Source organism: Chelmon rostratus, chromosome 1 (assembly GCF_017976325.1).
Source record: "Chelmon rostratus isolate fCheRos1 chromosome 1, fCheRos1.pri, whole genome shotgun sequence".
In the NCBI taxonomy this organism is placed as follows: domain Eukaryota; kingdom Metazoa; phylum Chordata; class Actinopteri; order Chaetodontiformes; family Chaetodontidae; genus Chelmon; species Chelmon rostratus.
Window position 1 is genome coordinate 10290756 of NC_055658.1, and position 122628 is coordinate 10413383.

The 122628-nt window shown below is 41.5% G+C and overlaps 6 protein-coding genes across 10 annotated transcripts; 4 read left to right on the forward strand and 2 right to left on the reverse strand.

The window, feature by feature from the left end:
* Positions 1-14787: 14787 nt before the first annotated feature.
* On the reverse strand, positions 14788-19311 carry psmd14 (proteasome 26S subunit, non-ATPase 14). Its single transcript, XM_041938109.1, has 11 exons — positions 19216-19311; positions 17981-18036; positions 17570-17641; positions 17339-17458; positions 17093-17163; positions 16677-16827; positions 16419-16526; positions 16084-16158; positions 15875-16000; positions 15239-15301; positions 14788-14962 (listed from the first exon to the last, which is right to left on the reverse strand). Exons 2-11 carry the CDS (start codon positions 18026-18028, stop codon positions 14864-14866), a joined length of 933 nt encoding a protein of 310 aa, XP_041794043.1. The 5' UTR covers positions 18029-18036; positions 19216-19311; the 3' UTR covers positions 14788-14863.
* Positions 19312-23989: 4678 nt separating this feature from the next.
* On the forward strand, positions 23990-40259 carry rbms1a (RNA binding motif, single stranded interacting protein 1a). 2 transcript variants are annotated; one of them, XM_041956469.1, is made up of 14 exons: positions 23990-24061; positions 26566-26708; positions 28382-28440; positions 29637-29728; positions 30694-30851; positions 31941-32020; positions 32135-32235; positions 32899-32948; positions 33046-33136; positions 34903-34953; positions 35822-35923; positions 36674-36742; positions 36976-37050; positions 38252-40259. In XM_041956469.1, exons 1-13 carry the CDS (start codon positions 24011-24013, stop codon positions 37042-37044), a joined length of 1116 nt encoding a protein of 371 aa, XP_041812403.1. In that variant the 5' UTR covers positions 23990-24010; the 3' UTR covers positions 37045-37050; positions 38252-40259. The 2 variants fall into 2 exon arrangements, with proteins under 2 accessions (XP_041812403.1, XP_041812475.1); XM_041956541.1 differs by lacking the exon at positions 23990-24061 and adding an exon at positions 25568-25590.
* Positions 40260-45906: 5647 nt separating this feature from the next.
* itgb6 (integrin, beta 6) lies at positions 45907-55738 on the forward strand. Its single transcript, XM_041957469.1, has 15 exons — positions 45907-46105; positions 46447-46526; positions 46752-46950; positions 47045-47291; positions 47429-47594; positions 47694-47855; positions 48013-48108; positions 48385-48474; positions 49659-49793; positions 51015-51432; positions 51514-51736; positions 52227-52321; positions 54009-54125; positions 54210-54376; positions 55077-55738. The coding sequence occupies exons 1-15, from the start codon at positions 46051-46053 to the stop codon at positions 55170-55172; spliced, it is 2346 nt and encodes a 781-aa protein (XP_041813403.1). The 5' UTR covers positions 45907-46050; the 3' UTR covers positions 55173-55738.
* A 714-nt stretch (positions 55739-56452) lies between these two features.
* On the forward strand, positions 56453-83251 carry pla2r1 (phospholipase A2 receptor 1). The gene is made up of 30 exons (XM_041943152.1): positions 56453-57267; positions 59066-59446; positions 59535-59708; positions 60069-60233; positions 60481-60594; positions 61696-61845; positions 62140-62328; positions 62437-62600; positions 62957-63067; positions 64642-64754; positions 65305-65474; positions 65601-65809; positions 66445-66590; positions 68053-68137; positions 68234-68369; positions 68464-68499; positions 69387-69547; positions 70812-70876; positions 71846-71949; positions 72038-72174; positions 73208-73325; positions 73498-73637; positions 75015-75150; positions 76336-76571; positions 78285-78465; positions 78580-78714; positions 79495-79617; positions 79703-79879; positions 81569-81604; positions 81741-83251. Exons 1-30 carry the CDS (start codon positions 57123-57125, stop codon positions 81956-81958), a joined length of 4455 nt encoding a protein of 1484 aa, XP_041799086.1. The 5' UTR covers positions 56453-57122; the 3' UTR covers positions 81959-83251.
* A 1240-nt stretch (positions 83252-84491) lies between these two features.
* Positions 84492-110491, forward strand: ly75 (lymphocyte antigen 75). Its single transcript, XM_041943140.1, has 35 exons — positions 84492-84742; positions 85635-86006; positions 87901-88074; positions 88325-88483; positions 90207-90335; positions 91094-91234; positions 92023-92220; positions 92569-92729; positions 93988-94095; positions 94388-94476; positions 94670-94839; positions 95009-95208; positions 96206-96348; positions 97432-97510; positions 97662-97733; positions 98353-98476; positions 98784-98819; positions 98982-99151; positions 100345-100412; positions 100536-100612; positions 102032-102168; positions 102558-102666; positions 102751-102911; positions 103487-103616; positions 104036-104256; positions 104346-104508; positions 105237-105401; positions 105506-105628; positions 106187-106372; positions 106496-106719; positions 106891-107098; positions 107253-107414; positions 107509-107625; positions 108041-108223; positions 108794-110491. The coding sequence occupies exons 1-35, from the start codon at positions 84640-84642 to the stop codon at positions 108967-108969; spliced, it is 5238 nt and encodes a 1745-aa protein (XP_041799074.1). The 5' UTR covers positions 84492-84639; the 3' UTR covers positions 108970-110491.
* A 341-nt stretch (positions 110492-110832) lies between these two features.
* Positions 110833-121488, reverse strand: marchf7 (membrane-associated ring finger (C3HC4) 7). 4 transcript variants are annotated; one of them, XM_041940775.1, is made up of 12 exons: positions 121347-121488; positions 119718-119852; positions 118988-119177; positions 117547-117693; positions 117215-117386; positions 115248-115433; positions 113947-115159; positions 113327-113496; positions 113132-113235; positions 111982-112086; positions 111712-111760; positions 110833-111533 (listed from the first exon to the last, which is right to left on the reverse strand). In XM_041940775.1, exons 3-12 carry the CDS (start codon positions 119165-119167, stop codon positions 111445-111447), a joined length of 2415 nt encoding a protein of 804 aa, XP_041796709.1. In that variant the 5' UTR covers positions 119168-119177; positions 119718-119852; positions 121347-121488; the 3' UTR covers positions 110833-111444. The 4 variants fall into 4 exon arrangements, with proteins under 4 accessions (XP_041796709.1, XP_041796717.1, XP_041796731.1 ...); XM_041940783.1 differs by lacking the exon at positions 119718-119852; XM_041940797.1 differs by lacking the exon at positions 111712-111760.
* Between the last annotated feature and the right edge of the window lie 1140 nt (positions 121489-122628).

Sequence of the window (122628 nt, forward strand, 5' to 3'; positions counted from 1 at the left end):
GCAACTTGTTGTTCATCATTGTCTAGCCTTTTTCTTGAGGGTCCATTCTGATCCAAGAACAGCACTCCCACTGCAAAGCCTGTGCTGACCCACGCCCTCCACCTCGGCAGACAGCTGCGTGTCCTCAGTTTATTCACAGTTTACACTTCCACCAGTCAAACCTGACATTAGCTGTGCTGCCATTTTCAGGACAGCAGTCTTCCGTGACTCCTTCAATCAGGGTCGTGGAAACCTCGTCTGTGTTTTCACACCCTGACACCAGGTGTAAACAAGCACGACCTCGGGTAACACGTGTGTTTCCATCTCTGCAGTGTGTCTTCTGTTTGTGTGGAAGGAGGGAGTGAGGAAAGGAAATGTGGTCTTGGTGGAAGTGTACACTGTGTGCTACGAGTGTGCTTCTTTAACCTGTGCCGTCACACACAGTCCACAGTCTGGCCATGGTGAATTCACTCACTGTGGAAAAGAGGAGCTGTGCTTTGTTGTGGGGTTAATTTCCCAGCGTTTCAATGTGGTTTTAATAAAGCCAATGGGAAAAATAAAGGAAACAAGTCTGCATCTTGTTTACCCGCTAAAATGAAGAAGCAGCCACTTTGCTAGTGATGCAAAATGAGCTTCGCAGATGTGCACAGAATTTGGGACCCATGTGAAAACGTCGGTCCCTTTTCCTGTTGTCACACCAACTAAGACTGATTGTCTTATAAAACACACAATTCATCATATTAATGAATTCCTGATAAAGCCGCCACTGGGGAGGTGATGATATTCACACAGGAAGGACACATTTCCAAAGGACTTACAGTCAGCTCCAAAGGCAGCGAGGTAGAGAGACATTCTGCCCTGACCCTTGGTCAGCTGTGATACTCACGCTGTTGGTGTGTGTCTGCGACGTGCATTTGTGCTCGGCTGCCCCTCGCCACAACCTGCCTGCGTCGTCATCTCTCACTGAGGAGGGTGTCCTCACAAGCTCCTGAAGGAAGGAGACAAAGAGGGGGCTTTGAGGCTTTGAGTGGGCAGGACTTTCACTGGCCTTCAGGAGAGGTGACACATACCAGTATAGATTCAAGCATGGCAGCCAACAGTCGGACAAAACATACAGAGGAAAACACAAAGATGCTGTTGTCCTTGTTGATCAGTAAATACATTAATTCCCCTCTGCAGGAAAACCTGTTGGTTTCAGCCCATTTGGATCCGTGTCCTTGCTGTTTACTTGTGGTGTTTTTCCCTCGTCTTTTAAAACATTCAGCCTTAATGACGAAGCATTATGTTCATTATGTTGTGTTTCACTACTTGTTCTATTGCACAGTAGGTTGCTGTCTCTAGATCACGGTGGGCTGACATGCACGAGGCAAACACCAGGTCAGAGCAGGGAATATACCAGCCCTCCTGCTGCCTCCTAAGACGTCCTGACGACATGAAGTAGACTTTCACTGTACCGACCCCTACGGGAAGCAGAGTTAGGCTTTATAAGACACTCGCAAGTGAAAAAATGTCTTGCCCTCTCTTCTTTCACCGACTATCACCCCTCAATATTTTCTGCAATTGAGCCCTGATGATGCAGACACACTTTCCAAACCGGTTAGGGGAAATGTCATTAACTGTGTACCTTGCTGTAAACATCACCATTACTCACTCATTCCCGTCTAGACGACATGGACATGCCAGCTCACCTGGGGCAGTACAGAGGGAGAGGAGGAGGAGGAGGAGGAGGAGGAGGAGGAGGAGGAGGAGGCCCACCTGCCTCATCCCAGGTGAGGTCAGCCAGTTTTGGGAAAGGCATTGCATGACATGAACGGCTTATTCTATTAACATTATATGGCAGGGCTTGGTGGGAATTAATGATCAACAGCAAGAAAACAGACCCGTCATCTGAGATGTGAGTGTGGAAACCACAGCGTGGCTCGTTCCAGAACTGCTCGGCTCGGACGAAAAAAAAAAGAAGCTGTGCTGGCAGAAGCCTGTGCGGAGGTGTGACGAAAGCACTCATGTGCAGACCACCTCAGCCCCCACAACACACGCTCATAGTCAGACACCTCCACAAATATACACAGTCACAGAAATACACAGACACCTCAGCAAACAGTCTGCAAAGTACGCAGATGTTTGTTCTCAGCCGTCACCACATTTGTGCGTCGCATGCGGACACCTGAGGATCTTTTAAGTGAAGAAGTACTCCTTACCGTAGCAAAATCTTTCCTACCTGTCTTTCACAGACACACCTGTGATTCTGAGTTGACACCACTGCTAGAAATCATACACAGGCCCCCGTATCAGCCATGCCAACATGGGCACACCGGGCCTGAGGAGGCTTGATTCAAAGGGGGGGGGTGGTGGGTGGAGATGGATGAGAGGTCCTGCTGTAGTTGCTGAGTGAAGCTTGGGTCACAGTTCACACCCAGACAATGATTTTACCGGTGGCTAACAGGAGGGATATAATAGCATTTCTCAGCGTTGGTAGGAGGGTGATGATGTTGGGACTGTCGAGTGTGATCTCTTCTGCAAAGACAGACAAGTACTGAAATTACAAACCTATCACCAGACTTTTTAGTACACAGTTGTGAAAAATCCTGAGTAATGTTCAGTTTTACCCTTCTTTTACATTCATTGCCAACATCTTTAAAATCCGTTGTAATTGTAAGGGAGAGATTGTAGTTGTGGCAAACAAAATAAAGTTCATGGTTAAGGTTGGACAGCTGAAACATTTGTGAAGGATAGGGAAGATTACAGTTACAGTTAGTTAAAAGGCGAGTATTAATTACAATCTGTGACAGGACACAAACTGCATTCTCTCATGCTGCACACCCATCCTCCAACCCGACCTCCACCCCCTTACTTTCTGCCTGATTACATTAAGGGTATGCTTCTTACTGCATGGGCAGATGCAAAATGATCCAGTATGAAGGAATACTGGGCTGGATATCAAGAGAAAGAACAGCGACATAAATGTGAGAACTTACAGCAACTTTGCAGGACCTCCATACCATAAGTTTACTTAAATAGTTTGTTCTGTCTCCCAAGTATCCATCATAAAAGTAAAAACTGATTGTGGAAAGGTTCGGGTCTTAGATCTACTAACAGCCCTACTAAACAGACTGGAAACTGTGTTAAACTCTGACACAAGCCACAAGTGGTTCAGGACCTATATCCAGGAACTACTTTGTTTTATATGTTCAACTATGCAACAGAGTGGTGGCATGATATGTGGAGCTCCCCAAGGCTCAATCCTTGGGCATCTTTTAGTTAACATTTACATGCTTCCATTAAGCCAAATAATGCAAGACAAACTCTTAAATGTAAAATGTTTTAGTGAACTTGAACACAAAATAGTTTTCAAAACATTACCCCATATGACTGCATGTCATTGTGATTAAAACCATTATGCTGATTTAATGCTTACAGTGATGAACTGGCTACCTCAGGCACATTACAAGTCTCTGCAAGTTGATTTTCAACTAAGTCAAAGAATACTGGATTTACTGCAATGCCCAGAAGGGCAGTTCCCACACACTTAAACTTTTATGGGTTGTTCACACATTGATGTCACATAACCCCAACACCTGACTAATCTTTATACATATTTTTACATTTTTCCATTACTGAGATGAAATGAACTCATTTGCTACCTGGATGCTAGAGAGGTAATTATGATGGGATTTGGAAAAAGGTCAGGAGTTATGTCGAATAACAGTTCTTTGTATTTATTTGGCTAAAACAAACAAACCACTGGAATGGACTTTCAAGGTAAAATATAAAGATGCAAACAGTGTCAGGCAAAGGGAAAGTGAAGGAAGTTAGATCACAGGAGCATCATCAAAGAACAATTTCACGTGGGTGAGGATATCATTCCACCTCGTCTTATGTTATACTTTCATTTCTCCCACCACCCACCACCCCCCCACCCCCCGTGTCACCATCCCCCACACTCCTCTTTCATTTCCACTACCTTTTTTGGTCTCAGTCTGAATGCCTCTCTCCATTTGGCTCCATGTGAGAGTGACTGCAGCCCTCCTCAGACCATTTGCCACAGTGCTGTTTTCTGAGGGAAATGCCAGAACGTTTTACTGGCGGTGCCACAGATTGCCAAACATTATAACCACAGCACTTTGTTTGCTACAGCATGTTTGCTACTTGAATGCGACTGTTAACGGTTTTACTGGAGTGCGTCTTTGACCTCTCAGACTGACAGCAGAATAAAGAAAGCTTACTGTAATAATAAACTCCAGGGCTCATTGGCTATGGCACTGGCAGTACTCCAGGTTGGTTGTGACTCACATGTATGGCAATGCAGTTATCATAACCAAGCTGTGAAAGAGTGACTCACAGTCTGTGGATGGGTGCATCGACAGCCCTTCTTACATTATTTCCTAGCAAAATACTTCTCTGCATGGAGAAAACATTAGGAATGAACTAAAAGTAGCTTCCCAAAGCTTTCCCTGTTGAAACACAAAGTGTGCACAACATTATAGCTCTCCACTGCAAGTAGAGTTACAAGCCTATTAAAAACACCCTCACACTCGTGGAAAAAAAAATAGCTTGTAATAAAGCCAGAATAGTTTAGTGTATGACTTACTACTTCATTACTCAGTTGTGCCAGTAAATGAAATTTTTGATATGCGCCATGTTTACAAGAAAAAGCAACAAGCAGCAGGACAACGAAGCTGCAAAAATCACAAAGGACCTTATCTGTCAGACAGGCACAAAACAAACTGATAGCAATCTGTTTCGTCCTGCAGCTTCGAAGACCGCTAAATGGATGATGATAGAAGCTCCTATAAAAAACAAGCATGACATCATCACAGTGTGTATGTGCATGCATGTGTGTGTTTGTGCATGTTTATGCGTTTGATGTCTCTCTCCAGTTCTAACCTCCTATAATTATACAGCTCATCCACTTAGTCACTTATTCAAAAGTGAAGCTTGTACATCTTCACATGTTCACACGTTACAGAGGTCTACTGTTCACCTGACTCACTGGAAACTGTGATGCAAGTGAAGTGCACGAACAGGTAGAGGAAGTGACATATCAGTGATTAACCACCTTTCATTGCCTATCTATATGGAAAACAAACATCTCTTTTGATATTTATGTAGATACTCTATATCAGTTTGAACTATAGTTGAACTATTGAACTACTGAACATTGCTGAAATGGATTAAAAGGTCTCCAGACAGAGAAGTATTTGAATCATATACTGTACAATCTAAACATAACTTCTGCTGTTAGAAATGTGACATGGGGAGGCATTGTGAAAGATCATGTTTGTTGTGGAGATGCTTCGGTCAGTGGTGAGTGTCTTCGAACAAAAAGAGGAAGTCTGGGGGTTTCTGAGGGGAGGTCACTAAGGAGAGGTCACACTGGCTAATCATTTAGGAAAAGCTGTGGAAATTTATGAAAATAGGAAGCAAAACTTTTGAACATCAGTTTTCTGACCATGTTATGGGGTGTTCCAAATTTCAATGACTTTCTCGTTTTACTTGTTCTCAATAAATCCCTTGTTTGTTTTGCCTCCAATGTTAGACAATCCTCTGCCCTCACTATGAGCGTAACTGCACAGCTATGCAGTGAGCCGAACACATTTCCAATAAAAGGTTGAAGAAGGAAATTGGCTTTTTTCTCTCCAGTTTTTACTGGAAGCAATTATGAATTATTGAAAACAGAACTGGACAAGTTCAATGACGGTGATTCCAAGTCGAAGCTTTTGACCTAAATGCTATCAGCGTGCAAATATGCTTACATCCATAATACTAGCATGTTGATGTTTAGCAGGTAAAACACTTACCATGTTCACCATCATAGTTTAGCATGTTGCATACCAATATTTGCTAACTGGCACCAAACACAAAGTACACTGAGGCTGGTGGCACTTTTGTAGATATTTGTATATAGACCAAAGTGTTAGACATTGTGACCTACTGGTGGTGCTAGATGAAAGATCAGGGGATCAAAGCTAACAAAATTCATCCTCAGAGGACCATGAATATCTTTTCCAAATGTCACAGAAATCCACTTAATAGTTGTTGAAATATGTTAATAAAAATGAAACTTGTTGGTTGTAAGAGGAAAAGTCAGGGGATCACCAATGTCAAAGAGTCCATCCAATAGTTGGACCAAAGTGATGGAGTGTTTTACATTGCCATTCCTTGTAGTACAGTAATTAGTAGCCTAGGCTGCAGTAACAAGAAACCTGGATTCACGAAGTGCAGCCTGTCATCGCTAGTCATGCTACATAGAAAGAAACAAAGAGTAGGAAGTACACTGCAGCAATTAATCTAGGAAGCAAACTTGATGCTTAACTTAAAAGAGCAGAATATATAGAAGTTTGCATAACATTACATTAATAATTAGGCCTAATTATTGTCAACAGGTGTATCAGAGGAGCAGATAAAACATGAAAATCAGTATTTGCTTGATCACAGATGTGGCAAAACTGTGGATATTACCTTTTGTAACATCTAGGAAGGGCAACTAAATGATGCAACCCTTTCTGCAAACACATAGAACCCTGATTTCACAAAAGTTGTGACACTGTGTAAATGTAAATAAAAACAGAATCATTTGCAAATTGACTGTGTTTCCATGTCCATGTCCATGTAGTAATCTCCTTTATCAATCATTTGTTCACAAAGTGGTGAACCTCGCTCCATCCTCGCTTGTGAACCACTGAGCCTTTCCAGGATGCTCCTTTCATACTATCACCTGTTACCAATCAACCTGTTTACCTGTGGAATTATCCAAACAGGTGTTTTTGGAGCGTCCCACAACGTTCCCTGTGTTTTGTTTCTCCTGTCCCAACTTGTTGGAAACATGTTGCTGCATCAAATTCATATGGTTGTGTCCATATGCATACATGCTGCATACTTAGGCTTGTTTCAGCAGCAAGTTGTTAGAAGTTGGCAATGAGGACAAATCAGTGTGTATACTTTTAATGAATTCTAATGAAAACAGCATTAATCGAAATATCAGGAGCTTGTAAACAACTCTGCTTTTGTTGTTTGTTAAAGAAGAAATTCTGGCATCACACGTGAGTCCCTTTCTGGACATCTGTTTGGTGTTTCATCCACAGCAGTGGGTATCGGTCTAATTGATGTTTATTCCAGGGTTGTTTAGGTTTCTCCAACCTCGATCTTAATTTTATCATCATCAAACTAATTAGCCAGTGACTCAAACTCCACAGCATCAGTATTTGACAGAAAAAAGTGGAGACAAACCAGAGGGGCTGTTTGACTCCACTTCCCACCAATATTTTCCCAAACCGCTCAGACTTCCCCAAAGCTAAGTCAAATTGAGAATAAGTTACATAATAACAAGTACTTCAGACATGTAATACAAAGCGGAAGAAAATGAATGGATGGATGGACATGTAATACATTATTTTAAAATGTTTATTTTTTAATTCTTTCCATTTTCCATGTTCAGTCAGCTGTTCATATCTCCGAGAGAACAAATGTGTTATGTAACCAGAAGTTAAAGGAGCAAGAGTAAACATACAATGAAATGGAGAGCTGCTTACTGGTGTGCCGCGAGTGTGTGTGTGGGTGTGTGTATTTATATATACATACGGAGGAGTATGTTACAGTTCATTATTGACTGAAATAACACAGACCCAGACGGTGAGTCCCTGAAGACTAGACCAATGAAAACAGCACTTCTCTTTTGTGGCTCTGTCCAACACGACCCTCTTACCTGTGTAAAGGCAGCCAGTCTGCCTGCACGTCACACACACACACACACACAAAAACACACACATACACACTCCCCTCATCTCCTGGAAACTGGAAACTGTGGACAGTGACATCATCATTCCGAGACTACTGAGTAACATTACAGAGGAGAGCGGATATGTAGTCCCGGGCAACGAGTAACATCACAACACCACGGCACCGTGTAACCGTCATTACTGTACCACAACCACAGCAGCAAAAGACTCTGGGGCACCACAATCGAGGAAACCCACACAAGGAGATACACAAACGTGCACGCATGTACATACACACACAGAGAGCACAAATGAGCAAAAACATCTCTCCAGGGGGACAAAGTGAGCTCAGTCTTCTCTTTCCAAAGCAACTCTTGCTTCATGATAAAAACATTGAGCAGTGAATCATCACTGACGTTACACGTTCTGGACCGCCCCGGATGGGCTTTGTGTACTTGTTCACTATCATATCTTTCCCTTCCATCATTATCTATCCAATATCTCAAGAGTCACCTTTAAACAAACACTCTGAGGGGGGTGAGCTATTCCCTGATATGTTTATCTGCGCTGTGGAAGATAAGAGGTTCTGGCAAATTCTTGCGCTTATTTGCTCTTGACTCTCTGCTGTGGATTGGAAGCATATGGCTTCATTACATAACACGGGCAGAAACGACTTCACATAATTATAAGAAATGGTAAGTCGGTAGGCTCCCTGTGTGGCTACAGCTCTGAGTTTTGGCCACTGGCCTTCCCTGCAGAACCCGAGCTTCTTTGCACATGTCTGAAAACAAACGGAGCCTTCGTCAGTGTTTCCTTTTCCCAGGAATCAGCAGTTTACCAAAGTTTGACAGAGCCCAGAGCACAATGAGTTCCCCGTACACACTGCTGCATTAAACTAACATCTGTAGACTCCGTTCAGATCACTTCATGAAGCCTTCAAGGTAAGAGAGTCTGCAAACAATATCATACATGTACAGACTGGAAGACAACAAGGGATTGAATAAGTTTTTAAATAACATTATCAACATAAAATTTATAAATAACTGAGTTCACAAAAAGTGCAAAGTGCACATTCTGTGTTCAGATGTTTAATGGCTGAACCTGCAAGAAAACACTTAGATTTAGAGCTGAAAAGGCAACTTGCACTTGGTTCCCTGTCTGGTTGAGTGTAAAAACAGAATATCAGTGAAAAGGTTGAAATACTTCCAATATAAGTATAAAACGGCAGCACAACAGTCAACCCCAAAGGAGTTAATAGAGAGGCTGCAAAGCTTCTCTCACTGTGGAAGCTGCATTCTCACTAAATCCCATCCAGAGACAAATGCACACACTGTTTACTCATTGCATTTGTATTCAAACAATAAATCTGTAAGACTGCTTCACTGAGATTTATTAATGCAACCAGCTAAAGGCAACCTGAACCATCACAAGTACAGTTAAAACACAGGACAGGTGCCTGCAACAAAATATGCTACTAATTTTGAGCTTGACATTCATTCTCCAATGCGCGAGGAAGCACTAGTTGAAAAACAATCTCAGGTGTGAAGACCATGAGGATCATGTGAGAAGGCCGAAAGCTCCAGAACAAGCGAGTGAGTGGACCTTGAGTTGAGACAAACTAAGAATCTTTTTCGACTCCACTTTCATTTCCGATCAGGAAGTTTAACCCTCCGAATGTGTGTCTGTATACTTGTATATGTATATGGCTGAAAAACTACAGATTGTGACTTTAAACTATCTCCAGTGAAGAATTTCACATTGAGTGCAGCTGACATATTCAGAGTGAGGGCATCGGTTGACTGGTTGAAGTCCAACATGTGTCCCTGAATGTGACATAGCCAGCTTTGAGTGCAGACACCAGATCAGATCAGAGGAAGTGAAGAAGAAGAGGAATGAGAGAGAACACTTTTCAAACTCTTTTCTGTTTTCTAAGTAACTGTTTTTAACCTTTTCATATGACCACACCCTCTGTTTCCTTCTCATTTTGTTCCTCATTTGCTCTCTAACTAAGCCTGTAAAATATTCTGCCTGGGAACAGAGCTCCAGTAAATCCACTTGCTTCCATTCACCCCTTTTAAGGAGCAAAACACAGTCACACCACAAGCACTCCCCGAGGCGAGATGTGGCTGAACAGGCACGATAGGGGCAGCATGACTACTTAGCCATCACTGCCATTCATTTATGCTTTCATTTGGGTTTTGTTGTATGTGGTTGGCTTGCTCTGCAGACGATTACTGATTGTTCAAACTATGATCTAAGTCTTTTGTCTGGTTCTGAGCTGATTCAGAGCTAAACACAAATACAGCCCACAATCCAGATACTGGGCATGCAGCCTCTTGCAGTAGCAGACACCATTTTTCATGTGTTGTATACATTACTATTTGGCAGAAAACACTACATATGAACCGCCATCCAGCCGTAAGATGAACTAAGCAGAGAGTGCAGATCTGTTTATTTCTTGGATGGACAGATGTGTTGAGAGAGTGAAGATCTTTGCAGGTTAAGGGCACTCTGACTACTTAAAGTAAGACTCTAAGCTGACATAACACAGCTGTCTGGAAGATTGCATTGCGCCAAAATGCCAGAAGGTCCACGTTAACTTTGCTTGGTCACATTTAATGGGAAGCGAGGAAAGGTGGAACACAGTTGGGAAGTAGGGGCTCCGTGGAGGCTGCGTGAACGCAGATCAGGGTGAGTGATGGGTGAGTGTTTATCAGCCCAAAGAGATGCTCGTCCAGATGTGCAGAGAACACCATTAAGACGCGAAAAAATTCACATAAGTGTCCAAAGATGAACAAGCAGAAATACTCACACTTTCACACATACGCAGTCCAGTATGCACGCTCCTTCCACCCAAAGTACTGTGCAGAAGAAAGAGAGGTCACAAAACAATCTAGGCTGCTTTTTTTTTTTTTGGCTCAGTATTTTAAATACCTGTCATCATGTTAGTTTGACAAGAGTCTACAGCCACGCTAGTTGCACTGTCAGGTTGTACTTAGGCACAGTGAAGCTTTGAGCTAAACGCTAATGCTAAAATGCTCACAATGACAGGCAATGTTGCAATGCATTATCCACTCATAGTGACTGCAGCATTATTTAACTTTTTATGGGTATGCTTAGGCACTGGCACTTGATTAATGTTAGATTGTGGTTGATTTTAATGCAGAGAAAGTTATCAGGAATCACAGCCTTTCCCTAACTTTAACCGAAGCGCTTTCGTTTTTTAAAGCTAGCCCCAATCTAGACACAAATCCTGGATTCTTGTGTCACCATCCTGCACTTTGTATGTCTGCCATCCACCTCCACCACCTCCTACAGGCTCCAGCGTGGTACATAAAACGCTGTGTTTTATTCACTAAGACAAAATTACATTTGTGAGCACAATGTAATTATGAAAGCATTTCAAGGAGACTGGGTTGCCTGAGCTGCAAATTTACCAAATCCATCTCATTCAAAACCACAATGTCATGATGGCGCTAGAGGAAAAGCCATGAGATCTCCAGAGTTGTCAGGATTAATCCTCTTGGGACCATTAATGTTTGCACAAAATTTCATGGCAATCAGTGTAGAAGTCGTCGAGATAATTCAGTCTGGACCAAATGGCCGGACGGACCGACCAACATCCCAAAACACAGTCTGCAGGGGACAATCATGTGACATGATCGAGGGCCCCACATCAGCTAATAGCTGGACTGCTCGCCTCATGACACTGACTCAGCTGCAAAGAATTTTCATCGCTCCACAAAAACAAAAATTGGCTTATCTGCATCTTTCATGCAGCGGTTCCTCACATTTTATAACTGCTCGTCTGTGAGAGCACACACTTAAAAAGCCTTAAGTCTGTCATCCTCTGGCTCCCGTCCACTGAGGCGGGGCGGCGCTGTGTACTTGGCCGTGGCCTCATGGGAGTGATCCGTCCTCTTAAAACCACACCAAGCAGCACCAGCGTTTATTAAAGCCCCTGTCTTGTTTGCAGCCCCCGCATTTAGCTCATCTGCTTGGAAGCCATGAGAGGAAAGCGGGGAGCAAAACCCTCGTTTGAAAACGAGTGCTGAGAATGGGATGTTGAAGTTGGTTCTCCTTTGGGCCTCCACGCAATGAGAAAAGGCGGGTGGATTTGTACAGGTGGACGGCAGACCAAGGCCGAAGGCTGAAGCTGGGCAGTAAACTTTCAGACTCATCTAAGGAGAACAAAGCAGAGTTGAGGCTTATCTTATCCTGCTTTCAGAGGCAAGCCAAGCACAGAAAAGCGGGATCAGACTTGTGTGCTACACTGATGTTTTCTCTGGGGGGGGTCTTATCACGGCTCCAGAAAGAAAACATTGTGCTGTTGCTGCCGTCTTGTACGGCTACTGCGCAGGATGCTGGTTTCATGTCGAGCCTGTAATCTCAGTGAGACATCGGCTGACATTTTAAACAGGATAGACCTTGTCTGGAAATGCCTCCATGATTTCAGCTGGCTACAACGAAAAAACTGTGTGATCATTCAGCAATTTTAAACACAATAGATGTGTCACATGCATACAAACCCATGTTTACAGACAGATAAGCCTTATGTGACTTTTCCTTTCAGAGCTTCACAGCTTTTGAGATATGCAGATATGCTTTACATATATTCAAGTGCCATACAAACTTTTCAATTGGCTGCACAAAAAAGGTAGTTTCCTCCACTGGCTTCATGCAATGGCTCCACTTAAAGAATGTGCTTTGCTTATTCTTCCCTCTCTTGGATGTTCGAACCTCACTGTGCAGAAAGATGCACGAGCAGAATGCTTTTTTTCACATTCACCAGCTGAGGAGGAAGAGTTTCTGCATGCACACCTTAAATCTTAAGTGTGACATGGAAACTTGAACCTTCCAGCGCACAAACACAGAGAAAAGACTTTTCAGTGGAGGAGGAGATATCAGAGGAGTGGATGTAATCTGAAGAGAGGTAGAAGAACTGGGTAGTTGAACCTACTTAGTTGTGGAAAAACTTTATTGTTACTATATATGTACATATATGTATATGTATATCTATATATATACATACATACATATATATGTATATATATGTATATACATATATACATACATATACACATACATATATGTATATATATACATATATGTATGTATATATACATATACATACGTATATATATACGTATATATACTTATATGTGTATATATATACATATATATGTATATATATATATATGTATACATATATATATATGTGTATATATATATATATATATATATGTATATATATATATATATATATGTGTATATATATATATATATATATATAAACCCTTTAGGTTATGAATTTACCTTACCTTTGTCATTCCCAAATGGCCTTAGGAGAGGTGTTTCATTTCACAGCCCTGAAGTTTCACATTTTTCAGAGTGCGCTCAAAGAGAAAGCCAAGAATGATGCATGCTGAAGACCCTTAAGGTCAATTTCATGGCAAGGGGCCACATCTGTCCTAACTCTCTGTCTTGTTAGTATATACTGCACAGGGTGGAGAAAGACCATATGCTCCATGTTCTTTGCTGTCGCTGGAGTTACTGCAACATGAGCTGTATCTCTGGCTGAAATCCTGTGAAGCCATTATGAAACTAAGAGTGATACTGGCTGTTAAGGCCTGCTCCCACTTGAGAACATGCCTCCCCTCACATGAAAACAACAGATAGGCTATTGGTGATAATCTGGTGTCCCTCTCAGTCTAGGCATGTTCATCCAGGTGATTTGTAAACTGTACTGTCTGTGCAGCATCTTCTGTTCTGCTGTTCATGTCTTTGTCATCCTACTAGTTCTTCCTTTTCCGACAGCTAAATATTACAAAAGATGCAGTCTGTGCAATTCAGTGGAAGTATGCAGGAGTAAAGGTCTGTGACGTGCTCACTGTTGATTACTCACCGCTAAATCTGTTTACTGTACATTACAGACGCGAACTGAGGCAGAACTTCACTGTTCAATTTTGCTAATCAGCCTTTTTTTCCATCGCCAAACAGGGCAATCATCATCTTTTTTCTTATAGCTGACGATGTGCTAACGTTCATCACAAAAAAGGGGAAGGAATCCGAATTACATGTACATTTTGACAATGGACTCTGTTCTGTCGCCCTGAAGTTTTGCCTTGCTTACTGTTGTATCAGATTGCACAAAACAAATAATCCCAAGAAGTCTGTTTAACTTTGGATGTTGTATAAAATCTTTGAGTGACTTCACCTTTAACTGAAATGAACAAGCCTGTCTGAGAATGAAACAGCTGTAATCATGTCATGTACTCCATCTTGATCACAACGTCCTGTTTTTGTCCACGCTACTTGCAGCTCTTGTGCCATCTAGTGGTTCAGATGGGTATTACATCAAGATAACGAGGTTTCATTGATGCAGCTTTGGGTCCCCCCTTCACATACATTGCTTTAAATTATATTTTGATTAGTGAGAACTAAGTAATAAAAACCAAGAGAACAAGATTGGTTTCCCTTTGTTACCAATGTTAAATCCATGTCCGTCCGTAACATACTGTTTGTAGTGAAGTGTATTTTTGGCAATACAATCAGCACAATTTCAACCCAAGATTAGTGTCACCAATTCAGTATACGACCAAATGTGAAATATGGTCACAACCTCCACTTCTGTTCCAGGAACCAGGAAATGACCAGGAAAGTGTTTTTGAAGACCATTATGAGGCCATTCGACCTTTTGAATGTCATCACTTCATAATTTCATCCTAAGCGCCTTTTTTCAAAATCTTGTCATGAAGTCTATGAATTCCTGAGTGTTCAAAAACATGTTTTGTGAGGTGACAGCGACTAGTCTAATCAGTTCATCCTTGAGTCAAAGTGGATGTTTGTGCCAAACTTCAATATTCTCTCACAGAGACTTCCCATTCACAAGAAGGGAAACAACATACAAAAGGAAAGGAACAACTGAAAACACTATTTTTAAATGCAGAGGCATTTAAAAAATAAATAAACAGAAATATAACTTTCATTTTAACAGAAAAAGGTATTTGCTCTGGTAGAATTGTGCAACATGCTGCTTGGACATTAAAATAAGGTACCGCCCCTGCTCTCCAACACAAACCAGAGACAAGCCTCCATTTCATACATACATTTATTTTATATAAAAGAAAACAAGGGTTTCAATATTAACAGTTATTCACACAGGGCCATCACTGGAAAACTACGGTATCCAACATGGCAGCTAGGCACTGAACAATGTTGGAAGTCATTAAAACGTCTACGTGCTCCTCCAAGTGCCTCTTGGGATCCTGCACGAACAGAAAATCAAAAAACATCAATAATGAGATGTGATTGTGTTAAGAAAGCATTTTAAACCATTGGAATTTGTTTTTTGACAAGCATTTAAACAAACTTTAGGAAACTTAACCAAATCTCTGCATAATCTGACTCTAATCCAATGCACTCTGTGTCTCATTAACCTCTACTCAACACCATCACAAACACTGACCTTGTTATAGCAATTTATCAAATTCAAAACAATTAAATACACAAATCTGATCTGAAGATTGAAATTTAATTGTTACCTGTTTTCCGACATTCTTGATTGCCAGCTGCTCTGGGGTCATTTTGTCCTCTTCTTCAACAGCCTGATAAGAAAACACGACAGTGTCTTAATACTGAGGGGGGGCACACCAGGAGCATGCTCTTCATGCATATTTGCATGCACGCAACACTTTTTGCAGGTTTCACTCTGTGGAGATACTGTATCATTTTTAGGCCTTGCAAGACCTTAAGAAACCTGTATGAATACAGCAAGTGTGTGCGCACCATATAAGGACCAGCATTAATACGATGGAAATCTATGAGTATCAAAGTCCTGAAGGTGGAATCCTGAACAGCAGCTCAGCAGAAAGTAACTCACTGATCCTATGACTGCTGTGCCAGCGTCAGTGAATTAAATGACAGATCAGCGATTTTGCTCGTTACAATACTGGCCTTTAATCCCTGAATTAAAAGAGCCAATACCAAGAACGCTTTTAAAGATGTTATTAAAATACACAAACTTTTTAAATCTCATTTTCTACAACCCCAAATAAGGCACACTAGAAAATTGGTCCCCTTTGTACCCTTTTAAGGCCATTTCAGCCATCTGTTGCGTTCAATAAAATGGGTTTTTCAAGTTTACAAAGATTGTTTGATGAGATCTAAAAGGGGTGTACCTTGTTGTAGTTCTTAGCCAGCTCCAGCATTTCCTTGACGATGGTCTCATTGAGCTTGCAGTGCTCGCTGTAGTCCTGCAGGGTCAGGCCCTCCATCCAGCTCTTCTTATGCAGGTTCAGCAGCATCTGAAGAAGGATAAAAGTTATCTTTCTCCTCTTCCATTAAAAATAACTAAATAAATCACTCTGTGAAGATTGTATTCTCAAACCTTTTGCTCCAGCTCGTTTTTCCTGTAATTGATGGTGATGGAGTAGTAGTGTCTGTTCAGTCCATGAATCAGAGCCTGAAAACGTGAAAAGTATATGGTGTAACAACACGTACAAGCTCTCGGTGCTGAGTGAAAAGTCCCAAACATTAAGGTTAATACTCCACGACTTTATTGTGATTGGAACCTGTTTGGCTCTTTTACACTAACGGAGGACTAAGTCACATTACAGTGGTTTGATATTAAGACAGTGCTAGTTTTCTCTCATTGCAACAACATGACTTTTGACGTTTTTCTGACAACCAATGGCTAAGAAAACTAGTCAAATTAGGTCTTACCTGGATTGAGGGCTTGTTCAGATGACCCAGGTTGGACGTGGTTTGTCTTGGTTCATGACCCAACACCATCATGTTGGCGTTGATCAGTCTGAAAGCATCAATGACAACCTGTAAAAGGCAGAGGCCACACATGAAAGCAGTTAATGAACAGTAGTCATTTCTAATTCACTTTGGATTCACAATTAACAGCAGATCATTACACAATACATCTCGAATGCTGTGTTCCAAGGTTCGACTGCAGCAGCCACACATCTTTACCTTTCCTTTGACACTCTGAATGGGATCAACCACCACTGCAACAGCACGCTCTGACAGGGCCTCGAAGCTCTGCTGTGTGTTGATGTCCACGCCGGACAACCAGCAGCCAAAACCAGGGTGACTGTGGTACCATCCCACCACCATCTCTGGTCTGATGAGCAATGTGGGTGCAAGAAAGGAAATATGTTTAGAAGGTATTTAAAAAAGGTTTAAACTTTGACAAAGAAATTTGTTGCTTCTTCATCAAAGTGAGGTTTAATAACTACTCCACCTTGAATTTACACTTAAATTGTTAGTTAAGATGAAAAAAAGTCACTTTTTTTTTAAATTTTGGTTCCAATACATTACAGGTCTAGGTCACAAACAAATAGTATTTTTCTAAATACTGCTTTGGTAGATATGTGTTAAAATTTTACCTGCCAGTCTGTTTTAGCATGTCCAACATCTTGGCCTGGAACACAGGGTCCACTGCTTCAACACTCACACCCTGAGAGGTAGAAAATGATCATTTAGTAATAAAAAGCCAAGGCAACAATAAGCACCATACAATTTCTTGTAAACTTGTTGAAAAGAAGAGTCAGCTTTATTAATCATCAGATCCAGCATTTTCTGTAGCAGACCCACAATGATGAATAAATTTGATATTAGTGAAAAATACACACTGTTCCTGACTGGGGCATGGCAAACACATCAATCACTCGCACTGTGTAGTCATCAACAAATTCTCCCAGCATCAGTCCCATGACCTCCATTGGTACACCAGCACGCCCGTGCTTCAACATCTAATTGAGAACAAATACACGAGAGACACATCACAGAAGTGTTACTTTAAATACAAAAATGAATATAACTACTTTGAAAGAAAATGTTTAGTGCAGATTATGTGTGATTACCTTGAGCAGGGCCAGAGAGGAGATGTACACCTGCTCAGCTGTGTCCACAGCAGGTGCATCTGTCGGGGGGCCCTGAGGGGTCAAAGCAAAGTTTATTTATTAGTTTAGGCGTTTCAAATAAAGTCTGTGTGCAGCTAGTCATTACAATTGTTGAGAATTTTAATGCATGTTACATATTATGGGTTATAACTTTGTATCATTTAATCCTGTGGTGTTAATGGGCTTGACATCAAATTTATGCAATCGTGGATTCCAACAGTGTTATAGGTGGGAGCTTCAAGTTTTGCCCACTAAAACTTTTTTTTATATCTTATCAAACAACATTTTAAAGTACAAGCTTGAATATCTTGAAGTTTAAATGTCTATTTTGTATTACTTCACCATCTATGGACAACTCAGACTTCGCATTACCTGGCCCAGCCCCGGCATTCCACCTCCGAGCCTCAGCAACCGGTCCATATCAGGATCTGTTCAGCAGACACAATAAAGACATTAGCTTACTGGCAAATTATACAGCAGACCAGCAACCTGTATAATTATAAGATATCAGAAAGATACATCTAATTTTTCACAAGCTATTTGTAAGATCTGATATAGATAAACTGAAAAGCATTTCAGGACAAATTCAACACAGAGATTTCAAAATAGACAAGTGGTGAATGACAAGTTTTCTTTTCAAATAGAACGACCCTAGAGTAGAAAGAATTAATTAATTACTTGTCCACTATTTATTTAATCACCAACTATTTTGATAATAAATTAAATGGACTAAGCTGTTTTTTTTATTCTCTCAGTCCAGCTTCTTAAGTGTGACTGTTTTCTGGTTTCTTTAATCCTCAATGAGAGAAAACTGAATATATTTGTTGTGGACAAACCAAGACATCTGAGGATGTCATGCTGGGCTTTGTGTAACACTGATCGACAGTTTTCACCATTTTTTTTTTCACCATCGACACTGAAAACAGTTGCAACACTAAACGACAGTATATAATATTGAGATTGTGTTCTTGTACATTACGCTGGGGATTTTCGATTAAATTTAAATAATTTGCTTGGATTTCTCTCTGCGGTGACACTTGACAGGTGGTTTACAGGACTTTATCCCAAACAGCAGAAATTAACAATTAAAATTTCTGCTCACCTATATAACGTTAATTATGACCTAAACTAGTAGATTGATAAGTACGATTAATTCGAGTCTCTTAGGGCCTGTTGTATTTAATTTACAACATTAACGTTATGGGTGTAAGAGTATTTGAGGACCCGAGGAAACCCTGAATAAAAACTTAAATTAGCAACCAAATCGCTAGTTAGCTTCGGTTAGCTAGCTAATTTGCCCATTGTCACGTAAACATACCATAAAAAAGCCGAATAACCACGCATTGTTCTTTGACTCAAACTACCATGTACTGTGTTTTAGCTATAAAACAACTCGCAAATCAAGCATTACGTGACATTAAACTGTTATTGCCTAGCAGTTAACGTTACTAATAGCTTTAGCGTAACAGTTACTGTTAGCTTAGCTTACTCATGCTTAGCCTCTGTCTTCTCGCACAAGAAAAGCAGCAACAAATTATCAACACTGATTCCATCTCAGCGTATTTTATTAAAGCTCCCATCTGTGCAAAAGCTGTAAGTCTACTTACCTGTTGTCAAATATTTCGGACGTTCAGAAAAGTCTGTTTCTGTGTTCAGTCGAATCAAACCAACTGGCTACAATGAATCAGCCAGAAATGTCTTTTTAGAAATGCTACTTCCGTCGCACGTATGACGTCTTTTGTTGTAGCCCGACTGGCAGCTGTGAAATCGTGACACAAGGGGGCGCCACAGTCATTACATTTCATAATACTACTGCTGCTACTGCTACAAGCCGGCTTTTACTATGTCTTTTCTACAGTAAAATAATACCAAAAGCTTCCATAAATGAATATTTTCTATAAGAAATGGATAAGAAAAAATATCAGCTACTTACTAAATGTATTATTATATTACTTGCTCTATGTTCTCTGCAAACAGGACAACTGCAGGTTTGAACATAGTAATATTTTAAATGGATGATGTTTTATAAGAAGGTAAAATGGTTTTACATAACTGCAGTATACTTTGTTAGTAAAACCCAATAAGAGACCCCAATTCCAATTGATGGCATAGATATGTTTTTAAGGAGATTAATGTAAAAACATACTCACTAATTACTTGTAACTGGGATATTTAAGTTCATATTTTAAGGCAATTAGCTCCACATTTTCTAATTAAACAAAATATAAAAGTGCATCCTGAGTATGCCCTTGAGCACCTACCATACTGAATACAAAGAGTGAAAGCAGCTGTGATGTTTGGATGGTTTCTCATATTTCAATGTGCAAGCATTTCATTATTCCCAAGGGAGCCACAAACTCTGGGCCAAACCACACCATCATTGGGCTTTTTGGAAAAGTTTCTCTGTGTGCTGTCATGCTTTCTTGCCAGACAGTTGCCAGTCCAGCGGAACAACTTGCCTCACCGATCTCACCTGGTGATCTTACACACTGGCCACACTGCCTGGCCATACAGGTCAGGCATGCTGAGGTTGTCAGTGGGAACTTCCAATTCCCCAATTCCTCAGTGGATGAGGAAGGGGCAGATAATCATCCACATTCCTCAGTCCCTCCCACTCCACATCCACAGGACCTCTTATTAACTCAACATCATTCAGTACACTTAGCAGCCTTAGGAAGGGCTAAGTGACTTTCTCTTGCCTTTAAGGGTTAACCTACATTAGGTATATATTATTAATGTTGTCTCTGAATCCAGTGGCTTCAGTGTTTGTCTAATTATTGCTGTTATAGTTTGAATGCAGTCTTCTATAATGACACTTTAGCAGGTATACATGCCCCATTAAAGGATATGATGTAACAATGACCCGATCAGAGTCAAGACAATACAGGAAACAAGCTGTCATTATTTATCCTTCCATGTGGACCGAGTGTATTGTTCTCTGAATCGTATTGCTGACTGGGTTATCTCATTGAATGCAGCTCTGCTTGTGATTGGTTGACAGCTTCCCAGATGTTCGATTTGAAAACTATTCCTGTTGTGGCTCCAAACAGAGAGAAGTCATTTGTGAAGCTTTTTGATAAATTACCCAGACAAACAATGGATAGATGGAGGCTACAGATCAATTGACCTATTGGATACTTGATACATTTGAGGGAGAGCAGGTTAAGAATACAATGGAAATAGATGTGACATACACAGCTTTAATTTGTTTAGGATAGTTAATTCACAGTATTTAAATCCCATAAGAAATCTCACCTGTCAGCAAAAAGGCAGATTACGACACATTTGATTTAACAGGATTATTAATCAATAACCACCAAACTGGGCAATAAATAGCACAGGAAATCACTGATACAAAGACTATTGAAGGTTATTATTCAGATAAGAATGATTGGAATGTTCAAGGACCATCAGCGGTAGCTTGAAACACAACACCAGCATGAAACCTTAATCCTACCAGCAGAGGAAATAAGGGAAAGAAATTTGATGCTTTAAGAGCTTCCCTGCACCCTGATGGGATTTGGATTTAGCTTCGCTTTATAAATCTCAAGCAGGACCCTCAGCAGGACGGCTACTAGTGGCAAGCACTGCTTTGTGCCCTGAGTGTCCTTATGTGAATATAAAATGAGCGTAATTAGATAAAATTGAATAGCAAATGTGTCCAACACATCTGGGGCCACATATGTTCCTGCGTAGCCGAAAATTTAAGTTATTCTGCTGCATCTCCACTAATCTGTCCACTTTAGCTGTATGAATAAACAGAAAACTTGCTTATAGCGGTCTAAAACGCACATTATATACAAAGATGCTAAGTCGAGGTTTGATTGATGCTGGGTGTCTTTGTTGCATATCCTTCCCATTCTCTCCTTTCATTTCCTGTCATCTCTGTACTGTCCACTTTGAATTAAAACCAAAGGACTATATCAAACCATACTGCATTATGTCTGATTCCCAGTAGCTCTTACATGGATAATGAGTTGTGATGCTTGCAAAATGTCAATCAAATCCTTTAAACATGAAGGGTAAAAAAAAAAGGCATACAAGGAGACTTTTATTGATATGAAAACCTCAGAACACAACAACAAAAATCTTATTCCATGGTGGATCACATGGATCTACATCAAGACTTTATAATGTTTCACTGAGTGAAATATTCAGACTAAATGAATGAAGATATCCAGCATTTTATACACATTTCCCACAAATTTCAGGCAGCAGATTTAGAATATCTGGAAATGTTGTGACCCCCACAAGAATGTAGAATAAAGATCTACATGTTTGAACAGAGTTCTGCTGCACAGCATGCTCGTAGAGTGTCTCAGTGAGGTCTTGTTAATGTATTGAATGGTATTATTGTGTTGCTGAATAGTAACTTATCATGTCAAGTCAAGTTTGTTTACAAAAAATGCATACAATCAGGGCCAAGGCTAGTATTTTAGAAATGCTGGGATCATCAGTAGCTCCAATGCACGTTTTGCATATTTTCTTTAAGTTTTGCATATCTCATAGTGATTTCTTTATGCAGTCAACGGCTCAATAATAATTTATGTAAATTCAAATTTTAAATGCTGTTTCATCCATGTCAGAGAGAGGAATAGATACAAGATGGAGAGACACAGGGTTTTGTAGGACTGTGCACTGAACTGCAATACATTCTGAGTACCAACAGAAATCTGTCTGTAGCATTAAGTATCAAAACCTGTCATGTATTGAAAGTTGGTATATGTATATTTGTCCTTTTATCGGATACTTCCTGATTTAAATCAGAAAACATTTATTACTTTGGTTTATGTTTTATTTCTAAAAGTTATTAATGTGCAATGCACAGTTTGAGAAAAGGGTCCAAACATGGTTATATTCTCATCTCGGCACCAGTATCCTAGATTAATTTATTCTCGGTCAAAACATTACCACTATTATCAATATTATATATTCAAACATAAGTCTAAACTCAGTGCAGGCAGTCTGTAAAATAACAAGCAAAAGACCTAAAGACATGGATATATTCAAACAGATGAAGGGGCAGATGAAGAATAGAGCTGGTTTGAAATGCCTCTTGATTGACTGTGTTGGGGGTGGTGGGGTGGGGTGGGGTGGGGTGTGACCCTGGTGTAATGAGGGAGGCTGTTCCTCAATCTGTGTGCAACAACCGAACGCTTTATTTAAGCCCGTGCCTGATGAACCTAAAGGGTCTTAGAGGTCAAACGCCGGAGATCAGACACATAGGAAGAGGCCGTCTTATTTGAAAGCATCAACATCGACCCACCACATCTTAAAATCAATTCTAAAATATGCTGGAAGCCTTTAAGCAGAAAGTACAGAGCTATAGTTCCTCTTTTATCCCCCAATCATTCAGTGATGTGAGTTATTTGTGTGCCATATGTGAAAAACGCTTAGTTTAGCCTTTTACAGGCTGCATATCAGCAAATCAATCCTGTGAATGCACTCAAAAGGGGGAAAAAGATTAATGCTGCTCTTGATTTAGAAGTCAATATTTGGTTTCTGCTTCAGCATTAAACCTTTATGTCACATGATCCACATGCAGTGGCCCACTATGTGGAGCCTATAGGACACCAGCTGCATTTGAGAGAGCAGCACATTAAAGATAAGGGTAGAGGTTTAAATGTGTGTTATTTCCAGATGCTCGCTCTCTGTTCTCCTCTCTGAATCCGCTCTCTCCCACAGTTGGCTTTACAGGGAGACTGTGACCTCCAGCTCAGGCCAGCTCCCTGCTTGTATTTCATTGCATCCTGATTCTCTGACATGTAGTGTGCTGGATGGGGGGAAGGGTAGGAAGAGGAAGAGGGTGTGTGTGTGTGTGTGTGTGTGTGTGTGGTTGGTGGAGGTGGGGGTGAAGAATGCTTGGTATGTGCGGACGACAACAACATGAAAGGCGACGAGCGTTCAGCCCAACCGATCGTGCGCCGACAAATCAAACCCAAAAGCGCCCCGCGTCCGATTAGAAATTGCGCACCGGGCACCGGACGCGTCGACGCGCCCTTGTCGCCAAAAACAAACCGCCGGTGCGCGTTTTTATGAGGCGGCCACGCAGTTTATTAGATGGCGAACACCCTGCAGAGGCGGAGATGGTTTGGTCTGTAGTAGGTGGGACTGCCGAGCGGGCTGCAGCAGGACGTCGTAGATCAATGAACCGGACCGGAGGGTTGGTCCATCGCCTGGTGTGCATCTGACGGTGTAGATGTGTCAGTATACCTATGCAGGACCGAGGCTTTATCGCTGTTAAAAAGCCCGTTCACTATGCGGATGTTTTGACCGGACTGGCTCTTCTGTAGGCTCCACACCGCTTGGATTCCGTCTCTAAGTGGCTCATCGTTGCGAATTTTTTTTTTTTTTTTTTTTTTTTTTTTTTGTGGGAAATAAAATCTATCTGTAACCTCCAGGATGATCTTTGCAAACACGGGCAACCCGCTGAAGACAGCCAATCGTAAGCAGGTAAGCCATCCCACTCATTGTGTGTTTTTTTATTACGATTATTTCTGTCTACTTTTTTTTTCTCACACTTGAGGCAGCATTTTAATAAACAGGCTGGATAATAGCAGCAATATGACAACGGGGAGCTCTTTCTGGCTTTTATGTTGGATTTATGCATTTATATCTCATCCTTTTAATAGCAAATAATAAGAAATAGAGGACAAATCGATCCACTGCTCTCAGTCGACTTACAAACGGGAAGCTGATCCTCTGATCGGCTCCATGGACAGATAAAACCAGCTGCTGACCCGATCTATAGCTCTGCTGCCGAGACTTTAATTATTACGTCCATATAACCTTGTTTGCCCAGTCACTCTGGTCAATGTGCACGGCAGTCATTGTAGCCCATTTTCCAGATTAATGTATTCTGGGTGAATCCAGAGGGAGAGAATAACGTAATGTATGTCAGTGAGCTGGAGTGAACTGTGCTGCCTGCATCCTTCATTTTGACCTCTCAGGTGAACAAAAAGGTAATTGGAGGCCGTGCCCCTTTGCTTTCCCATCACACCTTTTGATTGAGATTGAAGATGGGAAAAGAAGGCAGGCACAGAGGTGAGAGGCAGCTGTTGTTATAACCTGCCATGATGGGAATGTGAGCGGCGTGGGTTCAGTTTAGAGCCCTGCATCCTGCAAGAGCCCAAATATCCACCTCTCACATTTTAAACTGTAATATTTATTCATTAGAAGGGCCCGTCTATCACTCTGAGGGCAGGAATCTGAAGCCAGCCACATATGAATCCCCTCGGGGAAGCAGCGAGTGAGTTTTCAGTGTGGGTGTAACGCAGGTTTAGTCTGCTATAAGGTGTGATGATGATGCCTCTGTGAAATGCACCACCGTGGCTGCCCTCTAATGGAGTAGGCGTACGGTCTCGGAGGCCTGATGTGAACCCTTGATGGTCTCTAACAAAGTTAGCGCGGTAATTGCACACCAACAAAAATGTGAGGCCTCCACTCGAAGACATTGCAGGCTTAACCGCCACAGCGATCAATTCCTTTTCTGTGCGAGAAAAATAGCTGCTGTGAACATTTAAGCATCACATGACGGTGGGAGAATATCAGTGATTCTTGCTGGCTCGGCCGTGATTGTATCCGCAGCTTTGGCTCTCGGGGTGGATTGTCCTTTGGTAACGGACAGATGGTGTGATTCTGCCATGCTCTGTCTTTGATCTGATCTGGAGAGGGTTTGGGGAGGCCGGGAGCTATTTTAATGAATGAGTAAGAGGAAGGAAATGCTTTGCAGGGCAGCACTGCGTGGTTTGGCTCACAAGCATGAAGGGAACTGTAGGTTTCTGATAAACACTACAGCAGGATGTAAGACCTGAACAGAGATTTAATCAGTTTGCGATACATAAAGGCCCACACACAAGAACTGATGCGTTTTAATGGACTCTGGGGTACACTCGTGGACAGCTAGGAGCTCAAAGGTCAAACCTGCTTGCCACTGAGACCCTGACAGCGGTGGATGAAGCATTCAAATCCCATAAAGAAGAGTAAGAAACACTGTAGCATGAAATTATCCATGTAAGATGCCTGTATTATGAACAAAATGCTCTTAAACTATGAAAAGTATTTATAATGCAGGAACATTTTTGTCAGATTCTCATATTTTTGATGATATATTATGTTATATCATAGGATCTAATTACTTAATGTAGTAATTTGTCAGTGTGAAGCTAATATTAGGTACTTTATACACCTCTGGGCTGTTTATTAGTAAAGCACTTCTTATTCTAGAAGCTCATCATATGTATGTTTTTCATGCTAAATTCTAATCTGTGAAGTTACCATGAGTGTCAATATTGATCTTTAATGTAGTGGAGTACAAGTATAAAAAGAGCATATAATGAAAATACTCAAAATTGCACTTTAGTAAATGTGCTTTCACCACTGTGCTCCTGATGTTGTCTCAGGTGTGTGACAGAGGAGAACAACCTGAGTTGTGTTGACTGCTGTGAGGATCATTGATGATTATGTTTAAGTTTAAGTTTATTTACTTTATTGATACCAAGACTGGGAAATTATTCTCTGCTTTTTACCCATCACTGGGGAAACACACACATGCAACATGCATCATGCAGTGAAACACACACAGGAGCAGTGGGTTGCAATCAAGCGCCCGGGGAGCATATTGGGGGGTTAAGTGCCTTGCTCAAGGGCACATCAGCTGGCTAATGGAGGGGGAGGGAATACTCCACCACACCCACATTTTTTCTGCCAGTTCGGTGGGGGAATCGACCACAAGCCGCTTCTCCAACCTCAGCCACGGCTGCCCCCTTATCATCTAAAGAAGAATACACGATGCGTCACATACATGAAATGATAATAAAATCAGATCGTACCCTTCCTGTGTTTCCTACGTTTTCGTTTCACGCAGATGAGAAGTTCTTGTGATCTCTGTTGACCTGGATTTAAATTAGATTATCTAGCTCCCCTACACTTCCTAACAGTGGGTTTCCTGTGTGCAGTCCTACCCCATGACGCCGTCCAGTCCCAGCAGCAGCAGCAACAGCAGCAGCACAGGCCTGGAGCAGCTCAGCAAAACCAACCTGTACATCCGCGGGCTGCCTCCCGCGACCACAGACCTGGACCTGGTCAAGCTCTGTCACCAGTGAGTACACACTCATACCCAGCATGAACATAACAAGTATGCATATGTGCGTGCACGCCAGTGTTTTGTGGCTGATATGCTAGTTTGCTGAAAAAAGGGGCCGATAGTGGCCTGAAGATACCGCATACCAGTGCCATTCTAGTCTGATCCTGGTCTCTCCCTGACCACAAGCACATACTGTACAACGTGTCCAAAATACTGTCTGTAAGCTGCAAATTTATGTTGATGATGTTGATGCAACTGTTATATGATGTGGGGGGGGGGGTTGTAAATTAATTCTTAATTTAAAGGAATATTTATAGCTAATATAGCTTTTTTTGCTTTCCTTTCTTGTAAATATGAAGCCAGGAGATGTGTAGCTTAGTTTAGCACAAAGACTGGAAACAGGGGGAAACAGCTAACCCCTGTGGAACTGCAACATGTCATTTTTACACTTCAGTATCTGGCTGTTAAATCATAGACTGTTGGACAGAGTCACACTAGCTGTTTATTTCTCTTTCTAGTCTTTATGCAAAGCTAAGCCAACCAGCTGCAGGCGATAGCTTTATATTTACTTTACAAATATGAAAGTGCAATCAGGCTTCTCATCTAACTGTTAGCAGGTAAACAAAGAAAGCTTATTTCCCCAAAGGTGGAGCTATTTGTTTATGAGCTTATAACGTTAAAACATTTCTTTGTTCTGAGTTTCAACAGGGTTTTAGCAACTTACAGAAATCGCTTCTGATAGGTTTAGAAGAGACTGTTGGGACAGTTTCCTAAAATAAAAGAAAATATTTTGCATTAAAGTGGCTGCAGATAAAAAAGCTGAAATGAAATCCAACAAAGAAATACTGACTGTCTGCAGTTTTAGTGCAAATGAGAAGAAACCACACGCACTGGTTTAACCAGTCTATACTGACACATGGAGTACTCCAGCCATCATACCTCTACAAACAGACGCTCTCATGCAAAAGTCGTAGCTCGGCTGTGGTAGGCTCTGTGAAGCGAGCTGTAACAATGATTGTTTTATAAAAAGAAAAAAGCAGAGTCATGTAAAGCGTCCCAGTGAACATGTTCAGGGCTTGATACTATAGGCTTCAGTCCGAGCGGTTAGTGTGGTGGATGCCATAATTAGTGGAGTTTTGTCTCCTCTTTTTCCCTCTGAATCACAAACATATGGAGGGAGGCATTCACCCATGTAACCAGCAGCAGCAGCAGCTGTTTGTGTCGTGTTTGCTTGTGTTTTGTTCATGTTCCCAATGGTGTTTGCCAGCACAAAGCAGAAATGAAAGCGCTTTTCATAGCAACAAGGTCTGAATGGTGATGTAAGCTCGGCATTCAGTCTGCATGGTGTGTGTGTGTGTGAGTGTGTGCTCGGAGAGCGGCTCGAAGCTTGTGCCACAGTTCAACTTGAGTATAAAGTCAGACATAAGCAATGCCTGAAATGTTGATGTTGGATTAGTGGTGTCTGGCAACATGTAGGAGATAGCAGCGATGTGACCACGACCAGATTTTAATATTTTCACGAACTGTTCTTTTTTGCTTGGGTCATGCTTTATTTTTGATCTTGCTAGACGAATTCCCCTGGAAATAGAAACACAGACTAACAATAACAAGATGTAACGAGAAGTACAAGCCAAATAAAAGACGTTTGAGAGTTTTGACAATAACCTACATGTTGATGTGTGCACCAGGTATGGCAAGATTCAGTCAGCGAAGGCAATCCTGGACAAGACAACCAACAAATGTAAAGGTCAGTATGGTTATTAACTTACCAGTCATCACTTATCAGGGCTGCATGATGAGATGAACAGTACAGCTTAAATCCTCATCCAGTACTGGAACATATCTCTCACTGCACGTTTGGAAACTCACCCCATAAACTGTTTAGTTGGAGCATCAAAGTCGTTTTCATGTACTCGTACTTTATGACTGCGTGCTTGTGAGATGTAAAAACATGTTTTCACATGTTTTTGATTTTTGAATGAATTTCCATACCTTCCAGGCAACTCCTGGTTTCCATTCGTTTCCAAAATGCATGAAAATCGATTTGCGCTGTCTTGATAGTTGCTCGGGTCGTGCAGTCCATTACGGTGAACACGAGCAGCGAATGCGTCTGCCCTTATTTTTGCCAAACTTGTTATGTTGTTGTATGACATCACAGCTGAACGTGCAGATTCATTTGCAAAGTCTGCACTGCATCACAATGCAATGATAACATAAAGTTGACAAAAACAAAAGCAGATTATGATGGATTACCTGACGCAAGCATTTTTACAGTCTTTGCAAACAGACAGAAATGAATGTAAACCAGTGAATGATGGGAAAACACATTCAAAAATCACAAACACCGTGTTATGCTTTGGAAAATGGGGACAGACACACTCAAAGTATGTCTATTTTGTCATAAATAAAGAGATCAAAACATTCGGATTAGGTCCTTAATGGAATAGTCCAACATTTTGAGTTCAAGACCCCAAGAAGTCACTGCACCCAGCCAAGAAATAGTCCCCCCCGAAACTGCATTTATACACTGTTTTTGTACTAATTAAATGAGATAAAGCATGTTTGTTAGTGCTAGCAGGCTAGCTGTTTCCCTTGCTTCCAGTCTTAATGCTAAGCTAAGATACGCTGACAAGGTGCTGGCTCTAGTTGCAGAGAGTGAGTATCAATCTTCTCATCTCACTCTTGGGAAGAACATAGATTAGCAGATTCCCCAAAATGTTGAATTATTCCTAAAATATTCCAGAGAAATCAGATTTTTAAAAACTGTTTTGCATCATCAGTGAAAATATTAAAGAAATCTTTATACGTTTACAGTAATAAACAAATCAAATAAATAACAGATCCGACCCACCCCTCAGTAGAAGTGATAGCACTGAATGTGCAGTAGGTGGTTGGTCTTATCATTAACGACTGTTCATGTAAAAACTGTTTTACGGACTACAGGTTACGGCTTTGTCGACTTTGACAGCCCTGCGGCTGCTTTAAAGGCAGTACATGCTCTGAAAACCAGCGGCATACAGGCCCAGATGGCCAAGGTGAGTTTGGTGCAGGCATGTGTGTGTGCGTGTGCATATTTGTCTTGCTTGTGAACATCTCTGTGGGCTTGTGCTTCTTTAATGCGTGCATGTGTGCAGTGTGTGTTGGAGAATGACATTAGACTGGTCACGTGACCTCGGCTGACAAGCTGTTCTTCCCGTGACCCCATTTACTTTGACTGTAGAAACCAGATGTCACATCTCTCTCTGCCAAATAACCTGTCAGTGAGTGTGACACGTTACGCACAGGACCACCAGCTCACACACTAACACACCATCCCAGTGAGGTTATGCTGTGCAGATTGTGCAGATTTTTTACCAGTATTATTACTATGTCACTGATAATCAGCCATGCATACTGATGTAGGCATATCTGCAGCGAGGCACTATAGCAACAGTGCTGCTGCTGTGAGCCATTCTTGATCCTCTGTGACTAATTTTAAGTGAAGCACATCAGTTTTTCATTTTTCCAAAATATTTTTAGATGACAAACAGGGTGTTTCTGCATCACATCTGTGATTTGTCTCATAGTGGGCAGCAGAAAGTGCCTGGATCACTACATTTCTGTCAGTCCCTTCGCTTTCCCAGCCCAGCGTGCGTTGCTGTGCTTGACTTAAATTCATGGGTGAGAGTTCATTGATGAAGGGGTTGCTCTCTAGAGGCCTGCATGTAGCTGCTGTGTTTGGAACAAACACGGAGCACAGTTTGTGTGTTGTGGTAGCTAGGCTACGCTGCTCTCCTGCTGTTTCTATGGAAGACTGTGCTGAGCTGCTGCACGGTACAGATGAAGTGTTTTTCTGTGTGTGTGTGTGTGTGTGTGCAGAGGAGAGCTTATTAATCTTTGTTTAACCAAATGTCTTGCTCTGACCCTTATGGGTGGCTATCTCCCAGGTCAGATGTCACATGCAAGGTACACTATAAAACAGTCAATGTACTTCTTATTTTCCATCTTTTTATGTGGGCAGCAACAAGAGCAGGACCCCACGAATCTGTACATTTCCAACTTGCCTCTCTCTGTGGATGAGAAAGAGCTGGAGAACATGCTGCAGCCCTTCGGCCAGGTCGTCTCCACACGGATCCTCCGAGACTACAGCGGCAACAGCCGAGGCGTGGGCTTCGCCAGGTCGGTCACAGAAGATTTCTTCTCTGCTAAATCGCTGTTTAAGTAGCTGTAGAATAAACCTGCAGCTTTGATCACAAATCTATGATGATAAGTAATCTGCTAACGCCAGAATTACCAGTCAAGTAATTTTAATATTCTATAGAAAATAAGATATTTAAGATAAATATGTGAAAATTTGCTACAAATTCTTTAATATTGTGGAATGTTTTGGGCATTATATTACACAATAGATGAACGGAGGTTGAGTTTTATTGTAATACAAAGCAACCAAGACAATGTTCAAACATGCATCTTTAAGCTCAATAGTCAAACCTACTAACTGGAGTCAGTCCTGCCCTGTTGGCTGGACAGGACTTCTGTATTTACACTGCTGTCTAGGGATTGGGGAATATGGCCCTAAAATACCAGGATATTTCGGGGTACTTCTCTGCTAATCATATTCTTGACGACATGACAGAATATGGCGTACAGCTTGCCAAAGACTGGCCGATGCTTTGCTGAGCCAGTGTAGTTTCTCTACTTGATTTAGAGCTCACAATAGCGGCTGAGCTCTCTGCAATAAGTTTGCTGTCTTGCCCCCTTTTGTTGCTGCAGCCTTCTCGCACGTATTACATTTTGCATCGATTTGCTGTGCAGCTGATCTTTTGTCACCAGACCACTTCCACAGAAGTTGCTTCCCGTTTTGGAACCAACTCTTGCACCATGGAGCCAGGAGCAACGTTGCTTTCGCTTTCAGCCACGCTTCTTGTCGCTGTGTGCAACGATATTACGATTTTATGTCTTATCACGATATTTAAATCTTTGCTAAAAGCTATGCAGAGATTATCATGAAAGATATGATATGGAACACACATTCTGCTCTCAGTACGTTTGCAATAGCAAACAGTGTCAATCTGATCCGAACATGCAGGAAACACGGAGGCCGTGACATCTGTGTGGACTTTTTCCCTTCAATCCACCCATGATCTACAGCGATATAACTTTACCGCTAACTAACAACACCACATTGTGAGAAAGAAAATTTGACTGCGGATGCGTGTGATTGTAATGGTGAGTCATTGTTGTTTTATCTTCTCCTCCCCCCGTCAGGATGGACACAACAGAGCAGTGTAATGCCGTCATCTCCCACTTCAATGGGAAGTTTATCAAGATAGCGTCCGGAGCTCTGGGTAGGAAAGAATTTCTCCTTTCTGTACACTTTCCTTCCAATAAAAACTGTGGAGGCGGTGATGATGGATTGGTGAGTGGCTGCTGACATGCTGTTTTTTTCTCTTTGCCCCCAGCTCCCTCTCAGCCATTGCTGTGTAAGTTTGCAGACAGTCAAAGGAAGAAACATGCTCATAGTGGATTTGTTCCCAATGGACAGACGGGGGATCTCAGACTAGTATGTATCTGCCTGTCATCTTACATGTTTTGTAGCCTTTTGTACCTCTTTACTACGTGTTAACATGATAAGAATGAATAAATGTAGTCTTAAAAATGGCACTATGCATACTATGCCCTTACAACCAGAGCCTAACCAGTGTGTATATTTTATAACAATAGTAGTAAAAACAGCTTGCAAATGAATAAAATAATCTTCAGAACATCATAGTTCTACAGAATTTATAAATCACTTGCAAAGACATTCTTTATTCTTCATCGGATCCCCATTAGCTTTCACAAAGTGGTTGCTAATCTCCACTTGCTCCTTACTAAACAAGAACAGAAAAACTGTACAAAACCAGAGACTCAGAGTAAATACTAATTAAATAGTCCATTTTTGCTTCTTTTCCACTCTTTCAAACACATTATTTCCATTTTTGAACATGTCAGGGTTTTGTCTCTAACTTTTCAGTGATTATTTGTACATTACAAAAGAAAATGAGAAATGAAGCTATATTTCAAAAATGCTAAAATTCTTCCCACATAAACCTATTATACTGATAAAGTGACCATTTTCATGCATACTGATTGTTAGTGTATATTGTGTTCAGTTGTGATGATACAGCAGTGAGATACAAATATGTACAGTAATGCCATTTTATTGTCTATTTCCTCACCTTAGGGGGCAATGACTCTTACCTATGACCCCTCCTCCGCTGCCATACAGAATGGGTAAGTTACACTCAGGTTATGGCAGGTCATGACACCATTTAACTTTCAACAGTTGTAATTCTTGAGCTTTATTTTGAAATACTGCCTTGTTTCCCAGATACTATCCTTCTCCGTATCCAGTGACCAACAGGATAATGACTGTTCAGCCAGCGATGTCTCCCTACATGTCTCCAGTTTCTGCTTACCAGGTACTGGTTCTCTGAAGATTCCAGCCATAAACATGTCCAACAGCCAGAGCTGAATTTAAATCATCTCTCTCTTTCCCTCTGTGTTGCATTTGAGGTTGCGGCGTGTATATGTGGGTTAAGGTGTATTTTTGCTTGTGCGTGGGTTGTACAGGTGCTGTAGATGTAGGAATTGGTGCTAAAGCTGTCCTGCATGGGCCATCTCACACTTTGGCAGCTCCATGTGACGTCGGATGATCGTTTGATTTTTTGCTAGCTTTGTCGATCTCATGTAACATGACAGAAAGCTTAAGGGTTCATAGAAGGGAAGTGGTGAAAAAAAACCACAAGTCTTTTCTGATCTTCTCTGAGCCACACTTTCTCTGAATTGGGTTCTTGCTCGCTGTTTCGTAATATTTCCCTTGTTAGGTTTGATTCACTACTTTCAGGGCACCAGAAACACTTCCTACCACTGCAAGATCTGGCTCTTGAAACTAATTTGCACATGATGCATGAATTGGAGGGGTCCTATGTTGCAGGGTTGCAACACACAATGTAGCCCTCTGCCAGATGTTGTTCAGATGAAGATGATCGACCTGGCACCTTAAGGCCTCTGGTACTATGAACACTTGCTGTGTGAGCTTTCTTATGTTTGAACAAGGAGTTTTTCATACCAATCCATAACTACTGTTGACATCTAACATGGCTCAACTTGTCAGTCAGTTAGGGGGAGGCGGTTTGTCTCAGGGGCTCCCCTCTAGGTGTCCTATTTATTGCCAATCTGACCACTGAAGCCTCCAAGTAGGATTATAGAGTAGGTAAAGCTTTTCTAAAGGACCCAGTTCACTCAAAATTTTAACACACACTGCATCTAACAGTCTCATCCAAGCAACCCTCTCATCCCCTGCGAGAAATGAGAGTTTGATCACACATCCATCATATTTATGTAGGAGTTTGATTCCAGAGGCGAGTGCAGCCATATCCAGTTGCTATCTCTTAATTTTATGCTCCAGCTCCTCCGCCTCCAATGTGCCCTGCCTTTCTCCCATCGGACACTGCACCTGATAACTAGCTTTTGCCTTAGGGGTTGTGTAAGTGGTTAGATAGACCTGTGGTTCCAAGGTGGGCAGCCCCAGAGCCCTCTAGTGGACACCAGAATTGAGAGAAGCTGGAGAGCTAAAAACAGAGGCTCACTGGGCACAGGTGATGGACTTAGCTCCTAATATAATTACATTTGCAAAAAACAGAGGTCCTGGTCCAGAGGACCTGGTAAAAGGCCACCAGGATAACCTTCTGTCGGCTTCACGTAAGTTCTGGAGAACTTGGGAGAGGGAGGCAGAACCTCACCAAGGCTATCAGCGAGGCGACAAATCGTTGACCTATTCAGACAGACATGCCTTCAGAGCAGGAGGCAGAACTGTGAGATTCATGGCGTTTGGAGGCCATCCTAATGGCCGAGGTCACTGGGGTAGTTTAAAAGCTCCACAGTCCCATGCCCCTAAAAAACTGAAGGCTTTGGATATTTTTGGGCTGTCATGGTTGACCAAGGTGCCTGAGCAGGAACAGTGGATGGATGGATAAATGTATGGGTGCAGTATATGCTGCTGCAGTCCAAATGTGGTATTCAGACTGATGACATCCTTGTATTTCTATTTAGAATCAAAACACAGCTTTTTGCAATTGCAAAGTTAGTTTGTAACATTAAAGTTTTATTCAGGACATGTCAATAACCCTTTTCCTTTCATCTGTCTCTCGCTCTGCCTCTCCCTTCCTGTCTGACCACACACTAGGTACAGAGTCATTCTTGGGTGGCACATCAGCCATATATCATGCAACACCCGGTAAGGGAACAACAGCGTTTGCTTTTTTTAAATTTTATTCATACACTCGCTCCTATTCCGTGTACAGGAAATGGGAGTGTGGCGCCGCTACAGCTAAAGCTCTGAGGTCACTGTAACTCAGTGTTGCTTTAATCGGCCTGTTCTGCTGACACAATCAAACCAACAACGTCCAAAACTTCCCCAAACGTAGGAGAAGCACGGAGCTCAGACGAGTTCTGGGAAATAGCCACTGCGTGTTTACGCGTTGTAAGTGTGTATGTGCGTGTTGGAGTGTGTGTGAAAGAGAAATGGAACAACTAAAAAGACATTCAGCCACTGCCGCCCCCTCCTCCCCCTCTCTGGATCCAGCAGGAAATGCCTGAAGCAGAGACAGTCTTGTGACTCTTTGACTCTTCCAACAGATGGTTTCCAGTGGAACAAGTGTCTCTGCTGATCTGCCCCCTCCCCCACTTTTTAGTAGGAAATGGCCTATTCCCTGAAGGCATCATGTTTAAAGGAATACACCCCGTCTGAAAACAGACCCAGAGCCGCCAGCGTCATGCCTTTTACATATTTTCATCCCTTAACGTAACCCTGGAGCGCAGAAAACAAAATGTGTGTGTAACATATTATCATAGAGTTATTGCTGCAGCTGGATGATTTTATATTTTGTAAAACCTCAAAGCCACAAAATCCATTTTCCCCCAGCTAATTTGGCCTGCATACACAGGTTTTAAACTGTACTGTGTTTTCTGTATACTCAACCCTGCCTGCCACTGCTGTTGCAGCCTATATGTTGGTATTTTACGAGGTGTTTTGTCAGAATGACTTGATTTAAACTGTAGTATCATGTGATATGTGGTAATAACACAGCTGCCTTGCATTACAGGCTGCTGTGATGTCTCCCTCTGTGGATCCCTCCATGTCACTGCACCCCTCAGCCATGATTACTCAGCAGATGGGTCAGCTGTCTCTGGGAAACACTGGAGCGGTGAGTGGAATTCTGGGATATCCGTGCATAGTTTTGATCAGATTAGATCTGCATAGTGGGGTTGAATAGAAAATACTTACAATCATTAGGACAAAATCTTAGTTTCAGTTTATGCAACCTGACAAATATACACAGACTCACCAGAAAGATGTGCAATGGGGGCATTTTGCACGGATCCTTGGATTAGTGAGGTGGAACCTTATTTTGCTCAGCACAAATTGTTCCTACTGTAGAAGGAAACATGGTCTGTTGATATATAATATAAACCTGTTTAACGAACATATTGTCTGAAACACAACGACGCTCAAAGATCTCTTTGCTCACAGTCGGATATGTCACCATCAGCTTTAGAAACAGGTTTATTCGTCTCCCCGAAGAGAAGATGCTCTGTTTGTGATCTGATTTAGGTACAACTGAAGATGAAGTCAGTTTCATGTTTTTTGCAATAAACAGTGTTTAGTAAAATGTCCTTAATTTGACTTCCTCTGAATGGACGATCATAGAAAACTTGTGGCAGATTTTATTTTTAGAGCTTATAAGTCCATGTGGCACTTAAATGTGAGGGGGTCAACTTAAAACACACCTTTTCTTATTGGCTTGTAATTGTGGCCTGACCTGTAAAGCACTTTGGATCAACTCTGTTTAAAGTGCTATACCAATGAAGATGAGTAGCACAAGATGCATGTGTAAAAAGCCAGATAAAATGTGATATACCATTGCATAATTTGGATTTCTTTTCTTATATTACAGTATCTTTCAGCCAACCCTGGTGTCCAGGGAGCTTACATGCCTCAATATCCTCCCCTGCAGGCAGCACCTGTAAGTTTATTGCATCTTTGTCTCATTCACCTTCTGCCTGGTGTCCATTTAACTGTGATATATCTCAAAACAATGATTGTTTCAGAATATTGCAACAGCCAAAAACCCATTCATACGGCCTCAAGTGGTTTCTAAAGTGTTCGTCCTCTGAGACTATCAATTATCTCTGTGCAAGCACAGTGAAGATAGTTATTATCGTTTTCGAAATGAAGAGACGCTGTTTTGCTTTTCAGGAAAACGGCACGCCGCAGCAAGTGGATTCTTCCAACAACTCGTCTCCTTACAGCCAGCTCAGCAAGTAATCACAGGTACGCTCTGGGCTTTTCAGTGTAAACCGTCTGAGGTGCATGCCAGCAAGTTGTTTATTTCAGCAGATTTACGCCCACATAATAAAAGTCAGGGTGCAGCTTTCCTGATAAGATGCCAGCGGGTTATATGTTGCAAGTAACTGGTTGGTTCAAGGTTATGGAATCAGTTACTAAGGTTTAATGGATCAGTTATAAGCCATTCATGTGAAGAAATCCTGGGCTGAAAAGTTATTATTCATAAAACCTTAATGCAGGGGGCCTTATTGAAAAAAGGTGCAAAACAGCAGCATACATACACATTTTAAACTCACTCTTTTTATTGACTTTTAAAGAGACGATTAACAAAAATGACATAGAGAAAAATAAAAATAAACAAATGCATACCTATAACTATATATGTATATATATATAGATAGATATATATATGTGTGTGTATAGATAGATAGATAGATAGATAGATAGATAGATAGATAGATAGATAGATAGACAGACAATAAGAGACTAAGGATTACACTGGAATGTGTTTCTGATGCACATTTACAAAAAGTCTGGTTTGGAGCTTGAGAGTTTTCATTTGTCCTTTTGGGTTTTCAAATTGAAAGTAATCCTCCATTATATAATTATTGTCCACCAGGTCAATCCGTTCATCAACACAAGCTATTTACTTTCTTCAGCCGCTTCTCAGTCTGGGATTTCTTATAGTACAAGCCACCAATAATATTCTCAATGTTTGTCCTTCTTCCTCCACTCAAGTTCCAAGTTTAATCAGGGATATGAAAGAGAGAGAGAAAAAAAAAACATTTTGCATCCCACAGAGGGACAACTGCAAAATATGTGAAAACGATTTGTGTCTTTGTTATCACAAGATCTCCAGCAGTCGCTCTGATTTGAATAGGACTTCTTGTGGGCAGGGGTACAGAAATAATAACAAATAACATTCTTCCAGCTAAATTCTCTCCAACATGGAGGTCTTGTTGTTTTGCACTGTTGTGGAAAAATCTCCTCCCGCTTCTCGTGTGTTATTACCAGATTGTTAAACTCAGATTTCAGGTAAGAAAAAAAGATGTTTTTCCTCCTTCAGCAGATGGATGTTGGATGTTGGATGTTAGACATACTGCTACACTGTTTAGGTCAAAGACAATAATAACCTAATGTTGCTGTTCTTGTTAGTTAATAGTTCTGCTCTGTGTCTCTACTTTAGGCTAGATTACCGCTCTGTGTGCCAGAGGGCAGGTGGGAGGTTGCTGATGACATCACAGCGATAACAGTCACCGCCTTCTCTGATTGGACCAGACACATGAACTTTTTTGCACAGCCCCGATGTTTGTGGTGGAAAATGAGGACAGTGTAAATGGACTCAAGCAGTTGGCTAATCACAGAACAAAACAAAAAAAAATTAAGATTTATTTTGATAAGAAACCACATGCTTTTCTTTTTCTCTTTTTTCAAGGATTCTCAAACAAATGCCAGAGGACCCCCCCCAAGTATGATGTGATATTAAAATGCATGAGATTGAGATATTTTCCCCCTTCAAGGTCTCTATGATTTTATAGTTCCTTTATTTGTGATATATGAAAAACCTTGCAAAACCTTGTTTGCACTGAAGTCTAAAGATCCAGACTAGCTTCCTTTCTGTTTTAAAGTTGCCACAGAATAGCGTACAGAATCAATTAATGCTCAACTGCACTTGACAGCTGATACAGGTGACCATTTCATTAGGAAATTAATGAATTTATTATTGGAAAAAGGTGCCTTCCTTACGTCACATCAAACGTTCGCCAACATTTTTTCATCGAACTTGATCAGGTGTCATATTTCTATCTGATTGGTCAAATGTGTGTGTGAAATCATGAGATTTCCATTGAGTGTTTCGCTGTCTAGTCTTCTGGTTGCAATAAAGACAATGAGAGTCCCACGGCAATACTGAGAAAAAAGAACAGTGGCAAACCCAGAGCAAGGTAATTCCTTAATTCCCCCTCTTTCCTTTTTTTTTTTTTTGAAAACTTCTAGATGAGACGTGAAAAAAGAGACGTGCTTTTATGAAATTACAAGTTTTACACCCAATGGACATCTTTTAGGAGGGTTCTTTTTTTCTCTTGTGGTCAGCTTGACCAGTGATCTACCTCATAGTTCTGCTGGAGTCTGCTGGCGTTGTGGGGTTTGCAGGTAAAGCCCCCTTTTCACCAGAGAGGACGAAGCAGAACAACGGCCATGCTCAGGAGCTGGCTAAAATAGGACTTCTGCCGTTTGTCTCCCACATGCAGCGCTTCTCCTCCTGATCTGCAAAGAAACATTGTGCTTTGCTTCATCTTTGTTCGTCATCGCTTCTGTTCTGGTGTTTGTTTTTCTCAACATGATGAGTGTTGTTGAGTTGTGAGGCTCCATTTTAGAGATTCAGAGTAGGACAACTACTAGCTTCTCCCAAAAATAGTTGGTTTACAATGTGTTTGAAACAAATGAATGCAGGCTACATGCATTGACTTGCTGCATTTTTCTTCATTTGCCATACTAGACAGATCTTAGATTTCCCTTACCTTCTCTCTTTTTCCTTTAAAAAAGACTATGGGTCACTATCTGATACTGTAAAGCCCTAATTTTGGTCGTTTGGTCATACAGCAGTGCAATGGCAAACAATTTGGATGGGTGGAAAAGTAAGAAAATATTGCCTCACGCAAAATAAATGCAACAATCATGTACGAAATACTTCAAAAACAGCAATATTTAATAAGAGTTGGATGGAAGTTGAAACCACATGATTGACTGTGTTTCAAAGGTTGGTTTGTTTAAGATAAGATTTGTAAATTATATACATTCAGGGCCAAAAGTGAAAAATAAGTGAGTTTTATTGCTTGCTTTACATTTTTCTTTAAGCTGATGATTTCTGATGTAAGAACTCTACACTACTACTACAAGAAAAAAAGGTCAAAGCTGTACGGTCGCGGTGCTCCTCCCCGATCAATAGTACTGTCGCAGTAAATGCTCACCATCGGAAAATACAAGCGGTAACCAGGCTTTTACTGAGCGTACTTTCCCATTCTGAACATTTTTTGCTGGAAAAAATGTAAAAATTAAAAAAAAAAAAAATCTTGTACATGTTATCCTCATTGCTTCCTCTGTCACCTTCAGCTGATTCTCAATCAATCCTCTCCTTGCTCTCTCCTTTGAAGACATTGGAATAAAAACATTGCTGAATAAAAGGCTCTTTCTCAGATACGACTCTGGTGTCTTTCATATAACTGTGCGTATATATCGGGCTTTGGCTGCACAGGCAAAACCTGGATGAACTCATCTGTGGTTTTGATCTGTTCATGTCATTTGTCGACAATAAAAAAAACACAGAATATCACCTATCTTTTCCTTTAGATCAAGGTAATTGATTTCATAGCATTTCATACACCAGTTTAAAAATTTAGAGACTTGAAAGTGGACTCCAGCAATTATGTACTGTACTGTGTTCCAGGTGGACTTAAAATCAATGCAGCAGAGGCCAAGATATCCTGAGTTTAAACCCCTAGTCTGGGTCCTGCTACAGAAGCATTGCATCCTACAATTTCCACAATGCAACTCATGATGTCTTGTTTTTTTAGATTCTTACTTCCTGCTAAAAGCTTACATGATAAGCTCCATTAAAACCTCCCCAAGCCTAAACAAAAAAAATGCCAATCAAATATCAATAGTAAATAAATAAATATGTGGCTCCGACACTCTCTGAGGTAGCAATAAATATCAATAAGCAAACTTTGAACAGCTGTACTGATAATGTGCAGTAGAGGGCGCCCTGAGCCATAGCTGTCAAGCATATTTATAACCAGAACTAATTTTCAAGCTTTTTCAAGCCTTTTGTGTGACTGTGTCTGATCTTATGTATGCAACTGATGAGTGACATGTGTGTGTTCATGCCCCGGCCCTCTCCTGCACTATTTCAGGCACACTGCCTTTGTATTTTCACTCCAGCACCGGATCTCCCTTCTTAAGCTCAGACTTAGCACAGCTGATCCCGGAGACATGAAGGCACCATCCCCTCATCTCTGTTACCAGTCAACGGGATCAAAACCACCGGGATGCAAGATTAGCCATCGCATCCACTGTCAGCCCCCCCCCAACACAACACATCACCCTTCAAACCCCCAAGTCTAGGAATATACATACACGTCCCATGCAGCCCCTGCACACACACACACACACACATGTCAATCAAGTACATATTGTAAAGGCATCAACCCTTTGAACATAAGATACATGCCAAGTAGATTCTCTCTCTTTCCTCTCATCCGCTCGCTGTCTCCCTCTTAATTCTCCACAGCTGAGGGGACACATGGCCCTGATCCCTCGAGGAAGCCCAAGGTCAGGCTCGGGGCACACACATTAAGAGGGGAGGCCTGCTTCAGTATCCAGTATCATTCATTTAGTGTGATACTCGTCAGCGGTTCAACACATGGGATGCTTCCTAAAGATGACGACTGTTGTTACCTGTTGCTCTCAATGCTATAATTTCCAAATGGTCTCAAAAGTTCATTCATTCTATGTCTCTGTGTAATACAACTAAAGTTTATTGTTACTAAAAGTGTTTTATGGTATGTTAAAATGGTCATAACTAAAAGCAAATGGCAGAATAGACAATATGCTTGTATTTCATATACACTTTACGGCTGCAAACAATGATTGCTGATTGATCTGCTGATTATTGTCCTGATTAATGGTTTGGTTTATAAGATAGTGTCTTCAGATGTCTTGTTTTGTACGACCAACAGTTCAAAACCCAAAGATATTCTGTTTACAATCACATGAGACAAATCCCCGTAAGTGAGACGTTTGCACGAGAAAATGTTTGACTAAAAATACTGAAATGATTAATAGATCATCTAAGTACATTTGCTCAGTTCTGCAATTAAGTACAAATGGTGCATAAACACCATCTTTTGAATCATTGTTATAATAAATTGCGTGGCGTGGACGAATGATCGGAAAAAACAAGCATGGTGAAGGTGTTACTTTGGGTATTTGTGACATCATTTGTCACTGTTTTTTGAATTTTTACAAACCAAACACCAATCAATCAATTAATGGAGAAAATAATCAAGAGATCAATCATTAGTTGCAGTCCCATGCAAAATTGTCAAAAATTAGCTCCACCTCAACCAGCTACAACAATAAAATGTTCCTTACATATGAATAAATCAAAAATAATAATCTAATGATATAGTATATAATAATGTCACAGTCATACACAGTAATCATAAGTAATTTTACATTTATTTCTTTTTTTTAGAGTAGAGAGTGTTAAAATAATGCTATTTTAGAGTATAGCTGTAGCCAAAGTAGTCTACAGTTAAATAAACCTCCCTGCTGCTCTTCCTGAGGACTCTGTTTTTTTTTAATTAAAGGATTGTTTGGATTGAGGTTTGAGTTTTTTGGGGGGGATGGTAGCATCAGTCTGTGAGTCATTCCACCACTTCCAGACTGAAATATCTTAACAACTACTGGACGGATAGCTGTGAAAGTCTTTACAGACGTTCGTGTTCCTCAGAGGATGAATCCCAGAGACTTTTCCCCCGGTGCCAGCATGAAGTTTATATTTCTGGTCGTCAGTGAAACAGCTCAACAACTATTTAATGGGCTGCCATGAAATTTACAACAGATATTCAAGGTCCTTTGGTTTATGACCGAATTCCTGCAAAACTAATGACATTCCCATCTGCACCATGTGTGCTTCGTGTTTAGTGTTAATTAGCAAATGTTTGCATGATAGCTCTCAAAACCACATGGTGAACATTATACCAACGTGCTAGCATTATCATCCTGAGCATGTTAGGATGCTGGTGCTAGCTTTTAGCTCCTGTAGCCTACAGCCTCACAGTGCCACTAGCATGGCTGTAGACTCTTAGCCTTGTTTTTATCTAAACCAGTACAGGTTTGAGCATGAAAAATGAGGCATGTTGTGCAAATTCTGAAACAAAAATTGTGATTTTGGGGCCATGTATCATCTATTCTCTTGTAGCGTTTCACTCACACATGCCTGTGTACACCTGCATTCCAACCATACCACTGTAAGAGTGAGACTGTATTACAGCACTGGCACTCCTTCTCTCGGCTTCCTCCTCCTCCTCACTGCAGGAAGTAATTGAACTTGAGCAAACATGTGCACGTACACACACACAGACACACATGCACAGACAGTCCAAACTAATCACAAAGATCATTACTTTGAGTCACAAGTGTTGTGCTGCAGTTCGCACCAGCTTTAGCCTCTAGAGTGCAACACTAGCACATCAGTCAGGTCGTCTCTTAATAAAGAAGTTGGCTCCTGCGGCAGTCTCACAGCCAGCAGTTGTTACTGTCACTCATTATCATCACAGCCTCCCCCTGCACCCATACACGCGCACGCACACACACACACACGCACACACACACGGGCAAGTCCGAGCCTGTGCAAACACCCACACATGACCCCAGTATGCATGCACACACACTCGCCCACTTTCAGACACACACACACACAAAAGCACACATGAGCCAAGGAGCATGGGCAGCAGGGTCACCCCAGCGCCATGCTTCATAAAGGGCGCCGTTACAATAGGTTTACTGTTACTCTGACTACTGCTGGGACACAATAAGCCTGAATGTGCCAGCCTGATGCGTCTCCATTCCTCTCCATTTTTCACTTGATGACAAGGAAGGCAGACTGGGAGAGGGGACAGCATGTTATCAGAGGACGCCCCTGAAGGTGAGTTGGCTCACTGCAGGGTTAATGTATACCTCCATTTCTATGCATAGTAAATTTGTCATGCTGAGAGAGAGATATGTGGGGGAATAATTTATGGATTGCTGAATTCTGATGAGAGTCACAGTCTTTAACAATCATGTCATGATATGCTTCAAACACTACTGTCAGATTCATTGAGAGAATTTCCCTCCTACTGAACTGAAAAGCAACAGCTTTAAAGTTTAGAGCACAGTCAGCTTGAAATGTGGGGAACAGTATGGTGCAACCGTGACACCTTATTACACCTTCAGCATCAAACCCGTTTGATCATATTCTCAGATGCGAAATCACTTTAAAAAAAAAAAAAAAAAGATGTTTCAAAAAATGGTGCTTGATTGCATCATGCTGAGATATTTCTTGAGGAATTTGGAAAATAGTGACGAGCAAGGAGAGATGAAGGCTGTGAAGGAGGAGAGGAGAGGAGAGGAAAGAGGAGAGGAGCAAATCACAGGTAGACTGGTAGACAGAAAATGAGAGGAATTAAGCCAAAGGAGGTATAAATGAAACAGCAATTTCACAGGCTGACACCTCAAGAAGGCTGCTGGGTAAGGTGGATCAGAATAACAGGGAGCAGATGAGGGGGGTGCCGTTGAAAGAAGAGAGGAGGAGAGGAAGAGAGGGGAGAGAGAGATTAGTATAGGAGGAGTGGAGGTGGGGTTTGGTTTGGGGTGACAGATGGGGCTCACCCAGATCCAGAGGGGTGTGGTGATGAATTGTGAGATTCCTTTGAGTTGGGACAAGCAGGGATATTTGCACTGCAGCTGTCAATGGTTCAACACCTACGCAGCTCCACCCACCTCCCCCTCGTATTACACACACACAGACATATTTCATATCTCGCAACTGGCCTACATGGTTGGTTTTGTCTTGAATCTGTCACTGAGTTTAAAAATTCTTGCAAGAGTAAAAACAATGATTCATGCCGTTAAAGATTAACTTATGTTCTGTTATCGTGTCTGGGTAATAGAGGTATACAGGCTGTATTTGCTCATGGTGTGGCCTGTCTGTATTTTATTATTCGTCTTCGGGCACAGTTCAATGACTAGACAAGTGTAGTTTACCTTCCTATTACATTGATGCAGTAGTGTACTGAGGGTATAAACAGTAGCTTAGTAATGTGAGTACCACAACAATCTTATCTATCTATCTATCTATCTATATGTGTATATATACATATACTGTACATACAGTAAAAGTACTGATACAGCAATGCAAAAACTACAGTACATGCAAATACAGAAGTATCAGTACTTAACTTATTACAAGTTAAAGTACTCATTCTGCAGAAAAATGTCAGATATATCGTTACATGATAAGATTGTTAATACTGCAGCATTTTACTGTAGTTTGCTCATTTAGTCCAGGGGTTGAGGGGATTAAAAAGGGTAAGAAATAAGAAGAATAAAGTTCTGCTCCATAAATCTGTATATATTTTTCTCAAATTTGTGCCTTTTTTGTGAAATATTACATCATTTTACCTCTTTGGGCCTCGATTTGTAATTTAAATGAAACCACTGGAGAAGTATAGAGGTGAAATAAGATCCTAATAGACATCTGAAACGTGACAAGAGGCCCTGACCTTCTTACAAGGCTTCATGCTTCAAAAAGGGAACCACTAATTTAATCTTTAACACTGCTTTATATTTTACACTGTAAACTATGTGTCTTTATGTTCAATCCTCAAATGTAGTGGAGTGGGCTAGAAGAATGAAGTGGTGTAAAATGGAAATACTCAAGTAAGTACCCTCAAAGTTAGACCACCACTGCACTGGTACTACACCTGATTACTACAGACAGTAGGCATATCACTCATTTTATTTCATTTTTGTTCTACCATTTCCATGTTGCTGCTTTTTTTTTTAATCAGCTCTGGACGTGACTAAAGGTTGTGGGAACAAACCTGATTCATAATGACACAATTAAGGTTGGGAAAGCGATGAGTTCCGCCCGTCAGCCCCTCAGCACACGGCTTTGATTTCTCCTCGCGCCCGCCTCGCTTTCTCACCTGGACGGAAGTGAACATAAAAGGCAGCGCAGGTATAGGCAGCCTCTGACCTCCTCCTCCTCCTCTTCCTCCTCCTCTATCCAGGTAATGCGGCACGGGAGCGCTCCCCTCTGTAGTCCGCTCTCGGTTGAGGACAGGAGGCATGACGCTGGATATGTTTCACTCCTGTGAATATGAGACAACTTGAAATCTTCTTCTTGTGTTTCGTCGTGAGCAGTAACCCCACGAACTAATGGGGCTGATTCTGCTGAGCCTGATTCTTCGGTACTGGATCAACACCGTGGAGGGTGAGCGGGGCTGCTGTGCGGCTGTAAAAATCAAGGGCAACACGTTTATGATGTGCAAACAAAGAGTAACAGTAACTCAAGAGCATACCTCTAAAGCTGTGGTTAATATGTGTGTGAAATTGTGAATTGTGAAAAGCCTAGTTATTATTTTTAACTGCACTTTATTGTAATAGCTATGGTTATACATGTTAATAAATGTATTACATCTTATTGTTATTATTATTTTAATTACTATTTTGTCAGCACCATGAACTCAACACACTATTAAAAATGTACATCTCCTCCCTGGAGAGATCTTCAGGTGGATGTTGACATGCTGACTGTGTTCATGTGCACTGCAGGATCATGTTCAGCTGGCAGCGCCGTGACTTGTGACGACTGTCTGCGGCTCAGTTCTCACTGTGCCTGGTGCACGCAGGAGGTAAGCAGCCGGGGTTTGCGTGTGTGAAAGCACTACATGTATGCAGATGAATGCATTCAATAAATGTGGGATTTTTGGCCACAGTTTAGCAAAATGGCATTGCTTGTTTGGATGTTTAGGACCCCATTGGTGATGATAGTAATAATAATTTATGGGATGCTATCAAACAATCTCCTTCTTCCCTTCTTCAAACAGCACGCGTGATTTTTTTCCTTCATCTCTCAGAATTTTACAGACTGGTTTTCAGTCAGCGAAAGATGTGACACACTGGAGATCTTATTAGAAAAGGGATGTGCCAGGGGCCAGCTGGAGTTCCCTGTCTCCAAAGGTCAAGTCCTGCAGGATCACCCACTCGGGAAGAAGACTGGCAATGTCAACAGCACTCAGATCTCCCCGCAGAAAATGGCACTCAAGTTGCGACCTGGTACACAACCTGCCACATTTTGTTGCAATGATTTGCCTCCAGAAGTTTTCTTGCTCTCAGATGGAAATAAGGCGTTGACTTTGTTTTTGCACAGGCAGTCAGGTGACATTCCAGGTCAAGATCCAACACACAGAGGACTATCCTGTGGACATCTACTACCTCATGGACCTGTCAGCATCCATGTTCGACGACCTGAAGATGATCAAAGACCTGGGCTCCACTCTGTCCAGGGAGATGGCCAACCTCACCAGTAAATTTCGAATGGGCTTTGGCTCTTTTGTGGAGAAGCCCGTCCTGCCCTTCATCAAGATCACAGAAGAAGAGCTGGTCAACCCCTGCAGGTAAACAATAAATATGAAAACAAGACCACAGACCTCAACAGCATCCTCTTTTCTGATGTACGTGTGAGGCTGCAGATTTCAGTCATATCACATCTCAGAGAATCTTATTTTTCTACCCCTTGTCCTCTGTGTTGCAGCGGCATAGGCTTAACCTGCCTGCCGACTTTTGGATATAAACACGTCTTGTCTCTGACGAGCAGCACTGACAAATTCAACGAGATAATCGCCATGCAGCGTGTGTCTGCCAACGTCGATGTGCCAGAGTGTGGCTTTGACGCCGTCATGCAGGCAGCAGTCTGCGGGGTAAGGTTTTGTTTTTAAACATTTCTGAAAGGTACGAATGTAGATGTTCTGAGCCTCGTCAGCTTCGTTATTTGATTGGTCAGTTTGGTCTCCTGATAGGAAAAGATAGGCTGGAGGAATGACTCGATGCGTTTGCTGGTGTTTGTCAGCGATGCTGACTCACACTTTGGGATGGACAGTAAGATGGCCGGCATCGTGATTCCCAACGACGGGCAGTGTCACCTGGATGTCAACAACGAGTACTCCATGTCCACAGTGCAGGTACGTCCTTTTTCATGTTTGGATTTTATTGCTGTTTTCCTCATGTAAACTCATTCTGTGACCTCACTTTCATGACTTTCATTCTAAAGTCAGCCGTGATGACTCATGGCTGCCTTGCAGCCTGTTCACTCCTGACATTTCACCATTTCCTTTCCAGGAGTATCCAACTCTTGGTCAGCTGATTGATAAGTTGGTGGAGAACAATATCTTACTGATATTTGCCGTGACAGAAAATCAGAAACCCAACTATAAGGTAACGGCTTCTTTCCATAAATGTATTAATTTCTTGTCAGTAGAAGCGGTCCAAACTAGAGAACTGAAGACTGGAAGTGTTTGTGTGAGAACGGTGTTTACTGAGGTTTGCATGTTTATTCATGAAGCTGCATTCTCATTGAACCTGTTCGAACTAGCCTTCTCCTCTTCCCCGCTCTTTTGCGTGCTTTTGTTTGTGCTTTTGGGACTGTGAGCCAAGTCTGCCTGCATTCGTAACAGTGATTTTGCCGTCGATCTGGTTTCCTTTTCCTCGCAGAACTATGCAAACCTCATACCTGGCGCCACAGTTGGAGTCCTGGCGACAGATTCGCGGAACATCCTGGAACTGATTGTAACGGCGTACAAAGTAAATAAACAGTCTTGGTGATCTGGGTGTGCGGGTAGGCTCTGTGTGTGCAGGCACTGGTAACAAGAAACAAGACAGAGAACACCTGCCACTGCAAAAGCAGTACAACTGTGTCAGAGTTGATTTCATCACGTTGCTCGACACCAAAATGTTTCACGCTTGAGTTTAAAACAAAAGACGTATGAAATTAGCCGTATTACTGAATGAATCCTATGAAATTTCCTTTTTTACATCACAACCAACAGACGGTATCTCTGCCTTCTCGGCTTTTCCTCTTTCATTCTTTCCTCTATTACGTTTTTCCTCTACCACCCGGTGCTTTGCATCAGCGTGTTTGACAGCAAGTCTCTGCTTGTCTCCGTTGTTTGATGTCCTCGCCCCTCTGACTCTGACTTGCTCTTTCTTCCCCACTCTCTCTCAGTCTTCCTCTGTCTGTCTACCTCATCGCAGCCCTTCTGTAAATCCCCCCTGGCGGCGTTGAGTGGTGGCGAGTCCTCTAATTACTGATTGTAGATAGTTGTGGTTCTTAAGGAGAATAAAAAAACAAACTGAGGAGTATTTATTGACAGAAGACAGATGATTAGTGTTTATACTCACCTGCAATTTTGGATCAATGTTTGTTGCTTAATCAGATATTTTAGCCATCCCACTTTAAATGCCCTGCAACATATTTACTGAATAACAGTGAAGTCTTTTGAATCTGTTTTGCCTACTTTACTGTAATCCATCCTCAAATTGGGTGTATACCATAAAACATCCCCCACTTTTCTCCTCCTTAGCAACACTGAAGACACAGTACAATTACAGGCCTACAGGAAACACACAATTAACCCTCTGTTAGCACCCAGACAGTCCGTCACAGAGTTCATTAGTCAGTCAAACACAGCCTTTCCTCCAGCTGAGGTTAACTGTCACTCTTTCCTCAGGTGCTTTTGTGCAGCCCAGCACACCTGGGATGATGACTCACCCAGAAAGAGAGAACTAGATTGGAGGTTTCAAACAGTCTGAGCACGCTATAGGTCAGCATGGGGTGAAAGTGTAATTCCACTTAAAGCCCTGGAAATCCCACGTCACGATAATAGATGACTGTATATTTATTTGATAGTATTTTGTAAAAGGAAAACCAGGTTTGTGCTGTTGCATTTCCATAAAAAGTGCTGATAAATATATGTGCTGTTTTTCAGGAACTGCGTTCAGAGGTAGAGCTGGAGGTCCTTGGAGACACAGAAGAGCTCCAAATGTCCTTTACAGCCATTTGTCCAAACGGGACTGTGCTCACTGATCTAAAACGCTGCTCCAACATCAAACCTGGAGAGACGGTCAGTTGTTCAGCTCTGCTGCTGTTTCTTTATATTTGTATAGCACCTTTCATACAGGCTGCTACGCAGGCACCTGACAAACTAATAAGAGTCTTAAGACAGTAGAAAGATATAAACAGCAAAATAATTGGACACACCACAGGGAATTAACAAAATAAGAATAAAAGATGAAAATCTCATGGGAATCTTGTAGGCTGAAAGGGGAGATTTTAAGGTGATGTTTAAAGATATCAGCACTTCCTGCTCCTCTGTGACAAGCTGCTGCTCCAAAGGTTTTTGCCCTTCACTCAAGATGAACTGAAAGTTTCATGTCAGAGGAAATCATAGTTCATACATCAGAGGCATTTCAGAAAAGACTGGTGCAAGAGCATCAGCTGACTTGTGGACAAGTAAAACAATCTTTAAATAAACGCGAAACCTTAAAGTCAACTGATGAAAAGGCTTTGAAATGACGTGGAATGTGTCATCTCTTCCTGCTCGACTACTGAATCTGATCTGCCTGCTCTCTGTTTTATCTAGAGCTACAATGATTAGTCAGAAAATTAACCAGCAACTATTTTGATAATCAACTAATTTTTCTTTGTATGTAAAAAATATCAAATATTCTCTCATTCCATCTCCTCAAATGTGATGGTTTGCTGCTTATCTTTACATGTCAGTGAACTGAATGTCTCTGGGTTTTCGACTGTCGGTTGAATAGAAGAAGTGGTTTGATGACATCACCTCGGGTTGCGGGAAACTATGACGCACATTTTTCTATTTTATGATATGGACAAAACAATTAATTGATAAATAAAGAAAACAGCCAACGGAATAATCAATATGACAATAATAAGTAGCTGCAGTGCTAATTTTTTTCTTTGGTTTGGATTTTGGTCATTTAAAATGATTGATTAAAGTTTCACCTTCTAAATAATTCCTGAAGCAGCAGGACACTTACCTTTTAAGCAAATGTTACTCAAAGAGGAATAAATGCTACATTTGTTGGGAACTATTTTCAGAGGTGGATTAATACACATTTGATGCTCTCGTGTTTACGGCAGCAGGATGGTTTATGTAGGACTGATTAAAAGTAAACTACATGTTGCTCATAACAAAGAAACACGTCACCCAGAGCAAAAGTGTGGCTCGCTGCTGTGTTTTTAATTGATTTTGGAAAACAATGGCACAGAGGAAAAATCAGTTTTGGTATGTTTATGGGATGTCTTCTTGGCTCCTCAGGTAGTGTTCAACGTGTCCGTGGCGCTCCCAGGGTGCCTGTCAGGAGTTCGGCACTTCTCCCTCAAACCGGTGGGCTTGCAGGACAGTCTAGAGGTGGAACTGGAGTCTCTTTGCTCGTGTGACTGCCGGCAACCTCCTGAAGCAAACAGCAGCCAGTGCACCGAGGGCCAAGGGGCTTTCCAGTGCGGCGTGTGCGTGTGCCAGCCGGGGTTCCTGGGAGCACAGTGCGAGTGTAATGAGGAAAGCGCTTTGTTGGGTAACTGCCTCGCAAACAACAAGTCCGAGATATGCAGCGGTCAGGGGCAGTGCTACTGTGGGCAGTGTGTGTGTCATGCGTCCAGTTTTGGACTCATCTATGGACCTTACTGCGAGTGTGACAATTACTCCTGTGTTCGCTTCCGTGGGGAGCTCTGCGGAGGTGAGTGACTGCACATGAATGTCATCAATATTCATGTGTTTTTGCGTTTAGCCCGCTGCCTCAGTGGCTTTGTGTTCGTAGGCCACGGAGTGTGTGACTGCGGGGAGTGTCACTGTGAAAGCGGCTGGACGGGGGAGTACTGTAACTGCAGCACCAGCACCGAGGCGTGCGTGTCAGAGGATGGCGCTGTCTGCAGCGGCCGGGGGAGATGTGAGTGTGGCCACTGTGTGTGCTCTGTACCTGGAGCATCTGGGGACAAGTGTGAGAAGTGTGCTACATGTGGAAACGCCTGTAGCTCTGCAAGGTGAGACCACATTCATGCCATCTGCCCTTGAATAAGGATGTAATGTAGAGGGTTTTGTCGGCTTTACCCCCTGTAATTGTTGTTTCTTTACCTGAAAGATATAAGATGTTGTCTCCTTACGCCACATGATCTGCCTGTTCTTTTGAGTACAGCCATATCAGGTTCTGGTCCCCTTGTTCACATGTGTCTACACCTTCCATGTGACATCAAAAGACAACTAATGTCCCCAACACAGCACTCAGAGATTTCCTTTCTCCATTGTAAAGCAGCTGTCAGGAGTAGTGCTATTTGATACCACTGTTATAGGGGAGACGGGTGATAGAGAGTGAGTGAAGCCTTGGGAAAACCGTGATAAGTGACCAACACTGTGATTTCTTTGTACTCACTGTGTCAGTGATGGAAGCCTCATTAAACTTTAGCTTCCCAAGAGGTGCTGTATCGTCTGCGAGGAAAACCTGAGCTTTTGTTTTTCCACTTGTTTTAACACCAGGACCTGTGTAGAGTGCCATCTGGAAGATAAGGACGATGCTGAGCTGTGTGATCAAAAGTGCAGCGTCCCTAAAATTTCCATCAACACAACAGCAGGTAAAGAGCTCTGCAGTCAACAAGTTCTAGCACTGCTTTAAATAACATGATGCACTTCCTTAGAAATTATTGCATTTACTGCAGTTTCTACTTCTTTCCTGCTCCAATATTATTGCTTATGTCCAGTGTAGAGCAGGATATAATGATTGAAATCACAATCATGGATATTTCCTTGCATGGAGGTATTTCACAATGTCTTAATGCATTGCAAAATCAGACGTTAAAATGTTGAATAATCATGCATGTGTGCCTTACAAGACAGCAAAGGCTTTGTAACAAAAAATTAAATCACCCGTTTTGTCAGTTCAGAGCTTGAGCCAAATCATGAATTTGGAAAACAGAAATGTGTGCAACAATTACATAATAAGATCAAACCATCATGATATGATTTTGTTGAAATTTGATTAACAGCACATGCAATTAATGTGATCTATTTTCCAAAGCATGCCATATGCTTTTAGATTGATTTTATGCCCTGCAGCGCATTACAGTTCATATCAGCACAGTGTGAAAATCAACCGGCTGACACTTGAAACTTGCTTCAGATCGCCCATGTATCACAGGGAATATTTTGTTCCCTTCATGTAACGTCTAATACAGTTTTGGGTGGGTCCGTTTTGAAAGTTCTGGTGGGAATCTTTAAAATTTGAAACTTGAGAAATGCTGTCCATGTTTGCTTATTTCTTGTTATCCAGGTTGTTTTCTGTCTTGTTTTTTGATAACATACAGTAGCTAAGGAGTGTGTGGCTTTCTGGCAGCCAAACCTGGATGTCAGGGATTCTTGGGAAAGATTAACAAGGAAAGAATTTTAAAAACAGTCCTTGACATGATACAACATTGGCAGCAGAGGAGGTCACTAAATCTTCTCTCGGAGGGAACATTGAGCAGGATTTGTGGCAGGTTTCAAGTCTGTGCAAGCTGATACTCATATCGCATAGGCATGAAGTGAAATCAGTGGATACCTTCAAGGAAATTACTTATGATATGATTTTAGAAATGGTCAGCATGAAGGTTTTCAACAAAATAAGCGCTATGTGAGGATGGGGAACCTCTATCCCTGCAGAATTAAAGAGGAGGATGTGCGCAGACATTAATTGTAAATGTACCATAACTCTGTATTCACCCTCCTCTCAGTGTGACCTCTGCTGTAAATGCTTGCTGTTGCTGAAGTTTGTCCTCTCAGCTCAGTGTTTTTGATAGTAATATCAACATATGGCCATGCTAAGTTTCCCCATGGGTCAGAGATCTGGAGGAATGCTGACCTGCATCGACTCGGGTGTCTCTCTGAACAACACCATGCATGTCCATTCAGGCAGCGCTGGACAATGGGGAACATATTATTTACCTTGTCGTACAGGCAGTGCTATTGTAGCGCATGTGAACAGCCAGCGGACCTAGTCTTCCTTTATAGAAGACATTATTTTAAACCCGCTATACTTGTGCAAGCTGAGAGGTATATCTGATGATCGCAGAGGATTTTCAGGCTTCAGATGTGAAATACAATGGCGTGGTCCGCACACACACATGCACACACACCAGATTGTAGCCTTTGATATGGAAATCACACTGACAGCACAACAGAGGCGAGTATATCCTTTTACATTCTCTGCACAAAGTGGAAAGGGGAGATGATACGCGATGGAATCATGCCTTCCTTATGGATATGCATGTTCTCATTTCCTCTCAGATTATGACAAGGGCCCATCTTTGCAGTGCACGCTGATGACAGAGAACGAGTGCTGGATCTCGTTTAATGTGGCCGGAGAAGAGACGGGGATCACTGCCTTCAATCTCCAGATTTACGGTAAGTTTTACAACAACGCACAAAACAGATGAAAGATGAAGGAGTTCTGGTGTGAGGCTCATCTCCTCGTCTGCCCTGACCCAGGTTGCCCGGAGCCTCCCAACATCCCCATGATCATTCTGGGGGTCTCCCTCTCCATCGTGTGTATCGGCCTGATCCTGCTGGGCGTGTGGAAAGTGCTGGTGTCGGTCCACGACCGTAAAGAGGTGGCCAAGTTTGAGGCTGAGAGATCGAAGGCAAAATGGCAGTCGGTAAGAGCTCGGAGTCGTTGCACAGATAAGGCTGGCAATATATGTTCTTTTTATTGTCAAGAAATCCCATGAAAACAACAAAAACAGCGATGAATTGATCCCACTGACAAGTTTTGTCTGTCTGATAAGCCAACAACTGATACAGCTTGCTCTGCTGTGGAAAAAACTCAGTTAATGAAAAACATTGGAAAAGTAATAATAACAATAGACTGAAGAGAGGAAAAACAGAGGAGGAAATAATTAGTTGTTTAACAGCTTTGGCTCACATCGATTTGTGGGATAATCCTGCTCTAAACTTTGGAAATACAGTTCCCAGAATGCTTCAGGAGACGTCATCAGGAAGTATAATGTCATCATGGAGTTAGTTAGTTGTGGGTTGCAACTTGCCTGTTTGTTCAGCAAATTGGCATTTAATGTAAGCCGAATTGAATGTTAGCAGATCCTGTTCGCTCTGTATCCATTTATGTACTCTATAACTCTCACTGGGTCACTTTGATCCTGAAGAAAACTAAAAAACTTCTTGGTTCTGGTAGATAACACACTGCTGGTTTTGTTCATTTCGTGGTCATTGTTGATAATAACAAAAATATGGAACATAGCCATGATGGGATATTGACAATATTTTAAAGATCTATTGTTCCACCTTGTCAATTCAAAGTGATTGTGACGGCTTCATGTGTTTTTCTTTGTCTCTCCTCAGGGGACCAACCCTCTGTTCAGAAGCTCAACGTCTACGTTCAAAAATGTAACTTATAAGAAAGAAAGAGAAAAGATCATGCCACACAATCACTACTGATGCTAAACTGGAGGAAAAGCGAAGCAACATCTGAATGCACTTAAACGTGTGTGTGTGCCTGTGTGTGTGTGTGTGTGTGTGTGTTTGTGCGTGCGTGCGTGAAGCAAAGAGCAAGAGACGGAGAGAGAAAATTTTGTACTGGAAATTCTTTTGTATGAATCTCTGTGTTGATTCGGAGATGTTGTGTAACAGTGGACGACACTGTGAACAGACAAACGCTAAATGATGAATCTGACACTGTAAAAAGTGCACTGCCGATGGACTGTTCAGTGCTGCACGTTCCTGTTGTATGATCCTACAAACTTTTTTTGTCTACTGTAGTCTACTGTACTGTACGTTTTTGTCTACTGTAACATGCAGCTTGGAAAGCAGGAGTCTACACTACACTACTAAGTGGTCTACTACTGAAAAAAATGTGTTATTTTAATGAATGTAAATATGCAGGTGGATGATTATGATGGGTTTTTTTAAACTGTGTTTGTCGTTTTATTGTAAAGCAAGGCTGAGCCTTTGATGTTGATGATGAGTTTTTAGTGGCATGGAGCAAAAATAAAGTTGAATTTCGAGATATTGTGCAATTGTTCTTAAAGCATTTAAGTTTAGTTGTGTGTTACAACATTGTTTTCAGTTCCCCTGACAGATATTGATTAGATTGATTGGATTTGGTGCTAAGAAACCCAATTTAAAGTCCATTTGTTTACAGTGAGACAGCGATTTCGGTCAAAAAAAGCCATCCCTATATTCTTTCCAGGGCAATGATGGAAAAGCAAAGTGCATTGCCAATTTCAGGGTCTAGTATTGTAATTGTGGGGTGTTTCCATTTTCCTCTACTCCACTCAGCACTAGATTACCAAATGTCCCAGGGCCCTGAAAGGTGCTATATCTAGTTCTAACAGCTTTATTATTTTACCTTCTGTTGTGCTCTTATTGTGCATTTGCCCTTAATAAGGTTGCTTTTCATCAAAAAAACCACAAGCAGAAAATATGGGGTCATATTGGAGGGAAGGAAAAGGGAAGTAATGGTAACATTTTCTATCTATCTATCTATCTATCTATCTATCTATCTATCTATCTATCTATCTAATCTAGCCCCTGCAAACAGTTGTGTAATGATTTCTGTGGCACTGGAGGAACTTTCCAGTCTGAAAAAATAACCCTGACAACATCATGATTATTACAGATAAGTGCATTTTGAGGGCAGAGGCATGACGTTAAAGATGCTGTTGACTTGCACCATGAGACACCGTAGGATCCAGTGTTTTATGAGCTTGTTCAGGGCATACTTGTACAATATTGTATTTCTACGTTTTCTTAAGTGACAGATCTGAATTTTTTGCCACCACCTTTATGGATTGTTTTTTAACATGTAACTGAATTTGACTGAGGGAAACTAAATGAGTCCAACCTTTGCCAATCTTTGAGAATAATTATAATCCATGCATATTATTCTGAAATGGGTCATTCTGCATGATGAGTACTGCTGATAGTTTAAGTATATTTTGATGCTATTACTTTTACTCAAGTGAAAGTTTGAATGCATGACTTTTGGTTTCACTCCTTTTACATATTGAGAAGATGGGAGCACTTCACTACTCATTGGTGACTTCTTCCTCCAGGCGTCCCATGAATGCGGTGAAGTTCAAAGTGAGATGCCGGAGTGGCAGCACGGAGTCGTTGTGTCCTGTTTATTTGCTGGATGCCTGTTGTTCCGTCGCTGTTATGGCTCGGCCCCAGAGAAAACAGTCCGGAGCGGCAGGAATGCGGCCTCTCGACCGGCGCGCAGCGGCAGCTCCTCCGTCAGACGTGACGTCGCTGGTCCCCCGCTGAAAAACTTGACTCGGCCGAAGTTTTTCTATGAGCGAGAAAACAACGAGCCCGAAGTCCCGTCTCTGACCAGGAGCCTCGGAATGCGCGGACATTGGCGCGTCGACACCGCATCCCGCCGTCGAAATGTTCGCGCAGTTGTTCCGTTTCGTCGACTCCGTGGCGGTGCTGGCGACTATTTGTGCAGCGGTGCTGTTGGCTAAAAGCTGCGTGGGTGTCACCGAGGAGGACGATGAGGTCCTGGATAAAAAGCAGCTCATGGAGTTTTACAGTAAGTTCAGTGATCTTGGCCGGGTCCTTTTTTCCCCCTTTTATTGCCCTCCTGCAACACAAGTCCTCGCTACATGTTTTGGTCGGATTTAGTCTTGAACACGGCAGATAATTATAGAAGCGTACTGAGGAGTGTGTGTGGAGAGCAGTAATCATTACAGCATGTTCTCACTGCGCTGACTGTGATGGTGATGGAAGTTAAGATCCAGTTTGCAGGGGACCCACCTAAACGTATCCTCAAGTCCCCCCCTGTGGCCTCTGGACCACAGTTTGAGCCCCACTGCTGCAGCCTGGCTCACATTACCAACATTGCTTTTTATTCTGTGTTGAAAGGGACCACTCAGGGGCTAAAGCTTTTCCACTCCGTCAAAGTTAACTTTGACGCACCATGTTTTTGTTTTTTAGCCCCTGGATGAATTCATGATTGAAAAGAAACATAAAGTGAAGTCAGACTGAGGAAAAGTGCACATCATGCAGCTCAGACCCAACAGCAATCTGGTTAACACTGGATAGTGTTTGCAGTAGGCCTGAAATGATCTGTTAATTGAGCGATAATCAATGACAGTTTTGAAAGTTGATCAGCTTATGATTGGGACGAGCATGTTCTGATTCACTGCAGTGTCTCATATGTGAGAAGAGGCTGGTTTTCTCTGTTTGATATGAATCCCTGTTGAGTTAGAGTTGAAATAATTGATCAGTTGATCAGCTGATTGACAGAAAATTAATCTGCTACCATTCTGATCATCGATTCACAGTCACAGTTGTCTCATCAAACAAAAAAAGGCTCATACTGTCTGGTTGCAGCTGCTATTTTTGTCTTCCACGGGATTTTAAATTGAATGAAGCATTAAATGATCCAAAGATTAGAGCTACAATGATTTGTCAATCGAGAGATAATTAATTTCTAACTATTTTGATAATGAATTAATAATTTCAGTCATTTTTCAAGCACAAATGTCAAACTTTTGCTGGTTTCCAGCTTCTTAAATATCCAGATTTGCTGCTTTTCTTTGTAATTTTTGATGTTAAATGAAAAGTTTCTGGGTTTCGGACTGTCGGTTGGACAAAAGAAGCAATTCTGAGACGTCACTTTTGGCTCACAATTTTCTGACATTTTATAGACGAAACGATTAATTGATTAATTGTGGAAATAATCAGCAGATTAATCAATAATGACAATAATCATTAGTTGCAGCCCTGCTAAAAGATTCAACAATGAAAATAACTTATTGTTGCATTCCTGCTTTGTCTCGTCATCGTCTTGATACTCATTCTGTCCTGATCAGATTACATTTAAACATCCCCCCAATGCACACTTTCATGTTGTGTGTGTATATTAGTGTTTTGGTGTAGACCGTGCCAGTATAAACACAGAGGAAGGACACCCAGACACTGAAAACAACCCCCACAGTCAACTGTTTGGGTCACACAGACTTTCAACCTCTTCTCAGGCTGAATGTGCGACACCCACGTCTCCTCAAAGCAATCTTTCAAACTTTGTAACTTAAGCACAGGCAATGTGAACAGATTATTTAGATCCAGTAACATACACTCTGTTTTTCATTTGCAGTATGCATTAGTTACATGAAGGATCAAATAATTCCTCCGGCTCTTTTCATCGCTGTCATTTATATACATTCAGTATTCTGTTACACTAAGACGTTTTGTTCGTTCAAACGTTCTCGGTGGTGTAGAAGCACAAATCCATCATCATCACCCATCCCTTGCGCCATTTATGCTCATCTCATCTGCTCATCTTCTTCCTCCTTTCTCTCTCTCTCTCGCCAATATCTTTCCAGAAAAGGGTCTGTTCATCCTGGAGAGCGAGCCGCTGAAGCGCTGCATCACGGTGGATCGCTCTAACCTGGTGCTGGAGGACTGCGAGCGGCCCACGCGCCGCATGCTGTGGAAGTGGGTCTCCAGACATCGCCTCTTCAATTTGGGCACCAGCACGTGCCTGGGCCTGAACATGTCGGACACGACGCAGCCGCTCGGCACGTTCGAGTGTGACACGGCCCTGCCCGTGATGTGGTGGCGCTGCAACGGAAACATGCTGTACGGACTGTCCCACTGGAAGGTGGCTGTGGCCGGACGTTTGGTGGTGGTGAAGAAAAACTCTTACCATGAGTGGAAAAGGTACAACACGCCCAGAGAGGGGCCCTGCTCGTATCCATATGAAGGTAAAGAAAAAATCTTGCATGTCAGCTGTGAACAAAATAGCTGATTTAGTTGCTCTCTAATTTGTCTTGTTGTGCGTTTTATTCGCAGATATCCACACTTTGCTGGGGAATGCACATGGCATGCCCTGCGCTTTGCCCTTTAGATACAACAACAAATGGTACTCTGAGTGCACGACTGAGGGGCGTGAGGACCACCTTCTATGGTGCGCTACCAGCACTCGCTATGATGAGGCCGAAAGATGGGGCTTCTGTCCGGTGAAAGGTAATAATGGGCACACAGACACGCTGGAGTATGGAAGAAACTTGAGTAAATACACCAAATGGCCTGAAGTATGTGGCCACCCCCTGTTTAAACATTTTAATGCCCCCATGCACAAAGCAAGGTCCATAAGGTTTTCTACTCATTGGGGCCATTTTCATATGACTCAAAAAAACCACAAAACAAACCAACTGCAAAAAAAAATATTTTTCAGTTACATTTTGTTGCTTCCTCAACATTGCCACTCTGTGCTTGCATTAATTTCAGACCATGACTCATACACTCCTACCCACACCTGGAGACATTTCACCTCTTTCCTTCTCTGCTTCATACTGCCTTTTCAATTCATGGCTGCATTCATAGATTCCAGTTGTGAGCGTTTCTGGGAGTCAAACCAGGAGCTTCGGGCGTGTTACCAGTTCAACCTGTACACCATCCTCACCTGGAGTCAGGCGCTGTCAACCTGCCAGGCTCAAGGCGGCAACCTGCTCAGCATCACCAGCCTGGCAGAGCACAGGTACATCCGAGGTAGGCATCTGGTAGAAAACACATACCGGGATCAGAGAGCTGCTGAATGAAACATCCACCATGTGCTGCACCTGTGTTGCAGCCACAAACATTACACCAGAACTGCACGACACTGCATCTTTTCTTGCTCAGTGGGACAAACAGTCGAGACTGGCTGACTTTTACCAACAGTTTACCAATGACCTGCAGTATTTTGGTTTCATTGGTCATTTTTATACAACATTCTTGTGTTTGTATCTTGCGGTAGATCGACTTGCAGGTGTTGGAGCGATGGTGTGGATTGGGCTGAACCACTTGAAGGATGGGCGGGGGTGGCAGTGGTCTGATGGAGCACCTCTGTCACTAGTCAATTTCACCACAGGTACTGATTATTTGTTTACTTCAGGGTCAGGTGAGAGGGCAGTGTCTGTTTCATGAGATTTTAACATGAATATATTCAGTGTGTAGTACTCACATTTAGGGCTGTGTGACATGACCAGAAACTCATCTCCTGATGTCCTGTAGGCTGTTTCCATATAACGATACATAGCACACTTAGCACATTTTCTGTCTGGTTGGTGTCAGCCTTTTCGCAGCTAAACCTCTTCCATGCAAGTAGCCACTCTTATGGGTACCAGCTCCTCGTTCGTTGTTTGCAGCCTGGAGTCCTTCCCCTGTCTGGAGTTACCCCATTCTGTGGCACCATCACTGTCCTCCATGTTTGTTTGTGTTGCCTTCATGCAGATTTCCTGCCTGTGTGGAAGAGAGCAATTTGCCGTCCTAATGATGAAAGATATTGCTCCTTGCATCCTTGCAGCTGATGAACTACATATTAACTAAGTTAACAACTGCATTGTGATGGTGGCTCAGTCCATTAGCTCTCAGTCCATTTACCAGTGGTAATCTATAGTGCTGTAATTGCACATACAATGCATTGTAGCTATTCTCAGCTGGTAATTAAATATAACTTATTTAATGTAATAAGAAATTATCTCAACTGCCCTAATATATAATTTATTCATGTATGCCATGACATTTGTAAGAAAAAAAATGTTGTATGTTGTAGTTTTATCACTGAAAAGACTCTGACCCGGAGCAGTAATCCCACAACATATCTAGTATCCCCCTCTCATTTTATACATGCTGCAAAAAAATATACAAGAAACACATGTTTCCATTGCCCAATTGACATATGACATATAAAACATGAAGTATTTCTTCATTTGGTCTAATAATATTGCTTCATAGTCACCTTTATCAAATGTGCACCCTCAGTTTGTGGTGAAGCTACTTTTCTACAGGCTTAACAACATCAGGTGAAAAAAAACATAAAGAAAATGAGTTGATTTTAAACAAATAATAACGCCAATCTGTTTGGGGCTTGTGGGTCCCTACAATGGGGATGAAATGCGAATGTTAATACACTGCGAGGGTTAAGACGAGATATGAGACTGAGCTTCTCCCGTCACTGTGTTCCCACCAGCTCTGCCCGCCAGCCCGCTACAGGACAACAGACAGTGTGGAGTGCACAACTCAGTCTACGAGGGTCAGTGGCAGAGTCTTTCCTGCGAGTCTGCGCTGCCTTACATCTGCAAGAAGACGCCTAACGACACCCGCAGAGCCGAGCCGCTGGGTGAGAGCGCGTGCACACATGTTGCGTGAACACCTGACATGCTGACTGCTTCCCTGCGTCTTCACCTGAGGCAGGGGCGAATTATGAGTCAGAACGCGTGAAGCTTTTTTAGCTCTTGTTGCTCTTGGCCTTAACAGTTGCACTGCACCTGGGGAGTGAACTTTTGACCTTCCTCTCTATTGCACTGTTGGCGACTAGACCAAAACAATGTCTGCTGTGAATCCGGGTTGTAAAAATGTGTTCTGGACAGTTGTGTTCTGATTTCTCCTCTCCCGGCTCTTCTTCATCTTACAGAGAACTGGCAGTATATCCACACAGAGTGTGCTAACGGCTGGTGGCCTCATAATGGTTTCTGCTACAGGGTGCTGTCAGAAGCAGGAAGTTGGGAGGAGTCCTCCCGGGCCTGTGGCTCTCAGGGGGCGAACCTCACCAGCCTCCGCTCCCTGTCTGAGGTGGAAATGCTGCTCAGCCTTCTGGCAAACTGTAAGGACCATCATGCAGGACGCACATCTGAAGTTCTGCCTGTTATAGACACTTTTTGGATAAGCTAAGTGGATAATTATTACTTTCTTGTTGGTGTGGTGTGTCCAGTTTCTGGGGAGAGTATGGAGGTGTGGATCGGTCTTTGGAAACAGGCATTCTCGCCGACTGTAGAGTGGTCTGATGGCTCACCAGTAACTCTCACTCTCTGGCACCAGTATCACCCTCCCCACAACCTGACGGACGCAACTCTTTGTGCCAAAGTCGACAGGAAGGTGGGAAACCCAGTGTTGCTGTTTTTTTTATGTAAAAACACTCTTGAAGCTCAACTATAATAAGCGAGTGTAGCGCGAGAAATTTCAAGTTTATTCATTTTTGATTAATCTGTCTATTGTTTTCTAGATTCATTGATTAATTGTGTGGTTAAGGTTGGCCAAGGTTGTCGTCAAATGTTTCGTTTTGTCCGACCGAACAGTTCAAAATCCAAAAACACTCAATTTACAGTGATTTAAAACAAAGGAAACGCACCACATCTCTCATTTCATCTTGAATCATAATATTTAATATATCATGTTAGCATGCGTTCATTGGGTGCTTTCCTCTGAGAGTGAAATGCTAACTTCTTTAACAGGTAGGTAACTGGCTCTTAGCGTCATGTGATGAGCGACTGCCTGCTGTGTGCAGAAGAGAAAGCCAGAATCCCGTTCATCACCGAGGAACCTGGGATGAGGGCTGTCCTGAGGTAGGAACATGAACACACAAGTACACACACACACATTTGGCTCAGCATGGACTCAGATAAGACTTAACACATAATGTGGCAGAACTCAGGTTTACACAGGGCTAGGTTGAAACCTAGTCGTATATGACTGGAGCATGAATGGTCAGCATGCTCTCAGGACGATCAGGGCCTCAAAAGCCTCGTGAGGACATAATTCAGGACCCTGTGTGCCTCTTTGTTTTGAAAGAGCAATGACCAATGAGGAAACTTCAACACTCAACCAACCAATGGTGTAACTTCTTCACTCAGTCAGGGCAGGGCAGACTTTCATGTTTATAGTGCCAGCTAAAAAAGCAAATGTAACATCTACAAACACAACATGTTTGGTTTCAGGTTGCTGTTGTTTAGATGGCCTCACAGTTTGTCACGTAACCAAATGATTTGCAAGAGAATCGGCTGTGTTGACTTGGTAAAATGACCTTTTAATGTTTTGCTCACTCTCTACTTGAAAGAAAGTGATTTTTTCTCTTTCCGACACAACTTGAAGTGACCTATTTTTAACTCTGTCGGGCAGATTATGTGCGGTGCAGTGTTACAATGGCTCCATACAGATCAGGACGTGCACCAGGCGGAGCCACACGCCCGCTGCAGTTCAGCATCCGAACAAGTTTCCCCTTCAGAAGCACAATGAGCTGATTCACTCCACTGCTGACGTATTGTCTGGCATTCATGTTGCTCCTTGACTCGGTTTACAAGAATATCAGACTCCTGAGTCATTGGGCTTCTTCATACCCTGGATCATGAGGCCAAAAATGGCCCTGCAGGCACAATATCAGTGGACACGCTCGAGCACTCTTTGATGATTCCTGCAAGCGTCTTAGCAAACAAAACTAGATTTTCCACTTATTTGTACAATTAGGTGATGCTCGCAACAGTGCGAAATGTTGCAAAAATATGACTCCAGACACTCTAGTTTTGTGTTTGTGTAAGTATTAGCATAGGACCCAAGATATAGGGAGGATGGGGGGTCGGTGGGATAAAGGGGTGAAGAGGGGGGCAAATTGACACCAAGTGTGAACACAATCCCAGCACACAACCTAACAAACAGTTTCGCTTATGACTACATGCATGTACACTGACACATAGAATAACCTTCACTCCAGATCAGGACTGGGTAGGTTTGACGGTTTCCTATAGTGCCAGTGTGAGACCTGAGCGTCGGTACTGATGCCAAAAGACATGTATCTTTAGCAGCGGATGGTAGCGTCTGGTCTGTTGATCTGTCTGTCTGTCAGTCAGTCCAGAGTGAAGACACTGATGTGTGTGTGTGTGTGTGTGTGTGTGTGTGTGTGTATATGTATATGTACTGTACATTCAGGGTCACTAGAGGATACTGCAAAACTAATGACATTCCTGTCAGCCAATGTTATGCATTGTGTTTAATGCATAAAGTTAATTGGGTAAAATTACCTAATCAATACCAGCATGCTAGCATGCTGATGTTAGCATTTTGCAGCAAGAAAAAGCTGCAGTTTTAAATAGAACAGAGTTCTAGGCACCAAGTTTGATTGGTGGGTTTGTTCTTGATGCTGCAGGGCTGGAAGCGACATGGCCACTCCTGCTACACGGTGACTAGCCATGAGCAGAGCTATGAAGACGCACAGATGGGATACTACTGCAAGGCTCCTCTTCTTAATGTGGAAAACAGGTATTTGATTATACTGTCGACAGCCATGGCCTCAAGGCATTATGTTTTCAGATTGTCCGTCCATCCGTACCTACATACGTCTGTCCCATTCTCGTTAACGCATTGTCTCAGGAACGCCTTAAGGGAATTCAAATTTGGCACAAACTTTCTCTTGGGCTTAAGGATGAATTGATTAGATTTTGGTGGTCAAAGGTCAAAAGTCACTGTGACTTCACAAAACCCATTTTGGCCTTAACGCAAGAATTCCTAGGATAATTTTGACAAATTATCATGTAAATGTGTCATATGATAAAAGCATATACGGTCATTATTCAACACCGTAACTCAGGAACAGAGGACACTTATCTTGGGTGTCAACCTGTGGTCCCTACAAATATTATATGAGTCTTAACAGATATTGATGTGAATACAGCTTCACTGGCTGGCGGAGGCATACAACTGTGAAGCGGTAATTCTGGTTGAGCAAATGATTCGGCGTGTTGAAAAATGTTGGTGGCAAAGGCGGAGCGTCCCTCCTCACCTCTCCTCTTCCTCTTCCTCGTGGTGACAGGTTCGAGCAGGCATTTGTCAACAGTTTGCTGAGTGAGAGTGGGGCCAACAGTAGCATGTATTACTGGATTGCCCTCATGGACAAGGAGAAAGAAGGAGAGTACTATTGGCATCTTCACAATGGCCTCTCTCTGCCTCTGACCTTCACAAACTGGAACAAACATCAGCCAGGTCGCCAGTTGTTTATTTTTTTGTTTGATAATTATGAATAAGTATCCTGTGATTGTGCTTCTGTGGGGATTAAGTTTAATGTGAATCTCTTTTCCCTTCATTTTCTCCTCCTTTCCTGTTCCTTAGTCAGTGCTGGTGGCTGTGTTGCTATGTCAGGTGGTCCTGCTTTGGGTCACTGGGAGGTGAAAGACTGCAAGTCTCACAAGGCCTTGTCATTGTGCAAGCAGAGCATCAGCAGCTACCACGATATCCAGCTGCCAGAACACCACATTGATGCCTACGCCCCCTGTCCTCCAGGGTGGGAATCACATGCCGGGCTGCTCTGCTGTTTTAAGGTTGGATCCTCCTCGTCTTTTTTCTGACCTGACTTCACCTTTGCGGCTTCATCTCCTCTTCTTGCCTCTCTTCTTTACAAAAGCATAGACAAATCTACTCACATTCACAACTACAGACAATGTATTTTCTGAATTTTCAGTTAATCTTCCAGTTATTTAGTCTATGAATTTATTCATCTTTTGCTCTATAACATGTCGTAATTTTACCAAAGAAGACGAAGAATATTCATTTTGTCATATAGTTTACTTATCAAAACAGTTGTTGATTAAGTTTCTGATGATCAATTAATCCATGTAATCAAATTACTTCAGCTCTACAGACAGGAATTAAGGTGGGTTTCAGAGGTGACAGTACTGTTTACAAAACCACAGCCTCAGAAATAATAATGGGTTTAAAGTAAAATTAAAATTATGACGTTTTGCCAAAAATACATTGACTGCTTGGCTGATATATATTTAAAATGTTGACACGTTATGTTAATATTGATATTACTACAAAATTCACAGAATATGTATAAAAATATAGAGAAAAAAATGTTTTTATGTGTGTGATGCATCTCCAGAGCCTTACCGACAACGTTTGTTGTCCATTTTAACCAGTAACTCTCAGCTGACAGTAGGTGTTGCTCTTCTAGGTGTTCCACGATGAGAAAGTCCTGATGAAGCGTTCCTGGGTGGAAGCAGACTTCTTCTGCCAGGCCCTCGGGGCTCAGCTGGCCAGTTTTGACCACTATGAGGAGCAGGTGTTTGTTAAGCAGCTCCTCAGTACCATGTTTGAAGGGTTGGTACAGCCCTCTGGGCCTCATCAGTGTGGGGATGTTATGAGAAATGATAAATGCATCAGATGTGAGTGTTGTGTTTTGAGGTTTTATGTGCATAGAACAGCGAGTACAGAATTTAGTTATTGGCTTTTGAGGATGAAACTTGGTCTGGGGTTGTTTTATAGTATGTTTACAGATTATTGCTTTTCTCCAGGGAAAACAACGTCTCCAGTGAAATAAGTCATGTAAGCGACGAATACTGTTTAAGATATCAAGTTTCTTAACTGCAGTGTTGAACAATGGAGGACGTGCTACAGAGTTGTTGTCAGAAAATGTTTGGGTGGTTTGGGTGGTATGATGACATATACTGTGAGATGATAGAAATTTGTGTCAGTAATAATGATGTTTATTTGTATAACATAAAAAAACAATTTTAAAAGGGGCTTTACACAAAACAAGCGATTAAAACAAAGATACAGGTGTAAAATCAGCAAGACAAAAACCGGTGAAACAGACATAAGAACAAAATCTAAAACCTGCAGTCTATAGAGCACAAGTCAAGCATAAAATTTGTTTTAAGACATGATTTAAAAGACGGAAATGCTTTGCTAGGCCTGAGCTGCTCAGCCAAAACCATGAACCTCTAGACACAGGAACAGCCAGCCGGTTCTCTGAGGACCTCCAGCTGCACACAGGTTGGTGATGTGAAGGCAACTATGAAATCTAATCTGGAGCCTGCCGTGAAGAGCCTTAAAAGTCAGTAAAATCATGAGGAGACAAAGGCATATATAGCAACTTCTGCATCTTTAGAAGTCCAAGCTTTCTTGACTATGTTTTTCAGGTGATTAAAACAGGACTGGACAAGCTTTGCACATATGATGCTGGGAAGTGTTTTCTTTCCACAGGCTTGGTGTTGTTAGCAATGGCACCAAGAAAGCGCTTGTTTTACACATGCAGGTTTTCTAGGTTTTCTGACTAGAATCAAATTCTGTTGTTTTCAGAATTTAGTTGAAGAAAGACATCCGATCTTTCACATCTGCTTCACATCTTAACCAGACAGGACAGATCACAAGTGTTAGAGATATATCATAATCATAATCAGCGTTATTGGCTAGAAGTATGTTATTGGTTATAAGTATGTGTCCATGTACAGGGAATTTGACTCCAGTTTTTTGGTGCTCTCAATCTTACACACAGTTCCAAGAACAGTTTTCAGGGAGAAAGAAGTAGAGGTGCATCTAAAAACAGTGATTACAAAGCTGAACTAAGATAGGTAAACATAACCTTCAAGTAGACGAAAAAAATGTCTGTGTATGAGGGCAAGCATATAGAAGCCCCGAAGTCCTAGGATTGAACCCTGGGGTGCTCCAAATGATTTTTTTGTGCCCTGGTGAGTTGAGAGTTGAAATGTTAAAAGCTTAAAAGATTTGCTCAGTTGGACTTGCGTTGCAGTGTGTTTTCTGTTCTGCTCCTCTTTTTTAGAACAGAGGGTCGCTGGTTCTGGGTGGGTTTAAATAAGAGAGACCCTGAACATCCCGGCTCCTGGCAGTGGTCTGACGGTTCCCCCGTAAGTACCCAGAGATGTTCGCTAAGTATCCACAAGCCTTGGATAATCAGAGGGCATCCATCAAGGTTGTTTCTCGTGTGTCTTTGCTTCGGGCAGGTAGTGACGTCCTTCATCGATGATAAAAACGAGGAAGATGACAGGAGGGACTGTGCTGTGTACAGCGACCTGACCAACGCGCTCACGCCGCAGCCCTGTGATACCAAACACGAGTGGATCTGCATGCTGCCCAGAGGTAAACACCCTCACACCACCTCGCTTCACACAGACATGCTGCACATACGCACATCAGCACTGCATTACTGACTAAACTCTGATTTATGCTGCAGGTTATAAACTGGAAAAACCATACTGGTACACTGAGCGTAAGTAGAATTTTCATTTACATCTTTGCTGCTGGCATACACAAACTTTACAGACACTGATACTGTCTTCACCACTGTATGATGTAAAATATGTCAGGCAAATTTTCTTATGACCTGCTGACTGGAAATATTTATCATTTGGCAGAAAATGCTGTTAAATCCACATACAACCAAATGCAAACCCAAACTTATAATACACTTAATATTAAACTTAATATTATACTTTAAATTTCCTGTGCTTGTTTTCTTAGTTGTATTACTGCCACATTTGTCTACTTGGGATAACAGCGCCTTACCTTTTTTTTTTTCGTGTAAAACATAATAAAAACAGAATGTAAACAAGCTGTGTTCACTGACAACAGTTTTACAGATTGTTCCCGAGCCCATGTAGTAGTATCCCTCATACACGTGTTTCACAAAGTCGTGAACCTCACTTCATCCTTGCTTTCCAGGATGCCCCTTTAATAGCCAATCATGGTACTATCACCTGCTGCCAATCAACCTGTTTACCTGTGAAATGTTCCAAACAGGTGTTTTTGGAGCGTTCCACAACTTTCCCAGTCTTTTCTTGCTTTAACCTGGTGTTTTACATGAACAACATAAACATAAAAAATCTGCTAAAGGGCTGCTGATAGGCATCTAACCTGAATTACATACAGTCAGAAAAACCTCAAGTAACACTGGAAAATTCTTCCATGTTTCCATATTTCTATGTTTCTAATAGATATGTAAGTCAAGAGTGTGTGTAATGGCATTATTAAATGTGAAACAGCATTAGTCTGTCAGCAATTAGGGCTGTGTATTCATTTGTTATACCTATTGATATATTTAAGATATTATTACTTGAAAATGTGTACAGTAGAATTGTCCTCCTGGCCCTCCCACAGAGAGCGAGCCCTGGGTGTTCTACCGCGGAGCTGAGTACCTGCTGGCAAAGCAGCCCTTCGACTGGGATGCCGTCGCTCTGGCCTGTCAGATGATGGGTGCCTACCTGCTGTCCATTCACTCCAGAGAGGAGCTGCACTTCATCAAGGAGCGCTTGCAAAGGGTCTGTTATTGCCACCGCTCATGTACATGTTCACAGAATTTCAGTATTGCCAGACTACCATATATACTGCTGTATTTGTATTAGAAGGCGTCTATGGCAGCAGACAGCATTGCTGAAATAGCAAACATTTTTCCAGAATATTATTTTTTGTACATTTTTGTCATCGTTTTCATTTAAAACCAAAAATGATCCAAAAGCACACACACACACAGGTGTTTGGTTGAATGTAAATTTTAAATTAAAAAATTAAATTTTGTAAACAAGCATTCCACAAGATTATATATATATATACAGCACATGTGTGTATGATATTAATGTGACAACAAAATAAACGTGTCCTGCATACCAAAAAAATCACAGTAAAACATGTAGGATGAAAATAATTCCAAAAATTTATATTGCAATATCTCTCTTTAGAACTTGTTTCATTGTAAAACATGTTGTATATAAATTTATTTTAGTCATTTCAATAACTGTTTTATTTAACAAAATCATACAGCTTATTCAAAAAGAAATGTAATGATTTTAACTCATTTTAAAACAAAATAATTACTCAGTTGCAGTTTGCAACATATTAAAACAGTATTATTTTTATGGAAGTACAGCAACTGTCTTTTGATGAATTATAACTCTTCATTGCTCGTACTATGATGTTAATAATTGCAGTGACCGAAATGAAGCCAGGAGCTTTTGATATAAACCCTTTTTTTTTTTTTTTTTTTCCATTGAGCAGGAGCACAGGTTCATACAGGAGTTCACAGCCAAGGCAATGTGCTGGACTTACTCACAGAGGCTGTTCTCCACTTAAAGGCCCACTAGGCCCATTCTTCCAGCAGTTCATACACACAGTGAAAAGCAAACACGTCCATTAAAAAGTGTGAACAAAAACGCCACGCTTGTTTCTCGCACAAACTCAAGTGTTTACAGACGCGCCTCGACAAGATGAAATGTACCTCATATGTGGACACTTTCATGCTCAAGTGCCCCCACACACAAATGGAGCAAGAAAAAGGCTGTTTTTTTTGTTGTTTTTTGGACCACACTAAAGGAGTCTGTCATGGTGTTGAGGCTTGTGAGGGGATAAAGGGAACAAAACAAGGCGATGAAAGAGCCGAAGCATGGGCCAAGAAGAGCGTCTGAATGGTCTCTCGTGTTAGAGAGGCTCTGAAAAGTCCATCGTCCAGCCCAGTGAGGACTGGATTTGCAAAGGAGGAGGGTAAAAGTGGAGTAAGTTCTTTTTCATCTCTGTTTCCTTTCTCCCCAGCTCTCCCTGGGCCCGACCGACTGGTGGATCGGCCTGTCCGTTGGGCAGCCTGGAGAGGAGGTCAGGTGTGTGTTCTATCAGAGCAGTGGATGCTTTGTACTTGCACAAAAAGCAATTTGCAAGAGCTGCTTACGTATAGATTGCAAATGGTGGCAGCCACTTGCAAATTGAAGATAAATATGAGTGAGTTGTACAGGGCTTACCGGCAAATTTGGTGAAGTAGTCTGCAGGTCTCTGGAATGCAAAGTAAAGCCAACCAAAGTTTGGCAATCAAGTAAATTATTTCAAGTGCAAATCATTTAAACAAACTTGCACTGAATACATATTATACAAAATAGAGCCCAGCTACAAAGAAGAAGGGTCTGCAGGTGTTGCCAAAAAGAAATGTAACAAAAGAGGAGTCCCAAAGGTTTAGTATAAACTACTGACCTGTCTAAGCAAACAAGTACATTAAAATAAAGCCTCAGCTGATTGAGTTGCTCTTCTGTTTCCCTTCCCAAACAAAACACAACAGAGGTTAGCGGGGCTAGACAGAAAACCTACTGCAAGCAGCTTTTATGTAAAGATGACTTCAGTCTCAGAGTAGCCTACAGCAAGCGCCTCAGATTACAAGTCAAAAAACAAGCAAAAGGAGAGACATAGGCGCAAGATGCAGACATCTGAAAACACAGAGGGACATTTTGGTCAGAGACACTTACCATAAGAACTTTACCATTTGTTGCCAGATTTGGTGGAAAATTCTCTGCCATTTGACGAAGGAATCTGAGCAACAATTCTGATGGGAGAACTAATGCCTGTAAAGGGAACATAATCGAAACAAAGAGTTTAGTAAGACAACAATGTGTGTTTCCATCCACTTTCACTTTTTATGCAGGTTGGAGTTTACTTTATTTGCACATACAGTAAATATAGAAAAACTGGACTTAAACTTTTTATCTGGATGTAATCACAGCCGTAGTTGCATGCATGAAAACTTACAGACAGGACGTCAGCTAGGGCCATTCATTAATTCAAGTATTTGTGTTTGTTTGCAGGTGGAGCGACAAGACAGAGGTAGATTTTCAGAACTGGGCAGAGGGGATTGCCAGAGGTGGTCCGAGGAGAAACAGATTGTGTGTCACCATGTCCTCCTCGTCAGGTAAACGCATGCACAAGCAGAAACACGCGCTGATGCATGTGTGTTTGCACATGCCAGAATGTGTTGAGGATTTCCCGGTATGTTGCAGGGAAGTGGTCGACGAGTAAGTGCAGCGATCTCCACGGCTACGTTTGCAAGAGAAAGACTGTGTCCGTGGTGGAGACTCCCAGGGAGCCGCACTACATCGGAGGATGTCCAGAGGACTGGCTGTACTTTGGACACAAGGTTCAAACACACACAGGCATACATACACACTCTTGAATCAAGTATTAGTAAAATTGGTCTAATAAGATCTTAATATCTTGTGAAAAAAGTAAGGGTTTTCCTCCCCACTTCTGCAGTAGCTTTAACTGTCTTTGTCTAACTTTTTCAGATATATGAGTTGAAACATCGTGACAGGCTTCCACATTTTACCAATCATTGGCTCAATTAATAAGAAGAGCCATCCCTTGTATGTTACCCACCATGCACAAAATTGATCATTGATTCATGAAAATAATCACTTTTCCTTAATCTGCCTTTAGTAATTTAATCTGGTAACATCTTCATTAATTCTCATTGCCATTATCCACTTATTTTGCTGCAGAGGAGTCACTCCACCATGTTTCTGTTCTAAAACGTCCACCTCTCTGAATTCCCATCTGCCTCTGGGGCTGAAGCAGGATGTTTGTGTTTACATTCACTGTTCTTGAGTGAGTTATGTCGACAACTTCAGAGTAACCCCCCACTGATGATGCTCAAGCTGAGTCAACCTCACATAAAGAGTAAAACCAGCTGATCCCCTCTTAAATCATCTACTTGTGTCGACTAGTATTAGATCTCAAAAGGCAGTTTTCTTTCAAGTAAATCACTGCATTGTTCAGGTAGTGTAGATTGTTGCCAGCATCAGTACAAATTCTGGGCTATAAAAGAAACACTTTGGAAAGTTATTTATACACCATCATCTGACCTTCACAGACAGATGATGGTGAACACTGAAGAAGTTAATGCCTTTTGTGACCTAATTTTCCTCAGATTCAGTCAAGAGAAGCAGAGCTGTGGCGATGCATGAAATCAGCTGCCAAACTTATGCTTTTTTCTTGTTTCACCGGTAACATGAAATTACATCAGTCTCTGTTTATTAAGAAGGACTACATGCTTGGGTCTTTTTATCTGTGAATCCTGACCTCTACATACATGACTCCTGCTGGTGTTTGGGGAATATTAATTAGCATTTCACTGTGTGATGTTCATGCTTTGTGTGTGTGCGTGTTGGCAGTGTCTCCTGCTTCACCTCCCTGGCAGTCCAAAGGAGGGAAAGACTTGGAATGATGCCCAGTCCATCTGCTCCTCATTCAAAGGCTCGCTGGTCGCTATAGAAGACGAGATTGAACAAGGTGGGCAGGAAGTGAACTATATGACCATCTGATGGTTAATTTTACATGCATAGCACCATAGGACAAGAACCTTTAGTTGTTGTGCTCCTTTATAGCTACATTAAGGAATACTGCTCATTTTTTAAAATTTGAGATTTTTTATTTTCCTGTTGACATGCCCTCACTTCTGCAGCGTACGTGACCATGTTGCTCCAGGGAAGCTCTGTAGGTGTGTGGATTGGTCTGCAGAATGAGGACACCATGAAATGGACCAATGGGAAACAAATCAGCTACACCAACTGGTCTCCAATTGAACCGAAGAGTTATCTCACTGTAAGCTTAATACTTCAGGTTGACCTACATTGCCAACTGTATATGCATTAGTGTGAATATGTGTCCCTCACAAGGTCACAGGTGAGTTGTCTAAGTTGAAAATTACCATTTTGTGTGCCGGTGACAGCCATGGCCAGAGGCATTATGTTTGCAAGCTGTCCGTCCATCCCTTCGTCCCATTCTCGGAAATGCAATATCTCAGGAATTTCTTCAAATTTGGCACGAACATTCGTTTGGACTCTTTGATGAACTGATTAGATTTCGGTGGTCAGAGGTCACTGTGATCACACATGACATGTTTTTGACCGTAACTCAAGAATAATAGGCTAATTTTAACGTATTACATAAATGTCTCATGGGATGACATTTTCTATCCTAAAGGTCAAAGGTCAGCTTTACTGTGACATCACAATGTTCTGCAAGAACACTTTTTTTTACCATTATTCAGCACCATAACTCAGGAACAGAAGGGGAGGTTGTGACCATTTCACATTTGGTCCGATATTGAATTGGTGACACTAATCTTGGGTGTCCACCTTGTTTTAACCATAACCCTTTCTTCAAAATCTCCATTACATATATGAGGTGGGACAGACATGGATGTAAAATGCAACAAGGCACACAACCATGAGTCTGTCTGTGAATAGTTTTAATTATTTGGCATAAAATGTGCATATTTGTTTATATGTAGAGGGTGATATTGTGCTCATCACTATTCTTACAGTGTATACTAGCCACTGCTTCGAGATGTATTTTTAACACTGCAAGTCCTTGTTTATTTTCCTTGAATCACTTGATTATAACATTAGACATGAGCCTCAGCCACTGCGAACAAAGGAGAGTCAGAGCTGGAGCTTTTTCATTGCAACCAGAAACTGTGTCATAGTTCCTGGATTTATCCATAATTGTCCCATATCCTGAAACTGAACTACTTTTAACTGCTGAATGTTGTTGTCAGGTTTCTGCTCGCTATGTTAATCTTTATCTTCGCTGTTTCAGTACACACAGCAGAAGTTTAATCTTTAGATCGGTTAAGATTTGATTGGCTTTTTCTAACCAAAATGCTCTATGATAGTCGTTCTTTACTGCTTTCCTTACATTAGTATGTGCACAGAAGAGAGAGTTTTTTGTACATCCAAGCCTTGGGAGTGCCCTAAGTAGCAAGTCTCAACAATAACAGTAATGCTAAAAAACTGGACTAGCAATTTATGTCAAACTGTTGACGGGTTTCAGGTGACGGCACAAGACGAGCAAAGGTGTAACCACCATTTCACCTGTGCAAACACACCTGATATCGTCTGAGGTGTCTAAAGTATGTGAACTGTAATTTTTGTGAATAGGTTTGTGTGTATTGATGCATGCTTTATGAACCCCCAGGAGGATGACTGGCTCACTTCTGATGAGCCACTGTGTACTGTTCTGTCCAACAACCACAACTTCCACTTGACAGGGAAGTGGTACGATGAGAAGTGCAGCGAGAGTGGGTATGGCTTTGTTTGTCAAAAACCTCAAGGTAAGAGACTCTCAGTTTCTGAAGCTTTGCTTTTATTCTGTTACTGTCAGTCTTTCTCTTTCACTGTCAGACCCCTGTAGCTTTCTGATGCTGAATGCTCTCTCGTACACTTCCCTTGCAAGTTATTCTCTCTGCTAGTCAAAAAAAAGCCTTTGCCAGCATGAAGTGGAATCTTGTGTGCTGAGAAGAGTTTCCTGACAGTCACAAATAAAGATTAACAAACACATTAGCAAAATAGAAAACACAAGGACATTTGAATGAAAATTAACGAGCGGCTCTGAAAATCTCGGCTGGGCTCCAGATTGCATCTTTTTTTTTCTTTTTACCTTCAGTACGTGCTGCAGCTGCCCTTACAAAATACATATTGTTGCATGCAGTATGCATACAATTGGACATACTAATTTGTCACAATGCACATTGAACTGAAAAGTATGTGATTTGGAACGGTTCATGTAAAATTATTTGGGAAGCTGTTGGAGGCTCGCCTCTCCTTGTTTTCCCAGAATCTCTGTAATAGAGGTGGCAAATGCAAAGTTAGCATTGCCTATAGTCATAATGGCCACATTTATCGGAAATATCCCAGGTTGAAACCTATTTCCTTTAATGCAATAAACTCATAAAACACACTGGTGATGGTGGCCAGTCACGTTTCTATGGATACACCAAGCCCCTCATTTCATGTGGCATGGCATTATTTGATTAAAAATATAGCTTTGATGGTTAACCTTAAATACTGTATACAGTTTGACATTTTGGGAATGCACATATTCACTTTATTGTCAAGGGTTAGAAGAGAGGATTGACACTGCTCTGTCTGTCAGTCAAAAAGAAGCTACAGACAGGAAACAGCTTATTTTAGCATAGACTGGCAACAGGAGGTTGCAGCTTGTCCAACAATAACAAAAATGTAGTCAGCTCCTCTAAAGCTCAGTAACAAACACATTGCATCTTGTTTAATCCATAAAATGATAACAGCAAGACTCAATGAAGTCACTGCTCAGACATGACACGCTGTAACTCGCTGCAAGACAGTGTATAAGCCCAAAATGTCAAACATTTCCTTTAACTGATGTGAGTGACAGCCAGTCAACATTAACTCCCTGTAGTAATCATTCTGACCCAGCCTACCAGGATCTGACCTTCTTTCCACACTCCCCTCTTTTGCCCTTTCTTTTCTTGTTACAGATACATCCAAACCCCCCACCCACTCCTATCACCACCCTCCCCCCGACAATATTGAGTACAGGAGCCGCAGCTACAAGGTTGTGTCTGGCAACATGAGCTGGTACGACGCGATGCATTTGTGCATAGAGAATGATTCTGACCTAGTGAGCGTTACAGATGCCTACCACCAGGCTTTCCTTACTGTCCTTGTCAATAGATTGGCAGTCCCCCGCTGGATTGGACTGTATAGTCAAGACGTATGTATCCTCTCATGCAACATGTACTGTATACCTCTGCACTGTGTATGTCTGCTGTATGTTTGTGTCAGAGAGGTGGCTTTGTGTGTGTTTGTCTGCTTTTCTACAGCGTATCTTATAGAAATAGTTTGACATTACTCTCTTGACCACTCTCATGCTTGTGTGGTAAATATAAAGCAGCCAGTTCGCTGGCTTGGTTCAAAGGCTTTTTTTTTTTTTAATCCTTACAAAAACCGGTAGTTTTATGGGGAGTTATTTGCCAGCTCTCACAGTCATGGTGACGACTGACACCAGAAAGTCAGATAATATGGTAGATAATTTTTTTTTTAAATTTCCTTTGAACCAAGCCAAGCTAGCTGTTTCCCCCCTGCTTTCAGCCTTTATGCTAAGCTAAGCTAAGATAATCATCCACTGTCTTTAGCTTCGTCTAACTCGAGGCAATAAAGCACATAAGCATATTTCCCAAATCTATTCCCTTTTAATTTATTAGTTAATAATACACATCTACATGCATGATATGCATTATTAGTTAAATTCTTTTAATGTGCTTTTTGTCCTTGTTTTTCTTTACCAAAAGCATAGTTTGTGCATGTCAGCATGTTATTACCATCCTAAAACTGGAGAGTGTGCTCTGCTGTACCATGATGCACCACCTGACGAGTCTTAATTGCTTGTTTTTGAAGACTTTAAACAGTTTTTGAGTAACAGGTACAAATTTAAAGCTAATGGATATCCTGTAAATAAATGTTAATATTGGGAAATATGTAAACTACAAGTCTGACAAAGGAGAGTATTGCAAAAAAAAACATCCTAAAAGATTCTTTAAACGGACACCTAATGTGTTTGGTTTGGCTTGTTTTACTTAAATGCCTGCTGGTGGCGAGTTACATTTGTCTCACATGCCTCAAGGGTTTTATTCCTGGCTTTTAGAGGTATTCTATCCACAGACACGAGCTTTCCCAGCAGACATCAGAGATTTAAGATTTGGTTTCAAGTCTTGCTCAGTCCCTGCGGAATGTCTTAGTCATGGAGAGAAATTAACACAGGAAGTGAACAAACTGATTCTCTCTTTGCCTCTCTTGTCTGATCTTGTTCAATTTCTGTCTCAGGAACCACCCAAAATAAATCAGTTCTATTGACTTTTATTCCACTCATTAATACAGCAACCACTGTAGTCTAATACTAACAAATGCCTTAAGTATTATTGTCATGGATTAGTAACTATTATAACTGCTTTGAATCATGTTGCTTAATCATTGTATCATTGAACGCTGAGTGTGCGTCACGTCTGGTGAATCAGTCGCTGGAATCCCCCTTAAGCAAAGCATGGGGCTTTCTTTATCTAGAGGTTAAGAAAAGTATTTTAATTTGAGTTTTCTAGATTTGTAATGCTTCTAAATGAAAAGCAGACCCAGAATAAAGTATTTCAGTAAGCATGAGAAACTTTTGAGTCAGTTGTGGAAAGATTTCTTGTTATTTAGTTAAAAATAGTAAAAGATACTGTACGCAGTAAAAACAATCAAATACATGGCCTGCACACTGGCAGACACCCAGTACCACTGACAGAAATTGCACATGTGCAAAGTATTTCCCCCAAAACCTTTGTATTAAAACTGCTATGTGTGCACTAGCTTGCATTTTAGATAGGTGTCAAGTCTTTCTGGCCACCACAACTTCTTGACTGACACATTGGTGACTGTGCCTTCCTCGCAGAGTGGCATCAATTATCAGTGGTCAGATGGCAGTGACACGGTGTACACGCACTGGGACGCAGCCGACGACGACGAAGACATTGTGTCAGGAGAGTGTGTGTACATGGACGTGAGCGGAGGCTGGAGAAGAGCCGACTGTGAAGCTCTGCTACCGGGTGCCCTGTGTCATGTTCCCCCACCAAGTCAGTGCCACTTCAAGGAAACTTGAAAATCTGAGAGCTTCTCAGCTGTTTCTGTTGCTCATAATGTGTGAAAATACACACCGTTTTCTGCCTCTCTCCTGCTGTCTCTCACAGGCAGCAAACCATTTATCTCCTATGAGGTGGTGTGTCCCTCCACGTGGGTGAAATTTGAAGAAGGCTGTTACAACTTTGAACCTGTGGTGCAGAAACTTACGTTTGAAGAGTCGAGAGAGCACTGCAGGCAGAAAGGTAAGATTCATGAGCTGTGATTTTGGTTATTCATTACTTGTGTTAGGCATTATCTGTGCCATCTCTGTGCTGCATTTGTCAAGATGACAATGATATCATGATTGAAAATTTGAAAAATAAATGAAAGATGTGGCTGCTTTATCACTATAATCTGTAGGATGGATTGTATACTCCCCCTACAGGTCAAGTGGAGGAGCTGCTTTGAAAAGCACCAAGCTTTAGATAATTGTAGTCAAGTTTTTAATTAGAAATGTCACTCAGAGGAACTAGATAAATAGTAAAATCCTGCTTAATCTGAAAAAATAAATCCTTGTTTTTAAGGAAAAGTTTGACGTTTTAGGAAATATGCTTCTCTGCTTTCTTGCAGAGAGTTAGAGTCAGCACCTATCTCATGTTTGTAAAGCAAATATGAAGCCATAGCCAGCAGTCAGTTAGCTTAGCTTAGCAGAAAGACTGGAATCAGGGGGAAACAGCTAGCCTGGTTCTGTCCAAATGTTCAAAAAAACAAAGTGGAAAGTGTAGTTGTACTTGTATTCACTTCCTGGGGTCCCTGATCGTTGCCTGGCAACTTCTCAGTGACGACAAGACAGAGCCAAGGAAGTGGTTTCCCCCTGTTTCCAGTCTCTATGCTAAGCTAAGCTAACATTCTGTTGGCTGTAGCTTCATAATTGCTGCAAAAACACGATAGTGGTGTCTAAAATCAAGAACGTGAAAGGCAAAGAAATGTAAACTATTCCTTTAAAGTAGTCGTGAGTTTGTTGTGCTACTGTCACTTTCCAGTCAACACTTCAGATGTCCTGACCATTGAGAGCGAGAAAGAGAATCGTTTTATTCTGGAGCAGCTGTGGTCGTCGGGGTTCCTTCATCACACTGTGTGGTTGGGGATGTACTTCAACGTTGACAGTAAGAATCTATAACTCTGCCATGCTCATCAGATGATCACGATCCCCTGCAGTCTCATTTCATTAATGGAGGCCTCTGCTTTCAGCGGATTCTATGGCCTGGGTGGATGGTGCACCGATAGACTACACCAACTGGCCCAACAAAGCCCCAGACTCCAAGCTGCTGACTGCTGATGCCTGTGTTACTACCAGGGTGGTTGACGGTGTGTGGCACCTGTCACAGTGCACCGAGCGGCTTGGCTTTGTTTGCAAAACCACCATAAGTAAGTTGAATCGGGGGCTGTAGCTCAGATCTTGGGGGCCTAGTGAAAGAACAGTGGGCCCCTTGTATTGAGCTCATACAACATATTGGAATATTTATTGGCCTTGTCCAGATGTGGGTCCCCAAAACCTTTTATCGACGTAACAATGCCACAGGGTTGAAATTAAAAAGAGGAAATGAATTAACAAAGAATTAGCAGTAAGTTTTGTGTGGATAAAAAATTGTGGACTATAAACAAGATCATGTAAGAACAAAGGCTCTGTTTATGTCAGTTTGGGGAAGGGTTTTCCTTAGAGACTAAGGCACAAATGCATGAAGCTGGTCAAGTGATCGTACCCACACAATTTAAAGTGGCTATTATAAATATTTTTATCAAGAATTGATCACATATCTGCTTGTATGGAACATTTCAGCATCTTTCAGCTCCTTGTTTTCGTTTTCCAGTTCTGCTTCAGCTCTGATAAAACCAGCTTATGCTACAGACCCAGCAACAAACAGGAAACATAGTCAGCCAATGGCTGGTGGGCATAGAGGAGCCTATAGCTGCTAGAGAGTCAAATAACTGTGCAAGACAGAAAACTGGCCCTATAGTTGCAAAGTGTTTGTGTATCCAAGTGCAAATAATTGATAGATCTGCTCTGTATCTACTGGATGTGGAAATAAGTAACCATTTGCCAACAAGTTGGCCATAACAACGTTAAAGGTGATGCTATGGCAACATTGTGTTTATGTTTCGGCTGATGCATAGTTCACAGAAAAATCAGTAATTGCAGTTTTAAAAATCACAATTCCGAGAAGCCAGCATTCTCCAAAAGAGGCCTTGGAGATTCTTAAACATTTGTGCCCGTATGCACAAAGATGTGTCGATTTATTCAGGATAGAAGGGCTTTCTGCAAAGTTACTGGAAAAAAGAAGATCAACAGTAGGCCACGTATGCCAAGTTTCAGACAAAAGGTGGACAAAATAGCTGGAAACGCTAATTAATATAATGAGGTAAAAATAAGGTTTTTATACGGATTCTTTAGATAATTGTGTCTGTGCCGCTTTTGAACAAGATCACGTTTCATGGCGATGGTCTTTCGAGAAGTAGTGTCAATGACTTCTGTTTTTGTTCACATGACGTGGTCTGAACACAGGGGTTCCCAAACTTTTCCAGCAAATTTGGAGTCTCCCAAGACCCAAACTTAGAAAAATGTATCATGAATTGCCAGAACATCTACATTTATAAACTACTGATACAGGTAGCAACACATCCTCTTGAAAAAAATCTTTCACTTGCCCTGATGCTGAGAATGCATATTTAGAGATGTGTGTCCAGTTTGTTCATTTTTAAGCTCTCATGGCTCAGCAACCTCCATACATAAAACACATCGAGGCCTCTGCTCTGCACTTTCGAACCAGAGAGAGCGAACATGTTTCAGATCCAGGCTTGCGGGTAGAGAGAGGGACAAAACATCTGAGCTGAACAGACCAGCAAAGCAAAGGACAAATGGTAGTTAGTAGATGCAGCTCAGGTATCTGCGTAGCCCTCTCTTCTTTTATTAAATAGGAAAATGAATATTCTCATATCACAGCATGGTTGTGCATTCTACTCTGCCAGTTAGTGACCAAGTAAAAACTGTATTTTGGAAAGGCTGCCCAAGACGATGCATCACTAATGTTGAGCTTCACCTTATGTGTTCTTTTGCAGATATAGTGTCTGAGGTGGAAGTGGAACCGCTAAATGGTAAAGTGCACTTAAATTGGAATGATTCACACTATACTGATTCATGTATACACATAGTTTCTCATTGTGAGGCGAGAACCTAAGTGATCATACGGTATATGGTTAAACATAGGAGCTGTCATGTTGTGTATTTCAGGTTTACATCACAGTATCATCCCTGCAGCAGTGCTGGTGGCTGTGCTGATCTTTGCCCTGCTGGCAGGAGCGATGTGGTTTGTGTACAAGAGGAACGCTTCACGTTTTCAGGGGCTCCCGACTCTCGGCAGCGCCTATTACAGACAAACCAGCTCACAGGCCACAGAGTCGGACGGAAATGTGCTGATCACAGACCTGGAGACTCACTCAGGAGAATAGCACTCAGTGACACCCGTGTCTTTTTTTTAAGGTCTCCCCCCATTGTCTGTCTGTCTCTCACCATTTCACCATCAGGTATAAATGCCACATGACACTGTAAAGCTGTGACGCTGACTCCTCAGGACAGTGGTGAGATGATGATGGAAAACGTCCGTTCTTCAATCTGAGGATGTGTTTGAAGGATCCCCCATCACTCTCTCCAGTTTTCATTTATTCGGTTCGTTTCAATGAGACAAATGTTCATGAGATGTTTCTTGTGTTGACACTGAAGAGCTCGCGTTTGAATTTCTAGACAAAGTTCACGTAAATGAGAATGTTGAAGAAGGGACGCTAGAGAGCTTGAAACTTGCTAAAAGAGGTACTGAAGACTTAATGTTTGTCAAAATCCTGCAGTATGAGGATTTCATCCATTATACTTACTAAACTAATATTTAGGAAGGTTAAAGACAATAAAAAACAAGAACGGTTTTACTCAGTAAGATTTAAACAGGTGAAGAAAAATCTGGGTCAGCTTGTCACGCTCAAAAGAAGCTTTCATCATCGTAAATAAGATGCAGGTCAATGACAAAAAAGAAATCGGTGATATTTTTTATGTAATTTTGCATATTTCATTCAGGAGCTGTTAGAGCTGCACATGTGGTACAGCAATTTTGTCAGTATTACTTTTGTATTTTTGTTTTATTTTTATGACGCATACATGCTGTATATTGATACCAGAGGGTTTTTTTTTTTTTGTACATTCAAAACTAACAATACCTGTAAGGCTATATCAGATTGGATTTGTTCCCTTGTTCACTATTGTCTGCTGATGCAAAACAAATTATTAGATGTATTTTGCACAATTTCCTTTGTGTTTTAATAGATTAAAGTTAGGCCTAACAGTTCCAGTTTTCCTCACTATGTCTGGCTGTGTGAATAACAGAGGCATGAAAGAAATAGGGGAAATCCTCTGTGAAATCCTTGTCCCCTGAGTTCCCCATTTCTGTCTATTAATTACTTCACTTTTTGGAGAATTTCTCCTGAAACCATGACTATAATTTACTATTTCCTCCTAGAACATCCGCATTTAAGCTTTGCAGGGTCAGTTGTCTTGCATTTTTGGTCCTTTGCTAACAATTTTGCCACTCTTTTTGGATAAATGTGTTGTATCCTTAATGGAGAGTGTAAAATACTAGTTTGCAGGCTTGCACCTTCTCGTGTTTCGCCATCACTACAAAATGACATTTCAAAGGTCAGAGAATGCCTTGCTTTTTATTACAGAAAAGTCTAATAAAGGGACAGTGAAAAAAAAAAGAAGACCAACCACATAGACTTGAAATAACACTGCTCTTTGGTCTTGTATGTTCAGATTTTAGTGACTTAGCAGATAGTCCTTGAGGGCTACACAACATAGTGTTAGGCCTACATACAGAGATTAGTCGGTCATTGTTGTCTGTATTTTAATATGAAAGGAATCAATCTTTGTTTCTTGAACATTATCATTGGTATTATCTCTCAGTGACTTCTATCACTAATCTGTGGAAACAAGCTGAGTTCCTAGCCCTTTGAGTGAAATACAGTCTATTAAAGTTTTATTCCATATAAAACACAAAGCCACAGATTACCTGAATAAAAGTATCAGCGTTTTCATGGCAGCACCTAATGATGGAGAAATGTGTAAGCAAAGTGCAACTATCGACAGTTTTTCAGACTAACATCAGGATGTAGTTCATTAATAATTCAAAGTGATGCATTTACAAATGAAACTTGAACTGTATGGACAAAATAAATCATGACTGCTCTGCCGTTAGTGGGTTAATGGGGACTTCAGACGCCGCAGTTGGTGGGGGAAAAACACAACATGCTTGTTTTTAGTTGATGGAAACAATCTAGTGGGCGTGTGAGGAGGAAGTAGGAGAAAATTTCCGGGCTATCGGCAATGTAAGGCAGGGCACCAACGTAAAGAGCCAGCAAATGCAGAGGCAAAATAGGAAGAGGGGTCACTTTGCCTTCAGAATGAAAGCGTTACATGAAATGTGTTGTGCATTTTATGCCGCTCCACACGCCTTACTGAATTAGAAAAGGGCGCGTCCATACTGCCACATGGTTATAAAATATTACCAGGCACACGTTCTGGATTTAAAGAGATACACCCTTTAGCTAATGGCGCAATACAGGGCAGTTCAATAAAGTAAAATTATTCACAGTTCATGTAGAAAAACAGGACATAATTAATCGTCTCCTTAGTATGTCAAATATTCACAGTATTTATGGGATATTGAGTCAAAAATGTGTTCTTGATTTATGTTTCTTTGATAACTTTTTTTATTGTGTCTGTACTTTACCTCTCTGCATGTATTTGTTACATAGATTATTTTTGTGATGGGTTAGCCTACAATAAATATTTTATCATGTAGAGTAACTTTTCATCATTTTATTTAGGCTTCCTTGTTCCTCGTGACCAGTTTTATTTCGTACGTTAAACCGGAAGTCCCCCTCTATATCGTCGCGAGCGCTAGCTTGGCCGCGTCGTCGCAGCGGGACGCTGGATCACACAGCTGACAGTTGAGAGAACTGGGTTAGGTTAGTTGTCCGGTCACTCTCAGTTTGGAGTTCAGTTATCGACTTGGCCTATATTCACAGTTCAGCACTCCGGGAGGGAAGACTCTTTATGAATCCAACAAAAAGACTCTGCAGTGACCATGCTGAAAATATCCGAAGCGACACTTTGCCTTTGTTTGTTGACTCTATTGGAGTTAACTGTTTTCTTGGGGACTTGCTCGCCGGCTAACGTCAGAAGTTTTGGTAAGTATCTGCGTCAGGCTCCGACGCTTTGCTTTCGTTTCCGTAGCACTTACTAGAACGCTATATTCAACTATGACCAAGCCGTTTCTGCCTCGACACATTTGGAGAATAACTTCGCCCAAAGAAGCGCGACATGCATCCGAGGACAATAGCTACAAACCTGCTAGACCACAACAAGTGGAGGCAGATACTAAGCCAGCCTGTAGCTGGAGTGGTTAGTTAGTGGTTTGACATGGATCCCATCCCCCAGTGAGTGTGATGCCACACCGAATTCTGACAGGTCAAACAATATGCACACTCATCCTTCCCTCCCTCCTAGTAGCTGTGCATATCATGTATTAACACCACACCTGTACACAGCTCACATGTTATATAGGCTAGCTGCTGTTTATGATCAGTAGTACAAGCCCGAGTAGTTGAAATACCATACAGTGAAGCTGTAATATGATAATGTTTTCTATTTTAGAACGCCTGTGTGCGTAGGTGCTGTATGTATGCCAGCAGATTTGATCGGATTGCTTCATGTTTTGCTGCAATCATCCTCAACTATTTACCCTTGTTATTATATATCCCAGCTTATTGACCACTTTTTCTTTGTTGGGCCCTCGTATAATATGACAAATGAGCGATTAAGTTCTGTTCCAAATATTTTCATTGTCTCTTTGGCTGTCTTTGGCTACCATTGGTTTTGTCCCTAAGGCTAAGAATGTAGACTCCCCACATTTTTGCTTTGTTTGTTGCAAATGATCTTCATGCATTTACCTTCTTAATTTGAGCCAGTTTGTTTTATCAAGGATTTCTGTTTGTGATTTTGCCTGTATGGTCTAAAGAGATCATATGACCTCAGTCACTTTTTAAACAGTGGTGTTTTTTGTTGGTCCTATCACAACAGATGAGGATGCTTTCACCATCCAGCACTCGAGCACGGGGATGTGCCTGGGTACGGGGGCTTCGGCAGACTTGAGTCTCACCTCCTGTGACCCAAACAGCAAGTCCCAGATGTGGAAGTGGGGTTCAGGCCATCGTCTCTTCCATGTGGCCACCTCCTTCTGCTTGGCATTGGATGTCCGCTCCAAGACCTTGTCCCTGGTTGACTGTGGCTCAAACATCCTACTGTGGTGGCGTTGCCTGGACGGGGCTGTTTACACTGTTTACCAGATGGGCCTGGCGGTCAGCGATGGCAAAGTTGCTGCCAAACGGGACACCGTTGACACTTGGCAAAGAGGAGAATCCCAGGACAACATCTGTCAGAAGCCATATCGTGGTGAGTGTGGTTTCCTTTATCTTATCTAAGGGGAGAAAATGCTTGCATGCTATAGATCTGAGCACTGTGAAATGTGCTTCAAGCTGTCCACGATAGAGTGAACAATGCTTTATTATAAGTCAGGATGTGAAAGTAGTGTTAAATTCAATTTGTGTTGAGTAAAACACATTAAGTTGTCTCAGACAATCCACTTACTCAATTGAATGTGAATTTACTCCAACCATGTGATACTTTACACCTTGTATGTACAGATGTTACCTCCCCTCAACTGTCTCTCAACCAAACAGGTTCTAGTGCATTCTAAACAATGCCTAAGCAGTGGGTCATCTTCATTCCTATCAATTATTACACCTTTATGTTAGGAAACAACAGGGTGTGTCAAATTCCAACTTTAAGAGTAGGTCATCCTCTGAAGTCTGCTAGACCGAATACTTAAAGGGCATCTCTGATTCAAAAGGGCCTGTGAATTTTGGGGAATTCCTTCAGCTGTGCTTTGCTGACATGCAGGTCTGCGTGTTGCAGTGCAACAAAAAGGCTGGCTTTCACTTTTGTTTCATAGTTATTGCTAACTACAGGACTCGGTTGATGCACATTTAATAGAAATGCTACAGTCAGTTTAGGTTTTCTGTACTCTCTGAGTGACTCAAAATGATACGCAAGAGTAGACAGGGAAAGTGTAACTGTTGAACGCTTTGAGGTTTGTAAACTGCATGTTTTTACAACCAAGGTAATATGAATTTTGATAGAATTGCTGATTTCTTGTTGATTACCATTTGTAAGACCTACAGTAGCATTAAATGTAATAAAATGTTGCAGGATATTTATCTATGTAACAACAAACTCACGTTGTCACTCCTTTTATGATTAGATTTTGTATGCCAACCCAATTTTGATACTTCAGCACTTCAGCAGTTATTTCTCATACAGGACCTTGTGAGTTCTGTGATGCCGGAAACATGATCGTAATTGCGGAACAATAAAAACAGAATCAACTGTAAAAGAGGGAATATAGTGGAAATTTCCAAAATGTGTCCAAAGCCGAATGAACAGAAACAAACTATGCTGCAAGGTTTTGGTGTCACACACGCGCACGCGCACACACACACACACACACACACACACACACACACACACACAGCACTTCCACAGGGCAACCATACCAGCAGATGCAAGACGCAAGTCTGTTGAAGACTTCCTGGCTGCATGTGAAGAGTCAGATATTCTTTTGAAACAAATAAAAAATCTGTCATTTCCAGTCGTGAGAGTAGCCTTCGACAGACCCACTCAAAATACTGTAATGTTGTAACATCAAATTCATTGACATTCATGAAATTTTGTCTTGTTAAATTGGCGAAATTTTATCCATCTACCACATGATTAGACACTCTCGATGACATTAAATGTGCTAAAAATGGTAAAACACTGAGTTCAGACAAGTTAAAATGGAAAACACAGAATTTTGGAAAAGATAAATTAAAATCTGGAGAAAATTAAACATGGCCCTGCTCACAGTCATTCGTTGTATTTGCTAACATGCAGGATCTGATGTAAGTTTTTGGTGAGGTGCCTAAAGAATGTAGAAATCTATGCTCAGTGTTAGGTGTAGTGTTTCATCTTTTCCATTTGCAAAAATGCAACACTAAACTGTGTCTAAAGCTCTGTCTTTGTGGTTTCTGTCCAAGGAATGATTTGCCTCTGGCCTTAATTCTGGTCTCATTTTAGTGACACTGTTTGTGTATCTTGAGAAGAAGAAGAAATGGTTTGGTGCATGCAACCAGACAGCAGATTTCACGTTCAACACATGACTAACCTGATGTTTCTGGTTGATACAAATGCCAAAGGCTTGTAAGAGGTCTTTGACTCTGGTCTTTGCTCTCCTCTCCTCTCTTTGCAGTTGTCCACACCACCGGTGGGAACTCTGCCGGCCTTCCCTGTGAGTTCCCCTTCAAATACAACGGCAGCTGGCATCATGGATGCCTCCCAGATGCAGATTTCCCTGGACTGTCCTGGTGTGCCACCTCATTGGACTATGAGCAAGACAGAAAGAAGGGACACTGTCTAATACCTGGCATGTAGTGCTTTTATATTATCAGAAATATCTCTATTTTGAGCTCTTTTACTCTTATGTTGGCATTATTGCATGAGGCTAGATGGAGACAATCATGATATTAATTCCCTAAAATGTAGAAGCCGATGTGTGCAAACCTATTTTCTCTTTTTAAACTGTTTCTCTCTGCAGTGAATTATTTTACATTAAATCCGGCATTATCAAAACCGAATGACACATACTCACTCACGCTGTCTCTTTGACTTTGCAGAGGAGGGTTGCCAGACTCTGTTTGCCGGGCCAGAAGGGGAATTCTGCTATGAGTTTGTTTCTAGTGCCGCGGTTTCCTGGCAGGAAGCTTTGGATTCATGTCGCAGTCAGGGAGCTGATCTGCTAAGTGTGTCTGGGCCAGAACTCCTCTCCAAAACCTGTAAGACTAATTTACTCTTCATTTCTTCTTATTCTTCATCTGTTCTGGTTTCTTCTCCACTGTAAGCTGGCAAAAACACAAAGTAATCTGAGTCATTAACGTTTGAATTCAGCACCAACACAACTGAATGCTCTGATATGACAAGAATGCATTCTAATGCACACATTCATAACATATAATGTTTTGTATAATATATAATGTAATGTATGATGATTGAAAACTGCAATAATAATAATAAAGTTGGCAGGGCTACAAAACGACTGAAAAAAACACTTTAAGTGATTTTCAGAGAGAAGTAGTGACCAAAAATAAATCCTATTCTAAATATATCAGCTGGCCTGCGCCTCTCAAAGCCTGGAAATGATACATATGTTATTTGAGACCTGAGAAAGAAGTAGTTTCATTTTTAGGGCAACCCCTGCACCCTCTGTATGGATAGTAAACTATTTCAAATAACAAATCAGAAAGAGAAACGTCTATTTTGTGCATTCTGAAATGCCACAAAAAACAAAAGTGATTAACATTTTTTACTGATATAATAATAATATCACAAATTATCTTTATTATATTGTTTGTAATCATTGGCACTTACCACATTGTATAAAACCTTTCAAAAATAATGTTTAGTATTTGGTATCAGTCTCATTTAATAGGTGTGGGTTTTTTCTTTGGTTTATTGGTTGTTTCCACATATTGTTGTTAATGTGAAAGTAAAAGAAAACAAAACTAGAATGACTAGGACCTCTCTGTATGATCGATAGCATGAACTCTTTAACACTTGGCGCTCTCTTATAATTACAGCCATATAAGTTAAACAGGTACTGTGGTCTTGTTTCTTATTACTGTAAATTGGTCACAGAAGGTTGTGCTGACTACGTATATATGCTGCAATGGTGGATGTTGAGGCAGAGCGATTTTTTCTTAATCCAAATACTGACGGTCATGGCTCAACAATATAAAGTTCATAAGCTTAAGTGTCACATCCTCTTATCACATGATATGAATGAAAGTTCAGTTGGGAGATGCCATCCCTGACAGTCACATGACACGATCCACTAGAGAAAAGATGTCTCTCTCTTTTGGATTTGTTGGAGCTGAAGAAACACTTAGTTGATTTGTGGTTCTACAGTGGTGTTACAGATTGGAAGTTCTTCTCTCACAAACTATCTTTGATAAGAGCTGTCTGCGGCCTGCAGTGAACAGCCAAGTTCAATTTGGCCTACTGACAGAATCAACATTGACTAGTGACAGCAGATATGACATACCACCGGCAAAGTTAGCAGTGGCTAGAATGAGAAGATGCAGCTGAATGGTTTCTACACTGCTTTGATAATGCTTATTAGCATTGTAACCTAGTGAATGTGTATATCTTTCCAACCTCATTGTCTGAATGAGTCACTTACTGCTGCACCCAGTTAATATTTCACCTTTACATGCTAATTTCACTGGCTTATGCAGCTGGACGCTGCACTTTAGAGCCTGGCTGCCTTAATGGAGAGGAGCTGCAACACGAACAGGCTGAGGTGGACAAAACACAGCAGAGTACAGTAATGAAAGGATCTGATTTTGATCTGTTATTTTAGCTGATACCGAGCCAATGAAAAATGCCTGGCTCGACCCTGATGCTGATTGTTAAGATAGGCTTGGGACATCTACACTTCTCATTTTCTTTTTTAAATGTATACATTGCTTGTTCTGTGTGCTTTGATGTTGCATTGTGCAGTTTCAGATGGCTTCGACAGAATGCCTGAAAGGATGTGGATCGGCCTTCACCAGCTAGACACTTCTCAGGGCTGGCAGTGGTCAGATGGCTCCCCTCTCTCCATCCTGCGCTGGGAAACCAGTGATGGTGGTATGTAATTTTTTCCTTTTGCTTTTCCCCTGTGTTACTTTCCAATTTTTGCCCCCTCTGTGTAAATGGCACATAAACACATATAGATAAAAAGTGTTAAAATACTTATTGGTAACCAAAGAAATGCTAAAGCTCAGCAGTAGTTGGAGGCATAGCTTCAGCATAACCACAGTAAACCCATTTCAGTTGCCTGAACCACCTGTTCCCCAGAGCAAACTAAAACCTGCATCCTGTTGTGATCTGCAGTTGTTGCTGTTGTCAGTTCTATGAACTGAGACTTGGTGTCAGTCAGAGAAACAATGAGGCCAGTGTTAAAAAGAACCTCATTGTGCCTGGTTTTTGGACACAGTGTGGCATTGGGATTGTTTGTGTTGCTGAATAACCCATTAATAGTACTGAATGGAAGGCTTTATAAAACCTTCTAGCTATTGTAATTTTGTTTGCTAGCTTTTTTCTTCTGGTGTTGTTCTTCCACTGCAGTGTGAACGTTAAGGATACTGCAGCCATCTGGCTTCTACTGATATGAGCTCTGCGATTGCCATAATTTACAGCATATCAGTGTTGCTATTAGCAGCAGTGTCTTGAACCGTTACTGCAACATAAGAAGTTTCTTTTATTTCACCTCTTAGTGTGAAACACCAGTTAATAAACTGAAAACTAGAAAGATACCCAGAGGTAAATGCCACTCCTCTGCTCTGCTGTCACAGCCCGTATGTGATTTCATATTTATTTATTGTGTGTGGGAATGTGTTTGACAGAAATGCTATCCACCTCCGTGATTATTGAGTCAGACTGTGGAGTACTGAACTCCAAACTCAACTATGAATCTGAGTCGTGCAACAAACGGCTGCCATACATCTGCAAGAAGAGTTTCAACGCCTCTCACACAGCAGCAACAGGTGGGTTAGCTGCTGCCCTCACTTCCTGCACTCACGTATGCATGCACGTATGTATTTCTTCTGAATCATAAGTAAAACTAATCAAGCCATGCTACAGCCATGTGAGGCTGTACTTCAGCAGGTGTAATTTTAACCATGTTCAGTGCCTTAGTTTAGTAATTAACAATTTAATACTTAGTGAACACAAATTGCAGTTGAGGCTGAAGACAGGGTAATTCATTTCATAGGTGTGTTGTCATAAACTAAAATGTGAACCTCACTATGGCACTGGAGGAGGACTGAGGGGCTCACCAGGTTCATTAAAATGTATCCTCCGGGGAACTTTAATATCGCCAGCATAATTCATGCCGATCCATCCAGTAGGCGTGGAGATAATTCAGTCTGGGCAAAAGTGGTGGACTGACTGACTGAGATATGTAGAAGCTTTGCTAGCAGCCATATCTGTTTTAAAAGTAATTCACCCAATTGATGGATGAAGTGAGAGGACTCACTTCCAATAGTGGGGCTAAAATTTATATAAATACACTCAGTGACACCATAGTATAGCTTTCTCTTCCTTTTTTGGTTTTTGACGGCAGTTGGGACTCAGCATTTGAGGTGCTTGCCTTCGTATGTGCATGTAGCAGCTATTGTCTCTTCTGGAAGTGAGGTCCCTCTGTTGCTCTTTGTTTCTCCCTCTTTTTTCCTGTTGTGCAGATTGTGAGTGAAATTTGCAATTTTGAGATACACTAATGAAATTAACCCGACTCCTGCTCACAGCCTCCATCTGTCTTGCTCCCTCTCTCCAGAGTCTTCGATATATAAAGAAACAGTGTGTGCAAACGATTGGGTCCCATGGAACGGCTGGTGTTACAAGTTAGTCAAGGACAAACCTCAAGCCTTTACAGATGCCACTCTGCACTGTAACAAGACAGAGGGAGGAGGCTTTCTGGCCAGCTTCCACTCTGTTGACACCAAAGAGATGGTCAGCACTAATTTCCATGCCGGTAAATCTCTCAGTTTCAAGTTTCTTATTTTACTTGGCAGTAAATCAAGAAGTAGTTAGTTATTCTTTGAACTAGTCAAATATCTGCTAATGCAATGTTCACAATTGTTTTTACTGTGATTCTCTCAAGAAGTCTGCTTTGTTTATGTATTGATTTAAGGCAGGGATGAAGTGATCACCAAGAGACTGGATTACATTAAGAAAGTTGATTTACTCTCTACTGCCTTATTTTTTTTTTAATTGGATTACAATAAGGATTAAATTTAAAATGTTCTCTCACCAGACCCATGCTCTGACTGTTTCGTTTCGAACAAAAAGTGATGTTCATATGTGCGTTATGGTCCATCAGATGGCCAGTTTTTGGACGTGTGGATTGGTCTGATTGGTATCGGCATGAACCCAACTGTCTTCAAGTGGATGGACCAGGCACCTGTCACCTTCACCTACTGGGGCCCAAACCAACCAATTCAACCAGCTCAGGAACCCAGCTGTGTTTTCTACTCTGGAGAGGTATGTGCATGTGTCAATGTGTGTGTGAGTGCATGCATTTTTGTGTAACCCCTGTGTGGGGAGTGACTGTGTACTGCCCAGGCTTTGTTTTTGTCTTCTTATGATCACGGGGGTTATACTATAAAGCAAGTTCGACATAGCCAGGTTTTCTTTGCATAAGCTAGCTTCACAAAACCTAAAACTTCAATCAGAGATAAGGGGTATCACAACGGTGGCTGTGAACTCAGGTTTTCTTCAGGCTCAGCCTCTGTGCGCGGTCCCATAAAAAGGGGAGTTTGGTGCAGCATTTGACTCTTCTTCTGCATAAAATGGACAGATCATGTGTAGGCTACTTCAGTCCAGAGGAACAGGTTGTTATAGTTGAGAGCTATGAAGAATAGAAAAATGTTATTACAGTGAAAGAAACACAGTTGCTGATAATAATAAGGCAAGAGGGGAATGAATGCTGGCAGGAAAGTGCTAATCATGTAAGTTTGTAAGTTAATACAGTATTGATTGTACCACTTAATGCACTCTCAATGCCTGCCTTATATTTCTAACTTGATAACGGTGCATTGTAGAATGATCTTATTAAGCTGTATACATTAACAGTATACATTATAGTCAGGAATTGAATTTAGGTCTAACACTGTACCCTACCCTACTCACTTTAGTTTTTGGCCAAGTCAAAGTCAAATGAGAGAACTTGGCAGGACCAAGCATGAAAACATAATCCAAAGTGGTTTGTAGTTGCTATGCCTTCATCATTATTTTTAGTGTATGGATGACATGCTGTGAAAAATTGTGTTGATACTACCTGAAGCAGACGAAAAAAAGAAAATCTCCATCACCAACTGGATGTATGCAAAAAACTTGCAAGGAACCACAATATGATGCATACAGTTTGGACTGCTGTCATTACATGGCTTTGTTCAATGACATAACTAATGTACAGCTCAGCAAGTTTGCATATATAGTGTATTTCATCAGCAAAGAATCTCTGTGACTCACAGAAAACATTACAAGGAAAAGAATTAGTGAAAGTTGGCGCTTCCTAAAACTGGAACTCTGAACATAACCTCTTCCGAAGCAGGTTCGGTGTGCAGCATAAGTTACCATGGCGATTTAGCTAGGTTAAAAGAGAGCCACCTTTGTGAAATTGAAAACTCTGACTTTTTGCTCCTCCTCCTCCTTAATCTTGCTCCTTAATACTCCCCTCTGCTGTATAGGTTTGTTTATATAAGGCCTGCAGAATCAAACCTGTGTCTGTTCTCCACAGTCTCATGGTTGGCAGGTTGGGAACTGCACCCAGAGGCTACCTTTTATGTGTCAGAAGAAAGGAGAAGTCAAGGAATCAGATGTGCTTCCTGGATGTCGCATTGAGGATGTGAGTATTGTCTGAATGACATTGCATTACCTTTTAAATTTTGTTGGCAGCTGACAGTACGAGCTCATCATGTCATGTAATTTAGGTCGAGAATCATCATGAAATCATTAAAAAGAAATGAGTAGCCTTGCATGTGTGTATTTTATTTTGACTACTTGCTATCAAGGTCAGCTGATATTTGGCAAGATTTTGAGTGATGAAGGGGCTAAGGTCAGATCTGTAGTTGCATTAGAGATGTGTGAATGGAATTCCTTGTAATTTGAATGTAGCTCAATTCTCGTCAATCCACCAGGGTTGGAGGAGGCACGGCAACTCTTGTTATCAAGTGGACACCAAACAAGTATCCTACAAAGATCGCTGTAACATCACTATAAGAAACAGGTAGGAGTCTGTTCAGCTGGTGACCCTACTGCTTCGTTCAGTTGCTGTACAGACATTTCCCACCATGTCAGCAGAAGACTTCTATTTCTAAATGTGAGGCAGATTATAACTCATTCATCATATATTCTTAAACACAATTGTGTTCCTGTGTTTGGACAGAAAATGGTCACTCATGTTTGACTATTCTTTCCAGGTTTGAGCAGGCCTTTATCAGTAGTCTGCTCGGGGAGCATATCAGCAGGGAACCACAGTATTTTTGGATAGGGCTGCAGGACATTAAGAACACAGGGGAGTACCAATGGCTGAGCCAAGATGGGTCCCCAGGTGTGGTTACATACACCAACTGGGGCTGGTTTGAACCAGGTAAGTAATTACAAGAATATTAATGTATGTTATATACAGTTTGTATCTTTGGTTTAGACTTTCCGATTATATATGTTAAAATATATGTAATTTATATAGTCAAAAAATAACTGTATTTGCAATTTCACACTGTAGATTTCACTGTGTTTCATCTACATCTGTATTTCAGATCGGGATGGAGGTTGTGCAGTGATGTCCACGAGAAAACCCCTGGGCAAGTGGGAGGTGAAGAACTGTACCATTTTTAAGGCTGGCACCATTTGCAGAAAAGACCTCAGTCCACCTTCACCCCCAGAACCAGAGCCAAACCTCAACGCAACCTGTTCTGATGGATGGGTGTCCAGACCAGACATCAAATACTGTTACAAGGTGTGTGTGCATCTGACTGTGTCTTTGGACACCCGTGGACATGTAGACTTTTTTTCACCATTAGGAGCAGTAACTGTTTGCCAAAGGGCATAATGGTTATAGTGGGAGTTAAAGGGGAACTACATTGATTTTTGAGGAGTACTCCTGCATATGTGGAAAAAAAAAGATCACATAAAGTCTTTTGTAGCTTTAGAGAAATCTGATAAACTGATTCAAGTTACGTCACTTACGTCGGCGTTGGCTTTGGCTGAAGACTACAATTTTGAAAATGAAAATTAATGAACTTAGAAGTGATCTTATCAGGCCTCTGTAGCCTGCTCCTCATCGCTGCTTGAGGCTATTGGATCAAAGCTGCTTAACCCACTAGTAGCATAACACACCTGAATGTCCAACTAAACTCTTAGAAGTGAGAGTTTAATTGTTGGTAATGTTGACAAGTAAGAAGAATGAATAAAAGAGATGGTATGTCTGGTTCTGCTGCATCGATTGTGCTACTTTTTTTCTGTCCATCGTGAGTCCAACACTACTATAAAAGTGCAGTGCTAAAGCTTAATTAAAACATATCACCAGTCACTCATAACAAAAAACAGTCCTAACCTGGGCAAACAGAGCAATGGATCATAGAAACATTAAAGTAGAAGCAAGAAAACAAACAGTTTGGAGTAGAGGGGAGGAAAAAATCTATGAACATCATTCCAAAATCTCATCATCTGTAAAAAGTACTATTTTATACAATTATAAAATGATTTATTTTGTAACCTTGTATAATTTATATAATTAGATTATGGGAACATAAATATTAGGTATCTGTTACTGAAGCTGCCTCTACATTGGACCATCAAAACGAGGATCTGCCTCCTGTAATTTCATGTCTTTTTTATTGTTCCTTGCTCTTCTAAATTACATGATCTGATGTCAGTTGAACTGGCTTTTCCAGTCTTACTATTTCCTGGAACTGTTTAAGTAGCAGTTATAAATATTTCTTTCACCTTGTCAGGTGTTTCATGAGGAAAGGCTGAGCAGGAAGCGCTCCTGGGAGGAAGCTGAGAGGTTCTGTCAGGCTCTGGGAGCCACCCTGCCCAGCTTCACAAATAATGGTGAGATGAGGGCCCTGCACAGCATCATGAGAGAAACCATCAGGTACACACACATGCACACAAGCACTATAAAAAGTGTTCCTTCTTTCAAGCATTGCTAGCATTACTTGGTCATCATTTATAACTCCCGTTAGACATGCACTACCCGTCACGTTGCAGAGAGATGATAAACATGCCGGTTTCTGTTCAAAGGCGCATACCTCAGAATCCAGTTTCCGCTCACTGTTCACATAAACATTCAACACTTCACTTGAATGTTATGTTACAACCTGACTCTTGGGTCATGACAAAAATAAGAGACGATTAAACTAAATAATTTATTTAGCAGAAGTAACTGAAATGTGAGCATAACAAAACATGGCAATGCGTGGGATGTGAATGACAGAAGGATCAGTAATGTGGGGTGGGTACGGAGGCCGTGTGAATGTTATCTAAACACACCGGACCACCAAAAGCTCCAACACGGTGGCCAAGTCACAAACTCTCTTATATTACGTCTAAACAGTGCACTAAAATACTGTATGTTTCTGAAAACATTTTAGGGGGGAAATAAGCAATTCCGAGAGTTTGATCTGATCTTTTTGAGCCTGGGGCTTCATGCTAAATGGACTAATTTGCATAAAGTTGAGAACGAGTCATGATTATGCAAGTTCAGATACAGCGATTGGTCCATCAATTCGCCGTATCCGTTTTGCACTGCATGGATCTCCTGCTCTATGGCAGACAGTACGGTGTGTCTGTACCTTAAAGAGAAACTTTGGCTGCCACATGACCAGACCAGCCTGCAGGGGGAGGGAGAGAATGAGCAACAGAGCCTAGATTTATAATCTGGGAACACCAGGGCCAGCGGTCACCAGAAGGCACTGATTACCAAGCCATCACCCAATTAACTACCAGTTAACACACAGACACTGTTGACTAACTGCAGGGGTTGTGACAGTTAAAATTAAAAAGACTTGTTCAGTGAGCAGTTGAATTTAAACTGCTGTGTCGTAGAATTAGATGCCAGTGTCCCTTTTAAAAATGCTTAAGAAGATTCTTTTATTCTCTCTTTTTCTTTGAAAGAAGATTAAATATATAAGTGTCACAATGATGATGGTGGTTTGCTCTGGTGTTTTTGTTGCAGTGATAATCGTTACTTCTGGGTTGGCCTGAACAGGAGAAACCCAACCGATCGCTCCTGGCAGTGGAGCAATGGCCAGCCTGTGAGTACAACCTTCACCCTAAACCCTCCCCAGACATACAGTAGAAATCTTAATCTGAATATGAGACTATGCACCTTTATTTGTTTCTCATAACACCATGTTGCAGCTGTTTTTGAGTGTGAAGTCTCCTTATTGAATGCCTCCCCAACAGGTATCTATGGATGTTTTTCACCACAATTTCCTTGAAGATGATGCATACAGTCGGGACTGCACTGCATTCAAGGTGGGCTGGGTAGATTTATACTAATAAATGGAGACTTTAAGGGAGCAATAAACATTTGCTTTGCCTTTATCCTCCATTTCCTTACCCCGATTTTTTTTAATTTCTAGTCTCTTATCTGTATCTTTTTATTTAGTGTAGTGAGATGTTGTTATCCACACTGTACAGCCTGACCTGGAATCAAGGCCATTTTTCAGCTGTTTGTGGGAATTAAGAGAAGAGCTGCATCTGAAATCTGCCTCTATTATCTTAGCAGTTCCATATCCTACGTGCTGTCTTGAAACAAAATCCCAGAAGAGAGATCGGTAGACACCATGAGGACACTGTCAGTCGCCTTTGTTTTGAGTCCTGAGCTTCACGCAGAAGAGAGTGCCAGCTGTTTCACTCCAGTTGTTTATCTCCATTTAAGAAGTACTTTTTTATCTTGCCATTCAGACTCTGACCTCTGCTCGTTTAGTTTGTCAGTGATTGCGTTGTCAGAAAGAGGAACATTTTCTTCTTAAGCTATCGCTGAACTGCAGGGAGCAACAGCATCTGCAACGTCACAGTTATGAAACTGCTTTTCTTGTATATATTTTGATGATGATACAGTATTTATGCGAACAATCTGTATCCTCATCAGACATCGAAGAGCACCTTGAAACAACTGTTTGTGTTTCTGCTCCACGACTTACCCCCGCCTCCTTTCTACGCCACACCTTTTCATTGTGACGCCAAGCTAGAGTGGGTCTGCCAAATACCCCGTGGTAAGACTACACATAAAAGCCTTTCTGTGTTAGTGTATGTTTACACAAAGCAAAGGTTGTTTTTTGTTTGTGAAGAGCTAACATCTCTCATTAAGTCTGCTTAATTAAAGGGTGTGTATGTCACTAGAATTCTGTGGCCACACCATAGTTGACTTATTTGTAATGAAGTAAAGGGAGAGATTTCCTCCACAAAGGATTAAAAAAAACTCATGGGCTTATACATAAATCTACTTGAACGTGATCTATTTACTTGTGTATTTCTGGTTATATTCATCTTCTAACTCATTCTTTGTTGATGCTTCAACAGGAAAGACACCAAAGAACCCAGACTGGTACAATCCCGGTAATGACCAAATCTTCCCAGAAACTGTGTCGAAAGGCTAATTATCTTTAGAGTCGATAATTTGGATCTATCAGTGGCCAGAATATCTGTGATTCATCATTTTTGATTTCTATTGTCACTGTCTACAACATGCCATGACTTTAGAGCTGTTATATATTTCAGGTGGGCACCATGAGACATCAATCTTCATAGATGGAGCAGAGTTTTGGTTCGTGAAGGAGCCTAAGCTAACTTTTGAGGAGGCAAAGCTCTTCTGCAGTGCGAATGACAGCAAACTGGCTGCGCCTCTCAGCTCAACCGCTGCCGTACAGATCCACCAGTACCTGAAAGCTGTAAGTGACAGGGCACTGCAAGTTGTGTGTGTTTTTATGCATTGTTAGTCACTGTTGCTACACCTGTTTAGCTCTCAGTTGTAGGAGGGCACACATGCAGGTTACAGTCGTAATGGCGGCAGATGTACCACTAAAAAACTCACAGGAATTGTTCTGAAACAATGGGTTCTTGAGTTCATACAGAGGGAGGCAATAGTAGGTTTCTTTTTAGATGACTGTCAGCTGAAATGAAATGATATTGCCATTTTATCAGCTGTACCTTAGATGATGCCACTGCTAAAACTCCTTGAGTTGGCTGAAAACTCTTTTTAATTATTTCAGTTAATTCATTTTATTATTATTCATTTCATTTTTTCATTATAAAGGATTTTAAATATGCCTTTAATTGCTGCATGTGTGATATTGTGCTAAAACCAGTTAGCTGGACAAGCATGCAAATATATGCAGCTTATGTTAGAGCAGATTAATATGTTGGTTGTTGCATTACTCTTCTTTTCTTTCTTCTTCTTCTTCTTCTTTTTTGGCTTGGTATAGGCTAAAAAACACACCACCTTCCACTCTCCAAACTCTAAGAAAGCAGGCAGGTCAAATTAACTGGGGCCATTTACAAAAATGTGTGTAAAAATGCCTGTGCAGTTGATAACGAAAGGTTTAAAGCTTAAACAAATTGAAATTCCCTCTCCTGTCCTCTCTTTTGCAGTTAACTTGGTTTACATTATTTTCTTGCCGTGGACACCCATAGATGATTTGTAGAGCCCGACGACCAGGGAAATTTGTTCCACTTCTTCTGGTCATGGAAAGTTTTTGCTGAGAATACAGCTTGAAGCAATCAAAATAAAGTAGTACAAAATTCAGCCTTCAAGCTAACCACTAAAAAAATAAAAAAGATCAGTGGCATAAAAACTTGGTGGCGCTTACTTCACAGTTCATTAAAACTCACCACCAAATTAATTTTCCCAAAAATGTGAAATACAGACCATCTCAGCCTTGGCTGCATTAATTTTTCACTGTTCTGTTTTTATTCTGACTCTTGGGAGTCCTAGAACTTTATGAAAGTATAATAGTAAATCACTGGAGAGCTCTGGAATATGTTTCTTACACATACATCTTGTACAGTCAAGCTTTTTACATAAATAAAGTTGATTACACAATTTTTTTTTGATGTGGTATTAAAGCTTGCATGTTTTGAACAGATATCAAGTTCTCCCAAGCAAAGCTGGTGGATCGATTTGAGAGAGCCTGGCCGGATATTCCCCATGTCGTAAGCCAGTCCAGTCATACACATAGATTATTCATGTTGTATAACAAGCAGATATTTATGATGCTTACACCTGTATATATTTGGTAAAATATGTGAGTTTGACTGGAATAATGTGTGTTCTAGGTACACCCAGATGTACTTTTATCATTCAGTTTTCCTGGGCAGATGCACCTCTATCACTCCTGAAAACTTCTTTCCAGGTGAGAGGTTGTATACACCGGAGTATGATTAAGGATATTTTTTTAACTCACCACATTGTCTGGACAGAAAACAACTTGTCGCCCAGTCAGACTTTATAAGTTAAAGAAATCCATCCCTATAAATAACAAGGTGACAGTTACATTCGACTTAGTTATATCAGACTGCTTATGTCAGACATTTTTCGCAGTTTGAAATAATTCTCTTTGGAGTATCAGCACTGCAGAGCTTTGGGAATCCAGGATATACCTTAAAATCTAAGAACAGTCAAATGTCTTAAGACCTGGTTCAGCCAACTTATGAACATGATAAATAGCTTCCAGCAGGTCTCATCCATAAAATAAAATGAAAATACAGGCCCCAAAAACCTATTTCAGCTAATCAGCTTTTTGCTATGACTTTACAATGAGGTGAGGTCTTGCACGAAGACATTTTCTGCAAAAGTTAGAACAGTTTTGTTTTTTTATAGGAGAGATATACATATATACATTAACTTTTTACTATGACTCTGTATTTGTTTTTTTGTTTGCTTTTCTCACTGGTTTCAAGTGGGTGGGGCTCAGTTGGAAAAGATGATATCACCTATTTTCATGCACCAATCAGAGTTCAGCAACATCAATTTTTATCAAAATGTGATGACAGATGTGTGTTTTGTTTGTTTGTTGTATGTTTTTGTAGCGTTTGCTTCATAACAGAGATAGCCAAGGAAGCTTTTTCCAAAATGTAATCTCAATTTTAGTGATGAATATTTAATCTTCTACAGAAATACTTAAAGGTCCATTGTGTAGGATTTAGTACCATCTAGTGGTGAGGATGCAGATTGCAACCACCTAAATACCCCTCACCACACCCTCTCCTATGGTGGCCGTGGAAATTGCAAAAGGCTTTCTCTAGTGCCAGTGTTTGGTTTGTCTGCTCTGGGCTACTGTAGAGACATGGTGGTGCAACATGGTGGACTCTGTTGAAGGGGACCCGCTCCCTCTTTAGATATAAAGAACTAATTTTAAGGTAATGAAAATCATAGGTGATTATACACTAACAAAAACATACTCGAACATTCTATTCCATTTCTTCCATGTTCTGCAAAGAGAGCTCCCTAAATCTCACACATTGGTCCTTTAAGATTGTAAACCACATTTTCAACTGTGTTTATAACTGGCCTCTTTGTTTACTTAGAGTAACTTGCAATATTTTAGCTACTTAGTTGGAAAATAACTACAAGAAAAAATGGTAAACATTGAAATCTTTTTGAGAAAGCGTCAAAACAGTGAAATAAACATATCAAGAACTAATATGACTTAAATCAAGCCAGAGAGGAAAAACACTCTGATGCACTTGACTTGTTTTGATTCATAAAGGCATGCTTGCATGCAAGTCTCTTTTACTAACAAACACATTTACGGTCATGTGCTTACTTGCAGAACAAGGGCACAATTGCCGGCAGCGATTGTCATTTGTGTGTGAGAAACACAACATCACGTCAGTGGAGGTGAACCCACTGGAGCCTCGGCCTGGAGGACTGCCCTGCGGAAACTCCAGTCTGTCCTTCAGAAACAAGGTCTGATCCTTGAACACATTTAATACTACATCCACATTTTAGACCCTACATGAAACAGACTAACTCCTGTTCTCGTGGTCTAATACTTGGAACCTTACAATCATATCAGGCAGAATTGCTGTTAAAACTGAGATTAGAGCAAACATTCAAAATATGCTTGCTTGGCGTCTGCCCACTCTACATGTTTATGTATATTTTATCTAATCTTATTTTAACTGGAAGTCTGTTGAGATATTTAATCTTAAAATGGCAGCGTAAAGTATTTAACACGGGGTCGCATAAAAAAATGAATTCACATCATTCACATATAGCTCAATAGTATAGAACTTGAGATTCAGTATAAACACTCTTTGCTTAAATTGATTATGATACTGGTATCTTTTTTTTAGTGCTACACACTGATGAGGAGCATGAAGCCTTTTTCATTCAAGTATGCCAATGAGGAATGCCAGTCAGTGAGGGGAACCCTGGTCACTGTATCTGATCAGGTGGAGCAAGGTGAGGCCCACTGTTTTTCTACAGTAAGTGTTGTTTAATGAACAAAAAAAGTAGTCGTACTATACATATGTGTGTGTGTTTTAGATTTCATCACCACCCTTTTGCCAAGCATGATAAACATGGAAAGGATATGGATTGGTCTGAAAATCAAGCGTGACGACCCTGAGTGGATGGATCAGTCCCCAGTTAACTACGTCAATTTTAACCCCCTGCTTCTGGGCATGCACAGGGCTATAAAAGTCAATGTAAGTTCTTCATGTCTTTATTGACTTCACCAATCCCACATGTCAAAGGGTGTTTACAGGTCTTGGGGAGTACAACAGCATAAAAACTGCCGCTGTAGATTGTGTCAATGACTACAAGTTTGAAAATAATCTGAGGCGTGGAGTTAGAAAGAAGTGACCTTACCAGACCTCTGTAGCCTGCTACTCATTTCTGCTTGAGGCAAGCGGCTCAAAAATCTCTGACTGAACTGCTGCCGGTCAAGTTGCATTGTGGGCTGCAGGTTTCAACAAGGAAGAGGGATGTGTCGAAACCTGCTCATTCCCCTGCATTGGTTGTTACTTATTAATTTCGAACTGTCCATTGTGAGTCTGACAGTGTTATAGGAGTGCAATGCTAAATCAGTGGAGTACTCCTTTAAAACCTCAGAGCATGAGCAATTACAGCCACAAACTGTATAGATATATGTTCTTTACTGCTAGCATTGGCTAGTGAGAGTTCATAATAAAGGAAATTTTCAAACAGAGAGAAAAAGACTTAGTCACATTTGAATTCACATTGTCATTCTTATTTGTACCTTTTTCTTCTTTTCTGACAGACATGGGATCCAGAGAGTATGGATTTGTGTGTGTTTATGATCAATAACCCCAACTCTGCCATGCTGGGTACCTGGGACTATTCTTCCTGCACACAATATCAACATTTGTCCATTTGCCAGCACTATGCAGGTAAATCACCACTACCAACATGTAACCATGATTTATCATCTAGATTTTTCAGCAAAAAGTCAATTATTCACGTTACTTCATCTGGCATGCTAAGGTCCCTTTTAAAATGAATTCTGATTGACGTTTTGTCAGTTTTTGTGACTGTGAAGTGTGATATTTCAGCCCTGACGATACATTTGAAAGAGCAGTAAATGATGCATCCTTGTTGCATGGCATTCTCTGTCCCTCTCTCCCCTCACTTCCTGTCATCACTCTGTTGTAATCTCTCCAACAAAAGACATGAAGTGTCCAGATAAATACTGTCAATGCTAATAAAAGAAGGGATAAAAAATCTGCAACCAGGGGGTTGGAGCAATACGTGTCTCTGGCACAACTTGCATGACCCGATGTTCCTTAAACACAAGGCTTCCTCATTTCAGATAAGCTCGAGGCCCCCCGCGTCCCCACAGAGCCCTTCCATGTCAATAACCACACCTTCCTGCTGCTTGTCAAAAATCTCACCTGGTTTGAGGCCTTAGAGCAGTGCAGAAGTAATAACATGGACCTTGCGAGTGTTGCCAGTACACTCCTGCAATCCACCCTCACTGTGCACGTGAGCCGTGCACACACGCCCATGTGGATTGGCCTCTTCAGCGAAGACGTAAGTGTACCACAGAAGGGCTGCCTTTATTTTAATCCACTTTTTTTCTCAAGATTCTTTTCAAAATGTTTCTTTCGTCTCGTGGTCAGGATGGGATCCACTACCGCTGGACCGACCACAGTCACACTGTATTCAGTCGCTGGTCCTCCGATATCACCAGAGGCTCATGTGTCTACCTGGACACGGATGGCTTCTGGAAAGCCACCGAGTGTGAGGAAGAGCTGGGAGGCGCTATCTGCCACAAACCACATGGTGAGAGGGCATATGGAATACAGATAAAGAGAAATGCCTGTTGTACCTCCTCGTACAGCTAATTCGTGCTAGAGGTGGAACTGCTGCGGTTTTTCTGGATGACAAGAATTGGGCAACATTTCCTCTGGAATGGTTGTAAATTTTCTAATTTTCTAAAGGTCTTTTTTTTCTGTGGGTGCATTTGTACAGCATGGTGGTGAAGAAAAGGGCTCATAGATCAGTTGTAGCTCAAAATGTTCATAGCACATGGTTGAAATATTGTACTGTGTTTTAATTTACAGCCCTGATAAGTCCTCTGTGGTAACAGGATGTAGAGTCTGCTGTAGAGGAAACTTAGAACCTTAGAAAATGAAGCCAAGGTTTCCCTTTTTGGTCAAAACAAAGCGGAGGCAAGTTCTGGGAGTTATTCCAGCAAGAGGGATTGTGGAGTTGAAGATTAACAGTCTGTTAATTTGAAATTTAGGAATATTCCTGCATTTTGAAAACGGATTCACAGAAGAAAGAGTTTGATTGACATAATAAGTGTAGGAATCCAGATTTTTTTTTTCCAAGTCACTTGTATTCACTATTGTCCTTCATCTATTTAATCAATTTTAAGTGTCTGATCATTTTTTATCTTTAACTTTTTTGATATTCTATGATAGAATTTATTCATTTTGGTTTTCTGTGGTTGTGAAGCTCTTCTTAATGAAACTTTCTAAATAAAAATGTAAACTTGGATTATACAGAGGAAATCATCACCACACCAGAGGATGTTGCAGTGAAGTGCCCCCATAAGATTAACGGTGCAAACTGGATCCCCTTCAAGAACAACTGTTACTCCTTCCAGCTGGTTGCCTCTAGGTGGGACCAGTTTGACCATGGGCTGATTCACAGTACCTGCAAAAAACTACGTAAGAATTTTACAACACTGGACGCATGTTGTCATGTGGAGATTTGCATGTGAAACTTCCTATAACAGGCTGCTGTTGATCACGGTGATGCATTTATGTTTCAGATGCAGATGCAGACATCCTAACCATCCGAAACGCAGAGGAGAACGAGTTTATCAAGCAGCAGCTCATACCGTTTCAGAACTTGGTCCAGTTTGTTTGGCTGGGACTGTTCAAAGATGACAACGGTTTGTGTTTTATTACTTTTACTGCAAATTGCTATTTAGTGCATCTGTGGTCACCACATGTAGGTAGCGCTAATGCAGATCCTGACACCCAGAGTACTGGGCAAAATTGATCCAGTACAAGTTCTTGCATGCCAGAAAGTCTCACAGACCTGTCGGTTAGCTCATAAACTCAGACTTACATCATTGGTACCATAAAAGAGCTCATTGACCTTAATTTGCATGGATGCAGGGAGATGCTGCTAGAGCCCTCTGATTGATGTGTTTTTACAGCGCCCGGAGAATGAATCCTTGTTAAAAAGGCAGTACAGGTGATTGACAGAGTGCAGGATTTTTTTGTGTCTCTCTTTTTTAATTTCACATATGAAAACCTTACTGTGTGGAATTTTTAAAACACATCTTTCTATGTCTGCAGCGTGTAGTAACAGCCTCATGCTACTTACAGTGTTTTCAGGCTTGTGTAATAAGATGTACAGTATATCAATACTGATACTGGTCCTTAATGTGTGTGGTTATTTATGTCATCATGATGGGGCTCAAAATAATTTCGTTCTGCTGTAGATAACCAGATGAAGTGGTATGATGGCACAAATGTCCAATATTCCAACTGGGCAAAGGGCCGACCAGATGTAGACGGACCATTCTTGGCTGGTCTCACCGTTAACGGCAACTGGATTCTCATGTCAAACTCAAACTTATTCCCTGAGTTCAAACAAAGGTCCATTGTGGCCTGCAAACTGGACAATGGTTGGTGGATTACACTTTATCACACATAATTCATATTTCTCTGACCACCTCTATTATTATCATAACAGACAATCTTTCGTCCGCTAAATGAATCTTACGTGTTTTCAATCCTTCCCTCCCCAGAACCAAAACAGCAGTACAACCAGTCATCCAAGGATTTTCAACACTACGGCAACTTAACTTACGAGGTTGTCACCCTAAAGCTGAGTTGGTACCAGGCTCTGGAAGAGTGTGGTCAGCGGGGAGGCCACCTGGCAAGTGTCCACGACATCCAGCACAGTGCACATGTGAATCTCATTGCCAAGACTGACGGCTACCCGCTCTGGATTGGCCTTTCGAACCAGGATGTAAGAATTTTGCCAAACCAAAGCCTATGCATTTTCATCATGATTTGAGCTCACGAGACAATGAATACATTTAATTTGAATTTCTTTCACATGGTGGTGCCGCTTGTTCATGATTTCACTTCATCTGCAAAACCAGATTGGTCGAACGTGACAGTCTTCTTCTCCATGCAGGTCGGTGGCTCAGCGTATGAGTGGTCCGATGGAACGAGATTTGACTACAAAGCCGCCATCTCTGACTCACAGCAGAGCTCCAGCTCAGACAAAAAAGAGCCCAGCTGTGTTTTTGTAACCCCTGCTGGAGCCTGGGTGGGGACCAGCTGCAATACATTGGTAGACGGAGCCATCTGCTACACCACCACAATCTCCACTGCGTCCCAGAGTAAGACATTGATGTGTTCTTTATGTCTAGAACCACATTGTTTTTATGGCAAAGTTGCACCATTGTGTAAAAGGGAAGCATATGCCTGTGACTTAATTTGCATCGCCGTGGCATTGACCATCGTCCACCTTGTTTCTCTGTTGTTATGCATCAGGAGCCAGACTGCAGGCTGCCCCAGAGGCCAATCACTGCCCTCAGAGCAACGGTGTGTCCCAATGGGTGCAGCACGAAGATCACTGTTACGCCTTCAACATGAGCTTCTACAACTACAGCGTGTACAGCATGGAGCAGGCCAAGAGCATCTGTCAGAGCATGGGTGAGTCGTTGTTTGCTGTATGAAGGGTTGTAATTAGTATTCATCTGAAGCAACTGTGGTCCGCCATTTGTTTTCTTTTTTATCCTGCTCACAGATGCTCAGCTGCTCACCATAAAAACCACAGAGGAGAACGACTTTGTGTCCAAGTACATGTATGATGACCATCTCATCACCAGCCGAGTATGGCTGGACATGGTCCTCGATTCTCAAGGTAAACCCCATAATTTGAAATAGAAGCAAGACAACTGTTTTACAAAGTGTTCCTGAGCCCATGTAGTAACATCCTTTATACAATCAACCTCGCTCCATCCTTGCTTGTGAACGACTGAGCCAGATTCAGTTGATTATGAGCACAGTTTTCGTCATTAGACGAAACTAATTGCTGTTAAACCTGCACAATAAATATTTTTATATTTGGGATCAAATGACTATGTGTGAGGTGGCACTTATAGTGACGAACCCACAGAGAATTATCACCCAACCAAGTGACCAAAAAATGTATTAATGTTTTTACAAATTAAAGATTTAAAAAAATGTAAACCATTTGACTGGATGTGTTCCGTGGAGGCGTGCACTTCCTGGGTTTTGATGTTGCGCTGATAGTCCTCCTCCCTGTTTGCTCTCAGGCAAACCTGTATCCTGGCAGGATGGCTCAGCTGTGGTTTACTCTAACTGGAATTCTGAGGCCTTGGCTACTGGGAAGGCGTCGGAGCCCCAGTGCGCCGTCATGATGGCGGGTGAAAAAGGAGTGTGGAATCTTGTTAGCTGCGAGGCTAGCCACAGTCGTGTTGTCTGCAAAACTGAAGCAAGTGAGTATCGCAACTGCATTAAAAGAATAGTTTGACATTTCAGGAAATACGTATATACGCTTCCTTGCTGAATGTTCAATGAAAAGATCGATACCACTCTCGTGTCTTTATAAATATGTATCTTTTTAAAGAGCTGTCATGTTGTCCATCTTTATATACAGTCAGTGGTACAGACCAAGAAGCAGTCTGGTGCATAACTGTGTATAAAACAGTTTGTTTTTACACTTCACTTTTTGTGTGGATTAAACAAGCAAGATACAATGTGTTGGCTTTAGAGGTCTGCTGGCTGCAGCTTCATTTTTACCACATAGACACGAGAGTGGAATTAATCTTCTCGTTTAAATCTCAGCAAGAAATTTCATTTTCTGAAATGAATCTCTGCACCGTAGATTGAGTTAATTGATATCAGAGCAGTAGTTTAGCATGTTTTAGCCCCAACAAATATTCCTTTAATTTATTTAGTTAAAAGCTGTATGAACTCAAACACAATGACATCTTGTCCAGAGGGAACTAAAAAAACTCTAAAAACTGACTGACTGATGACTGACTAACTTCACCTCCGGTCCTCAGAGTCTTCAGGCTCCCCTGTGGCACTGGGTCTGCTCATCGTGGTCCTCATCTCTCTCCTTTTAACCACCGGCTTTATCATCTATAAGAAGAAAAGAGCCCACTTCTCTTCCACCGTCCGCTATGAGAGGACTTTTGATGAATCGGACACCACTAGCATTATAACAGATGCTGACTGAGCGTGCTTAAGTAATCAGCCTCAGGGAGTATCGATGTGCCTGCCTCGAGTGCATTTAAGTCATTTTCAGCAAGAGCAGATGCAGCCTTCCCCTTTTATAAATTATTTATTTATCCTGCTCAAGCGTCCAAACCCTCTAGAATTATGTGTAAAACTGTAAATATTGTTGGAGAATTGTGAATATCTGCCAAAACTGAGTTTCTTAATTTGGGTTATTTTAGATTGTCTTTGATGAGAGCCCTGTGTTATACCTAATGTAAATACTCGGGCTGATGCTCTCTGGTATGTGTTGATCATTGACTTTAGTGGGATGTTAGAGTTATGGGTTGTTGTTTTTTTGTTTTTTGAGCTTGTAAGAAGATTTTGAGTTGGTTTATAGAAATATGCATCCTGACACAACACTCCTCTTTAGCCCTTTAGCCTTACACAGGGGTTAAAATGCACTGATGTACAAGTGACTCCAAACTATCAGCAACAAAATGTGCATTTACTGAATCATACTATAATGTATATACCATTACTCAATCTATTCCAGTTTTATTTTTTAACTTCAGAAGGTTTGATCTTCACAATGTTTCAATTGATACATCAGTAGACTTACTAAAGGCCAGTTCACTTGAAAACACGGTAAACAGTATTATATATCTGGTTTCTTCTTTACATACTCACAGTACTGCCTCTCAATGTGATTCGGTTTAGAACTAGTTTCTACCAAAGCACGCCCGTAACTGTCCAAAGCAAATGGAAGAAACTAAGTACTGTGGATTAAACATTGAACTCCACTTTATTGGCCTGAGCTACAGCTAATATCATCAAACCTCAGCAAATCACACTAAACTATCTGGTCAAGAACATACATGTGTGTTTTTATTTGGACTGTGCCTTTAGACAAAGAGAAACACAGACTGTGCCTTTTAACATCATGACTGCAGAAGAAATGGGAGTTATTAAGCGACTGGATTAGGAATTTTCAATGTATTTACTGTTGCCTATTAATACCTAACAGTATGTTTTAGTTGTCAATCTGGACGTGATGAAATTTTAGTCCTGCTGATTAGTTTTAAAGTGTAGGACACTGTCTTAGCCACCGAATGAATCAGACAACTCTTTGTATCATTTGTCTGTTTATGTAGATCAGACTTTCCTATGCACTTAACTACTGAGCAAGAACGCACTTTAATACGTCGTGGAGCTACAGTTCCTACCATGTTTAAGCACAATGAGGTTTGGAGAGTTTTAAAGACGTTCAGATTGCACTGCCATTTGCTGTGAATGCTTTGTAAATATGTGATGTTTGTTTTATAACTGAGAATGAACCAAAGATGCCCCGAGTCGTCTGAATGTCAAAAGCCTGAGCTTTCCTGTGTTTGCGGTACAGCCTCAGTGTGGCTCGGTAACCCATTCATATCAAGTTGTAAACCAAATGTTTTGTTTTTTTTTAAACTTTCTCACCACTCCTAAAGAGATCTGTAAACTCAAATCAGGTACAGCATCCTTCCAATAAATGTTTCTGTCTTCCAAGATTTCTTTTTCCAGTTTTCTTCACTGTATTTAGCAAATGTGATATTATTGTAAACTCTCATTGTTTTGTTCTTTAAATGCAAATAGTCGCGCTTTAGTTAGTTTAGTTCCACCGATACTGCATATAGAAAAATTGAGATGTATTTACAACTTTTACAACTTCTAAATCTTTGTCTTCCAGCGTTTAATGGCTGTTTTAGTCAAACCACAGCTGATCAGTGTCTGAATTATGTCTAGCTGGCACATCAGCATGGTTCTAACAAGAGGCACCTCCTTGTAAACTGCTGTGCCTGCAACAGCAATAGAAAATAGGAAGCGTATAACAGTAAATAAGAAGCCTGAACAGTTTGCATTCAATCTTTATTCCCAAAATTCAAAGCATGAAAACTTAATTTGTACATACATAAAGCATTTCAAACACAAACAAGATGAAGAAAGTTCAATGGGTTAAGTGTTTTCAAAACATATTCTCATTGGGAAAGGAGAGAGAAACGGACAATAAAAGGAATAATCACCACTTTTTATATTCCCTCCAAAAAGCATCTGTCTTACCACGACACCTTAAGCACAATGTTGCCCTTTCATGCTTTTTCCATTTCTGCCATTAGCTTTTAACATTAAAGCACTTGTGGTATCACAGTTAAAAAGACTTGCATTTTTATTTGATTATAACTGAATAAAGTGCACTCTCGCAGAAACAAACACGGTGGTGTCAACCAAAATATTTTTACGCACTAGTTCGAGTTTGCATATCTGCAAAAGCCACCTGCAACAAAGGCGAGACCCGTTCTGTGCAGTCGGCATTTCTCACTGCCGTTGCATTTCTGATGAATGTGATGATGTAGAAGCATGTGCGAAAACTGGGTGAGCTACCATATGGCAATGAGAAGCCCTGCAACTTCTGACCCACTTTTTTTTTTTTCTCCCCCCTCATTCCACCACTTTCACACGACTATCACTCGTCTTCAAGATCGTCGTCCAGGTCGGAAAAATCAATAGACGGTCTGTTGTCTCGGCTCTCTGCGTCACTTTCACCGTGGAGGACTGCAATCGAGAGATAAAAAGGCAAATTCTGTAGCCACGAAAGAAATCTAAACAATGAAAATACACAATTGAGCGGTCTACAGTTTACTGTGATGCACGGAAAAGCCGGCAGCTTAAAACATGAGGGCGGCCTTTCAACAAGTACAGAAGCGTAGGAGAGAAGGATTGAGCAACGTACTTTCAAGATTGTCCATGTGTTCATGAAGAATTCTCACCAGGTTGAATAACTGGGTGAGAAAAGAAGACGTTTCTCTTTTCAAGATTTGTGTTCTTACCACAGTTCAACACAAACATTTTTTCATTGGTGGTTCAGTGTGAAACGTGAGTATACACCAGCTAGAAATAAAATACAGATGTCTCTTTCAGCCAGAGTTAAGACTACTGTCAGATCAACTGTAATACTGAATAAGCACTATGGGTAAATGGGTCAATGTGCGTGTGCTCTCACCCCGGCTGCATCCACTGCTCCCAGGACGTCAGAGAACCTCTGCTCACAGAAGTGCAGCAGCACCACCAGATAGAGGCCACTGCTGATGAACTCATCATATTCTGACTGTGAAGCAAGAAAAACGCCTTTCAGCGAACTGCATGGTTTTCACCCAGAACACAAACGGGCAAAATAACGACAACATAAAATTCCTCAGTAACATGTTTCAGTGCTGCATGACACAGATTCTCTGGAACTCTTTGGAGGGGACGAACACAGTTTCCTCATGTAGTGTTTTGATGATGGCGGCAAGAGTGCTATTTAACACACTGGTTAAAAATCTCCCGTAGGTGTTCAGCTGGGTCGAGATCTGAACATCTCGGCATGATTCACATCCTTACGCGAGCCTCTCGCGCCCTGAATGCAAGCATCTGCGTTTGTTTCGCATGTCCACTCATTTCCACTCGATCTGTCACCATCTGTGCAGTAAACAGCAACTGTTAACTGATGTTTTGGTGTGATTTTAGTCCAAATTTAAACACCTCATTCTGATCTCCATGCTATACATTGTTGGCTATCAGACTGACGTTCTAAAAATCATGTCTCTAGCTGCATAGAGGCCATGTTTCCCACAATTACTAGGTAATGGCCACCATATTGGTATAAGGAAGCTGCGCCTCCTGAAGACAGGAGGTAAGTAAACAATTAAAATCATCATAACTGAATTGAATGTATTTATGATACAGGATACTTGGTTAAACAAAAAATGCAAGTTTTCATACCAAAATACTTTATCTTTGAAGATAGTAACAGTAATAGTTTTATAACATTTATTCTTGTTAACATTATTGTCCTTTGCCAGTCACATGCCCGTCGAAGTGATGGATGGCAGTACTTGTGGTTGTTTTTAGAAATAATAGCAGATGTTTTATTCTCATGCTACAATTCTGTGGTCTGTGCAACAAAACTTTCAACCTCAGTAGCACCAGTGTAAAAGTAAATCATGTACAGCCCTGGTGTTTGAGGTCGTTCACGTTTTTTATGGATAGTTAATCAATTCATTATGTGTCTTATAAAATCAGCATACATTATTTGCTTCAAGTAATTAGCCATGTATTGGGTGCTGTGAATTTTAAATTCTCTCATAAAAGGAAATTAAATGGTGACTCACTTGCACGTGTGTCCTGTATAACTCCTGGATGTCAAAGTTGTCTATGTTCAAACGCAGTTTCTCCTTGCAGAGTTCACATGTTGTGATGGCCTCAAGGTTTGTGCCTAAAAGAGAGAGAAAACAAACTCACAGTCATTTGTTTGACAAGATGTGATTTTGGTGGAAGCTGCAGCCAAGTAAGAGGTTCGTATTTACCCGAGCCGATTTTGGAGCGAAGCCACCTCTTGATGCACTCCTGGTGGACGTACTGCAGGCTGCCTGTACAGCGGCAAGGTTGAATCAGGGGGTTGGATGCCGATTCCTCCCCCATCTGACAGATTCGGCACAGGTCGCCATCTTCCTCGTCTGAATCCTCCAGCAGCAGCCTGTAGCAGGACGGGAGGATATGTAGTTCCATTGTTAATACAGTGCCTGTTTCATACATCTCACCTTTCAGACATGAAAAGTTTCATGTTCAGGGACTGTATTGCGTGCTGTCCCAGATATTTTTCTTAACTTTTAATGAGCCGTTTGTGATAAAGTGGGCTGAACTGGAACATCAACAGCTCCAGAATATCTTGTTTTCTATTAAATGTTACATACACATGATGCAACCTGTCTGAACTCTAACTGAGCTATGCTAACAACATGCTAAGCTAGGTTAAAGACATCTTGAACCAACAGGATCACTGTACTTAAAATACAAAATAAATTGATTTCATATTATCCAACTCCCAATGAGACACCAATCAAGCACATTATTTAATACAATGCAGTTTTTTAAGAGGACAAGAAGTAGTAAATGCGTTATTATGAGGGAGATTAAAATCTATTACCGCTCCTTGATCTTGCGCAGCTTCTCTTGATCCCTACTGGAAATGGACTTCTCCCTCTGGCCCTCCTGCTGGCTCTCCACACCACTCGGCGGGCGCATAGGAACTGACATGTTTTCGTACACCCTGAGTCTGCGGCGTGGAGAAAAGTCAACAGAGGCATCTTCCAGTTCAGGCAAAGGGTCATCCTCCAGTTTGCCGGGACGACCTGCACCAAATGCCTCCAAACCAACTGCTCCCTCCTTCTCCTCTTCATCCTCATCACCCTCCTCCTCATCATCATCTTTATCATCGTCGTCATCATCATCATCATCCTGTGATGCGTTGTGCTCGAGATTATCCCACCTTCTCAGTAAATGCTGCGGGCGGCTGTAGCTTTCCTCTGAGCCTGCAGCTGAGTGTGTGCTCTCATCCCTGGCGTGTCTTCTGAGGCGAGAGAGAAGGGGAGGACAGCGGCCACGGAGGGAGGAGGAGAGCCAGGAGGCATTGCTGCCTCCTCCACTGCTTGTGTTATTACTGCTGCTAACATCGGGCTCTCTCCACAATGACATCCTGGGCCGAGCAGAGCCACTACGATAGCCGTTGCTGTCGTTTTCCCGGATCGGGGCGAGGTCTGCTCTACAATTCCTGAGGACACCCAAGCTTGCCTCCGAACCTCCAGCGTCAGGCTCCACACTAGACATCCTGGCTCCCTCGTCACTGTCCACAGACTCTCCACCAGTTGACGGATTGTCATCGTCAAGGGAGCGAATGCTGGACGATCCACTAGAGGAGTCTTGGCTGGAGCGGCGTGAAAAGAGACGGGACAGAAGGTGACGAGTGGAGCGACGGCCCTCTTGCTCTCCTCCTTCAGGGGCCGACCTAGAAGGGAGCGTGGCCTCTGGTCTGGCCAGGGGAGATGTGTACCAGGGGGTGCGGGAGGAGTAAGAGGAGGAGGAGGAGGAGGAGATATCTGAGGAGGATTCCGGGTTCCTTGTTTGTTCCTGAGATGAGTGAAGGGTGGATGAGTTGTTCAAGAAACGGGCTGTGCTTCTGGTGCTGAAGTCACGGCCCAGAGGAGAAGACCGGTGGGAGGTGGAAGATAAGAGGTGGCGATTAAGGGAGCTTTCTCTAGCAGCAGAGGAGTAAGACGAGGAGAAGGAGGAAGAGGGAGGGTAGGTAGTCTCTTTAGGGCGAGCTCCCTGTGCATATGTGGAGGTCACCCTGTCTGTCTGATCTGAAATGAGAGATTGGCTTATATATAACAATACATTTAAGCAGGTTGCGTACTCTGTGTGTGTGTTTACATCAATAAATATGCCTACACAATGAAGAAGCCAATCCAGCAGTACTAGTCCTTCTTTCTCCCAAACCTGAGAGACTGGGCTCGTTCTTTGTCTCTAGCTCTCTCCTGGACAACAGTGGCTTTGCTGAGGAAGATGACGACCGTGAGAGTAAACGGCATGAGCTCCATGATGAATTGAGCGTGTCGTTTTGTTTTTCGCCTGCACCTGTAAAGAAAGTAGTAGACAAACTGTTTTGAGATTTGCTGGGTTCATTTTCAAAAACAAGTTCAAAACTGATGGGAATAATTGGCATTTGGACTTGACATCTCATTCAAAACCTCTGATACAATATACCAAAAACAGGCAGAGAAAATGTCATTTTTCAACGTAATCGTCACTAATTACTTATGCGTCCAGACGTTTATGTATTAAGTATCTATGTCTGGTGACTGCTAGTTGATATTATGATGAATTGCATTTGAATCTACTGCTGACAGAGGCCATGTGCAAAGGCTTTCGCTCCGCAAGCTACTCCCATGTTACAGCAAATTCAACATCTGGAGCTGGTTACAAGTTTGGACTTAGCAAACACTTATGTTATAGCTACGCAAAGCAGAGATTTATGAATCACTGTGGCACCACACAAAACAATCGAGATTAGTAGACACTACGTATTTACACACAGTAAATTCTAGGTCTGTTACGTAGCTAACGGAACCAAATGACAACATTAGCTTCCTAACTTACATTAGCTTGCTAACATATACCCGTTCAGAGTGAAAAGTAAAAGAGAGGCAATGGGATGGTCCTCATACTTGATTAAAAGGCTGTTTAGTCTAAAAAGTAAAAAAGTTCTTAAAATTAGATTTCCCCACATAATATACTTTCAGTTACAAAATTTCAAATATTAGACCAAATAACTTTGTTAGGTTAGCATGATCACATATTTCCCTCTCATTCTAATTCAATGAAAGCTACTACACCTAAAACACACAAATTTCGCCATGTGTGTCTATAAATAAAGTCATGTCTACATTTACAAGGGATCATCAGTAACGTTAATGTATCATTTGGCCTTCTAAAACTATTATTTTGGCAGTTATATCAGCTTGTGTGATCCTGCAGTGACTTCCTATTTATACATAGTTGATTAAGTGCCGCGTGTTTCCTGCTAAAGTGATTACTTGCTAAGACGTTCCTTAAGTTTTAATGGTAGCACATGATAAATAAAGTTAAATGGTAGTTAATAAGTTACAAAGGATTTTACACACAGTGTTAGTAATGGATTTACAACTAGCTGGTGCAACCTGATCCTGGAGCACGACTGACAACAAAACTCTAGTTGCCAACACCTACACCAAGTGAAGACATTTATTAGTGTAGAGTCACTGATTCAAAAGCAGCAAATTATTTCCACATCAGACTGACAGTGGCTGCACTGTTGCAACCATATATGGGCACCAGTAGCCCACCACTCCAGGTCAGAGTCATGTTTCCTTTAAGAATTATTTAAATATGGTTTATTATTGTTTTTTGAATATGTAAACAGTTTTCCCTAAATGCAACACTCATCATCATATTTTGCTTAAATGGTGTGGTTAAGGTGACATTTCACTGATGGGACCTAATGTTAACCACATTATCACAGATGCACCACTGTTTCACTACTGTTACCACCTGCACTGAAGCCAAACCGGGATACCCAACACACTACTGAATACCAAGTATGTCCTGTGTATTGACTGTGAATGATCATCATTTGATTTTCTGGTATTTCATGTCATCTGTGTTAGCCTCTACTGCTAATGAACCAACAACATAGTAAAAAGAAGCCAGGTAGTGGGGGCTGCGCTCTGGACAAACTGTTTGCAGTGTGAATTAACATGTCCGATCTCCACGTCCAACCCACATCAGAACATCAGGAGAATAACAGGTGCAAAAGATCGATAAGTGTTCCTTAGGACAACAGTTTTTCTCATGACTTCCACAAGTCTGGTATTATGTACCTCTGCCACTGCTAAGCCCATTACTGGAATAGGTGGATCCTGAAACTGAGGTGCTGGGCGTTCTTGAGTACAGTCCTCTGTTGCTGTATGACAGTTTGGCCCTTTTAGAATCGCCATCATCAGTGGCGTTCAACAGAACTGAGCGCATCCCCAACCTCCCCTCAGAATCAGTCTGGGAAAATGAAGGCAGACATTAAAAAAATGCATTCATATTTCAGTGATATCATTCAGAAAGATTCCTCTAACCTCTACTCTAAAATGATTCAAAGTTTTAAAGAATACATCTGACCAGGCTGTGTTTTGCCTGCTATTAATTAGTACGGCTCCAGTACCAGTTTGCTCCTGCTGCTGAGAGAGGATTCAGCCCACGGGCGGTCATAAGATCTGCTGGAGGTTGTCCGAGAAGAGGGTAACTTCCAGCTGGTGGAGCAACTGTCAGAGCTGCTGTAGTCTCTGGGCGACCCCAGGAGACGAGAACTCTTCAAAAGGAGAGAAGGTAAAAACACGTGGCAATAGTTAGTGCTCATGCCTCGGCCAACGTGTATAACAAAAATGTGTCAATGCTTCCTGTCTCCTTGTAGTGGGACAATCACACAAACACTAGTGGCACCATGGAGTAATTACTTGATGAGTGGTTCCCCATTTTGTTTATCTTGCATCTTAGGCCCAACCAGCACAGGCGCAAGCATGTGGTGAAATACAAACTCCAACAGTCTCGCATTTTTTTGGTGGCCGCAATATGCCAAGAAACATGTGTGGGAAGAAGAAGCCCGCTGGCTGACACTAACACAGAAGTAAGCAATGGGTTTCAAAATATTCACCAAAGTGGCTTTGGTAATGTTTTAATAGCACGAACATGCACTCAAACAGGTTGGTGTGTTCTGTTGAGAAACACTGAATGTAAACATATCTGTTTCCAGGAAAATTCCAGGATATCTTTAATAGCGTGTAACTGTAGAACTCCAAATAAATCTGCACAAAAATTCGTTTTTGTTGTAAACATTCCCATTTGAGTTTGTATTAAGTGTTCATGTGACTCTCATTGGAAGAAAAACTAATCCAGATTCGTCTTTGAACTCATGCTTTTTTAAGAGGATAGCATAAATCAGTGCTCATCTCAGCATCCATAATAAATTAAATCGTTAATGGTAAATTGTTTGTGGGGTTTTTGCACCTAGCTAGCTCTTCTTGAAGAAAGAGGAACAACTAAACAGGGCCCAGGCCAACAGTAACACTATCTTTTGAGATGGGCCTTGATGGGACGCAGGACTAAAATACACACAAAGTGTGCCAAGGAATCTAGGCTGCCCTATAAAAAGACCTCCAAAGTGTCTGCTGTTGCACCATTGATACATCTAGTTAGCTACTGTACCATGTTCCTACGGAAACTTGGAAGAAAAATAGCTTACTTGAATGCCCTCTCTCTGGAATACACTAGAAAGGCGGACGAGTAAAGCCCCAAGTCAAATAACAACACAGATGCAGTAGGATGCCATGGGCCCAGCAAGTGCAGTTGTTGTTATTGTTGTTGCTCTGGACTGTTTTATCGAACTTTAACAACGCTATCACCCTGCCTGACCTATGTGTCCCGGGCTGAATTACATGAAGCTGGTGTTCATCTCCAATGACAGCTAAAAATCAAAACACATACCTAAGAAACTCTAAAGTAGATTAAGTACCATATACAGGGCATAAAGACTGATACAGCAAACCACTGAGTGGTGGTTAAGTGATTTCTTTGCAATAAACCTGAAGTATAAGCCTACAGCCTACCTGATGGTCCAGATCTGCTTTGTAAGATGATGATGCCCTCGGGAAGCGGTCATTGTTGAGCACTGTCTCCCTACTGTACAACCTACTGGAGCCCAGCGATGAGGAGGACACTGATGGACTGGATGTGTAGGACGACCTTATACTGGGCAGACAAGGAAGTCTGCGAGACCTGGAGTCCATCACGGATTGCCTGTTGGGACATGAGGATGAGAAATCCAAAGATATTCTTGTAAGATAGTTGAAGCGTGCTGGCAAGAAGTGGGAAGAACTTGCTCACAAATGCTTCAGTTATTGCCCACCCAATGGAAAGGGAGGGCAGCTTACACGTTGCAGCACAGGATTTTAAAAGGGCATGCAACCTTTTGCAACCGATCTGGTAAGCAACGAGGCTGGGTGGGACGATGTGTGAGCATGTCTGATTTGTTGATGGAGCACACGTGACAGATGTGTCTGTAAACACCAAAACCTGCCACCATGCTGCTTCCTGGACTTGGTATCAAGGTCACACTGCCTATCTTAGGGACTATGAACTCTGTCACAGCAATATGACACTTTCAGCAAGCAGTAGCACTCTGAGTTGCATGTCTAAACAAACAGGGTGCTCTACAACAGTTACTAATGCTGAGATCATTCATTATTAAGCTGCATTACGATATCCAACACACAGTCCAGAGTCAAGCAAATTTTAATGTTCTCTTAAGTGCTATTGATGTATTAGCTGAAAGCCAACCTGAAAGGAAGAGTTGAGAGTTTCTGACATAAGGCGGTACAGTACAAGTTACTCCCTGGTAGTGATATGGCTCCATGGACATTAGCTCTAGCACCTGTGGCCAAAGATAGCTCAGCAAGCCAGCAGCCTGTCAGACTGAAATGAACAGCAGTAAATAAGGCAGGATTACTAGAACATTTTAAACCACAACACAGCACTTTAATCTTTAAACCACCTACAGCAGAATACAAGGAGGAAAATGCAAATGTGTTATTAAGCAATAAACAAGACAGTTAAATAGAAATAAACTAAAACATTTGCATATCATGGTTAAACACTTGTGTTGGTTGTGTCTCACTACTACATGGTGTATATGATGCTATATTACAAGCTGCAGGTGGCATGTATCCTGGGATATATACTCAGTTGCCAGTTTATAAAGGTACACCTTACTAAAATTAATGTAGTCTAAAGGACAAACATGCTGCAATTAAATCCTACCTTCACCAAGTTTATAATGCTCAGTTTCTGTTGCATGTGTTTCAGACAAGTGTTGGCTCAACTTTATGGTCGTTTTGCAGACTGTGGTTTGTGGCGGTCCAGAATTGTATTGCCTTAAACAGAGAGGTGTGTTTTGCCCAACCCAGCTGGGTTAATGAGGGTAATGCAACTCAGCAGCACCATAAATCACTGGCTTCATAAACGACCATAAAGGTGAATTAACAACTTCTATGAAACAGCGTCCAACTGAAATTATCACAACATTCATGAGGGTATGTTTTAATAGAGAGCTGTTTATTGGATTGCTATAGTTTCGTAATGTTAGCTAACCTGAGCATTGCTAGTATAACGGTAAATTAGCACCTTATTTGAATAAAAAGTATAAGCAGTGACAGTCATTCACTTTAACGTAAGACTTGGTAATATTTCGACGTGAAACAGGATTACCCTGCCTGCTTGCCTCGCCATCTTGGTCAGCTTATTTGACGCCTATAGATGCTTTGCTGACTGATAATTTACGAACTGTCTCCTCGCCACCAAATCTCAAATAAGGTTAATTAGGTTAGTTAGCTAACTATTTAGCTGACCGTAGAGCGTTAGATAACGTTTAAATCCCAATAATTGGCATTAACCTCAAACTAGCGTTATTTCCGTTAACGTTTCCTGGTCGAAACTTAACCTTACTGTTGTTTTGCCAAAGACATTCGGTGGCGATGCACATTTTATGTGCCAAAAATGCGTAACGGTTAATTTCAGGTTAGCTACAAAACAACGTTAGCAGTTGACCCTTCCGTTAGCTAATAAGGAAAAAGACGCCCCTTTGCGTGTTTAGCCTTTGCAAAGTAGCTGTCATTAAATATCAACTATTACTCTGGTGGTCGTTCAAATATGGTAACGGAATAGCTCAGCTGCTATTTTCTGACGATTCGGCAGAGCTGTCCGCTACAGCGGCTGACAACTGCCAGCTATAAGCTAGCTGGTTAGCTTGACATTTGTGCGCTGGCGTTAATGAGTCCTGAAATATTACGTTAGCTATTCAGTGGCGCTTAATTAAACGTTGAGTGGTGCTCGTTTGAGACAACAGGTTTCAAGTACCAAGTGACAATTTATTAAACGTTAACACAATGCACTGTCAGCACACATCCTCACCTTTGATATGCCTTGCTTTAGCACAGCAGGAACGATGGCGTCGGTGTTGACTGCTGGTTACACAGCGAGTCAGGTGATTTAAAGTTACAACGACCCGGAGGGGACGGTTTGGCAGACTGCTTTGAGAAGGTTCATCGTCCTTGTGCACGTGGTTCATCCACGTTTCTGTGAGTGGATTTTCAACTATTACAGTAATGCAGCCCGACAAGAACTGACACTGATTTGTGGCACTGATATAATTAAAGCTCACGCCTCATGATTTTCAGGGAAAGTGAAACAGCGCCACCATGTGGTTCAGCTACAGTTAACATGTCATCATGTTTGGGGATCAATACCACCAAAAAAAAAGTACTCAAAGTACTAAAAGTAAAGGTGCTCAGTATGCAGAATAGCCCATTTCAGAATAATATATAATATCACTGGATTATAATTGCATGCATTCAGATGTAAGCATCACCAGTGTTGCAGCTGGTTGAGGTGGGGGTAATGCTGTAAGTGCTGCTGGGGCGCTTAATTCATATAAATACATCATGATTTGTTATATTTTGTATTGATAACCTAAATCTGCAGAGTAACTAGTAGCAAAGCTAATAAATGCAGTGGAGTAAAAAGTACAATACTGGCTTCCAAAATGTAGGAGTATAAAAAAGCATAAAATGGAAATTATCAAGTACAGTAGAAGTGCCTCAAAATGATAGGTTTGCTTCAGGACAGTACTTGATTAAATGTGCATTCTCAAAATATGTCAGCTGTACATATAATGCATGAAACTTCCTTTGTTACTTCTGTTTTCACAGCAAAGTTTCAGTTCTCAACCACTTCAACATAGACAGCGGGTGTAGTCTCACCACTTAATGGCTTTAAATGAGTGATATGTGTTATGTGCGCTCACGTACGGACACAGAGTAGAACTGAAAACTATTAAACTGTTAGAAACAAAACAAGTAAAAAGAAAAAAAAATCAACCACCTCAGAGTATCCAGATTTACAAAATATGTGGAATGAGGAATGAGCCCAGCTTTATGAACAGCATGAGAGGTGCCAGTGTATTCCCTGTGGAAAGTATTGTATGTGTCATGGCTCTGCAGTCATTACCGCTGCGATACTGGCATACTGCATCTGAAGTAGCTCAAACCATCAGCCAGTGAATCCAGCTGGAAATGAAAGTTTGAAACTTGGTAATTAAAGACTGGAATATAACTTGTGAATAAAGCAGATACACAGTAAGGGTTCAACATTGTATAGCAGGTGAGTTGCCATACTTCTTTTTTTAGACTATGAC

What these genes read in the sequence shown, in the direction of transcription:
- itgb6 (XM_041957469.1), top strand. Translation starts at nt 46,051, where the DNA reads ATGGGGCTGATTCTGCTGAGCCTGATTCTTCGGTACTGGATCAACACC. An exon ending in CTGGATCAACACCGTGGAGG is followed by an intron (nt 46,106 to 46,446) that starts GTGAGCGGGGCT and finishes TGTGCACTGCAG; the next exon opens with GATCATGTTCAGCTGGCAGC. An exon ending in TGCAGGCAGCAGTCTGCGGG is followed by an intron (nt 47,595 to 47,693) that starts GTAAGGTTTTGT and finishes GTCTCCTGATAG; the next exon opens with GAAAAGATAGGCTGGAGGAA.
- marchf7 (XM_041940783.1), bottom strand. Translation starts at nt 119,167, where the DNA reads ATGGACTCCAGGTCTCGCAGACTTCCTTGTCTGCCCAGTATAAGGTCG. An exon ending in AAGCAGATCTGGACCATCAG is followed by an intron (nt 117,694 to 118,987) that starts GTAGGCTGTAGG and finishes CTCCTTTTGAAG; the next exon opens with AGTTCTCGTCTCCTGGGGTC. An exon ending in TGGGCTTAGCAGTGGCAGAG is followed by an intron (nt 115,434 to 117,214) that starts GTACATAATACC and finishes CTTTCTTTACAG; the next exon opens with GTGCAGGCGAAAAACAAAAC.
- psmd14 (XM_041938109.1), bottom strand. Translation starts at nt 18,028, where the DNA reads ATGGACCGGTTGCTGAGGCTCGGAGGTGGAATGCCGGGGCTGGGCCAG. An exon ending in TGGCTAAGAACTACAACAAG is followed by an intron (nt 15,302 to 15,874) that starts GTACACCCCTTT and finishes TTTTCTTATCAG; the next exon opens with GCTGTTGAAGAAGAGGACAA. An exon ending in TCAAGAATGTCGGAAAACAG is followed by an intron (nt 14,963 to 15,238) that starts GTAACAATTAAA and finishes CTGTTCGTGCAG; the next exon opens with GATCCCAAGAGGCACTTGGA.
- pla2r1 (XM_041943152.1), top strand. Translation starts at nt 57,123, where the DNA reads ATGTTCGCGCAGTTGTTCCGTTTCGTCGACTCCGTGGCGGTGCTGGCG. An exon ending in CCGCAGAGCCGAGCCGCTGG is followed by an intron (nt 61,846 to 62,139) that starts GTGAGAGCGCGT and finishes TTCATCTTACAG; the next exon opens with AGAACTGGCAGTATATCCAC. An exon ending in GGAAGTGGAACCGCTAAATG is followed by an intron (nt 81,605 to 81,740) that starts GTAAAGTGCACT and finishes TGTGTATTTCAG; the next exon opens with GTTTACATCACAGTATCATC.
- rbms1a (XM_041956469.1), top strand. Translation starts at nt 24,011, where the DNA reads ATGATCTTTGCAAACACGGGCAACCCGCTGAAGACAGCCAATCGTAAG. An exon ending in GATAGCGTCCGGAGCTCTGG is followed by an intron (nt 32,021 to 32,134) that starts GTAGGAAAGAAT and finishes CTTTGCCCCCAG; the next exon opens with CTCCCTCTCAGCCATTGCTG. An exon ending in TCCGCTGCCATACAGAATGG is followed by an intron (nt 32,949 to 33,045) that starts GTAAGTTACACT and finishes CTTGTTTCCCAG; the next exon opens with ATACTATCCTTCTCCGTATC.
- ly75 (XM_041943140.1), top strand. Translation starts at nt 84,640, where the DNA reads ATGCTGAAAATATCCGAAGCGACACTTTGCCTTTGTTTGTTGACTCTA. An exon ending in CCCAGACTGGTACAATCCCG is followed by an intron (nt 98,820 to 98,981) that starts GTAATGACCAAA and finishes TATATATTTCAG; the next exon opens with GTGGGCACCATGAGACATCA. An exon ending in GTCTGTCCTTCAGAAACAAG is followed by an intron (nt 102,169 to 102,557) that starts GTCTGATCCTTG and finishes TCTTTTTTTTAG; the next exon opens with TGCTACACACTGATGAGGAG.